Here is a 113415-nt window from a genome sequence, read left to right on the forward strand (position 1 = left end):
ATGCAGGGTCCCTGTGTTTAGTGAATGCAGGGTAGTGGGTTTAGTGAATGCAGGGTCCCTGGGTTTAGTGAATGCAGGGTCCAGGGTTCAGTGAATGCAGGGTCCCTGGGTTTAGTGAATGCAGGGTCTGGGGTTTAGTGAATGCAGGGTCCGGGGTTTAGTGGTTGCAGGGTTTTGGGTTTATTGAAAGCAGGGTCCTGGGTTTAATGAATGCAGGGACCCTGGGTTTAGTGAATGCAGGGACCCCGGGTTTAGTGAATGCAGGGTCCCCGGGTTTAGTGAATGCAGGGTCCCTGGGTTTAGTGAATGCAGGGTCCCCGGGTTTAGTGAATGCAGGGTCCGGGGTTTAGTGAATGCAGGGTTTGGGGTTTAGTGAATGCAGGGTCCCCGGGTTTAGTGAATGCAGGGTCCCCGGGTTTAGTGAATGCAGGGTTTGGGGTTTAGTGAATGCAGGGTTTGGGGTTTAGTGAATGCAGGGTCCCCGGGTTTAGTGAATGCAGGGTCCCCGGGTTTAGTGAATGCAGGGTCCCCGGGTTTAGTGAATGCAGGGTCCCCGGGTTTAGTGAATGCAGGGTTTGGGGTTTAGTGAATGCAGGGTCCCCGGGTTTAGTGAATGCAGGGTCCCCGGGTTTAGTGAATGCAGGGTCCCTGGGTTTAGTGAATGCAGGGTCCCTGGGTTTAGTGAATGCAGGGTCCTGGGTTTAGCGAATGCAGGGTGTGGGGTTTAGTGAATGCAGGGTGTGGGGTTTAGTGAATGCAGGGTCCCGAGGTTTAGTAACGCTTTAAAAGGCCAACATTTGGTTCAGCTAAAAGACCAGTTCTGGGTGATACAGTCCTGCAAATCAGCCAAAAGGCTAATGGGTATTATTATGTTTAATCCCGAGTGTTTTGGGTATATTAGTTATATTTTTATGTGCATTATACGTTTCTTGATGAGTCATTGTAAAGCCTATACCCTACAGCAGTTCTGCTTAGTTTTGAATGTACAGAAGTTATTGTACAACATATAATACAGAGACTGGATAAGTAAAAAAAATATCATTTTTCCATGTAATGGGAACTGAAACTGCCTATTTGTTCTGAACCTACAGGAACAAACAGAGAAATCTATATTACTCTGCAAACCACACGGAACAGGGCTTTCTGCACGTGACTCAACTGCTTGTGAAATCTCCATTTTCTTGCTCTCTCTCTCATCACTTACATAGTTACATATAGTTACATAGTTAGTCTGGCTGAAAAAAGACAAAAGTGCATCCAGTTCAACCATTAACTACTTCAAATCCGGACACTTTTACCCCCTTCCAGTCCAGGTCAATTTTCAGCTTTCAGTGCTGTCACATTTTGAATGACAATTGCGCAGTCATGCAACACTGTACCCATATGAATTTTTTAGCATTTTTTGAGACAGATAAAACTTTATTTTGGTGGTATTTATTCACCACTGGGATTTTTTTTTTTTTTTGCTATATAAATGAAAAAGTCCAAACATTTTGAAAAAAAGTATTTTTCTTATAAAATGTTGCAAATAAGTAATCTTTCTTCATAAATCTTGACCAAAATTTATTCATCTATCTTTTAGTAAAAAAAAATAACCCAAATTAGTTTATAACCAAAAATTATTAAAAATATTTTTTTTTACAGTTTTATTTTATTTTTTTATATTATTATTTATGTTTTTTTTTCTAATGTACTGTCACCCAGGCAGTACAGTGTCACCATGGCAACATGGAGGGGTGATGAAGATTTTTTTTACACTAATTGGTTTTCCACCCATAAATGCTGTAAAAGCAATAATTTCTCCTTCTCTCTGGCTGCATTCTTGCAGCTATTGAGAAATACTGTGAGAGCTGTTATTGGTCACAGCTTGTCACATGGTACAAGGCTGTTGTGAATAGCCAATCAATGATCACATGATTAGGACCTCACTGGGGCGGACTGACAACTCATGGGGCCCCCGGGCAATAGGGGATCATGGGGCCCCTGTGTCCTTGCCCAAACTCAAAAAAGCCTATGAAAAAAGTACCAGGGGCATCTCATGGGGCCCCCTACTGACCCCGGGCCCTCGGGGAGTGCCCGAGTTTCCAAATGGTCAGTCCGCCCCTGGACCTCACACAGAGGTCCCGTACAGTGATTGGTGTTCCGTTGTGTCCGGAGGATCGCGGTGCCGTGTGCTCCCAGGGAGCGCGCACAAGCAGGGAAGCGGGGGGATGTTTATAAATGGCCACTCCCCCCTGCACTGCTCCTGTCCGGCTGTTTATGTACATAGGCCGGACGGGAAGTGGTTAGAAAAAAAAAAATTATACTGCTACAACCACAGTTGATCCAGAGGAAGTCAAAAACCCCAGCAAAGCATGATCCAATTTGCTCCTGCAGGGAAAAAAATTCCTTCCTGATCCCTTGAGAGGCAATCGGATATTCCCTGGATCAACTTTACCTATAAATGTTATATCCAGTTATATTCTGTGTATTCAGAAAGGATCCAGGACTTTTTTAAAGCAATCCACTGAGCTGGCCAGAACCAACTCTTGAGGGAGTCTATTCCACTGATTTCAGAATTTAGAATGACCAAATACCTTCTACCCAACACAGCCATTGCCTTTGTGCTTCCATTGCACATTGCTGGTGGTATCTATGTGCATTAGGGCAGCACAATGGCTGAGTGGTTAGCACTTCCGCCTGGCAGTATTAGGGTCATTGGTTCAAATCGCAACACCTGGAGTTTGCATGTTCTCCCTGTGCCTGCGGGGTTTCCTCAGGGGTACTCCAGTTTCCTCCCACACTCCAAATATATGCTGGTAGGCTAACTGGATCCTGTCTAAATTGGCCCTAGTATGTGTATGCATGAATGTGAGTTAGGGACCTTAGATTGTACACCCCTTGTGGGTTAGGGACCTTAGATTGTACATCCCTTGAGGGTTAGGGACCTTAGATTGTATGTCCCTTGAGGGTTAGGGACCTTAGATTGTACGCTTCTTGAGGGTTAGGGACCTTAGATTGTAAGCCCCTTGAGGGTTAGGGACCTTAGATTTTTATGCCCTTTGAGGGTTAGGGACCTTAGATTCTACACCCCTTGAAGGTTAGGGACCTTAGATTGTACACCCCTTGAGGGTTAGGGACCTTAGATCGTACGTCCCTTGAGGGTTAGGGACCTTAGATTGTACGCCCCTTGAGGATTAGGGACCTTAGATCGTACGTCCCTTGAGGGTTAGGGACCTTAGATTGTACGCTCCTTGAGGGTTAGGGATCTTAGATTGTAAGCCCCTTGAGGGTTAGGGACCTTAGATTTTTATGCCCTTTGAGGGTTAGGGACCTTAGATTCTACACCCCTTGAAGGTTAGGGACCTTAGATTGTACACCCCTTGAGGGTTAGGGACCTTAGATCGTACGTCCCTTGAGGGTTCGGGACCTTAGATTGTACGCCCCTTGAGGATTAGGGACCTAAGATTGTACGTCCCTTGAGGGTTAGGGACCTTAGATTGTACCCCCTTGAGGGTTAGGGACCTTAGACTGTACGCCCCTTGAGGGTTAGGGACCTTAGATTGTACGCCCCTTGAGGGTTAGGGACCTTAGATTGTACACCCCTTGAGAGTTAGGGACAGATGTGAATGTACAATATATATGTGTGTAAAGAGCTGCGTAAATGGACAGTGCTGTATAAGTACCTGAAATAAATAAACTGATGAAATAACGGATGTAAACAGATGCTAAAACGGATATAAACGAATGAAAAAACTGATGTAAACCAATGAAAAAACAGATGTAAACTGATAAAAAAAACCCGGATGTAAACTAATGAAAAAGGGATGTAAACTAATAAAAACGGATGTAAACAGATGAAAAAACTGATGTAAACAGATGAAAAAACTGATGTAAATGAATGAAAAATGGATGTAAATGGATGAAAAAAACGTATGCAAACTGATGAAAAAATTAATGTAAACGGATGAAAAACCGGATGTAAACGGATGGAAAAAGGATGGAAACTGATAATAAAACGGATGTAAACTAATGAAAACTGGATGTAAACTGATGAAAAAAATGGATGGAAAAACTGATTTAAAAAATAATGTAAACGGATGGAAAAACTGATGTAAACTTATGAAAAAACTGATGTAAGCGGATGAAAAAAGTATGTAAAGTGATGAAAAAACTTATGTAAACAGATAAAAAAAAAAGGATTTAAATTGATGAAAAATGAATGTAAACAGATGAAAAAACCCAATGTAAACCGATTAAAAAAATGGATGTAAACGGATGAAAAAAAACTGACGTAAAGTGATGTAAACGGATGAAAAAACTGATGTAAACTGATGAAAATACGGATGTAAACTTAACAAAAAACGGATGAAAAAACTGATGTAAACAGATGAAAAAACTGATGTAAACTGATGAAAAAAATTAGGAAAACTGATGAAAAAACGGATGTAAACTGATAAAAAAAAATGTAAGCTAATGAAAAACAGATGTAAACTGATGAAAAAACTGATGTAAACTGATGAAAAAATCAGATGTAAACTGATAAATCTCCTAGATTGTAAGCTCCAAGGATCAGGACCCACCTATCCCTCTTGTATTGAACTGTATTGTTGCTATATTGTCTCCCATTATATTGTAAAGCGCTGAGCAAACTGTTGGCGCTATATAATTCCTGTATAATAATAATGATAAAAAAAATGTAAACTAATGAAAAACGTATGTAAACCGATGAAAAAATGGATGTGAATGGATGAAAAAACTGATGTAAGCTGATGACAAAAATGATGTAAACAGATAAAAAAACTGATGTTATCTGATGAAAAAATGGATGTAAACCGATGAAAAATGGATGTAAACTGATGAAAAATGGATGACAACGGATGAAAAAACGTAACGTCCGTGTGAAAGGACCCTAAGCGTTTATTCATATCCTGTAATGCGCTGTTTATGTCTTCTTCCATTCCTTATTTCTTTTTCTACCTGTTCCCTTTCCCCTTTTCAGTCTCCCATCCGGTGCTGCTAGTTGCTCTAATTATAATAGTGGCTCATGATGCAATATATTCCTCGTGCCAGGAAGTTTCTGAATTAAATGAAATTGATCCGCACTACCGCCATTGCTCTAAAATCTTTGTTTTATTAAATCGACCACAGTAAAAACATCACAGGTACAAAGGTTGACGTGTTTCGGCTTAACAAGCCTTAGTCATGACCCATACATTTCTTGCCGTGGTCGCTTTAATCAAACAAATATTTTAGAGCAATGGCGGTAGTGCGGATCGATTTTATTCAATTCTGGAACGGATACACAACTGTTGGTCTTGCACCTGCCTAGTTCCTGGGATGAGTGTTGGATGGGTAGCAGCACCTTCTTTTCTTTTTATCGTAGGAAGTTTCTACCTCCATGGCGAAGCCCCGTGGGTTGGACGAATGCGTCGGAGGCATGGCCGAGACAGAGATAGACTATTATCCTCTTGATGTAAGGGATTGCTCAGTGAGCAGTTTTTGGAACACGTCCTTTGCTCCCAAGTAAGTGAATCTGTTGCTTCTCCATGCATGATCCAAGCACGTGTTCCCGATAAGGCTCCGTTCACACGGGCAGTTAGCCACACTGAAAATCCTGGCATCGAGTCGACTGATTCCTGTGGCTTGGACTGTGGATTGCCTCTATTCATGACTGTTCCCACAACTAGTGCTTATGTGTGGTGGTCATGGTTGGGCGGACACATTGTGGCCAAACGTCCATGTGAATGGAGCTGACACATACCTGGTGGTGGAGCCTGACGTGGAGATGAAGGCGTCCTCTTACACCTCCCGCCAGGGGCGGACTGCCCATTTGGAAGCTTGGGCACTGCCCGAGGGCCCGGGGTCAGTAGGGGGCCCCATGAGATGCCCCTGGTACCTTTTTCATAGGCTTTTTTGAGTTTGGGCAAGGACACAGGGGCCCCATGATCCCCTATTGCCCGGGGGCCCCATGAGTTGTCAGTCCGCCCTTGGCTCCCACTCCTTGGTAGAGCAGACAGGAGGCACAAGAGAAAGGAGTGGCACGAGTGCCTGGCAGGTCTGCGATGTCCACTGGCAGGTGGATAGTCTGGGATGCAGGCTGGCTGAGGATGCAGGGAAGCAGGAGCAACGGTCGGAAGATTGTAGCAGCACAGCAACAGGAACTCTAGTAACGGATGATGGCCACAGACTGGATGGATAACAGAGTCAGATAAGCCGGGTCAGGATGTAACTGGCGAATCAGGAACAGAAAGCACTGACCCTGGTCAGGAAGGGGTTAACATGTGGGGCAATCAAAGGGTTAACTGTGTGCTGTTTTATTATGTGCTGTGTCTGTGTGCTTCACTGTAATAACACTGCTTTGCATGGCTGTGTTGCGCACAGCCATCCAAAGCAGTGTGGACAAGCTGACTGTTTTGTTTACAAACAGTTCTCCTCCCCATGGGAGATCCTCGGCAATCACTGGGCACCGGCGAGTAATCAGCGGCTGGGACCTGGTGAAAATCCCAGTAGATCAGCAGTTTTTGATACACTCAGACCAGCCCATCTTGCACCAACAGCCGTGCCACATTCAAAGTCACTTAAATCCCCTTTCTTCCCCATTCTGATGCTCGGTCAGACAAGCCGGGTCATGATCTAACTGGCGAATCAGGAACAGACACCAGGCTGTCTATAAGTCGCCGATCGCCGCCATTACTAGTATTAACAAAAAATTCCAGCCATTTGTAGACGCTACAGTTTTCACGTAAACCAATTAATTTACACGGATTGGGATCTTTTTAAAAAAAATTAAAATTTTTGTCTAAATTCATGACGAAATTTGTTTTTTAAAATTTTTTTACAGAACATTTTTAATAGCAAAAAGTAAAAAATATTTTTTTTTTCTCAAAATTGTTGGTCTTTGTTATAGCGCAAAAAATAAAAAACTCACAGGCAATCAAATACCACCGATAGAAACCTCAATTCGTGGGAAAAAAAGTGCAGTGGGTGCAGCGTTGCATGACCGCGCAATTGTTAGTTAAAGTAACGCAGCGCTGTAACACAAAAAATAGCCTGGTCAGGAAGGGGGGTAAATCTTCTGGAGGGCGAGGGGTTAAAATGCTCCGCCTCCACGCCATGACGTACATCATCTTTCCACAAATCCCCATCTGAAGCACTCTTGCAAAAAACGATCAACAAAATAAAGCAAAGTTACTAATCACTTCCTCATAAGCTGTCGGTAATTTTGCTTTTCCAGCTGGATCAGCGAGTCCTATGAAGGTTTCATAATACCCAGATTTATTGCTTTGCTGACAGCAGAACATGTGACCCGGAATCACCGTCATACCATGACTCTGCAGAAGTCACAAGATACGATAATGTTACTGAATATTATTCTCCATGAACTGTGCAAGAAAAACATTAAAGTGACACTAAAATCTGGTCTACAAAAATATATTTAAAGTGATTGTAAACCTCAGACATGAAATATGAACAAAGCATATCCCTCTATAATGTGCGCTTGTCTCAATCCAGAGCACTAAGTGTAATTTCTGTTTGCTGCCTTCTTCCTCTGCTATTAGCATGAGTCACTTCTGACAAGTTTTCCTGACACCAAAAGAAAAAAAGTGACAGGGGAGGGAGATCCAGCCTGTGATTGACAGCTTCAGCTCTGTTCCTGTGTGCTGTGTAAGGCCCCTTTCACACTAGCGTTCTGTATCTCCATTTTTCATATATCCATTTACGGATTAAAAACAGACACCCATGTATTTCTTTGGACTACCGGATGTAAACGGATGATCATCAGTTTACAGCCGTTAATGTCCGTATCCGTTAACATCTGTTTTTTTCATCCTAATTTCTTCCATAAAACCCCCCCGAATGGACTACAAATGGATGTAAATGGATACAATTGGATGTAAACGGACAAAAACAGATGTAAATGGATGTAAACTAACAAAAAATGGATGAAAAACAGATGTAAACAGATGAAAACTGATATAAACGGATGAAAAACAAATCTAAACAGACAAAACAAGTGTGAACAGACTTTTTTTTGTCTGTTCACATCCGTTTTTGTCTGTTTACAGATGAAAACAGACAAAAACTGATTAAAAAATAGATGTAAACGGACGAAAAAACAGATGAAAAATGGATGGAAACGGACAAAAACAGATGAAAGTGGATGTCAATGGATGTAAATGGACAAAAACAGATTTAAATGGATGAAAAACAGATGTAAGCGGACAAAACGGATGTAAATGGATGTAAACTGACAAAAAAACAGATGAAAATGGATGTAAACGAACAAAACCAGATGTAAACGGACAAAAACAGATGTAAACGGACAAAAAACAAATGTAAATGAACAAAACGGATGTAAATGGACAAAAGAAGGATGAAAAGAGACAAAAACGGATCAAAAACGAATGTAAATGGATGAAGAAATGGATGTAAACTGATGAAAAAAACGGATGAAAAATGGATGTAAACTGATGAAAAAAACAGATATAAAATGGATGTAAACTGACAAAAACAGATGTAAACAGACACAAACGAATGAAAGTGGATGTTAACGGACAAATACGGATTTTTAAAAAATATTTTTACTAGTCATGGTGGCGATCAGCGACTTAAAGCGGGACTGCAGCGGACATTCTGACACTGGGGGGAACTGACTTGGTGTCACTGACATGCCCAGTGACACCAATACAGTGATAAGTGCTAATAAAAAGCACTGACACTGTACTAATGGCACTGGCCAGGAAGGGGTTAACATGATGGGCGATCAAAGGGTTAACTGTGTGCTGTTTTATTATGTGCTGTGTGCTTCACTGTAAGCACACTGCTTTGCATGGCTGTGTTGCGCACAGCCATCCAAAGCAGTGTGCACAAGCTGACAGGGAGGAGAACTGTTTTGTTTACAAACAGTTCTCCTCCTCGTTGGAGATCCTCGGCAATCACTGGGCACCGGCGAGTAATCAGCGGCCGGGACCTGGTGAAAATCCCAGTAGATCAGCAGTTTTTGATACACTCAGACCAGCCTGTCTGGCACCAACAACCACGCCACATTGAAAGTCACTTAAATCCCCTTTCTTCACCATTCTGATGCTCGGTTTGGACTTCAGCAAGTCATCTTCACCACGCCTAGATGCCTAAATGCATTGAGTTGCTGCCATGTGATTGGTTGATTAGTAATTTGTGTTACGCAGCAACTGAACAGGTGGACCTAATAAAGAGGCCGTGAGTGTATAATTTTCTTTTAGCCCGGGTTCACATATATGTGGTGCGGTCAGGGGCGGACTGACAACTCATGGGGCCCCCGGGCAATAGGGGATCATGGGGCCCCTGTGTCCTTGCCCAAACTCAAAAAAGCTTATGAAAAAGGTACCAGGGGCATCTCATGGGGCCCCCTGCTGACTGCACTGCCCGAGGGCCCAGGGTCAGAAGGGGGCCCCATGAGATGCCCGTGGTACCTTTTTCATAGGCTTTTTTGAGTTTGGGCAAGGACACAGGGGCCCCATGATCCCCTATTGCCCGGGGGCCCTATGAGTTGCCACTCCGCCCCTGCCACGTACTTTTGTTAAGAAAGTCTTCCTGTTCTCTTTGTATTGCTTCCCTTGTGGGAAATTCCTGGTGATCCTGCCAGTCCCCCTGCTTTCCGATTTCAAACTCACCACACTAGGGAGAGCACATCCATCCCAGTGTGGTCAGTTTTCTGCTTGTGCTGGGAGAGCAGCCTGTCTGTCCTCCAATGATCAGATTTGTACTGACATGCCCCCTCTGTATAGCCATTCACTGGGAAGATCAGTATGGTCCTGTTTCTCCAACCCCATCTCTCCAAGCTCCCTATGCAGCTGAGAACAAAGGTTATGTGATCACTTGAAAAAAAAAAGATATTTATGATTTGCTATATCTATTCACAAATACTTTTCCTTCCATTTCTACTTTAGCCACTTCTCCGCCGCCCTATAGCAGATATACTGCTACAGGGTGGTAGGGGAGCGCAAAATCACTTATATATACGTGATTTTGCGTTTCCGGGTAGGGGGCACGCGCAACCTACCTGCACCGCCATTCGCGACCTCGGCCGTCAATCACCGGGTCCCGGGCCAGTGATTATCCGTCAGCACCCGGTGATTTCCAAAGATCTCTGATGGGAAGGAGAACTGCTTTGTTTACCAACAGTCAGGGGCGGACTGACAACTCATGGGGCCCCCGGGCAATAGGGGATCATGAGGCCCCTGTGTCCTCGGCCACACTCAAACCACACCCAAAAAAGGCCTATGAAAGGTACCAGGGGCATCTCATGGGGCCCCCTACTGACCCCCGGGCAGTGCCTGAGTTCTCAAATGGTCAGTCCGCCCCTGCCAACAGTCCTCCTCCCTGTCGGCTCACGCACACTGCTCTGGATGGCTGTGCAAAGTGAAGCACCAACATACCACCTCCTAGTAAAACATTCCCAGCACACAGTTAACCCTTTGATCACCCCTCAAGTTAACCCCTTCCTGCCCAGTACCAGTACATAGTTACAAAGTTAGTCTGGCTGAAAAAAGACAAATGTCCATCCAGTTCAACCATAGAAAAAAAATTAGTACAGTTTCAGTGTTTTTTTTGTAGCACTGATCACTGTATTGGTGTCACTGGGGTCGGAATGCCCGCCGCAGTCCCACAGTCCCACTATAAGTCGCTGATCGCCACCATTATTTGTAAAAAAAAAAAAGCAGTGTGCTTACAGTGAAGCACACTTAGTAAAACGGAACACAGCACACAGATGTTAACCCCTTTCTGCCCAGTATCATTAGTACAGTGTCAGTGCTTTTTATTAGCATTGATCACTGTATTGGTGTCACTGGGGATGTCAGTGACACCAAGTCAGTTCCCACCAGTGTCAGAATGTCTGCCTGTCATGTTTCTCATGACTGTCATATGCCTTTAAGTGTTCTTTGTATTTTGTCTCTGCTCCTCCCTTTCCTCTAGTTTAGTCCATGCTGTATAGATAGCCCACCCCTTTTCCCAGTAAGGCATTTCAGCTTCAAGCCTCATGTCATGAAGCAGATCACATTATGATCTTTTGACCTATCTGATGTTCATTGTTGTAAGAGTCTCTCAGTTTATGGAATAAACTTCACAAGATCTACAAGGTGTCATCTGATTGAGTCACTGCCTGTGATATTCAACTAAGATTGGAGTTGTCGCTATCTCATCACAATGGTAACTTACGGAGATCACACTTTCAATGCTTAGATTGGAAAGACAGAACACTGCCACAATCCCGCTATAAGTCGCCAATCGCCGCCATTACTAGTAAAAAAATGAGTAAATCCCAGTATATATAGCGCCATTTGTAAATGCTATAACCTTCACATAAACCAATTCATTTACACGTATTGAGATTTTTTTTTAGCAAAGACATGGAGCAGAATACATTTTGGCCAAAATTTATGATGAAATTTGATTTTTTTTTACTGGATATGTTTAATAGCAAAAAGTAAAAAATAATATTTTTTTCAATATTTTAGTTTTTTTTCGTTTAAAGCAAAAAAAATGCACAGGCGATCAAATACCACCAAAAGAAAGCTCTATTTGTGGGGGAAAAAGGACGTAAATTTCATTTGGGTGCAGCATTGCATGACTGCGCAATTGTCAGTTAAAGTAACGCACGCAAAAAATGGCCTGGTCAGGAAGGGGGTGGGGGGGAATCCTCTGGATCTACCACTGAAGTTAAAGAGGAACCTATCTTTTAATGTGGTGTAGAATAGCCTGCAGCTTACTGGGACCCATGCCGTGGGTATCCTAGGAGGCCGCAAGCACAAAGACATCTCATTCAGGCCTAGATCAGAGATAACAAAGAGCAGGGAGAGGTTTCTAAAAAAAAAAAAAATTTTTTTAAAAGAAAATATCCAATTCTGTTAAATGAGAGAGGTAAGAGGAGTATTATATGGAGCTGATAGGGAGCGACACGTTCTGCTTTAACTAAAAACTGTGTTTTGTTTTTTTATTATTATTTAATTATATATATATTTATTATTATTATTTTAATATATATATATAATTAATATATATATAATATATACAGTATATATATATATATATATATACACACACACATATGTATATATATATATATATATATATATATATATGTGTGTGTGTATATATATATATATATATATATATATATATATATATATATATATGATTATTATTTATTTATTTTTTTAAAAACCCTGTGTTTTAACTATGTTAACTAAAAAAAGTTTTGATTTTTTTTTAATTGCATATTTTGCAATAATAATAAGAATTCAATTATATACTCAATTATATATATATTTATTATTATATTATATATATATATATATATATATATATATATATATATATATATATATATATATATATATATGATTATTATTTATTTATTTTTGAAAAACCCCTGTGTTTTAATTATGCTAACTAAAGAAAAGTTTTGATTTTTTTAAATTCATATTTTGCAATAATAATTCAATTATATACTCAATTATATATATATTTATTATATATATATTATATATATATATATATTTTTTATTAATATTGTTAGAAGCTTTCTTTAACCTAATATCTAATATCTTCTTATTAACAGTACTAACATAAGTATGAATGAGTTGGATCTTAATAGAATAATTGAGTTATTATATTTATATTTGTTCTAGATTGGGAAAAGTGAGTAATTAGACTTCAGAGTCTGTGAATATACATATGAACATATATCTTGGGTTTTTCCTTTACATTCAAGCCACATATGAGAGCAATTAGCTATACCTTCCCCCATCCTCCCCCATCTATGTAAGAGATAAAGTTACACTCAGACTTTGAGAGAAGTAGATTGGAGGTTTTGTTTTAATACCTCCTGTTGGTGTCAATTATCTTAGTGGGACTACAAGAGAATACCAACCCACTTTTAGGAAAGGTGGGGGCTGGATTGCTCTTTTAAGAGTAGAACAAAGGTTTGAGTTTCACTCACTCTATAGCAGCCTTGATGCGACAGACATACACACACACACACACATATACATATATACAATCTTATTATCAAGAACTTAACTATATTTTTTGGACATTATTTAAACATTCTGTATGCCAATATTTTATTTCTAATTTTATGCAACGTTATAATTAAATCATCTTTTTGAGTTTACGCAAGAAGTGGAAGGACTTTCTATCTGAACATTTCTCATCAATACAAGTTAATAAAATATCGAGACAATACGATATTTTACAAATTTATATATATAATATTTATTTACTTTTGAAAAAACCCTGTGTTTTAACTATGTTAACTAAAAAAAAGTTTTGATTTTTTTTTAATTCAGATTTGGCAATTATAATAAGAATTCAATTATATAATTTTCTGACTGACCATAAATCTGTTTGGCTCTTTGTAACAAGGAAGCTTCACTTACTTCATACTGGGTTTTCCCTTTAACAGTTTTTGAGTTGTTTTTTTTTCATTATACAGAGCAAACCCAACCATTACCTATTTATTGCATAGGCTGTATTATATATTCAGTGGAAAAGTGGAAGTGGAAGTAAGAAGTGGATCGCTAAAGTGAATAGAGTTTCGCCTGGCTCTATATAACGCAGATGTGCCCCTAACAGGTACAATGGATGTATGGAATTTTGCACGGAAGTAAAAACACTGGAACCAGAGAAATATAACATTTGCACTTGCTGTAAAGGTGAAATGTAAAGGTATCAGTCAAATGGTCATGCAAATGGCAATGTGCAATTAGATGTCTACTGAATCATTGCAGGAGAAGTTGGATATGCAAACAAGATAGTAACAGGTGTATGCAATAAACTCAGAACAATAAATGACAGGTAATGCAGCTAAAACAACAACAGAAGCTGCCTAGGAGCAGTTTCTCAATAATAGATGTGGAGGCAACCAGGAGTGCGCTGACAACTTATGGGGCCCCCGGGCAATAGGGGATCATGGGGCCCCTGTGTCCTTGCTCAAACTCAAAAAAACCTATGAAAAAGGTACCAGGGGCATCTCATGGGGCCCCCTACTGACCCTGGGCCCTTGGGCAGTGCCTGAGTTTCCAAATGGTCAGTCCGCCCCTGGTGGCAACACAGTATAGTCCAGCCTTTCTCAACCTTTTCAACACAGAGGAACCCTTGAAACAGGGGCGGACTGACAAGTCATGGGGCCCCCGGGCAATAGGAGATCATGGGGCCCCTGTGTCCTTGCCCAAACTCAAAAAAGCCCATGAAAAAGGTACCAGGTGCATCTAATGGGGCCCCCTACTGACCCTGAGCCCTCGGGCAGTGCCCGAGTTTCCAAATGGTCAGTCCGCCTCTGCCTTGAAATGACTTTTCGGCCTCAGGGAACCCCTGCTAAAAATGATTTACAGCTCATGATACATTAGTGCGATGGTCAGTGGGACGAATGTTCCTTACACTTGTGGTCATGGGGAAGAATTAATTAAATGGGGGTGGACTCCTGCGCTGCCAAATGTCCTCACAAGGGATGAAGTAGCTGCTAACACCCGAAGGAAATGAGCTGAAAAAATTATTTTGAACAAAAGTTGTAGCGCTGTAAATACTAAAATACCATATTAAATCAAGAAAAAGTGCAGCGCATATAATAGAACAGATTCGTAACTAAAAATACTTATTAGCAACAAAAAATTTTAAAGTGCAAATTGAATAAACCAAAGAACACATATAAGTCCCATTAATTGCTCTATGGCGTGATGGTGCTATTCAAGGTGAAATCCCAGCAGACTACACGTGAATGCTCTGGGGATCAGAAGTATATCATAGGGTGAGAGGTAGTTATAATCCGGTGGTGTGCGATAAATCAGTGGGATTGCAAACTCACCAGAAGCGCAATCTTAATGTGCATTGGTCATATACATCAGCCTGGAGATCTCCCCTCTCTGGAATCTGGTCTGCAAAATCACATATATATACACGTGATTTTGCGCACCCCTGCTGCCCTGTATCTGCTATAGGGCAGCGGGAAAGCGGTTAACGAGCCTTCATCAGGACATGGAAAAGTGGTCTAGAAAGGGAATACAAGAGAAAGCACACAAACAAAGATGCATGTCCTATATGGAAGACCTGAAATGGAATCGGGTAAAATGCAAGGAGCATGAAGCCAGCCGGCTAGCACCACAGATAGAGGTAACAAGCCAGAATGAAGGTGTAATAAATGTGGAATTTAAGAATCCTGAAAATGGTCACAATGGAAAAACATCCATCCTAAGGCTCGATGCAGCCAAACAGGTCAATGGGCAAGATGTCATACAGGAAGATGTCATAGAGCAAGATGTCATGGGCAGCACAGTGGCTAAATGGTTAGCACTTTCGCCTGGCAGTACTAGGGTTGTTGGTTCGAATCCTAGCCACAGCACCACCTGCCTGGAGTTTGCATGTTCTCCCTGTGCCTGCGTGGGTTTCCTCCCACACTCCAAAGACATGCTGGTAGGTTAATTGGCTCCTGTCTAAATTGGCCCTAGTATGTGTATGTATGAATGTAAGTTAGGGACCTTAGATTGTACAGTCCTTGAGGGTTAGGGACCTTAGATTGTACGCCCCTTGAGGGTTAGGGACCTTAGACTGTACGCCCCTTGAGGGTTAGGGACCTTAGATTGTACGCCCCTTGAGGGTTAGGGACCTTAGATTGTACGCCCCTTGAGGGTTAGGGACCTTAGATTGTACGCCCCTTGAGGGTTAGGGTCCTTAGATTGTACGCCCCTTGAGGGTTAGGAACCTTAGATTGTACGCTCCTTGAAGGTTAGGGACGTTAGATTGTACACCCCTTGAGGGTTAGGGACCTTAGATTGTACGCCCCTTGAGGGTTAGGGACCTTAGATTGTACGCCCCTTGAGGGTTAGGGACCTTAGATTGTACGCCCCTTGAGGGTTAGGGACCTTAGATTGTACGCCCCTTGAGGGTTAGGGACCTTAGATTGTACGCCCCTTGAGGGTTAGGGACTGATGTGAATGTACAATATATATGTAAAGTGCTGTGTAAATTGACAGCGCTATATAAGTACCTGAGATAAATAAATAAATAAAAATGGAGCAAGATCAAAGCAGAATATCACAAAATGTGAATCTAGGGGTTGTTTGGAAGGTCACACTGGCTTCGAAGCAAATGAATGCTGCATATATGGGCCACACATCACACCTCATATAAACACAATGAAAATATGATTGAGTTAGCCTTTTGGCTAGGTGTCATATTGCAAAATGCGTCCAGGATTCCTTGTGGCTGTATTATGTATCATTTGAATAAAGTTTCCCAGAGTGCTCAATTCCAACTTGTGGGCCCTAATTGTGTACTTCAATCTATGAGATTTGTATCGCTTTTTTTTTTTTTTTAAATGTTGCCCTTTTTATATCCTCACCGGTTGGTTTCATGCATTATATAAAAAAGGTTTTACCGCTCCATGCACTAGCATTATTTATAAGCTCAAAAAAACGCCAGAAAAAAAACACTGAATGAAAAAGCTGATAATAGCATTTTTGTGCTGGCTTGTAGCAGGAAAACACTATTAACTTCTTGAAGCAGAAAAAAAATGCTCATAATCAGGGGCGGACTGACAATTCATGGGGCCCCCGGGCAATAGGGGATCATGGGGCCCCTGTGTCCTTGCCCAAACTCAAAAAAGCCTATGAAAAAGGTACCAGAGGCATCTCATGGGGCCCCCTACTGACCCCGGGCCCTTGGGCAGTGCCCGAGTTTCCAAATGGCCAGTCTGTCCCTGCTCATAATAGCTTCTAAGAGCTTAAAAAAAAAAAAACTTTAGTGTGCATGGAGCATTTATCTCTTTGAGAACTCTCTCTCTTGGACATCATTTGTGACCTGTCATATGAATGTGCGCTTGAATCTATGATATTTTTATATCTATAACTTTTTATAGCTCTAACTTTTTTTTTTTTAATGTTGCATTTTTTTTATATCCGCACCAGTTGGTTTTAATGCTTTATATAAAGAAGTTTTTGAATCTCCTATTATTTATTTGAAAAACCCTTCTCTTGGACATCATTTGTGATCCATGATATGATTTTTTTTTTTGTAACAACAAAAGTTGTGTTCATACTGCTAGGTAAAGTGTACAGTCCCACATGGAAGAAAAATATATTTGAAATATATTTTAAAAATAGTCTTCCCAAATATATTGACATATATTTGAAATGCTACAATTTTGGCCGTATTCAATAAATTTCAAAATATATTTCAATAAATATATACACTGTATGTTGAAATGCGTTTTTATTACAAAATATATGAAAAATATTTTTAAAAATACATTTTCAAATATACTGTATGTCTTTAAAAATACATTTAATCTAAATTTTTGTAATGCATTTACAAATATATGTAAAAATATATGTTACAATTACTTTTTTATATGTTAAAAAAAATCTCAAGAATATATTTTAAAAAAATATATTTTTAAAAATATTTTTCATATCTTTTGAAATATATAAAAAACTTACCGTATTTTTCGCCGTATAAGACGCACTTTTTCTTCCCCAAAACTGGGGGGGAAAAGTTGGTGCGTCTTATACGACGAATAGAGAGAGAATCTGTGAGGCGCGTCCACGGCCGTAGGAAAGGCCGCGGCTTTGGCCTATCTCTGGAGCGGTCGGCCATCTTGGTACACCCGGCGGTGCGCGCTGACGTCATCACCCCCTCTGCTCGTGGATCAGCAATGGGCAAACTGCGGGGTGGACAGGATGTAGGCGGGGCAGCGTGACAAACTCCTCTCCTCTCACAGTCCGCCCTGAAGACCGGAACGGCGCGGGAACACGGCGAGAGGAACGCGCGGAGCAAAGGTAAGTGAATTGACACAATATGGGGAATGAATTACTATAGGGGGGATGAATTACTATAGGGGGGATGAATTACTATGGGGGATGAATTACTATATGGGGATGAATTACTATATGGGGGATTAATTACTATGGGGGATGAATTACTATATGGGGGATGAATTACTATGGGGGATGAATTACTATAGGGGATGAATTACTATGGGGAATGAATTACTATATGGGGGATGAATTACTATATGGGGGATGAATTACTATGGGGGACGAATTACTATATGGGGGATGAATTACTATATGGGGGGTGAATTACTATGGGGGATGAATTACTATGGGGGATGAATTACTATATGGGGGATGAATTACTATATGGGGGATGAATTACTATGGGGGATGAATTACTATGGGGGATGATTTACTATATGGGGGATGAATTACTATGGGGGATGAATTACTATATGGGGGATGAATTACTATGGGGGATGAATTATTATATGGGGGATAAATTACTATGGGGGATGAATTACTATATGGAGGATGAATTACTATGGGGGATGAATTACTATATGGGGGATGAATTACTATGCGGGATGAATTACTATGGGGGATGAATTACTATATGGGGGATGAATTACTATATGGGGGATGAATTACTATGGGGGATGAATTACTATATGGGGGATGAATTACTATGGGGGATGAATTACTATATGGGGGATGAATTACTATATGGGGGATGAATTACTATATGTATTGGGTTCAGAATCTTTTTTTTCTAGATTTTCCTCCTTTAAAATTGGGTGCGTCTTATATTCCGGAGCGTCTTATATGGCGAAAAATACGGTATTCAACATGCAGTATGTGTGTATATATATATATATATTTAAATATATTTTGAAATATATTGAATACGGCCAAAATTGTAGTATTTCAAATATATGTCAATATATTTGTGAAGAATATTTTTAAAATATATTTCAAATATATTTTTCTTCCATGTGGGGTTGCTTGCTTGATTATAGCACCAACTAGTTTACAACTTTATAAGGACATGTACAAAGTTTTTTTTTTATTGATTTGAATGCAGGTTGTTTTCTAGGTCCTATGTACACAATGTTCAGATCTGTTTAACAAAAAAAAAAAATCACCACCTGAGGTCCTGCATATGGACAGGTATTTTATGCTGTGCACATGTAAATGCTTCTGCTAATGTTTACATGCGTACAGTGAAAATACTCTATTGAAGTACAAGTGCCGCCTGCATCCTAGCAATGGAGGACACTAGACAACAATAGCTGTCTGCATCCTAGCAATGGAAGACGCTAGATAACGATAGCTGCCTGCATCCTAGCAATGGAGGACGCTAAACAACAATAGCCACCTGCATTGTAGCAATGGAGGACGCTTGACAGCAATAGTCACCTGCATCCTAGCAATAGAGGAAGCTTGACAACAATAGCTGCCTGCATCCTAGCAATGGACGACGCTAGACAACAAGTGCCTGCATCCTAGCAATGGAGGACGCTAAACAACAATAGCCGCCTGCATTGTAGCAATGGAGGGTGCTTGACAGCAATTGTCACCTGCATCCTAGCAATAGAGGAAGCTTGACAGGAACAGCTACCTGCATCCTAGCAATGGAGGATGCTTGACTACAATAAGCGCCTGCATCCTAGCAATGGAGGATGCTTGACTACAATAAGCGCCTGCATCCTAGCAATGGAGGATGCTTGACAACAATAGCTGCCTGCATCCTAGCAATGGAGGACGCTTGACAGCAATAGCCGCCTGCAACCTAGCAATGGAGGACACTTGACAGCAATAGCCGCCTGCATCCTAGCAATGGAGGACACTTGACAGCAATAGCCGCCTGCATTGTAGCAATGGAGGACACTTGACAAAAATAGTTGCCTACATCCTAGCAATAGAGGACACTTAACAATAGCTGAATGCATCCTAGCAATGGAAGACACTATACAACAATAGCCGCCTGCATCCTAGCAATGGAGGACACTAGACAACGATAGCCGCCTGCATCCTAGCAATAGAGGGCGCTTGACAGCAATAACCACCTGCATTGTAGCAATGAAGGACACTTGACAACAATAGCTGCCTACGTACATCCTAGCAATAGAGGACACTTAACAATAGCTGAATGCATCCTAGCAATGGAAGACACTAGACAATGATAGCCGCCTGCATTCTAGCAATGGAGGACGCTAAACAACAATAGCTGCCTAAATTGTAGCAATGGAGGGTGCTTGACAGCAATAGTCACCTGAATCCTAGCAATAGAGGAAGCTTGACAGTAACAGCTGCCTGCACCGTAGCAATGGAGGATGCTTGACAGCAATAGCCGCCTGCATCCTAGCAATGGAGGACACTTGACAGCAATAGCCGCGAATCCTAGCAATAGAGGATGCTTGACAGCAATAACTGCCTGCATTGTAGCAATGGAGGACACTTTACAACAATAGCTGCCTACATCCTAGCAATAGAGGACACTTAACAATAGCCACCTGCATCCTAGCAATGAAGGACACTAGACAACGATAGCCGCCTGCATTCTAGCAATAGAGGATGCTTGACAGCAATAACCACCTGCATTGTAGCAATGGAGGACGCTAGACAACGATAGCCACTATGCAGAGCCATGTAAAGCAGTGTGCAGGAGCTGAGAGGAGAGAGATCTGCATTGTTTACATACAGGTCTCTCCCCCGTCGGAAATCCTCGGAGATCGCTGTATGCCGAAGGGGAATCACTGGCCGGGACCCGGTAATTGACAAGTGAGGCACCCCCTACCTTGAACTGCAAAATCATGTATATATACAGTGAGGAACAGAAGTATTTGAACACCCTGCGATTTTGCAAGTTCTCCCACTTAGAAATCATGGAGGGGTCTGAAATTCACATTGTAGCTGCATTCCCACTCTGAGAGACAGAATTAAAAAAAAAAAATTCAGGAAATCACATTGTATGATTTGTAAAGAATGTATTTGTCTTGCACTGCTGAACATAAGTATTTGAACACCTGAGAAAATCAGTGTTAATATTTGGTACAGAAGCCTTTGTTTGCAATTACAGAGGTCAAACGTTTCCTGTAGTTCTTGACCAGGTTTGCACTGCAACAGGGATTTTGGCCCACTCCTCCACACAGAACTCCTCTAGATCTGCCAGGTTTCTGGGCTGTTGCTGAGCAACACGGAGTTTCAGCTCCCTCCAAAGATGTTCTATTGGATTTAGGTCTGGAGACTGCCTAGGCCACTCCAGAACCTTGATATGCTTCTTACGGAGCCACTTATTGGTTATCCTGGCTGTGTGCTTCGGGTCGTTGTCATGTTGGAAGACCCAGCCACGACCCATCTTCAATGCTCTGACTGAGGGAAGGAGGTTGTTGCTCAGAATCTCACAATAAAATGGCCCCATTCATCCTCTCCTTAATACAGTGCAGTCATCCTGCCCCTTCACAGAAAAGCACCCCCAAAGCATGATTTTACCACCCCCATGCTTCACAGTAGGGATGGTGTTCTTGGGATGCAAGTCATCCTTCTTTTTCCTCCAAACACGACGAGTGAAGTTTAGACCAAAACGTTCTACTTTGGTCTCATCTGACCACATGACTTTCTCCCATGTCTCCTCTGGATCATCCAGATGGTCATTGGCAAACTTCAGATGGGCCTGGACATGTGATGACTTGAGCAGGGGAACCTTCCGTGCAATGCATGATTTGAAACCATGACGGCGTAGTGTTCTACCGACAGTGACCTTTGAAACTGTGGTCCCAGCTCTCTTCATGTCATTGACCAGCTCCTCCCTTGTAGTTCTGGGCTGATTCCTCACCTTTCTTATCATCAGTGATACCCCCACGAGGTGAGATCTTGCATGGAGCCCCAGTCCGAGGGACAAAGACAGTCGTCTTTAGCCTCTTCCATTTTCTAACAATTGCTCCAACAGTCGATCTATTTTCACCAAGCTGCTTGGCAATTGCCCCGTAGCCCTTTCCAGCCTTGTGGAGGTCCACAATTTTGTCTCTGGTGTCTTTTGACAGCTTTCTGGTCTTGCCCATGGTAGTAGTTGGTGTCTGACTGACTGTGGGGTAGACAGGTGTCTTTAAAGAGCTCAGACAGGTGCTACTAAGTTAGATTAATGAGAGGAGTAGAGGTGGACTTTTTAAAGGCACAGTAACAGGTCTTTCAGAGCCAGAAGTCTTGCTGTTTCTTAGGTGTTCAAATACTTATGTTCAGCAGTGCAAGACAAATAAATTCTTTAAAAATCATACAATGTGATTTCCTTAATTTTTTTTTAAATTCTGTCTCTCAGAGTGGGAATGCACCTACAATGTGAATTTCAGACCCCTCCATGATTTCTAAGTGGGAGAACTTGCAAAATCGCAGGGGGTTCAAATACTTCTGTTCCTCACTGTACATGGTTTTCTTCACTTGTGCCACCCTGTAGCAGTATTTCTGCTATAGGGCGGTGCAGAAGCGGTTAATGTGCCCTAAATACTCACATTACATATCACGTGTATGTTGGAGTGAGATCAAAATTCTAGGCCCATTATTTAAGGTTAAAGTACAACAAAAGTCAAAATTTGTTTGTTTAGATTTGGATAGAGTGGAGATGGATTAGAACCCCTGTCAGTTTTTATTGCTGTCTGTGCACCCATTAAGGAAATTCCTCCTCTCTATGTCCCATTTGCCATTCTCATTGAAAGTGAAAGTAAAAGAAAATCTAAAATTTTGGGTTGCCCCCAGAAAAGTAATAGAGGGGAAATCTTCCAATGGGGACACTAGTTCTGGTGACTGGGGGTCCCCAAGGAATTCCCTTAATTTGCAGGAATTTCCTCACTTCCTGTTTGGCTAAGGGACACAAATTGAAGGGAAATCTCCACAATGGGACACAGACAGCAAAAAAAAAAAAAAATCTGATGGGGGTTAGAGCCCTCCCTTACTCTATCCAAAATGAAAAAAAAAAAAACATTTTTCCTATGGTTCTACTTTAACTCCATACCGACGATGTAGGGTCTTTAAAGACATTGCCTATGTTGATATTTAGCAAGCACATGAAAATTTAAAGCTTGACATGTTGGGTATCTGTTTACACAGCTCAACCTCATATTTTGTATTTTACCAAAAAGTTAATTAATATATTGTGTTTGTGTGCCCCAAAATTAACTTTGGGGTAATTTTTACTGAAATTTTGCACCAATATCACGAGACATAAAACATTGGAACTACCACTATTTTATTCTCCAGGGTGTTCAGAAAATAGATGCTGTTTGGGGGTTTTAACTAATCGTCAGGCCTAAAATGATTTCTTAAATTTGCAAAAAAAGTAAAAAACTGCTCTGGCAGTAGAAGGGTTACATACCAGTTTCAGACACACTGTAACAGCATTATGGTGGCCATCAATCTCCATCAACTTGCCAAACCCTTTAACCATGACAACAAAAGCAGTTGTTGTTCACTTTTTCGAGATACAACATCAAATCCACAAACTCCATGGCATGATAATTGATCACATCCCTGAACCCCATAGGGGAGGTAATGGAAATATATTTTAACTCCATTTTCGAATCCTTCTAGATCCACACCTTACAAATGGTTAAATCCAGGGGTGCCAATACCAATTTGCCATTTTGGTGCTTTTTACGCTTTTTACAAAAGGTTCTTTCCTTCATTAGTGGTTCTACCTTTTTTGTTTCATTTTAATTTTTGATAAACACAACTTGTAGATATTCACACAATTGTGTGTTGTGAAGTCTCACTTCTCTTGTCAAAATATACTTGTCACACACACTTGTCAGTGCAATTTGTTGTTGTCCCAACCAGATGTCTAAGCTCATATACCAATATTTTTTTGTTATTTTCATCTGATTATTATGTCACTAATATTTTTATGTTTCAACCATCCCCAACAGTGAAGTGTGAACAGCATACATTCCCAATTTATCATTTTACTGTAGCCTTTTTACACTGTATTTATTCATTTTTAGCTTCTGTCCTTTTTTTTATGTTCTTTTTTTAAACTTTCTTTTTATTGTAGCTTCTGTCCTTGTTTTTGCTTTTTGTTTTTTTTCTTCCATGTTGGGTTTATGCTTTTCAGCTTCTTGTGCACCAGCACCATCTAGTGTCTGCTTTCCATATTGCAACCTCTGTATTGACCAGTACTGTTTTATCCTTATGGGACAACACAGGAAATACTGGTTTAAGTATATGTGAAATATCACTTCGTTCCTATTGAACATGTTTCCTGTTTTTTGCCATTTTACAGCTTGAACCAACGGGTTTAATAGATTCCCATTCTCCATCTTGACCAGGGGTCTCCAAACTTTTTAAACAAAGGGCTAATTTACTGTCCTACAGTTTCTAGGGTGGGCCTACTGTGGCCAATGGGAGAAGAAACTGCCCTGGTGTCATTTGGAGTAAACAATGTCCCATCATTGATTTTAGAGTGAGAATAGTGCCACATTGCTGGTAGGAGTGGAAGGAATAGTGTCCAATTAATGGTAGAAGGAAGCGGTAGAAAAGAAGGAAGTGGCAGAGAAAAAGAAAGCGTCAAAGAATAAGGAAGCGGCAGAGGAGAAGGAAGCGGCAGAGAAGAAGAAAGCGGCAGAGAAGAAAAAAAAGCAGCAGAGGAGATGAAAGTAGCAGAGAACAAGGAAGTGGAAGACATGAAGGAAGCGACAGAGAAGAAGGAAGCTCAGAGGAGAAGGAATTGGCAAAGAGGAAGGAAGCGGCAGAGGAGAAAGAAGCTGCAGAGAAGAAGGAAATGGCAGAGTAAAAGGAAGCGGCAGAGTAGAAGGAAGCGGCAAAGAAGAAGAAAGCGGCAAAGAATAAGGAAGCGGCAGAGGAGAAGGAAGCAGCAGAGGAGAAGAAAGCGGCAGAGAAGAAGAAAGCGGCAGAGAAGAAGAAAGCGGCAGAAGAGAAAAAAAAGCAGCAGAGGAGATGAAAGTGACAGAGAACAAGGAAGTGGAAGATGTGAAGGAAGCGACAGAGAAGAAGGAAGCTCAGAGGAGAAGGAATTGGCAAAGAGGAAGGAAGTGGCAAAGAATAAGGAAGCGGCAGAGGAGAAAGAAGCTGCAGAGAAGAAGGAAATGGCAGAGTAGAAGGAAGCGGCAGAGAAGAAGGAAGTGGCAGAGGAGAAGGAAGCTGCAAAGAAGAAGAAAGCAGCAAAGAATAAGGAAGCGGCAGAGGAGAAGGAAGCGGCAGAGAAGAAGAAAGCGGCAGAGAAGAAGAAAGCGGCAGAAGAGAAAAAAAAAGCAGCAGAAGAGATGAAAGTGGCAGAGAACAAGGAAGTGGAAGACATGAAGGAAGCGCAGAGGAGAAGGAATCGGCAAAGGAGAAGGAAGCGGCAAAGAGGAAGGAATCGGCAAAGAATAAGGAAGCGGCAAAGGAGAAGGAATCGGCAAAGAATAAGGAAGCGGCAAAGGAGAAGGAAGCGGCAGAGAAGAAGGAAGCGGCAGAGAATAAGGAAGCAGCAGAGGAGAAGGAAGTGGCTGATGACCAGTAAACAAGATACATTTTTTGTTACTTGCAAAGTTCCAGTACAGATGACCCTCAACAGGGGGCAGTACACTCACCACCAATGTAGCAGAACATTCTTTCCACTAATGACCAATGAAGGAGAGCACCTCTCCTACTGTTTACTAATGTGAAGGTAAACCTTTCCTCATTTCCAATGTTTTACACTGAGCACTGTTAAGTGAAGCACTATTTCAGTGGCAACCATCAATGATATAACATACTATGAGCTGTAGATATAAAATCTTTTAGCAGGGGTTCCCTCACCGGGGGCAATTATAATATTTTTATCACCTACGTTAAATTATTAAAAGTTAATGGTTAGAGTTAGGCTAGGGGGAGATTAGAGTCATGGGTTTAGTGCTGTCATTATTAATAGAGCTTAGGGGGTAGTTTGATATTAACTTATCATTAAGGATACAGGTTAAAGTGTATCTAAACCCAAGAAGAAATGTAATACATTACAGAATACCAGTCCTTAGGTGTGTTGGCTGCATTTGATTTTTTCAGGCTTTCTTTAATTTATTTTAACCTGGTGATCCTGCCATTCTTCCCATCCTCGGATGGCAACACTCACTCTGAACTGTGTCTATGGAAGAGCAGCATTATCACCCTAGGCTTCTTGTTTCTGATTTGGACTACAAACACTTGCTCCTCTCTTTATCTCCAGTACATAGAGGGGAGTTGCTTTGTAGTTCACAAAGGTAGTTTGGAAGGCTGATAACATTGGGATATCAATTCAAAGCAAAGGAAGTTACAAATACACACATTTCTAGCCTGAAATTGGCTCTAGAACATTAGTGACCAGATGACAGCCAGGGTACTCTCAGTGAATGAAAGTAGCCTTGCTGGTCTGGTCTGTGGGCAATATCCGATGATATTCTCACAGTTCTGGCACAGAGGGTGCGGGAATCAGTCCGTCTAGAGGAGCTTTTGTATTAAGTAAGTAACCACTGACCACCCATGTTTGGAGGCCATTTCCCACTGACACCATCTAATGGGAGGCTTTCACCCAATGACAACAAAGTAATAGGGCCTTCTTCCACTGAACTCCAATAATGGGGGACATTTCACTGACGACCAATGTAGCAGACCATTCTGTCACTATAGTCCAAAGCAGGGGCGGACTGACAACTCATGGGGCCCCCGGGCAATAGGGGATCATGGGGCCCCCGTGTCCTTGCCCAAACTCAAAAAAGCCTATGAAAAAGGTACCAGGGGCATCTCATGGGGCCCCCTACTGACCTGGGCCCTCAGGCAGTTTCCAAATGGTCAGTCCGCCCCTGGTCCAAAGTAACAAAGGTTTTTATACCAACCACCGATATAATGGGGAATCTGTACTGACCAGCACCATGTATGTTGTACATAACATACTTCCAACTGCTGTACCCAATGCACTGTGTTATGAATTACATAGTCCCATATGCTGTATACAATGTGCTATGTTGTAAATTACATTGACCCAACTGTTGTACCCTATGTTTTATGTTGTACCTTACATTGTCCCAAATGCTGTACCCAATGTGCTTTGTTGTACATTATATAGTCACAAGTGCTGTATCCCATGTGCTTTGTTGTACATTATATAGTCCAAAGTGCTTTACTCTGTGTGCTATTACATTGTCCCAAGTGCTGTACTCTATGTGCTATGTTGTACCTTACATTGCCCCAAATGCTGTACCCTATATACTATGTTGTACATTACATTGTCCCAAATGCTGTACCCTATATACTATGTTGTACATTATATTGTCCCAAGTGCTGTACCCTATATACTATGTTGTACATTACATTGTCCCAAATGCTGTACCCAACATGCTATGTTGTACATTATATTGTCCCAAGTGCTGTATCCCATGTGCTTTGTTGTACATTATATAGTCCAAAGTGCTGTACCCGATCTGCTATGTTGTACCTTACATTGCCCCAAATGCTGTACCCTATTTGCTATGTTGTACATTACATTGTCCCAAATGCTGTACCCAATATGCTATGTTGTATATTATACTGTCCCAAGTGCTGTACCCTATTTACTATGTTGCACATTATATTGTCCATAATGCTTTACTGTATGCACTATGTTGTACATTATCCCAAGTGCTGTACTCTATGTGCTATTTTGTACATTACATTGTCCCAAGTGCTGTACCCTATATACTATGTTGTACATTATATTGTCCCAAGTGCTGTACCCAACGTGCTATGTTGTACATTATATTGTCCCAAGTGTTGTATCTCATGTGCTTTGTTGTACATTATATAGTCCAAAGTGCTGTACCCTATGTGCTATGTTGTACATTACATTGTCCCAAATGCTGTACCCTATGTGCTATGTTGTACCTTACATTATCCCAAATGCTGTACCCTATGTGCTATGTTGTACATTACATTGTCCCAAATGCTGTACCCAATATGCTATGTTGTATATTATACTATCCCAAGTGCTGTACCCTATTTACTATGTTGTACATTATATTGTCCATAATGCTTTACTGTATGCACTATGTTGTACATTATCCCAAGTGCTGTACTCTATGTGCTATTTTGTACATTACATTGTCCCAAGTGCTGTACCCTATATACTATGTTGTACATTATATTGTCCCAAGTGCTGTACCCAACGTGCTATGTTGTACATTATATTGTCCCAAGTGTTGTATCTCATGTGCTTTGTTGTACATTATATAGTCCAAAGTGCTGTACCCTATGTGCTATGTTGTACATTACATTGTCCCAAATGCTGTACCCAATATGCTATGTTGTATATTATACTGTCCCAAGTGCCGTACCCTATTTACTATGTTGTACATTATATTGTCCCTAATGCTTTACTCTATGCACTATGTTGTACATTGTCTCAAGTGCTGTACTCTATATGTTATGTTACACATTCTTTACCAAAATTTCTGATCAATGAACCTAACAGGATCTGGAGTTAGAATTTGTGTCACCTACAGCGACCAGAGAGAATAAAATGAGAAGCGCTTAATATTCCTATCAGATGCTTCCACGGTGGGGCTTATTTGTGCTTTTACTTTTGTATTGTGTATATAATACTTCACAGTGTGCAGCTGTCATACCACAGGCAGTACAGATCGTACATTGTCCAGACAAGAACTTGTCCTGTTCTGCAGATTCTTAGGAAATGTTCACCTGATTAGTGAATGTTTTGTTCGGAGTAAGATGTGTCATAGTTATACTTCCTAACGTCCACGTCCGAGTCTGCTGACAGGAAATCATGTGATTTTCCACAATGGGAAACAGATGTCAGCGAAGATCTGTCTGGAAACAAAACTGAACATTCCATATTCCAATCTACGGGTTTTCTACGAACTGTCACATGGGCAGCGTGTATATACAAGGCCTGCATGACTTTTCGGAGGTTCCTGGTCTACAGTAAAGTGGAACTCTAGTGAAAATGTCTTCTACTTTGAGTGGCATGGAACCTTCCTCTGAGGTTTCAAACATAACCCACCCCTTAAAGGGTTAGTTCACCTTACCTTTAACAAAAAAACTGCCTATGCAGGTAAGTGGCAGCTGAAGATAAAAACAAACTGAGCAGCTTTGGCTAAAGATGGATAATGCACTTGCTATACGTGTAGGAAAGTGGTCTCCAAATTGCAGCCCGAGGGACAGATGTGGCCTTTGCTTGCCTTTATCTGGCCTGTGGGACACTATTCTTCCCACTTATATGAAACACAATTTTGCCAACTGACATCAACAATGGGGCACCATATCTCCCACTGAGACCAACAATGGAACACTATTCCTCCCACTGACACCGATGATGGGGCACTAGTCTTCCCACCGATATCATCGATGGGGATTCCTTCCTCCCACTGACACCAATGATGGGGCACTAGTCTTCCCACCGATACCATCGATGGGGATTCCTTCCTCCCACTGATACCAATGATGGGACACTATTCCTCCCAGTAATACCAATGATGGGACACTATTCCTCATACTAATACCAATGATGGACACTATTCCTCCCACTGATACCAATGATGGGGCACTATTCCTCCCACTGACACCAATGATGGGACACCATTCCTCCCACTAATATCAATGATGGGGCACTATTTTTCCACTGACACCAATGATGGGGCACTATTCCTCCCACTAATACCAATGATGGGACACTATTCACCCCACTAACACCAATGATGGGGTACTATTCCTCCCACTAATAGCAATGATGGAACACTATTCCTCCCACTGATACCAATGATGGCACAGTATTCCTCCCACTGATACCAATGATGGGCACTATTCCTCCCACTAATACCAATGATGGGGCACTATTCCTCCCACTGATACCAATGATGGGACACAATTCCTCCCACTGATACCAATGATGGGGCACTATTCCTCCCACTGATACCAATGATGGGCACTATCCCTCCCACTGATACCAATGATGGGGCACTATTCCTCCCACTGATACCAATGATGGGGCACAATTCCTCTCACTGACACCAATGATGGGGCACTATTCCTCCCACTGATACCAATGATGGGACACTATTCCTCCCACTGATACCAATGATGGGACACTATTCCTCCCACTAATACCAATGAGGGGACAGTATTCCTCCCACTAATACCAATAATGGGACACTATTCCTCCCACTGATACCAATGACGGGACACTATTCCTCCCACTGATACCAATGACGGGACACTATTCATCCCACTAATACCAATAATGGGACACTATTCCTCCCACTGATACCAATGATGGGACACTATTCCTCCCACTGATACCAATGATGGGGCACTATTCCTCCCACTGATACCAATGATGGGACACTATTCCTCCCACTGATACCAGTGATGGGGAACTATTCCTCCCATTGACACCAATGATGGGGCACTATTCCTCCCCCTAATACCAATGATGGGGCACTATTTCTCCCACTGACACCAATGATGGGGCACTATTCCTGCCACTGACACCAATGATGGGGCACTATTCCTCCCACTGACAGCAATGATGGGGCACTAGTCTTCCCGCTGACACCAATGATGGGGCACTAGTCTTCCCCCTGACACCAATGATGGGGCACTAGTCTTCCCACTGATACCAATGATGGGACAATATTCCTCCCACTAATACCAATGATGGGGCACAATTCCTCTCCTTTATGCCAAATGTTACAATGTTTACTACCACTGATTCCAGGAAAATTTCCACTCCCACTGACTACAGTCCGGCCCCCCTAAAGTCTGAAGGACAATAAACTGGCCCTTTGTTTAGAAAGTTTGGAGATCTTTGGTGTAAGCCATCTACCTACCTCCTGAAGCCCGGATGAAAAACTCTCAGAGATGGCATCATCCTGTCCTACCTTGTTGCTAGGGTGTTGCTAAGACACACCCATCTGTTAATTCTCACCCACACCATCACAGGAGCGAGCTCTCAAACTCCTGTGTGTGATCCACTATCTCCTCCATCTCAGCATGGCTGAGCTCAGAGCTACTGCGGCAGGAGACAGAAAACGAATGTGAGGGTGTTTGAATCAGCTGGGAGTATTTTAGCAACATCCTGGCAACAAGATAGAATGGGATGATGATATTTATGGGAGTTTTTCAGACAGGCTTCAGAAGGTACTTAAATGGTCAAACACAAGGCTCGCCTGCCAGGCCATTTCATGTGGCTCTTGCATCTCTCCTAGAGCTACGGCACCCCCCTCATCTCCTTCCCCACCTTGTGTCAGCAGCAGAGATTAGGGCAGAACTGTGCTTCTCTTTGTAGCTGTAGGGAGTCACATCTCTGCTCCCCCATCCATCTTAGCAGTAGGCAACAGAGAGGAGGTCAGTACCCCTCCTTCAAATCCTGCGCCTCTCTGTGCAGCCGCAGCAATCCCTCGTCTCTACTTCCCCAGGTCTCAGCATTCCGGTGACTCCAGCCCTCATGAGGGAAGTGAGAAGTAATGGTTGTAGTCAGAGATGCCAGAGTTCTTCGCTGTGTTGGAGTGGGCCCCTGCAGATGGAGGGGCCCAGCAAGTTAGGAGAGAGTGGCATTACTGGATTCATAAGTGAATGTCAATACAGAGTCCAGAGTTATGGCCAATGCCACAGGTTCTGCAGAAAGCAACTCTTGATTGTCTCAGGTTCTGGATACCAGCTGACTGGAGGAGGCTTCACAACAGACTGCATAGTGGTGAGGTCCCACTGTTCACAACCTCATTACTCTCCTCTTAAAGGGACAGTGCCACCCTAACTTGGGACTTAGTTTGGGGACTTACACTTTTTCACCATGGGATTGCAAATTCACTTGCATGCTCCAGCGTAGAACTCTGGGACCCAACGTCTACTTCCACACTGGCCAATGAGAGACTTTAGGACCTTTCAGCCTGTAGGCAAGTGTTGCCTCTAGTTAGGATCACCCTTGTTCCTCTGCAACCACATTACTTAACTCTTAAAGGGGCAGCACTACCTTAACTTAGGACTTAGTTTGAAGACTTACACATTTTATCGTGGGATCGCAAACTTATCGGAGCGCCCCAATGCAGGACTCTGGGCCCCCACGTCCAGTACCACACTGGCCAGTGAGAGATTTTAGGACCTTTCAACCTCTAGACAAGTACTGCCTCTAGTTAGGACCACCCTAAATTTAGGAATCAGGTACCGAAGGGAATTGGGTCCAGAAATACTTGATCCTTCCATTATCTTTGTTGTATTGTACAAACTGGTTTTACTTTGTGATTGTTTATGGTTGTTGCAGTTTTATTGTTGCTACCTCATTGGGTGTGTTGCCCAAATAAATATTCTCGCTTCATGTAACCATTAGCAGAAGAGTAATTATCTATGACAGTTCAGTGTGTTCAAAATTTCATGAACTAACACAAGCACTTTAAACTGAGGGAAATTCCACATCAGTATCACATGAAAAAAGGAAACAAAGAGATAAAGAAATAGAAATGAACACAGACAATCCAAATACTGTAAAAGAAGAAACCAGGCCACAAGAGGCTTCAATCAGGAAATCCACCAGAAGCAGTAGAGGCATCCCAGACAAACTTCTGTCCTATGTTGCTCACAGAGCATTAAAATCAGAGCCAGATTCATGGGATGGGATGCAATGGCTTCCAAACCATGAGACACAAAAGTGGATCAGATGCTTTGACAAAACCACTTACAAGAAACAGATTTATAGAACTGAAATCCGAAATGGGACTAATAAACGGAGTAGTTGTTGAGTGGGGGTATTGGAATACAGTGTTCATGTATTTTGTGCAATGACTACATCAGTACTCAGTAAAGATATATTCTTCCACCAGTAGATGGCAGTGTTTATAAATTTGTAGCTACATTTATAGTACTGTAAACTCTATGTCTTGTCTCTAAAATAAAATTTCCTGTTTCCTGGTTGCAGTGAAGCATTCAGTTTCATGGAGTTCCTTTGCAATCAGCTTGGCAAGGTGCATCATAGAGCCCTTGGATTGAGTGGTAAGATGAAAACCTATATCAGGCAAGAATTATTAATGTGAATATTAATGCCTTGTATTGTTGATATTGACTTAAGTAAATGTGTATGTCAGATGAGTAAGATGTCCATTTCCATCATGAGTCAGCAAACTCAAGATCTCCTGGATTAAACTGTTCCACTAACACTTCCCTATAAAGGACCATATAAACCTTTGGAGCAATCATAAGATGCAAACAGTTAGGAAATTCTAAAACAGGTACACAAGTAAAGAAAGAAAAGAAGAGCGCATTTCATCTACAATGTAAGTAATGCGTGTTATCTAATATGTCTTTACATGCTATGTTTCTATTTCAAAGTTCTACTCGAAGACAGGTCTAGGAGAAAAAAAAAGATCACAATCAATCAAATGCTATATTTATTTATCAAACCTGCTATTATATATTTAGGACCAGGGGCGGACTGACCATTTGGAAACTCGGGCACTGCCCGAGGGCCCGGGGTCAGTAGGGGGCCCCATGAGATGCCCCTGGTACCTTTTTCATAGCCTTTTTGAATTTGGGCAAGGACACAGGGGCCCCATGATCCCTATTGCCCGGGGGCCCCATGAGTTGTCAGTCCGCCCCTGTTTAGGACTAACTAATTAACATTCAAACTGATATTTCTGTTGTGGGATTTGGAGGAGAGATTGATTAAACAGTTGGCTTGTTGTATCTCCAGCATCAAGCTTTCCTTGTTGAAGTTCTAGACTCTGCCCTTTGCTTTTGGCAGCCACAAATGGAGTTTGTCCTCTAGTTGCTTCTATATTAATGGACAAACCTACTGCCATCTTAAAGAAAACTTCTTCCAAGGGATATATTGTGGCAATCATTGCTGTATTTTTTCTGGAAACACTGGTTGCCTATTATACTGATCATCTGGTTCATACTGCTTTAGCTTTTCAGGCTTATCATGCATCACTTTTAACTGTGGGAAGATCAAACAAAGGTTTGACATGGTGGATGTCTGTACTTCATCAAATCATACACACTTCAAACAAGGCTGAATGTTTGCTTGGTGGATGGCAGCTTCCCTTACGTACTCTGTCCTGGACAATGAGCAATAAGATAAAGGCTTGTGTAAAGCTTCTCCTATTGGTCTTATATTGCCAGGACTTTAATGCTGGACGTTATACCATGGTGGTTCCATGGCAAGTAGATATTGCAAGCCTATTCCCATTTGGTGTCTTCCATGTATTCGCTGCTCTACCCAGGCTTCTATTAGAAGATATCACCCTGTCCCCTTGGCATATTTCATTATAATATCTTTCCACAGCCAGTGGCAGGAGAAATGAATGATCTGAGACTTCTTTTAGGTAGCAAAAGAGGTGTGAGAGACCCAAGCTCTCCCTCATGCAGTAGTAGAGATGTGAGTGAGTTGTGACCTACCCTATTGTAGTAGGAAAGGTGTATGCGATCTGAGATGCCCGTCTTGTAGTAGGAGAGGTTTGGTTGACCTTTGACTGTTGATGGGCATAAGGTTCCAAACAAACAAGGAAGTGAGATGTCATTGTTGGACCAATCAGCTTGGGTTCTCTCCCAACTTGGTTTGCTCTGAACCAAGAAAAGTATCTGTCATTGCTGGGACAATGAGCTTGGGTTCTCTACAAACTGGGTTTGGTCTAAACCTGAAAGTTAGCTGTCATTGGTGGGCCAGTGAGCTTGGGTTCTATCCACAGTGGGTATGGTCTGAACCTAGACGTTATCTGTTGTTGCTGGGCCAATGAGCTTGGGTTCTACCCAATCTGGGTTTGGTCTGAACTCTGAAATTAGCTGTCATTGCTGGGCTGGCATACACAAAGGAGCAGGGATTCTCGTGACATCATAACATCATGTGACCATATCAGGTCACTGATATCACAAGAATCCCCACCTTTGTATATGTGCACATGCAGGTGCAGGGAGCAGAATCCCCTAACTGCAGCTCCTTTGCCCAGCAATGACAGTTAGCTCCTGGGATCAAGCCCAAGCGCATTCCTACCTGGGAACTACCCTCCTGCAGCTGAAAAGGTATGAGTAACTTGTGACCTCCCCTCCTGCAGTAGAAGACGTGTGAGTGATCGGTGACCTCCCCTTTTACAGCAGCAGAGGCGTTAAGCTCCATGGTGGGATTCAAACAGATAGCAACCACCCCAACCTATAAATGGCCTTTGCAGCAAGAAGCACATGGGAGCGTGACACATGTCAAAAAACAACAAACAAAAAATCCCAGCTCACTTACCAGCCAGCCTGCAACAAACCAAATTAACCCTGTCTGATGGTTCACGTTAAAACAAGGGATTTCGCTTGCACACATTTGCAAATATATGCGTAAGCTGCAGAGGCCACATCATGGTAGCCCAGTGTACTGCAATCCTAACTCCATAATTTTGAGTCTCCAAAGTTGGAGCCAGACCGACCATTTGGAAACTCGGGCACTGCCCGAAGGCCCGGGGTCAGTAGGGGGCCCCATGAGATGCCCCTTTTACCTTTTTCATAGGCTTTTTTGAGTTTGGGCAAGGACACAGGGGCCCCATGATCCCCTATTGCCCGGGGGCCCCATGATTTGTCAGTCCGCCCCTGGTTGGAGCACATATATAATAATTGATAGATTAAGGGCAGGTATTTCTGGAGGGAGCCCACCCCTCCTTAAAGATATAGGGCAGGGGTGTCAAACTGGCGGCCCTCCAGCGAAACTACAAGTCCTATCATGCATCTGCCTTTGGCAGTCATGCTTGTAACTGTCAGTCTTGCAATGCCTCATGGGACTTGTAGTTTGGCAACAGCTGGAGGGTTACCAGTTTGACACCTATGGTATAGGGACACATTGGACACCCAGCAATAGCACAGTGGCAGCGAAGATATCCTGTGCGTCCCCCCACCATGGTGGGATAATAGAGCCAGATACTTTCCTAACAATATTTCATCAATTGGTGATATAAAAAGATAGAGTATAATTTAGTTCACTCCTGCCACCCAAATAGTATAGCTTTTAGATGACTTTTGAGAATAAAAAATTCAGTAGTGGTCGCTGTTGTTTTCTGCATCTTATTTAGGGCCAGATTTAAATGTAATAATAACGAATTTTGTTTGCAGTACAATGTATTGGATTTTCCTACTTACTATTGCGCTTCCATTGGTGAGGAGCACCCTGTACAGGGATGACATAATAGACTCTGAATGGGAATTGTGGAAGAAGACCCATGGAAAACAGTATAACAGCCAAGTAAGTGTTTGTCTTAAACAGTAAATATATACTGCTACTGATAATTAATTGCTCAAATAATCTGGATCATTAATTTTCCCTACAACTAAATTGGTACTGGCACACTTAATTTTAACTTTTTGGAGGAGGAGGACTCACATAATTTTATCTTCAGCTACTGTACTTACTGTGTGAACAGCGGGCTTTTCTCAAAAGAGTAGCTAAGAGCAGACTTGTGAAAAAGAACCTTTAAAATTGGTGAGTCTAAGGTTCGGTTTGAAAACTAACCCTTAACCTGAACATAACCTGCACCCTTATTCTGAAGGTACTCCAACCCTGTATTTAAAATAAACATAAATCAGAACATAACCATACCCCAGACCTTAAACCTACTACAACAAAAAGAAAACTACCAGGCTAATAATGCATTGAATTTAGATAGAAATGTAGTGCTCTGAAATACATGATCAAGAACATTTATAGGTAAAGTTGATCCAGGGAATATCCGATTGCCTCTCGGGGGATCAGGAAGGAATTTATTTCCCTGCAGGAGCAAATTGGATCGTGCTTTGCTGGGGTTTTTTGCCTTCCACCGAATCAACTATGGGTATAGGATTATAACTTTTTTTTTAAAGGGCTGAACTGGATGGACTTTTTTCTTTTTTTCAGCCAGACTAACTATGTAACTATGTAAGAAAATTCAATGTTGAAAACTAATGATATATGGTCTATAATGGGGGTCAGCAACCAGTAGATCGTTATCTACCAGTAGATCTTGGTCAGGTGGCTAGTAGATCACGGTCAGGGCTTGCTGATACGCCATCTCAGAGCATCAAATAGAGTACAATGCAGAGAAACTACTTGTAAAGTTGGAGCTGTAGTAGGGAGCGAGAGCTGCATCAGTTGATATCTCTTCTGTAGTGCTGCTCCTATGCCCTGTCATGGTTGGTGGGTGTAGCAACAGCTAAGCATGACCCATTCAAGTGAATGAGGCCGCTCTGCAATTGCCCTGACATCTTGTGAAGTACAGCAAACAAGGGGTTAAACAGGCAGCGGTGTGTTGCTTTCTCACCACCTGCTTTAACCCCTTGAATCCTGCAGAAGCACTCAGTTGCAGGGCACTTGCAGAGTGGCCCATTTACTTGACTGGCGGTAGCACCCACCAAAAGCAACAGAGGGTGTAATTGCTGTTGTGTCATGTGTATAACTTTGGCTGCTGCCTCGGCAGCATACCATTCAACACAGTTTCAGTTGGATTTGGAGAACTGACTCCAATGGAGTGAGAGGTGGAGATGCACAGGAATCCGAGTATCTGTTTCAAAATAATCTTGTCTCTCTAGGTGGTAGGGTGAGGCTAAGTGTTATGGATGGGTAACAGGTCAGGAATATACTTGCACACATTTTTTAAAAACCTTTTTTTCCAGTAATAAAAGTTTCACCCTCAAAACGAGCTGCCTCAGCTACAATTTCTTCCGTTTTCAATATATTTAAAAATATATTTTTATATATATATATATATATATATATATACACATACATACACTGCATGTGTTTTTTAATATATTGCAAAATATATGAAAAATATTTTTAAACGTATACTCTTCAGATTTTTTTTTGCATATAAAAAAGTCATTTTAACGTATATTTTTACATATATTTGTAAATGCATTCCAAAAATGTAGATTAAATTATTATTTAAAATATTTCTATTTGAAAATGTATTTTAAAAAATATTTTTCTTATATTTTGTAATATAAACGCATTTCAAAATACAGTATATATATATATATATAAATATATATATACAGTATATATATATTTATTTATTGAAATATATTTTGAAATATATTGAATATGGCCAGAATTGTATTATTTGAAATATATGTCAATATATTTTGGAAGAATATTTTTAAAATATATTTGTCTTCCATGTGGGCCTGGTCTATAAGGTCACATAGGGCTTTTGAGGACAGGAGAGCAACCATCACTACTACTGATTTTTATTTACCAGCGCTGTTCTTACATCAATTACATTCTGAAGCTGCATTTCCTTTTTTTTCTTTTATGGTTAAAGTTGTTTGAAACTCTAGTTGGCTTTTAAAGCAAACCTTACATTTAGATACATATATTATTGGGTAAATGCATCTTTTATATATAGCTGTTCCTGCTCATCCAGGCTGTTCCCTTACACTAAAACACATTAAAAAAGATGTAGCGACATCACCAAGAAAATCCCAGAAACCGTTCCCTGCAAAAAAAGAGATATAATACTTACATGTGACACGTATCTGTAACCTTAGCCTCCAATTTAGGAAAAAAAAAGTGTTCTGAAATACAAGACTAAGAATATTCCATGTTGAAATTAATGATTTTTGGTTTATAAGGTCACCAAGGGCCTATGGGGTCAGGGTTGGCAACCATCACTACTACTTACTTTTTATTACCAGCTACTGTATGTGCTTACATCATATTCTAAAACTGTATTTCTCCTTTTTCTCTTCTGTTTAGAGTTTTTTTTTAACCTCTAGTTGGCTTTTATAGCGGACCTTACATTTAGATACATCTATAGCTTTTCTTCCCCAATCCAGACTGCTTACTTGCACAAAAACACTGGGAAATAAAGACATACTTATAGCAACATCACCAAAAGATACCCCAGAAACAGATATAATACTTGCCTATGTGGCGGCTTTTGTCTTCTATCTTAGCACTCTTCAATATTTACAGACTCCATCAGAATCTTTGGAAATTGACAGTTTCCGGAGTATTGGATGCCTGTATCCCCCATCATGCACACTGCGATTCCATTCTCCTGCCCCTATGTCACTACAGAAAACATTAGTGATGTAGTGGATTAGAGGATGGAACCAAAGCATTCATAGAAGGAGAAACATGCATTCAACATTCCTTCTGAAGAAAGCTTCAGTGGAGCAAAGATTGGAAACATGGCCTGCCAGTGAGTTTGTATAATCTCTTCTGTAGGGAACTGCTGTTGGAATTTTTTGTTGTTGGCAACACCTTTTTGCTTTAGCTTTCAGGGGTTTTCATATTTTTCTGTTTTCCGACAGATCTTTTCTAAGCCATGAGCAGGAGCAGAACCGATGTGTAGGCATAAGCTCTGTAAGTTGCGTCTGTTTCCACACTGGTCCCACTCCTCATCACAATTCAGGCCCCGAAGTATGATTGCTTCTTGGCCTTTTGGCTAAGATCAAGTATAGTATGAAGTTCTTATCAGTGTCCAGTAGGGGTGCTCTGCCTTTATTCTGGCCTTTTGATAGAAATGGCTGGCTGTATAGTGTCTTTTCTGGTGTGATGGGGGCCCTGATGGACCTTCTTGATGGGTTAAGGAATTTGAAGCGTGCACAATGCAAGGTGTGGGTCAGCAATACTTCCCTGTAATGAAGGGTTCCGAGGGGCCCAGTGCCCCCTGATTTGAATGGTGCTACCTGAACTGGGAAGAAGATGCTGCTGCTGGTGAGGGACCATTATAAGTATTCACCCCCTTTAGGTCTGCTTTAAAGAAAGTTGAAAAACACCAGCCTTACTGGCCAGATCACCAGGTTATAAACTATATTACAGGGGGGACTCAGTTATAATCCTATACCCACAGTTGATCCAGAGAAGGGCAAAAAAAAAACCCCAGCAAAGCATGATCCAATTTGCTCCTGCAGGGAAAAATATTGTTGCGTCAATGCTACTGGCAGACTGTATCATATATGCCACTTTTTGAGTTTTTATATACATAAAAAATAAAACAAGATGAGAAACAAAAAAAAACTATTGCCACACCTATAACTGCAGTGTGTTTTTTTTTATATTTTTTATTTTCTTCGTAGCTGGATGAGATGAAGAGACAACAGATCTGGGAGAAGAATCTGAAGCTGATCACTACCCATAATATAGAATACTCCCAGGGGAAGCACACATATGATCTCGCTATGAACCACCTTGGAGATATGGTGAGAGGCCAATATTAAGCCACATAGTGTAAGGGACTCCTATGGTCTGTCTTGCGTCTCGAAGGCAGAAGCACACATATATCCTATGTGATATCAAATATAAGAAGTGTAAATATGTATACAAATTATCTTTAAAGCTAAATACCCTGCACTCCCCTCCAAGTCCCGAAGACTGCACTCCCCTCCAAGTCCCGAAGACTGCACTCCCCTCCAAGTCCTCTCAAAGATCCAGCAATATATCCACCATGTGGCCTCCTCAACGCTGCTCAGCTACTCAAATTGTTTCAGCACATTGAGATTTTTTTTTTTAAGCTTGATAGGTTTGCTTTAATGTTTTTCTAATAGAAATAGTCATGAATGGTACTGTCAATTACGTTTGGGATTGTGGACCCTCCATGCAGCCTGCACGCTGGATGGCGGTGTGCTCAGACAGTACATTAATGCAGGCTACAGATCACCAAGAAACAAAGATGAAAGATTGGCATCAAAGCTGCATATCTCCTACAGAAATATAACTTTCCTTTTCTAAATTACACATACCTGCAGCAGTGGCGTCCCTAGGGGGGTGTGGGCCTCACCGGGTGACACCATCACAGGGGGTGCAGGAGCAGAATGCCGACACAGTGAAAGCTGCCCCCGCCCAGTGTACCAGTAAAATGAGTATCCCCTGAAGAAACTGCACATGTTCCGGTTTCAGGTCGAAGAAGCCGATGGGCTTCTTCGGCCTGAAACCGGCACATGCGCAGTTGCTTCAGGGGATACATACCTTCAAGGGATACTCATTTTACCACTACACCAGCACTTCCTCTCTGGAGGGGTGACACCACGTGTTACCGTATCGGGTGACACCAACCCTAGGGATGCCTCTGACCTGCAGTTTGAACAAGGAGAGTAGAAACAGGAATCATAAAGGTTGCACCTATTCCAGGCTCCAGTATGACAAAGGGGCATGGGATGGTTCCACTTCCCACTTTGCTGCCCATAAATTAAATTACAGCTATGTAGATTACACCAGCTAAAATGGGAGATTGACAATCTGAAGATGATCCATAATGAAACTACAGAGGGAAGTAGCACTGACACTTCAGCTGTTGGTGATGTGATTTGTGACTAGTGGTTCACATGACCTAGCTAAGGGAAGGCGTAGGGAATTATTCCTCCACGTTGTGCTGACTCCATGCCTTCCCTGTATAGTTTTGCCATGTATCATCTTTCTTCAACGAGTAAATGGGGAACTCCGGCCCAACAATGGATTTCTTGAGAAAATGCAATACATGCTCATTTCAATATCCAATGGTTTGATGAAGATGATGGAGGCCATTTGGGTAATTGTTTTGGCCAAGGCCAACCTATAATTGTAGAATAATCCTTTCAAGTTTGCAAATAAAGGAGAAAGTCAGGGGTAAGTGTTATTGAAAAGAAAAGAAAGAAAGCAAGGAAGGAAGAGTTAGTCTCTGTTTCAGTTAGCGACCAGATTATTTTGCATTAGAAATACAAAATCTGATTGATGGTACGACCACTTTTTAACCCTCGTATTTTGTGCTCTTTTTTTTGGCAGACCAGTGAGGAAGTAGTTCAGACTATGACTGGTCTAAAAGTCCCTTCCAATCGGCAGTCTAACAATACCTACGAGCCTGACTGGGCAACCAGAATCCCAAAATACATTGACTACAGAAAGAAGGGATTTGTGACTCCGGTACAAAATCAGGTAAATGTTATGGTTATCCCATTTGTCCACACTCTGACATCTCCGCAATCAATGCATTTAGTATGGTTACAGTTCATGACTTCTATCTTAGAACCCCCCCTACACAAAATCGGGAGGAAATCCTCTTCACCACTGGCCATACATGTGCCATAAGTCCTTATAGAGTTGTATAGGGCCATATCTGGGCATCTCCAATCTCTAAATATGGCCCTAGTCAAGTCAATGAGGACTCAATATGCAGGAATGGCCAAAGGATTTCATCCTGAAAAACAAGGTGTGACCCTTGACTCTACTACTTAGGTATGCAAGCAGCTGGGTGGGAGCTTCAATTCAAGTTAGTTCAGGGGGTCTAGAGAGGGTATATTAGAGAATTATTAGGTACTTTACGTAATTGATTCAGCACTGCTTCTTGTCCAGCAGTATGGCAAGGCACATACCATACCTTTTATATACAGCTTGCTCATTCTCCTACCTCATACCTATGTAATGCATACATGTAGATTGTTGGGCTTTGTTTTCTATTGCATTTTTGTTATTACTGTGTATGTTCTACAGTTGTATGCACATTTCCATTCCTAACAATGTATGTATTTTTCTTGTTCAAGTTCTTGTACATTTTATAGAGTAGGCACCAGGGGCAGACTGACAACTCATGGGGCCCCACGGGAAATAGGGGATCATGGGACCCCTGTGTCCTTGCCCAAACTCAAAAAAGTCTATGAAAAAGGTACCAGGGGCATCTCATGGGGCCCCCTACTGACCCTGGGCCCTCGGGCAGTGCCCGAGTTTCCAAATGGTCAGTCCGCACCTGGTAGGCACATGAAGGCACAGTAGTACAAAGAGCACCTAGTCCGCCCATGCAGGGGCTATGACTGGCTCCATCAAGTAAAACAAAGATACACAACAGCATAAAGGAGGAGGAACATCCTCCACCAGTAGTCATAGTAAACATAAGCACAACAGGTGAACCCATCTGGGAATCTCCCGTGGGCACTGGAGTCACTTTATGTATTTTTATTTACTATCCACCACTTTTACTTGGTGCATCAGGAGATTACACTGATATATAAATCAACGACACAAATATTAATCCTGACTTCAACCTCTTTTTTCCTGCCAGGGTGCCTGTGGTTCATGTTGGGCATTTAGCTCTGTAGGAGCTTTGGAGGGCCAGCTCATGAAGAAGACCGGAGACCTGGTCTCCCTCAGTCCCCAGAACCTTGTGGACTGTGATGCAGATAACTATGGCTGTCAGGGTGGATACATGACCAATGCTTTTGGCTATGTAAGGGATAACAATGGAATAGACTCGGATGCGATTTATCCCTATATCGGACAGGTATGTTTGATCTATGGTTTATGTCATTGGGGAGGGTTTTTACCCATTTCTTTGCTTTGTGCAAGTCCAGATAGATAGTGTACTGTAAAAGCTCCATTATAATCTGAATAAAGAATATTACCTTTACCAATTTTTTTAAAGAGTGTTTTGCTACAAAGTATGTAATGTACGCAATAGTAGTAACCTGTGTTACTCTACTTGTCGGCAGGTATGCTGGCCATATACTTGATTCAATAATACTTGGCCTATGGCCCACTCACATTTCATACATTAAGACACTTTGCAGCTCTCTGTGTTAGCCCATTCAAAGTGATTGGGCTGCAATGTACTTTATCGCACAGAAAATAGGTCTTGCTGCATGTTTTTTTTAACAAACGGTAATACAAAGCAGCTTTGTAACAAAGCATTGGGGTGCCACTCAAAATTTTGGCATTGCAGTAATGCACCTCTTACTGCAACAGGGTTGGTATGAAGAAGGCACCCTTAAAGTAGAATTGTGGCTGGCAGTAAACAGGCTTTTAAACAAGCCCACACTGACCTCTGGTAACTGCGTCTATTGTGGAGTATTTTTTCCTCCACGTTCACAGGAAAAGCAGTAAAATCATTTAAGTGATTTTTACTAGACGTTTAGAGGTAAAAAGGCTGGTGGACTGGCATGTCACTGTTGGGAGAAGAAACTAAATGAGCAGAAATTTAAAAAAGGGCTTTCAGCTATGAAATTTGAGGATGAATTGCTCCATGGTGCCTGCAGCTACAGAGGTCAGTAAAAGTTTGTCTAACCCCTTCACGCCAGCCGCACACAAATGTGCGGCCGCCTGGCGTCTGGGCCTAGACGCCGAGCGGCCGCACATTTGCGTTCATTTAACAAAAAACATATGTGCTGAGAGCGCGCAACCTGTGCGCTCCCAGCACACATGTGCGGTACTCACGGAAAGGTCCCAGTCCGCTCTTTCAATTGGGACCTTTCCCGATGACGTCACGGTGGCCACATGACACTAAGCCCCGCCTCGTTCCGCCCACCTCCTGGCACCGGAACTCCTCTTCATGCCGGGACGATCCGGCGTGAAGGGGTTAAGTTTGTCTTTAAGATTGTTTCTGTTTGTTGAGACTATATAAATATTTGAGTGTCCAGAGCCTGATCCAGTTCCAAATTAAGGAAATCCCCTGCTTTGCCCATGCACTCTATGGTATATAAATGTAGGAAATAAATAATATTGTATTTAATCATGCTTCCATTGAAGTCCTGGAAGATATATCAGTTGATTGCAATAAATAAAGAGATGGAGGGGATTTTCCCGCACTTTGGAGAGATTTTCTCTCATTTTCTATTGTGCCTACAGGACAGGATGTGAAGTGAAATCTACCCAACAGCACACAGATGGTGATAAAACTGATTGGATATTAATCCTTCCCCTTTTTTAGCCAAAACAAAAACATACTCACCCATCCAGTGAATCCAGTGTTATGCTGCAGTGTTCCGCAGTTCTGTTTCCGTAGCCACGATCTTTGGCTCTTCAATCATCAGGAGCTGGCTGTCTCTTCTTGGTTTAGACAGCTTACCCCTGAAGATGCAACTCCAATGCCACCATCTAGTCCATGTACTTGCTCTGGGAGGCTCCTCAGATATGTGACCGAGATTTCCCAGAAGGCTGTGGAAATAGGGATTTAAAAAAAAAAATAGAAAGAGCTAAAAAACCCAACATGTATATTGGGGGATTGGAGGCAAGGACTTAAATTCCCTTTGGGGAGAGAAATTCTGCTGTAAAGTTACCCATCAACCTGAACTCTAACAACACAACTATCTTTTAAGATAGATCAAGGCCAAAACTTGTTTTTTTTTTGTTTTGGTGAGATTAGGGAATAGTTACAAATCTGTCAGATTCTTTTTCTGGACCCATTGTAGAGATTTCCCTTCGTTCTATGTAGTTATCAGGTGTGTAACCATACAGTCTTGTACCAATATCTAACACCACTAAACTGTTACTGTCAGGACCAGGGCCGGACTGACAACTCATGGGGCCCCCGGGCAATAGGGGATCATGGGGCCCATGTGTCCTTGCCCAAACTCAAAAAAGCCTATGAAAAAGGTACCAGGGGCATCTCATGGGGCCCCCTACTGACCCCGGGCCCTCGGGCAGTGCCCGAGTTTCCAAATGGTCAGTCCGCCCCTGGTCAGGACACAATGATCCACCTTTACATATATGATTCTAGCTATTATAGATATTGCTTTGAGGTTTACTGGTGTCTTAATTGTTTTTGTACCAGGATGAAGGCTGTCTCTACAAGCCATCTGGAAGAGCTGCTGGTTGCAAGGGTTTCAAAGAGATCCCTAGAGGTGATGAGAAGGCCCTGAAAAGAGCGGTAGCACAGGTTGGCCCTGTGTCGATCAGTATCGATGCTAGTCAACCCTCTTTTCAGTTCTACAATAAAGGTGAGAAAAATGGACCTTAAGAATAGAAATACATGAGCCACAAGGGGTGCACACTTTGGGGACCAACATACTCTATGTCAAAGTGGAACATAATGCACATAGTGCCACTTTAATAAATGGCTGTATTTAAAGACTGATGTCACACGGGTGATTTTTTTTAGCAGAAATTTATTGCTGCTAAAAGTTGCAGCAAGTAAATTAATCTCAAGAGTAGATGGTGCTACAGCACTGGGCTGTACTCTGATTCAAGTCAGTCTCTTTCAGTGATTACTAGCTAAGCCATAGAGGTGAATGGAGAGCCAATTTTGCTGCCAATTTTGCCGCTGAAATGAAACACTGCTGAGTCTATACAAAACACTTTTACACCGATGACCATTTCAGGACTATCTTACAAAACCTGGGTCAACTGGCAACTACAGATGGAAGAGGGCCAATCCATACACTGGTAAGGGATAGGAATCTGAAGAATATGTTTTTAAAAAAAAATGTTTAAAAATATATTTTTTAAAATACATTCTTCAGATTTTTTTAACATATAAAAAAGTCATTTTAACATATATTTTGACATGTATTTGTAAAAGCATTCCAAAATTGTAGATTTGTATTTTTAAGGACATACAGTATATTTGAAATGTATTTTTAAAAATACTTTTCATATATTTTGTAATAAAAACGCATTTCAACATACAGTATATACACACACACATATATATATATATATATATATACATATTTATTTTTTTAATATATTGAATATGGTCAAAATTGTAGCATTTCAAATATATGTCAACATATTTGAGAAGAATATTTTTAAAATATATTTCAAATATATTTTTCTTCCATATGGGAATGCTTCATACATCCAGGTATAGGGGAGCATGTGCCCTTCCAGGATACAGTGCTTGGGCCTCAGTGGCCAGTCAACAAGCCTGGAGCAAAGAAAGAAGACACTAATCCTCTGTAAGCTCCAATACCATTCAACACAGTTTCAGTTGGATTTGGAGAACTGACTCCAATGGAGTGAGAGGTGGAGGTGCACAGGAATTCGAGTATCTGTTTCAAGAGAAGAGGACTTGTCTCTCTAGCTGGTAGGGTGAGGCTTAGTGTTATGGATGGGTAACAGGTCAGGAATATACTTGCACACATTTTTTAAAAACTTTTTTCCAGTAATAAAAGTTTCACCCTCAAAACGAGCTTCCTCAGTGCCCCAAAACAGCAAACCACCCACAAAGTGCAGTAAATTACATCAATCAATCAATCAGATGCCATCTTTAACTGATCTGACTTCAGTAAAGTGAAATCTGAGTCCTTAGTGTAGGTCACATACTTCATGAACCATGGCTTCTTTGCCAGATAAATGGAAGCAGGGCAAAATGCTAACCGCATGCAAAGTGAAGTAATCATTTTCAGCCAGTTTGAAAAAAAGGAAAATTGCTGTTAGCTTTGCTTTGAGGTAGAATGGAGGTTCTTCTTCTGTTTTACCTACAGTAACTTGTGTGTTATCTCTGCAGGAGTTTATTATGACAAAAACTGTGACCCCGAGGGGATCAATCATGCAATCTTGGCTGTTGGCTATGGAAATCTGAAGGGGACAAAGCACTGGATCGTAAAGAATAGGTTGGTAGATCTTTGCTACTTCTCCTTTTTACTCCTGCTTTATATGCAAGAACAGCTGTAATGTGCTTTAAAGTTTGATCCTAAAAAGCTTTTTTCTCACCAATTTCTCTTCTATCCTCCTCTCAAAATTTCCATCTCCTCACTCAAATCTAGACATGCTTTTCTTCAGATAATATACTCATCTTGACACAATATCACCCTCCCATACCACCAAAAAGGAAAATTTACCTGAAGGATGACAACTCATGGGGCCCCCGGGCAATAGGGGATCATGGGGCCCCTGTGTCCTTTCCCAAACTCAAAAAAGCCTATGAAAAAGGTACCAGGGGCATCTCATGGGGCCCCCTACTGACCCCGGGCCCTCGGGCAGAGCCCGAGTTTCCAAATGGTCAGTCCGCCCCTGCTCTAGCCCTCCCTTCAGTCTTGCAAAATTGTTCAGGCTCATCTCCTGTATTGAAAATGCTTTGATTTTCCTGCACACTCACGTGGTTCATTAGAAACTGTAAGTCAGATAGAGCCTGCGCCAATTTTGTTTTTCCAGCCAGCGGTGCTGTAAGTAAAATGAAAACACCAAAGTGAACCATAAAAGGGCACTCGGGTGTGTCTTTTGTCCTCTTACGAACAGGGCCCCGGAACATCTGATGGGGGCAAGGCATACTCAGATCTACCTAGCCATAAAGTCCCATGGACCCTGCTCCTAATGATCAGCTGAAGCCGACCACCAACTACTAGGTGGGGTGCTCTCCCGTAGAGAGGACCGCCAAGGCAGGGAAGGAACCTGATGGCCACACAACCTCCCTCTAGACTCGAAGATCCACACCCTACTATCCGTGATTAAAAGAAAAAAGACACATATAAAGTGCAGTGACAACAGGTGAAGAGTGAATTAATAAAAGGAAAAAACTGCCGGTAAGTGCACAATGCTTAGGATTTGCGGTCTGGTAACAAACATTGCCCCAAATTCGGCCAAAAAGCCCAGCCCATAGATGTGGTTCAGAAACAAAGCTGACCTAGAGCTGTTTCACACAGTGGGGTCCCAAGCCTAGATACAGCTTGCCTGGCTGGACATCTAGAATCTTCTAGCTCTATACTCCTTAGCCTCACCTCCCCTTTTATTCATTGGATTTCAGTTAAATCATGGAGGCTCAGCATCAAATGCATTCAGTTCCAGTCTCCATAGAAATGCATCCATCCATCCATGGCATCCATCCATCAAGGTATTTTGATATTTGCACAGGTCCTTCCAAGAGCCAACCTTCTTGATGTATCAGGGTAAGGGATCGTGATAGGATCTCCCATCTTATGCAGATTTTTTTTTGCTGAGTATCTGTGAAAACTTGCATAATATGCTGGTGTTCAGTAAGGTTGTATACACATTCACATTTTCATGTGTTTTCTTCCAGCTGGGGAACCCAATGGGGAAGAAAAGGCTTTGCACTGCTGGCAAGAGACAAGAAAAATGCCTGTGGTATTGCCAACCTTGCTAGCTTCCCACTGATGTGATGAGAAGAACCTTGTTGCAAGCAGAAGATAAAAGCTACTGCAAGTGCCAGTCCACCAAAAAATTATATTTCAGTTACATTCAGCCACTGATGTGTTGAATCATCCATTGGTTCCTTATGTGTTTTAGAAATTCCATCAGTGAGATCTGTCTGGAAATCTTGGTTCTGCCAACCGCTATTTTGAAGTCTTACTTTCCCCAATGCATTTTCTGTCAACTAGAATTAATAAACAATCCTATCATCAGATAATATTGATGAGATCTTGTTGCTGAGCAGTCTCATTGCTGTCATTGAAGGGACTTGGTGCAGGACATTTTTGGTGCTGTTAAAGTAATTTTTTTTATAATGTCTTTTAAGAGGTTACAGGTTTTATTAGCTTACTGGTTTAGGTTAGTCAGACTTGGATAAGTGTAAGGGTCAAGATAATTTTTGATGGTTACATTTCTTAATTGAGGTGAGGGTTAGGATTAAATTTTGAGGAGGTCAAGGCTAAGTGTTTTTGGATTAAAGCCACTCATATCATTCCCTTTGCTATCCCATCTCACAATACCCATGTATAGAGGTTGTTGTACGCTCCCTATTGCTCTCTTTATTATGTCACATCTATCTATCTAGCTATCCATAGATAGTGACTGTAAAAAAATGTGTAAAAATCAACTTTCCTTCATTTCAGCTTTCCCAATTGATTGTATTTTTTTATTTGATGGTAGAAGCTGATTTTAACCGGTTCTTCCCTAAGAAGTACAGAGGCTGCCTGTCCACCCCAGCAACAGTCTATGCATACTGGCTCCTGTAAACAGTCTAGGACGGGGGTGTCAAACTGGTGGCCCTCCATCTGTTGCGAAACTACAAGTCCCATCATGCCTCTGCCTTTGGGGGGTCATGCTTGTAACTGTCAATTTTGCAATGTCTCATGGGACTTGTAGTTTGGCAACAGCTGGAGGGCCACCAGTTTGACACCTGTGGTCTACGAGATGTCTTTTTATAGTTTATTGCTTGCAGTACCTCAAAGGGAAGGGAGAGGAACTTGGTATGGGATACTTCAAAACATCAAAAGCAGTAGTATTTAGAGGACAGTCCTTCCTGTAAATAGTGGTATTGGTTGAGAACAGTCTAAAGCTCCGCAGCTGAAGACCACGTGGCAAATTTTGGGCATCTGGTTACTGTGAGTCAGTGTGCAACCATCGTTACCCAGCGTAGAATCCAGCACACAGTCTCAGGGATCAGCTTAAAGTTACTACTCACAAATCCCCAGGACAGGTATCTCCTTACATCTTTCCCTGGACACAACCCAGTAAGTGAGATGGTGCCTCTTAGGACTGGATCCCTCGTGGCATGGTTCTGTAGTCAGCTCTGAGCAAAAGTCCACTTGAGCCTTGGATTCTAGCACCTTTATAGCGTCCTTGAGAGGTTGTTCAGCTAATGGGCTGCTGGGCAGCAGCAACCTCTGCAACCCTCCTGGGGAGAAGGAACCCTGCTCTCCAGTGTCTGGAACCATTTATCCACATTCAAACCCCCTACTGGGCACTTCCAGTCCAGGAATAGGCTTCTACCCTAAGCTTTGAAATGTCTTCTAGAGGCAAGGTGAAGCAATCAAACTCCCAACCCATGAGACCCTGAACAGACCAGAACACACATGTACTGCTTCCTTGATTACAGAAGGAGACAAAGCTAAATTTACCTAGCAACCTACGCTAGCAGGGTGCTACACGGCCAATTAGGTAAGGATGGATGATATCATTGTATTTAGGCAGACAGACTGGAAATGAAGGTGTTTGAAGATAAATTCAGAGATCTCACTGCTGTGGTCCCTGAGAAATATTGGAAAATGGGCAAATGCTTTAAACTCCCTCATTGCAAGGTTGTCTGCTACTGGTTCATCACTGGCCAAGTTTACTTGTGTGACTGACATTAACTGTTTTTCATGCCATGCATCCTAAAGACAGCTGGCAGTAAACCTTTTTACAATATTGTCTCTATACCACCAAATAAATGACACCACTAGCACACGTTAATTTAAATTTACAAATACTGTAAGGTCAATCTCTGGACAACCTCCCCCCAAGCCTTTCTATTGGTTAGTGAGCCTGGCCATTACATTGGTGGACCAATGGCCAGACAAATTAGGCTCTGGTCAGATTTTGCATAATGGAGTACCCAGGGTTTCAGGAATCTTGGGATGCTCCGAAATAAAGACGAGTCTACATGGAGGCTCCTGGGTGCTTGATTTTAAACCCAAGTGTTAGTTTATTAGCATTACTGTACCAAAGGCTATTTTTACCTATACATGTATTAAATCTCACCTTGAACCTTGTAATAGTTGAAGGATAAAGGTGTGATCCTTGGTAGGAATTTTTCTTCTATAAGAGCTTCCCTCTGTACCTTTTAATGTGTTTATAATGGTAGTGGGTGGGTTGCTTAAAAGAATCCTCTCCATTCATATACCGTAAGAAGGTAGTAAATGAGAACATTACATTTTTGTTCTTGGGTTTAGATATCCTTTGATAATATACTGTTCCTACATGAAAAGCAAATTGGTAACTGACCAGCTAGTATAAGATATCCCCCCCAAATTGTGGAAAATTCTATTGTGATTGCAGCTTACATTCAGCAGCTGAAGCAGGTACTATTTTAGCAAACCACATTTGTAAGCAAGTGCAAAGTAAACACTATTAGAATATGCTTGGGTTTTCATGCTTAGTTTGAAGGCCCATCAATGTGATATTTCTTTTAGTAAAGTGGGCCCATTGAGTCAGCCATGTCTATAGAATTCTATTGTGAGAAAGAGCCATGAAGCACAGCCACTGTCAGAAAATATGGAGTTATCTATATATAAGCAAAAGGTTTCAAACCCCTCAATACTGGCATGTTTCTTCATTTCCAAAAAATGAAAGCACCTTGGGATTTCTAATTTGTTGTTTTTTTTTTTTGGGGGGGGGGGGGGTTGGGGAAGTGGTGGAATTTTGTTTCAACTTTTATGGTCTTTTCCCCATTTTTATAGTATAAAAAAAACAACCAGTGGTTATTAAATATCACAAAAAAGCTCTATCTCTGTAAAACGTGATTGTCAAACCAATACCACATGGTTGTGTAGCACCTCTTACCCCTGAGTGGTGGTAGGTGACCCCTGGGTGGCTTATAGGTTTAGAAATTTTGTTTTTAGTATCTGGTCTATGATCTATGGTATGGCAGAAAATAGGTTGGGCACCAATCACTCAAGTAGACCTGGCTCTGCAGTCTGCATTCCCATTCACCTAAAATGCATTTGGTAAGGTTGAGGTCAGGACTGTGTACAGTCCACTCGAGTTCCTCCACACTAAACTCATCAAACCACGTGTTTATGGTGCACAGGGGCACAGTCATGCTGGAACAGAAAAAGGTCTTCTCCAAACTGTTGACTCTAGGGTGGAAGTGCACAATTGTCCAAAATGTCTTTGTTTGTTGTAGCATTAAGCAACCCGGTCACGGTAGCAAAAAAATTCTAAAGAATTTAAGAATTCAAAAATGCTAAAAGAATGTGTCCAAATGAAGAGATAAAGTCACCTCTCTGGTGGCCCTCATCTCCAACCTCTCCTCCGTTCCACCACTGCAGTCTCTCTTCATCAGTCTCTTCAGCATATAAAACTTCTGAGAGTGCGAGAGTGGGATGTCCCTTGTCACGTTCCATGATTTCATCCTCCTCCTTCCAAATCACTGATAAGTCTTGTAAAAAATGTATTTCAAGCAAATTTTGTCTAAGCAGCTTAATGAGTGTTTGAAAAGTAAGAATTTAAAAGTTTCTGCTTCTAAAACATGCTGCCATGTCACTTATTCTTGCTTGAGAAAGTTGGACTGCTCCCCACCAAAATCTTGGACATCCATTGAAATTGCCAAAATGCATCCTGCTTCTCTTCTCAAGTCCTGTGATTGTCTCTGCCTACCTACAGATATATTCCTTGCTATATACACCGAGCAAGATCCTTCTTTAGATAACTACAACTAGTAGCTGTTTATGGAAAATATCTTTTAACTCAAATCAAAGCATTAATGTTTACCTTGGGATTTTATTGTCGTACAATGGGTATGTCTGTCCTCTCCTCCACACTAAACTCATCAAATCATGTGTTTATGGTGCACAGGGGCACAGTCATGCTAGAACAGAAAAAGGTCTTCTCCAAACTGTTGCCTCAATGTTGGAAGTGCACAATTGTCCAAATTGTTTTTGTTTGTTGTAGCCGTAAAGCAAGCCTATCACGGTAGCAAAAAAATTCTAAAGAATTTAAGAATTCAAAAATGCTAAAAGAATGTGTCCAAATGAAGAGATAAAGTCACCTCTCTGGTGGCCCTCATCTCCAACCTCTCCTCTGTTCCACCACTGCAGTCTCTCTTCATCAGTCTCTTCAGCATATAAAACCTCTGAGAGTGGGAGAGTGGGATGTCCCTTGTCGCATTCCATGATTTCATCCTCTTTCTTCCAAATCACTGACAAGTCTTGTAAAAAATGTATTTGAAGCAAATTTTGTCTAAGCAACTTAATGAGTATTTGAAAAGTAAGAAGTTGAACGTTTCTGCTTCTAAAACATGTTGCCAAGTCACTTATTCTTGCTTGAGAAAGTTGGGCTGCTCCCCACCAAAATCTTGGACATCCATTGAAATTGTCTAAATGTATCCTGCTTCTCTTCTCAAGTCCTGTGATTGTCTCTGCCTACCTACATGTATATTCCTTGCTATATACACTGAGCAAGATCCTTCTTTCGATAACTACAACTAGTAGCTGTTCAGTGAAAATATCTTTGAACTCAAGTCAAATCATGTATGTTTACCTTAGGATTTTATTGTCGTACAATGGGTATGTCTGTCCTCTGCTCCACACTCATCAAACCATGTGTTTATGGTGCACAGGGGCACAGTCATGCTGGAACAGAAAAAGGTCTTTTCCAAACTTGCCTCAAGGTTGGAAGTGCACAATTGTCCAATATGTCTGTTTGTTGTAGCATTAAAGCAAGCCTGTCACGGTAGCAAAAAAATTCTAAAGAATTTAAGAATTCAAAAATGGTAAAAGAATGTGTCCAAATGAAGAGATAAAGTCACCTCTCTGGTGGCCCTCATCTCCAACCTCTCCTCCGTTCCACCACTGCAGTCTCTCTTCATCAGTCTCTTCAGCATATAAAACTTCTGAGAGTGGAAGAGTGGGATGTCCCTTGTCGCATTCTTTGATTTCATCCTCCTTCTTCCAAATCACTGACAAGTCTTGTAAAAAATGTATTTGAAGCAAATTTTGTCTAAGCAGCTTAATGAGTATTTGAAAAGTAAGAAGTTGAAATTTTCTGCTTCTAAAACATGTTGCCACGTCACTTATTCTTATAAGTTGGGCTGCTCCCCACCAAAATCTTGGACATCCATTGAAATTGCCTAAATGTATCCTGCTTCTCTTCTCAAGTCCTGTGATTGTCTCTGCCTACCTACATGTATATTCCTTGCTATATACACCGAGCAAGATCCTTCTTTCGATAACTACAACTAGTAGCTGTTCAGTGAAAATATCTTTGAACTCAAGTCAAATCATGTATGTTTACCTTGGGATTTTATTGTCCAACAATAGGTAGGTCTGTCCTCTCAGCCAGTGTATTGTGCAATCATTCTGCTGATAGGACGAAAATGCATTTCATTTCCATAAAACAAAGAGGAAATAAACTTCAGTTCGCTGCCTTCATTAAATAGAAACATAATGTGCAGGTCCGAAGACTGGCTTGGTTTCTGTTATGAACATAATAAGATTGTGGTGTGTTTCTTTGTTCATAAAACATGTTATGGCTTTAATGTGCACACTGACATAAGGGAGGATAGAATGCAACAGCCTAGAGCAGCCTTTCTCAACCTTTTCAACACAGAGGAACCCTTAGAAGAACTTTCCAGGTCTTAGGGAACCCCTGCTAAGGGCTCATGTACACAGGGCATAAAGAGCTATAGCGATAAAGAGACATTTAGAGGTATAAAGATCTCCAGGACAAAGTTCCTGACTCTTCTCTTCTTCCACAGCTGCTACCAGGACAAAATACTCTTACGTCATACATCAGGATTCTAGAGAATGAGATTGGCTACACAGAGAGAGAATCTGAAATCAGTTGCAGAGTTCAGGTCTGTGATTTTTTTTTTTCACATTTAACCCTGCCCCTAGAATTCCCCGACTGGCCTTCCTGGAAGGGAGCAGCCCACAATATTTCAAACAACTCAGTCTCAGCAGAGTCAGCTAAAAGAAACCATAGACAGAAGAGGAAACAGTCCAACCTGCAGGTACTCAGCTCTGGATTTCATATCCGCTTGTTTCCGATCGCCTGGCTGAAAGTCATTCGCTTTGTCTGCAGTTGTTTCAATTAGTTAGATTGTTTTAGAGCAGCAGTGGTCATTTTTTTTTTATATGGGGGGGCCTCAAGTGCAACCCCTGACACCACCAAAGGGCCACACATAAAATTCAGGGAATATTGAGTGTCAGGGACAGCACACATGCAACAGGATATGGTCAGAGGCTATGGGCAAGACACAGTAGATGGCCAGAGGATATAGGCAAGATACAGTAGATAGCCAGAGGCTATGGGCTAGACACAGTAGATGGCCAGAGGCTATGGGCAAGATACAGTTGATAGCCAGAGGCTATGGGCTAGACACAGTAGATGGCCAGAGGCTATGGGCAAGATACAGTTGATATCCAGAGGCTATGGGCTAGACACAGTAGATGGCCAGAGGCTAAGGGCAAGAAACAGTAGATGGCCAGAGGCTATGGGCAAGATACAGTTGATAGCCAGAGGCTATGGGCTAGACCGGGTGTCGGCAACCCGCGGCTCCGGAGCCGCATGCGGCTCTTTTTCACCTTTCCTGCGGCTCCGGGGCACACTGCCCACCAGGTGACAGGCAATAGGGTCGGCAAGCCGCGGCTCTTTTAATGCAGATGTTCTGTGTGCCGGGCGCCCGCTGGCAAACATTGGCTGTCAGGATGTAGGCGGGGCAGCCCGGATGTAGGCGGGGCAGCGTGACGAACTCCTCTCCTCTCACAGTCCGCCCTGAAGACCAGAACGGCGCGGGAACCCAGCGAGAGGAACGCGCGGAGCAAAGGTAAGTGAATTCACACAATATGGGGAATGAATTACTATGGGGGATGAATTACTATAGGGGGGATGAATTACTATAGGGGGGATGAATTACTATATGGGGGATGAATTACTATATGGGGGATGAATTACTATAGGGGGGATGAATTACTATGGGGGATGAATTACTACGGGGGATGAATTACTATATGGGGGATGAATTACTATAGGGGGGATGAATTACTATAGGGGGGATGAATTACTATGGGGGATGAATTACTATATGGGGGATGAATTACTATAGGGGGGATGAATTACTATGGGGGATGAATTACTATATGGGGGATGAATTACTATATGGGGGATGAATTACTATATGGGGGATGTATTTTCAGTTTTAAAAATGTTTCTCTCAAAATAAATTTCAATCGTGGTTTTGGCGAGATTTGGCTCAGTCGAAAAAAAAGGTTGCCCACCACTGACCTAAGGCTATGATTGTGATTATGACGATACACTGTGGCCCTGATTAACCCTTTGCTTACTGGGCCCTTAAACCCCCTTCATGACCAGAGCGTTTTTTGCAATATATGCAGTGTCGGATTTGTTTTAAATGTTGCAATGGTTTTGCGGCTCCCAGTCTTTTTTTCCCTCTCGGAAACGGGTCCAAGTGGCTCTTTATGTCTTAAAGGTTGCAGACCCCTGGGCTAGACACAGTAGATGGCCAGAGGCTAAGGGCTAGACACAATAGATGGCCAGACGCTAAGGGCAAGAAACATTAGATGGCCAGAGGCTATGGGCAAGACACAGTAGATGGCCAGAGGCTAAGGGCAAGACACAGTAGATGGCCAGAGGCTAAGGGCAAGACACAGTAGATGGCCAGAGGCTAAGGGCAAGACACTGTAGATGGCCAGAGACTATAGGCAAGACACAGGAGATGGCCAGAGGCTATGGGCAAGACACAGTAGATGGCCAGAGGCTATGGGCAAGACACAGTAGATGGCCAGAGGCTAAGGGCAAGAAACAGTAGATGGCCAGAGGCTATGGGCAAGACACAGTAGATGGCCAGAGACTATGACCATGCTACAGAACATGGTCAGAGACTACGAGTATGCTATAAGAGATTGTTAGAGACTGCAAACATGCTATAGAAGTTGTTGGAGATTAGGGAAGTGTTTCAGGAGCCATGGACTGGAGACACAAAGTAACCCCCCGGGGGCCATGAAAAAAGTACCAAAGAGCCACAGGTTGGGCACCAAGGTTTTAGAGGAACACAAAGGAAAACTCCATACGTATTTATCTTGGCTGCATAGAACAATGTGTTTATTATATATATACTACCTTACAGATATATATTTTGCTTTATATGTGCATGATATATATATATGATCCTGTCTAAATTGCCCCTAGTATGTGTATGTATGAATGTAAATTAGGGGCCTTAGACTGTAAGCTCCTTGAGGGTTAGGGACTGATGTGAATGTACAATATATATGTAAAGCGCTGCGTAAATTGATGGCGATATAAGTACCTCTAATAAATATATATATATATCATGTACATATAAAGCAAAATATTATTCTAAGCGCTCCATGACTTCTCTCATGAGACTCACATACCCTCTGGTAAGCCTTGGTGTGTTATTTGGTGGAGGAAACGAGCTGGTATATTGGTGAAGAGCCATGTGAGATCATGCTGCACTATCTGATCATGGAAATGTATGATTGTTAGTTCACTCATTGGACAAGCACTCACTTTTTTTATGAACAGTTTGGCAATATATATATATATATATATATATATATATATATATATATATGTTCACTTGTGAAATAGCATAGCACGTATATGTTTTAAAGTCCTATTATAGTGTATCCTATATTGGGTGCTCGCAGCATTTCCATAAGCACATTTTTTGTATATAGATCCTTAGCGCAGTGTCTTTTTGGTTCTTTTATTTTCTATGATACTTTGTACCATCTAGTGGCCATAATGTGATATTTTTCAAATTTACACAGCAGAGATTATTACCCGAGAACATTCGATGTTGCCTCATTTGCACATAATTAATTTACATGCAGTTTCAATGTTCGAACAGCAATGTGCTTATTTTTTAATAAATGCACCCCATGTCGTTTGCTAAAACATAACGCAAAGTGTATCATAAACAATGTTTTTTTTTTTTGCATGTCAATGCTGCTGATCTTCTCTGGCCTCTTTCAGCCACTTCCTGTCTACATGCACTCACTCATGGAGGAGATCAGCTATGAGAAAAAATTAGAGGAACTGAATTTATTCTCTCTTGAGAAGAGGAGATTAAGGGGGGATATGATCTCCATGTATAATACATAAGGGGGGATATGATCTCCATGTATAATACATAAGGGGGGATATGATCACCATGTATAATACATAAGGGGGATATGATCTCCATGTATAATACATAAGGGGGGATATGATCACCATGTATAATACATAAGGGGGGATATGATCTCCATGTATAATACATAAGGGGGGGATATGATCTCCATGAATAATACATAAGGGGGATATGATCTCCATGTATAATACATAAGGGGGGGGGGATATGATCTCCATGTATAATACATAAGGGGGGATATGATCACCATGTATAATACATAAGGGGGGGGATATGATCTCCATGTATAATACATAAGGGGGATATGATCTCCATGTATAATACATAAGGGGATATGATCACCATGTATAATACATAAGGGGGGATATGATCTCCATGTATAATACATAAGGGGGGATATGATCTCCATGTATAATACATAAGGGGGGATATGATCTCCATGTATAATATATAAGGGGGGATATGATCTCCATGTATAATACATAAGGGGGGATATGATCACCATGTATATTACATAAGGGGGGATATGATCTCCATGTATAATACATAAGGGGGGATATGATCTCCATGTATAATACATAAGGGGGATATGATCTCCATGTATAATACATAAGGGGGGATATGATCACCATGTATAATACATAAGGGGGGATATGATCTCCATGTATAATACATAAGGGGGGGATATGATCTCCTTGTATAATACATAAGGGGGGATATGATCTCCATGTATAATACATAAGGGGGGATATGATCTCCATGTATAATACATAAGGGGGGATATGATCTCCATGTATAATACATAAGGGGGATATGATCTCCATGTATAATACATAAGAGGGGATATGATCTCCATGTATAATACATAAGGGGGGATATGATCACCATGTATAATACATAAGGGGGATATGATCTCCATGTATAATACATAAGGGGGGATATGATCACCATGTATAATACATAAGGGGGGATATGATCACCATGTATAATACATAAGGGGGGATATGATCACCATGTATAAATACATAAGGGGGGGATATGATCTCCATGTATAATACATAAGGGGGATATGATCTCCATGTATAATACATAAGGGGAGATATGATCACCATGTATAATACATAAGGGGGATATGATCTCCATGTATAGTACATAAGGGGGATATGATCACCATGTATAAATACATAAGGGGGGGATATGATCTCCATGTATAATACATAAGGGGGATATGATCTCCATGTATAATACATAAGGGGAGATATGATCACCATGTATAATACATAAGGGGGATATGATCTCCATGTATAGTACATAAGGGGGATATGATCTCCATGTATAATACATAAGGGGGGGATATGATCTCCATGTATAATACATAAGGGGGGATATGATCTCCATGTATAATACATACGGGGGGATATGATCACCATGTATAATACATAAGGGGGGATATGATCTCCATGTATAATACATAGGGGGGGATATGATCTCCTTGTATAATACATAAGGGGGATATGATCTCCATGTATAATACATAAGGGGGGATATGATCACCATGTGTAATACATAACGGGGATATGATCTCCATGTATAATACATAAGGGGGGATATGATCACCATGTATAATACATAAGGGGGATATGATCTCCATGTATAATACATAAGGGGGGATATGATCTCCATGTATAATACATAAGGGGGGATATGATCTCCATGTATAATACATAAGGGGGATGTGATCTCCATGTATAATAAATAAGGGGGGATATGATCTCCAAGTATAATACATAAGGGGGGATATGATCTCCATGTATAATACATAAGGGGGATATGATCTCCATGTATAATACATAAGGGGGATATGATCTCCATGTATAAAACATAAGGGGGGATATGATCTCCATGTATAATACATAAGGGGGGGATATGATCTCAATGCATAAATACATAAGGGGGGATATGATCTCCATGTATAATACATAAGGGGGGATATGATCTCCATGTATAATACATAAGGGGGGATATGATCTCCATGTATATATACATCAGTGGTTCATATAGTGAACTCGGTGTAGAGTTATTCACCCTGAGGTCATCACAGAGGACAAGGGGGCGCTCTTTACGTCTGGAGGAAAAGAAATTTAATCTCCAAACATGGAAAGGTTTCTTCACAGTGAGAGCTGTGATAATGTGGAATAGACTCCCTCAAGAGTTGGTTTTGGCCAGCTCAGTGGCTTGCTGTAGGAAAGTCCTGGATTCTTTCTTAGATACACAGAATATAACTGGATAGTAACATTTATAGGTAAAGTTGATCCAGGGAATATCTGATTGCCTCTCGGGGGATCAGGAAGGAATTTTGTCCCCTGCAGGAGCAAATTGGATCATGCTTTGTTGTTTTTTTTTGGCCTTCCTCTGGATCAACTGTGGGTGTAGGATTATAACTTTTTTTTTTTTTAATGGTTGAACTGGATGGACTTTTGTCTTTTTTCAGCCAGACTAACTATGTAACTATGTACCGTATTTTTCGCTCCATAAGACGCACCTGACCATAAGACGCACCTAGGTTTTAGAGGCAGAAAACAGGAAAAAAAAATTCTGAACTAATGGACTGCAGACACAGTACAGGAGATGACCAGAGACTGCGGACACAGTTCAGGGGATGACCAGAGACTGCGGACACAGTACAGGAGATGACCAGAGACTGCGGACACAGTGCAGGAGATGACCAGAGACTGCGGACACAGTGCAGGGGATGACCAGAGACTGCGGACACAGTGCAGGAGATGACCAGAGACTGCGGACACAGTGCAGGAGATAACCAGAGACTGCGGACACAGTGCAGGAGATGACCAGAGACTGCGGACACAGTGCAGGGGATGACCAGAGACTGCGGACACAGTACAGGGATGACCAGAGACTGCGGACACAGTACAGGGATGACCAGAGACTGCGGACACAGTACAGGGATGACCAGAGACTGCGGACACAGTACAGGAGATGACCAGAGACTGCGGACACAGTACAGGGATGACCAGAGACTGCGGACACAGTACAGGGATGACCAGAGACTGCGGACAGCACAGGGATGACCAGAGATTGCGGACAGCACAGGGATGACCAGAGACTGTGGATAGTACAGGGGATGACTGCTGACCTTTGGGGAGGGGGGGGAGCGGGTACCTGAATTTGACAGATACCCGCTCCAACTTCCGCGGAGTTGTTCTTTCATCTTACCTGTTCCTCTATCCAGCCGCGCGCTGTCTTCCCGGCTTCTGTAATGGCGCTCGGCATGACAGCCGGGTGCCCAGTGCGCATGAGCGAGAAGCACTTGCGCTTTGTGATTGGTCCGGCGGCTTCTGGGATCTGTCATGTGTCCCAGGTGCCGCCTTACCATTCACAAAAAGCACCGCTTCCTGCGCATGCGCACTTGGCACCCGGCTGTCATGCCCACACTACAGAAGCCGGGAAGACCGCGCCGCTGGATAGAGGAACAGGTAAGATGAAAGAACAACTCCACGGAAGTGGGAGCGGGTATCTGTCAAATTCAGGTACCCGCTCCCCCCCTCCCCAAAGGTCAGCAGTCATCTCTATAAGGTCCCGCTGTAGAGCTGAGCGGCCGGCCCGGTATTCTGACACGGCGGCAGTGGAAATACCGGACCGGCCGCTCCATATTCGCTCCATAAGACGCACTGACATTTTCCCCCCTTTTTTGGGGGGAAAAAAGTGCGTCTTATGGTGCGAAAAATACGGTAACTCTAGCATTGGTTACACATCATTGCTCTGGAGCAACTTCCTGACAATGGCAGATCAGCAATGGGTGTTTGTACACCCTCATCCCTTTAAAACCAAACACTTAATAATTGCACGGCTTCTGTGGCCAATTAAGGTGGTAATTAAAATCACTTTCCCCAGGTTCATACCTAAGCGTTTTCCGCAGCGTTTTGCAGAAACACAGTACAGTCCATTCAACATGATTTCCTATGGAACAGGTTCACATCTCCGCGTTTCCACCCGGTGCGTTTTTTGGAAAGGGTCAGGGACTTTTTTGGATGCAAAAAGTTGCGTTTTTGGTTCTATAGACTTCAATGGAAATGCTGCAGAAAAACGTGTGCGTTTTTGCCATGTTTTTGATGGGTTTTGCGCTTAAAATAAAACGCGAAAAAAACGCAATGCAGAAATGGGTCAAATGTAAACTGCATAGGTGTGAACCTAGCCTTACTGACTTATCTGCATTATATTAGCCTCAGAACCCGTGTCATTAATATTTGCTTGGTTTTAAAGGGATGAGGTGGCAATAGGGTTGCCACTTCAACCCAGACACCTATTAATTGTACAGGTTCTGAGGCTAATATAATGCAGCCAAAGCACTGATTGAGTTTAATTACCACCTTCAGTAGCCACAGAAGCTGTGGAATTATTATGTGTTGGGGTTTAAAGGGATGAGGTGGCAACCCTAGGTGGCAATCCTAGTACAGCCACTTGTAATGTCCTCTAGGAGCGCAACTTATCACAGGAAGTTCCTGAACAAGGACCATGGCAAGATCACCAGGGGTTGTTTCCTCAAAAGCTGCAGATTTAAAAAAACTAAAAACAATTTTTGGAATTGTGTTACGGGCTAAAGCGTATATGACATTTTAGTGATTGTGTGTATATCTACTGGAATATGGATCTGAAGGAATACATTCACAAGAGAAACATGTTTGATTTGAATGTGACTTTACCCATGATTAGTCTGGGACTTTCCATTTATTCACAATTATTAATTGGATAACCAACACCTTGCTAGGCCTTTGAGTGTATTTAGAACCAGCAGTCCTTTTAAGTAGGGTTGCCACCTCATCCCTTTAAACCTGAACACATATTAGTTCCACAGGTGGTAATTAACCTATAGCCGCCCGGCCAATAGCCGTTTGGCGGCCGGCAAAATGCTGTAGATTTCTGGGTGGACGCCATATGGCGTCCTCCCGGGCATGCGCAGATTTCGCGCTTGCAGAGCCGCGCAGCAGCGCGATCTGTCACCAGCTGTGTACCTCGGACACGGCCGATGACAGATCTGAGTACCGGCCCCCGTTGCCGGTACCATGTGACCTGCTGTGACCAATCACAGCAGGTCACATGACAGTTGTATACAATGGATGGCTTCATTCATGCCATCCATTGTATACTAGTGCTTAGCTGTGAATGGTCACAGCAGGTCACATGCACATGTCATGTGATTAGCTGTGGCCAAATCACAGCTAAGCACAAAAAAAACCCCTGAATGAATCGATGTCATTCAGGTACATGCTTGCTTATAGCAAAGTAATTCTTTGCTATAAGCAAATTGTGTAAAAAAAAAAAAAAAATACTGATCACTTCCCCAAAGTAGTACAATGTTACTATGGTAACATTGTACTACTTTGGACATAGTGAAATTTGAAAAAAAAAAATCTTAAAAAAAAGAAAGAAAATAATAAAAAATTAAAAATAATAAACAAAATTAAAAAAAAATATATATATATTTTTTTCATACTGTCACCAGTGTCCCTGATCACTGCCATGCCAGTTATATGATGAGGCTGTACTGCACTGGTGACAGTATGTAAAAACAAAATAGTGAAAATAATTTTTTTAATTTTTTCATTTTCCGAAAAATTATGAAAAAAAAATACAACTTCAAAAAACTTGCCATGCCTCCTATGAAATACGTCGGACTGTCTACTTTGCAAAAAGGGGTCATTTGGGGGATATCTGTACTGTTCTGACATTTGGGGGATATCTGCACTGTTCTGACATTTGGGGGATATCTGTACCGTTCTGACATTTGGGGGATATCTGTACTGTCCTGACATTTGGGGGATATCTGTACCGTTCTGACATTTGGGGGATATCTGTACTGTTCTGACATTTGGGGGATATCTGTACTGTTCTGACATTTGGGGGATATCTGTACTGTTCTGACATTTGGGGGATATCTGTACTGTTCTGACATTTGGGGGATATCTGTACTGTTCTGACATTCTTGGACCTCAAGAAATTAGATTGGCTGTCAGCACTTCAGGATTGATCAATATTCAGATCTATACCATAGTTTGTGAACTCTATAACTTTCCTACAAACTAAATAATACATCCTAATTTGGGTTATTTTCAAAAAAGACATGTAGTAGAATACATCTTGGCCTAAATTTATGAAGAACAATTATTTATTTGCAAACTTTTATAACAGAAACAAAGAAAAGCGTGTTTGTTTTTCAAAATTTTCTGTCTTTTTTTGTTAATTTAGCAAAAAATAAAAACCCCGGCGGTGATTAAATACCACCAAAAGAAAGCTCTAGTTGTGTGAAGAAAATGATAAAATTTTAATTTGGGTACAATGTTGTATGACCGCGCAATTGTCATTCAAAGTGTGAGAGCGATGAAACCTGAAAAATGGCCTGGGCAGGAAGGGGGTAAAAGTGCCCGGTATGGAAATGGTTAAACTCATTTAGTGCCTTGACTGCATTAAATTAGCCTCAGAACCTATGTAATTAATAGGTGTTCGGGTTTAAAGGTATAAGGTGGCAACCCTACTTTTACAAATGGGACTTTCCATTTATAATTAACACCTTGTTAGGCCTATACACCAGTTTAGATCCAGCAGGCCTTTTAAGAGAAGGCTTTCCATTTATTGTTACCGATCCTTTGGATAACCAATACTTTGTTAGGCCTATAGGCCAGTTAAGAACCAGCAGGCCTTTTAAGACAAGGCTTTCCATTTATTGTTACCGATCCTTTGGATAACCAACACTTTGTTAGGATTTTGGCCAGTTTAGAACCAGCAGGCCTTTTAAGACAAGGCTTTCTATTTATTGATACTGATCCTTTGGATCCTTTGGATAACCAACACCTTGTTAGGCCTATAGGCCAGTTTAGAACCCGCAGGCCTTTTAAGACAAGGCTTTCCATTTATTGATACTGATCCTTTGGATAACCAACACCTTGTTAGGCCTATAAGCCAGTTTAGAACCCGCAGGCCTTTTAAGACAAGGCTTTCCATTTATTGATACTGATCCTTTGGATAACCAACACCTTGTTAGGCCTATAAACCGTTAGGCCTATTAGGCCTATTTAGAGCCAACAGACCTTTTGTCCCCACATCCTGAGTTGCCATGTAGCCCTGGATTACTATTGGCCCCTACCAAACAGTTGGGGTAGGGGGAGGTGGGTTCTGTGCCATGTTGGGTCATCGTCATGGTTAATATGTCACCCTCCCAGAACAGTAAGCCTGTGCCTACGGGTTAGAGAGGCAAATATTCTCAAAGCTCCCACTGTCTCCCGGAACTTGGGTGCTGGCTGAAAGGGAGCTGTCCATGCTTCAAATCCACGAAAGGATATGACACCTGCACACTAGTGACATATCCAACATCAAGGCTTTATTCTTGCAAAGAGCTTGGCCTTAGCTCCTGCCCAGAGACCTCCTCCTCCAACGTGTTTCACCACTCGAGGCTATGTCTATGCCTTTTGTGATGAAACGCATTAGTGTTAGGTGGGTCTCTGACCAAGATCTTTGCTGGAACAAAGCCTTGATGTTTTTTGCTTTGGCCTATGTCTATAGACGATGTGAGAAAGGAGCTTTACTTGTTAACTATGAGCTTTTTATATATTTTTTTCGCATCAACAGTAGCAATACACTCATGTCTTCTGAGCTGATGTACACATTGAAAAATATTCCAAACCTATTAGGACTTGTGATGCCAGCAGCATAGGTGTTGTTGGTTGTGTGTTCGCAGGTTTTGATGGTGAAAATCCAGTGTATTTGTTTGCATCCTGTCCCTAACCAGAATGTGAGGATACATGCTTACAGCTGCAGACAGCGCCCGCTCCTTCCAGCCTATCATTGAGTTGTACAGGCTGAGCCGACACCACATAACGGAACTCCTGGAATCCCAACCACTGATATCTTCAATATATAGTGTGCTTTAACCACTTGACAGAAGATTTACCCACCCATCATGACAAGGCCATGCCCTGCTTTAACTGACAATTGCGTGGTCATGCAACACTGTACACAAATGAAACATATCACTTTTTCGCACAAACAGAGCTTTCATTTGGTGGTATTTGATCACACTGGGTTTTTTTATTTTTTTGCACTATAAACAAAAAAAGACAGAAACATTTGAAAAAAAAACAATATTTTTTACTTTTTGCTGTAAAAAATATCCCATAAGAAATGAAAGAAATAAAATATCTTCATAAATTTAGGCCAAAGTGTAATCTGCTACATGTCTTTGGTAAAAGAAAAAATCCCAACAAGTGTACATTAATTGGTTCGAGTGAAAATTTAGCGGCTACAAATGGCGATATAAATACTGGAAATTTTTTTTTTTTTTATATAGGAGTAATGGCAGTGATCAGCAACTTATAGTGGGACTGTGATAGTACGGTGGGCATTCTGACATCACCAGTGACACTAATACAGTGATCAGTGCTAATCAAATGCACTGACACTGTACTAATGAAACTGGGCAGGAAGGGGTTAACATCTGAGGCAAATAAAGGGTTAACTGTGTGCCTAACTATATGTCTAACTGTGTACTGTTTTACTGATTTACTAGGGGATGTGACAGTTTTTGTCTCCCTGCTTTGCAGGGAGACAAAAACTGGCACATCCCCACTGTCAGTAAAAAGATCTGTGTTGTTTACCAACACAGATTTCTCTTCTGTCACTTGCTCTGACAATTGCTGGGTCCCTGCCGTAAATCATTGGCCTGGACTCACTGATAGACATGTCAGGGAGCCAATGACAGCACAGGTAGGCGAGTACCCACGTGTCCAATACCCGAAAAAGCAAAATCACGTACAGTATATATATATATTTCTGATTTCGCGCAGCCGGCCTGCACTGTAGCAGCAAAGCGGTTAATGTATATCTAAAGTCAATATCCAAAGTTAATTATATCTAAAGTCAATATTTGGATATAGAAGGGAAGGATTAAAACCCATTATTATTATTATTATTGTTATTATTACAGGTACTTATATAGCGCCATCAATTTTTAGCGTCAACACTTTTACATATATGTGTATATATATATATATATATATATATATATAAAACATTGATATCAGTCTCTAACCCTCAAGGGGGGTACAATCTAAGGTCCCAAACCCTCAAGGGGCGTACAATCTAAGGTCCCTAACTTACATTCATACATACACATACTAGGGAAAATTTAGACAGGAGCCAATTAACCTACCAGCATGTCTTTGGAGTGTGGGAGGAAAATGGAGTACCAGGAGGAAACCCACACAGTCACAGGGAGAACATGCAGATTCCAAGTAGGTTGTGCCGTGTTAGGTTTTTATTGCTGTCTGTGGGCTGATTTCTCCCTGTGACTGTTGGGAGAGAAAAAGATGGGAAATCAAAAATGTTACAGCTGTCAGAACAAAAAAAGGAAAAGAGAGGTAGGCTCCATTCAGATTTGTGCATCTCTAAAGTCGCACGATTTCCAGCACAACTGTGGAGCATGACTTTGACGTGCCTTCTGATGAGACTTTGATCCGACTTTACACCCTCTGGGCCAAAATCGCATCAAAAGTCACACCAACGTAGTGCAGGCACCTTTTCAAAAGGACTTTAAGTCACACCAATCTGAACAGCTGCGACTTGTCATGTCAAAGTTGCATGACAAGTTGCACAAATGTGAATGGGCCCATAATCCTATACCTCCCAACTTTCTGAGATGGAAAAGAACACAGTGTAGCAAGAAGTATAGAGGCAAAGGCCACACCCCTACCATACCCCCAATTACACAAACCAAGAAGAATTAATATGCAAAAAATAATTGCATGTTTTTTCTTTATACCGACTGTTCATATTAAAATACAATATTTCATAGGTTGGCTTAAAGTAGGGCTTTTTCTTTCTCAAAGAATAGATGCAGGTACTCACCACCACCACTACCCCCCATGGGGGAGCCATAGGGGAAATCAGTGAAGCAACAAGTCTAGGCAAGGTGAACGTTTAACTTATTTTTAAAAATAGTACATTTTTAATAGAAGTCTATAAATCAGTCTAAAAACAAGGAACAACTAAGGACAGAGATACATGGAGACTTGGTCCCAAGAGAAGGACTGTCCCTCCAAATGAGGGACGATTGGGAGTTATGTAATCTTCCACCTGATCTGGTGACAACTGTGTAAGAGTGGATTTCCCCTCACTTTGAATAAATGTTTTCTAACTTCCTGCTGAAACTACAGGAAAAAAAAACCCAATGGGAGTTTTAATTTTTTCCCTACCTTATCTAAAACTAAAATGAAAAAGTTTGGGTTTAGGTAGACTTGAACTTGAGGAAACTCAGGAAATGCAAAAATGTGTATCATTTTAAGAGAGACTAAAGCCTCTTCCAGACGTTGGTTTGGCAGTTGGCTTTCTATGGGGAGAGTGCCTGGTGGATCTCCTGAAATGCGTTCTGGTTCCTCTTTGGACTCCACAGTGATATGTCTAGTTCTGATCAGGAAGTACAGTTTTTATTGTTTTATGGTTACTACTAATAAAATATATCAGAACAACACACACATGGTGCTCTCATTTCTGCATATTTTATACCATATTTCACGAGCTCTATAGTGGTTTTTGTGTACCACCAGAGAGCAGCCTGAAAGACCCTTAAAACTAGAAGATACACCCAGTTGGGACTCTCAGTTACACTAAGGAAACCCAATGCTTTCTAACCAGACTTCTCTATACTGAGGTCATCGGGGAAATCTACAAAGGGAAATATGTTGGTTTTCTGGTGTAAATATCAGCACATTTTCAATGTCCCAAATGAACAATATTATAAGATAAGGTCCATGTGGTGTTCCACCAGACGTGCCAAATTCTTACTATGGGTGAGCTCACTTTATTGCAGCACCACGGACACTGCACCATTGCAACCTTTTTCAGACCTGCCTCCTAGACTGGACCTTTTGGCCAGGACCGACTGAATTTTTATACAGGCCAAAGTGCAAGCCAAAGTGTATTATACACTGGTATGAAGCACTTATACCTCACCCCTTTTCTTTTTATATTTGTGTGTATATCTTTTTTTGCAATTTTGCACAGCACATTTGCACTTTTCTTATCCCAACTAATAAGGTGTAGGTCCTTGAACTTGCCCTAAAAGTCTTGTGGGGGAGGGTACGTGGCCTTTTGGTCAGGTTTTTTCCCCTCTCCCATTTTCCCCATCCTAGTACTTGGGTAGGTCTTGCTTCAAAAGGCCTTCTGTATAAAGGGGTTTCTGCTGGGAGGACCACAAGTGCCCCAGTCCCCGTCAGGAGCCTTGCGCCCCGGGGGATCTCTTTGGAAGAGGGCCATGTGTATACCCTGTGCACTTTTTTGTGTGCTTCACTTTTGAACGCTCACTTTTTTGAACGCTCACTGCTACAGGGTGGCAGGGTTGCGCAAAATCACGTATCTATATACAGTATATGTGATTTTGCATATTTTCGTAGCCTCGGATATCAGTCACCGAGTCCTGGCCAATGATTACTCACCGGCACCCAGCGATCGCCGAGCATTACCGACGGGGGGAGAGAACTGTATATACACAATACAGTTTTATCCCCTGTCAGCTCCTGCACACTGATTTGTATGGCTCTGCATAGCAGAGCCATACAAAGCAGTGTGCTTACAGTGTAAAGAACACACAGCACACATAGTAAAAAAAAAGAAAAAGCACACAGTTAACCCTTTCATCGCCCCAGATGTTAACCCCTTTCCTCCCAGTGTCAGTGCTAGAGATGTCAATCACCGGGTCCCGGACGGCAATTCCTGTCCGGCACTCGGCGATCGTCAGGGAAAGCTGACAGTAAATAACACAGGTCTCTCTCCTGTCAGCAAGGACATGCTGCTTTGTATTTCTCTGTAAAGCAGCATGTCTACCTAGTAAAACACACACAGCACACAGTTAACCCTTTTATCACCCCACATGTTAACCCCTTCCTGCCCAGTGTCATTAGTACAGTGTCAGTGCTTTTTATTAGCACTAATCACTGTATTGGTGTCACTGGGGATGTCAGTGACACCAAGTCAATTCCCCCCAGTGTCAGAATGCCTGCCGCAGTCCCGCTAAAAGTCGCTGATCGCCGCCATTACTAGTACAAAAAAAAATCCCAGTATCTATGCTGCCATTTGTAAACGCTATAACTTTCACGAAAACCAATTAATTTACACGTATTGGGATTTTTTTCAGCAAAGACATGTCGCAAAATACATTTTGGTCAAAATTTATGATGAAATTTGATTTTTTACTAATTTTTTTACTGGACATGTTGAATAGCAAAAAGTCAAAAATATATATTTTTTTTCTCAAAATTGTTAGGCTTGTGCAAAAAATAAAAAACTTACAAACTATCAAATACCAGTGAAAGAAAGCTCTATTTGTGGGAAAAAAAGGATGCAAATGTCATTTGGGTGCAGCATTGCATGACCGCGCAATTGTCAGTTAAAGTAACGCAGCGCCGTAAAGCAAAAAATGGACTGGTCAGAAAGGTTGGGAAATCCTCAGGAGGGCGAATGGTTGAGCAAACATATAGAAACTGGTACATTTTTGGGCATGCTCCAGTCTTTGGTAATCCCCCCATTGGATGTCGGTGTCTGTGTGGCTTTTGGCTTATATCAGAAGAAACCTATTTGGTAATTTGGCTATAGGCATCAACAGGGGCGGACTGACTATTTGGAAACTCAGGCACTGCCTGAGGACCCGGGGTCAGTAGGGGGCCCCATGAGATGCCCCTGGTACCTTTTTCATAGGCTTTTTTGAGTTTGGGCAAGGACACATGGGCCCCATGATCCCCTATTGCCGGGGGCCCCATGAGTTGTCAGTCCACCCCTGGGCATCAATCGTCAGTCATTTTAGAATAAATTGAACTGTCTGTGAAGAATTAACTTCCTCATTCACTCCAAGTTCTCAGCTGTCAGCTGTATTCTTAGTTCGCCCTTTGGTGAAAACTGTTCCCTATGTGCTATAAATAGTTATCGAAAAACCAAACCTGAGCATTTCCTAGCAAGACATACATGGGTCACGAGAAGGCTTAATAGGACATCCTCTTTCATGTGAATATTTAGTAAGGGACTAGTCGCTCTTGTGTACACAGCCCACCGTACCACAATGCATGGGAATGCACCTGATTTATGTGCACTATGGTGCTATTCATTGTAAATGGCACCCCAACACATGGAAATGGAATCTGCCACTACCAAAGAGACATATTGGGCCCCAGGAGGTGTTCACCATGAAGTGCAAGTATTTGCAGCAAATTATGGCAAAAAAATTATGGCCAAAAGGGAAGTTCTGCTTTTTCAGCCTCCTTCCCCCCTTCTCTTCCGCTCCTTGCCACTTTTATTTTTTTGGGAAAGTGGGTTCCTAGTTTTGCTCCCATTTCCACTCGGATCACGTAGGTGATCCAAGCGGAAGTTGCTCCCCCCCTTTGCCTGCAGTCTTGTGCGGCACGTCACGGGTCCTCGAAGGCTGCAGGAACATTCACAAAGCTGAGTGGCACATATGCAGTGGCAAACCTGCTGAGATGTTGCAAGGCATCACAGCCAGCTTCCCTTAACCTCCCTGGCGGTATTCCCAAGTGTAGCTCGGGGTAAAATGTCAGTGCCAAAAGCGGTAACCCCGAGCTACACTCGGGCTTACCATGCGACGCTGCATAGGGAGTCCCTGCAGAGCTTACCTTGTCCTTCGCTTCCGCGATGTGTCCCCTGCAGCGTCCCCGGCCATCTCCTCCGGCCGATGCCGGCATCCGGCTTCTGTGTTCCGATCCCTGTGACGTCGGGATGTAGGGGCACCGGCGGCGGCGGGAAATTTGAAAATTTAAATTTTTTTTATTTTTTTCAAAAAAATTTTTCATAGTAAAACATTGCTGTTTCAACCCATTTCACATACATATTGTCCCGAGTGCTTTGTCCGGCGCCCTGCCTGCATTTTGTCTGCTCTTGCTGCCTGGAAACTGAGAAACTTCCATGGCGTCCAAAAAGTGTCCCTTTATGTCAAAAGCGGTTTAGATCAGCTAGAGAACAGCGATAGTAAATCAGAACCACTTGCAGAATTGAGTGATAATGATTCGTGGGGAAATTCGTCATCAGACACTGAAAACGATTTTGCGACTTTGCTCAGCAATGTGCGAACTTGGCGCTCTATTTCAAATTTCAGTGTTTTTGGTTTGATTATATTATTGAATTAATTGTATTATTATTATATTATTACTTTTTATGATTATTTATTAAATTATAATTAATGATTTCGTGTTTCAAATTTTATCATACCCGGAATGTTTACTAGACTCTTGTTCGGACAGATTTCAGTGAGTTATTCCTAATAATTACAGCCTACAATAAAAAAACTACATATTTCCATGCAAAAAAATGCTACCGCTTTCAGCACCAAAAATCTGAAATAATCAGACCGCCAGGGTGGTTAATAAATATGCCGGGATGACATAATTCCTGCACTTGTGTATGGAAGCTAATTCGTCCCAGCACAGAACCATGCCAGGACTGTACACTGAGCTGTGTATGCAGTAAAACGTACAAATTTCCTCTACCCCTAAATCCCCCCTCCCAGACCACTCTCTCAGTACAGACCAGGGGCAGATTGACCAATTGGAAACTCGGGCACTGCTCGAGGGCCCGGGGTCAGTAGGGGGCCCCATGAGATGCCCCTGGTACCATTTTCTTAGGATTTTTTGAGTTTGGGCAAGGGCACAGGGGCCCCATGATCCCCTATTGCCTGGGGGCCCCATGAGTTGTCAGTCCACCCCTGGTACAGACCCTCCCCAACACAAACCCTTCAGTGCAGACTGCCCCCCAGCACAAACCTCTTAGTACAAACCCTAGCACAGACCCCCCTTAGTACAGATGGAACCCCCCTTTCCAAGCAAAGACCAGTCAGTATAGACTGATCCCCCAGCACAGACTCCTCAGTACAGAAACCCCTTCCCCGTAGGTATAGACCCCTCAGTACAGACACTCCCCCAGCATAGATCCATTAATACAGAAGGACCATCCAAGCACATACCCGTTAGTACAGACACCCCTCCCCCCAACAGAGACCTCTCAATACAGCCTGACCTCCATACACAGCACAGACCCTCAGTACAGAAACCCCTTCTCCCTAGGTATAGACCCCTCAGTACAGACACTCCCCCAGCACAGATCCATTAATACAGAAGGACCAACCAAGCACAGAACCTTTAGTAAAGACACCCCTCCCCCCAACAGAGACCTCTCAATACAGACCGACTTCCACACACAGCACAGACCCTCAGTACAGAAACCCCTTCCCCCTAGGTATAGACCCTCAGTACAGACACTCCCCCAGCATAGATCCATTAATACAGAAGGACCATCCAAGCACAGAACCTTTAGTACAGACCCCACTCCCCCAACAGACACCCCTCAGTACAAAACAACTTCCACACACAGCACAGACCCTCAGTACAGAAACCCCTTCCCCCTAGGTATAGACCCTTCAGTACAGATACTCCCCCAGCATAGATCCATTTATACAGAAGGACCATCCAAGCACAGAACCTTTAGTACAGACACCCCTCCCCCCAACAGAGACCTCTCAGCGCAGACCGACTTCCACACACAGCACAGACCCTCAGTACAGAAACCCCTTCCCCCTAGGTATAGACCCCTCAGTACAGACACTCCCCCAGCATAGATCCATTAATACAGAAGGACCATCCAAGCACATAACTATTAGTACAGACACCCCTACCCCCAACAGAGACCCCTCAGTACAAAACGACTTCCACACACAGCACAGACCCTCAGTACAGAAACCCCTTCCCCCTAGGTATAGACCCTCAGTACAGACACTCCCCCAGCATAGATCCATTAATACAGAAGGACCATCCAAGCACAGAACCTTTAGTACAGACCCCACTCCCCCAACAGACACCCCTCAGTACAAAACGACTTCCACACACAGCACAGACCCTCAGTACAGAAACCCCTTCCCCCTAGTTATAGACCCTCAGTACAGACACTCCCCCAGCATAGATCCATTAATACAGAAGGACCATCCAAGCACAGAACCTTTAGTACAGACACCCCTCCCCCCAACAGAGACCTCTCAGTGCAGACCGACTTCCACACACAGCACAGACCCTCAGTACAGAAACCCCTTCCCCCTAGGTATAGACCCTTCAGTACATATACTCCCCCAGCATAGATCCTTAATACAGAAGGACCATCCAAGCACAGAACCTTTAGTACAGACCCCCCTCCCCCCAACAGAGACCTCTCAGTACAAAACGACTTCCACACACAGCACAGACCCTCAGTACAGAAACCCCTTCTGTAGAACTTATGACATACTACAAAGGTGACTGAGGCACGGATCTGAAGGTGACTCCACTAGAACCTCTAGGCCTTTTGGTTTGGGAATAGATTACCATAGGTTCCATGCACACTATAAACTAAAACAAATGCCAGAAAAACGCTTGATGGAAAGAGCTCATATTAGGATATCACTAATAATAAGATATAATAATATAATATAATAATAATAATAATGGATCTGAAGGTGACTCAACAAGAACCCCATGGCCTCTTGGTTTGGGAATAGATTGCCATAGGTTCCATGCACACTATAAACTAAAAAAAGCCAGAAAAATGCTGGATGAAAAGCGGTCATAATAGGAAAGCACTAATAATAAGATATAATAATATGATATAATGTAATAATAATAATAATAATATACCAATTATTTGCTTCTAGTAGAAAAATTGCTCAAAATCTGCTGCTAGGAGCATTATTTAAGCTAGTGTGCATGGAGCCTAAGCCCTCATGGACACTGGATGTTTTTACAGCGGCTGTTTTTGGCTTTTGATGTTTTTTTACTACAGCCAGTAAACCCCCCAGCATGTTATTCTAGGTGTCCATGCACACATAGACTGTAATCAACGTTTTTTGGCTGGAAAACCCCCCAGAACTAACGCTGAAAAACACAGCAAAACGCTGCAAGTCGGCGTTTTTGGATTTTTTTTAACCAAAAAAGCGCTAAAACGCAAACGCAGGAAAATGCCACTAAACGCTAATGCAAAAACACTAAAAAAAGCTGAAAAACTGACGTTTTTAACATGACTTTACACAGCTAACGTTACCAGCGTTGTCACAATGCCCCGTGTGCATGGAGCCTTATAGTACAAAATTGGGGCTTCCAATGAATCTTCAAACAAGGCCGACCCTTCTTATTCTACTGATGTTATAAACAATTGTCTTCCTGCAGCACAATGATACTCTACCTCCTGCTTCTTGCATTTCCTCTGCTGCAAGCTGGACCATTCTGGGATGACACTCTGGACTCTGAGTGGGAACAGTGGAAGAGGACCTACCAGAAACAATATAATGGACAGGTAACCATTTATATACTGGAAACTCTTTGTTCATAGGGAAAAAGATTAAATTGATGGTTTGAGCTAAGACTCAATGGATGATTTTGTTTTGATCTCTTTTATGGTTGCCACTTGCCAATCTTCCGCTCTGGACAAGACCCAGTACAGACATGGGATAATGGGCATAACCAGGGGCGGACTGACAACTCATGGGGCCCCCGGGAAATAGGGGATCATAGGGCCCCTGTTTCCTTGCCCAAACTCAAAAAAGCCTATGAAAATGGTACCAGGGGCATCTCATGGGGCCGCCTACTGACGCCCGGCCCTCGGGCAGTGCCCGAGTTTCCAAATGGTCAGTCCGCCCCTGGGCATAACTAGACATCACAGGTCCCAGGAGCTAAACATGGTCCCATTCCAATCTTTGGCCCCTGGTGCATTAAAATGACATTTTGACATCTATCTGTGCTGTGCTGTGGTGTAGTACCACCCTAGGCTAAATCCCAATTTATGGGCATTCCTAAGGGGCAGCTACAGCACTATAGTCACCGTTCCCTCCATCTGTGAAAAGAATTGTGCAGTGTCCTAGCCTGCTGATGGGCTGTGGAATTAGCCGGCTTCTAAAAAAACTTTTACTAACTGTGGCAAATATTTACTAATCCAGGCCAGCAAATTTGTAGTAGAAGTCATCTGATTTATTGTCATTCACACTGACGCCTCCCCCTGCTGGATGATTTTGTTTTGATCTCTTTTATGGTTGCCACCTTCCAATCTTCCGCTCTGGGCAAGACCCAGTACAAACATGGGATAATGGGCATAACTAGACATCACAGGTCCCAGGAGCTAAAGATGAAGCGCAATATATGTTCAGACAGTATAAAGGAGAAGAATCATCACATCTAAAAAATCATATAAAGAACTACAAAAACCAAATGGGACTTTACTGGTACAGAAAATTGACAACCTGATTTTACTGTATAAAACATTTGAAAAATCCTAAATAAATCCCTCAAGAGACCAAATGCATGGTCCCATTCCAATCTCTGGCCCCTGGTGCATTCAAATTACATTTTGACTTCTATCTGTGCTGTGGTACCACCCTAGGCTAAAGCCCAATTTATGGGCATTCCTAAGGGGTAGCTACAGCACTATAGTTACCGTTCCCTCCATCTGTAAAAAGAATTGTGCAGTATCCTAGCCTGCTGATGGGCTGCGGAATTAGCCGGCTACTAAAAAAACATTTCCTAACTGTGGCAAACATTTACTAATCCAGGCCAGCGAATGTTTAGTAGAAGCCATCTGATTTATTGTCATTCACACTGCCCCTCCCCCTGCTGGATGATTTTGTTTTGATCTCTTTTATGGTTGTCACCTTCCAATCTTCCACTCTGGACAAGACCCAGTACAGACATGGGATAATGGCATAACCAGACATCACAGGTCCCAGGAGCTAAACATGAAGCGCAATATATGTTCAGACAATATAAAGGAGAAGTATCATCACATGTGAAAAACCCTAAATAAATCCCTCAAGAGACCAAATGCATGGCCCCATTCCAATCTCTGGCCCCTGGTGCATTCAAATGACATTTTGACTTCTATCTGTGCTGTGCTGTAGTACCACCCTAGACTAAAGCCCAATTTATGGGCATTCCTAAGGGGTAGCTACAGCATTATAGTCACCGTTCCCTCCATCTGTAAAAAGAATTGTGCAATGTCCTAGCCTGCTGATGGGCTGTGGAATTAGCCGGCTACTAAAAAAACTTTTTCTAACTGTGGCAAACATTTACTAATCCAGAACAGTGAATGTTTAGTAGAAGCCATCTGATTTATTGTCATTCACACTGACCCCTCCCCCTGCTGTGCTTACAATATACGTACGCCCTCACGGTGTAAAACAAGTCATTCTGTTTAAAAAAGAAATGAAAGTGAAAATATTTGTAACTGTATATTAAAAAAAGTATAAAGATTTTTTCCCCTTTTTTATAAGTGACCTCAAAACCTCTGTTCTCAGCTGGATAAGGAGCTCAGAGAGCTGGAAGAGGGGAAACAGCAGCACACTGATTTTCCTTCCCAGTGAATAGCTGTACAGGTAGGGCACATCAGGACAGGTCTAATCATTGGAGGAGAGCAGGCTGAGTGCTCAGCATAGCTAGAGATCTGCCCTCTCTAGCTATGCTGGAGGCCACAGCCATGGCTGACAATCACCAGGCCCTGGTCGGTAATTACCTGCCGATGGCCGGTGATTACCAAGCATCTCTGACAGGGAGGAATACTGTTTTGTTTACAAACAATCTTCCTCCCTGTCAGCTCAGGCACACTGCACAGTACAGCCATCCCGATCAGTGTGCTTACAGTGAAGCACCCCCCGCCCCCTAGTAAAATACTCCCTACATATAATTTACCCTTTGATCACCTCTCATGTTAACCCCTTCCTGCCCAGTGCCATTAGTACAGTGTCAGTGTTTTTGTTTTAGCACTTATCAGTGTATTGGTGCCACTGGGGATGTCAGTGACACCAAGTTAGTTCCCACCCAGTGTCAGAATGTCCGCTGCAATCCCGCTAAAAGTTGCTGATCGCCTCCATTACTAGTAGAAAAAAAAAATCCCAATATCTATACCGCCATTTGTAAACGCTATAACTGTCACGTAAATCAATTAATTTACACATATTGGGATTTTTTCCTGCAGAATACATTTTGGCCTAAATTTATGACAAAATTTGATTTTTTACATTTTTTTTAGTGGACTTGTTTAATAGCAAAAATTCCAAAATATTGTTTTTTTTTTCTCAAAATTGTCTTTTTTTTATAGCAAAAAAAATTTTAAAACCGCAGAGGGGATCAAAAACTACCAAAAGAAAGCTCAATTCGTAGGAAAAAAAAACGTAATTTCATTAGGGTGCAGCATTGCATGAACGCGCAACTGTCAGTTAAAGTAATGCAGCACTGTAAAGCAAAAAATGGCCTGGTCAGGAAGGGGGGTAAATCCTCTGGAGGGCAAGGGGTTAATGGCCATTTACCCTTTTCTCTCCATTCCTTGCAGGCCTTGAATGCATTCACCAGTATGTCACTTATAGAAGAGAGTTTGTACCGTCCGTATGCATACCGTGTTTATCAGCTCAAAATAATTGGTTTTATTGATTCCACAAATGACAACAAGAAAAGAAAAAAAAACGCCAGACAGCCAATGAATTTTGGGGGCTCAGCATTCTCCCTTCATCAGGGTTCTAAAAGAAACTAGATATCAGTTGGACCCAGAGCAAATTTCCTCGAAGAATTCGACCCACACCAGGAGGATGATCTTTAAAAAGGTTGTGGGTTGGGTGCAGGGGCGGACTGACAACTCATGGGGCCCCCAGGCAATAGGGGATCATGGAGCCCCTGTGTCCTTGCCCAAACTCAAAAAAGCCTATGAAAAAGGTACCAGGGGCATCTCATGGGGCCCCCTACTGACCCCGGGCCCTTGGGCAGTGCCCGAGTTTCCTGGTTGGGTGCCATGTGTTGTGGTGGCAGTAATCAGTATGCAGAATGCAGTAACCAATGTGTTAAAGAACTTGCAGAGCAAGCAAGTGGGAGGCCACCTGACCAAGGACTTACAGTCAATGCAGCGGGCGGTCAGTGGTAGACGGCTCGAACTGAAGACAATGCTTGCTCCATCTTGGCTGGTCCAAGCCAAGAAGGAGTTTGCAGAAGTTCAAGCATAGGCCCTGCTCTTTCCCTACCCCTCTGGAACCTCAACCTACTGCTAGGACTGTCCCTGAGGTATGATCTCCCTACACCAGCCACCTCACAAATGTACGCCAAAACCTGGGGGCAGGGACTTAAGAGGGCTCTCCTTTACTAGGGTTGCCACCTCATTCCTTTAAAACCAAACACATATTAATGACACAGGTTCCGAGGCTAATGTATGGCAGATAAGGCCCTAAGTGAGTTTAATTACCACCTTATTCAGCCACAGAACCTGTGTAAATAATAGATCTGTTCTGTTTCAAAAGGATGAGGTGGCAACCCTATGCTTGACCCAAGATGGCAACCAGGGTCTCCTGGATGTAGAGTAGCCAACAGAAGAACTGCTCCAGGGGACCAAGGAAACCATAGAGAAACCAAGTTTTTCTTGACTTCCTCTCCATTCTGCAGTACAGCTTCGGTTGAGCACCACCTATCATGGAGAAAACAGACTGCACCTGTCTATAGGATGCCCGTGTCCACGCAGCTACCAGAATTCAATGGCTAACAGTGGAGACTCCTAAATCCATGCTGTTAGCATTAATGGGGAATTTCATTGATTTTCTCTCATTCAGCCAGCAGGCCTATTAGAGAAAAAATTAGCCATGTATGGTGGCCATTAGCCATAAAGAAGGAGATGCTGAGCTGAATGGTGTTTGGGCCGGGGTCAAGCTAGCCTTTCTCCAGTGGAATTTCATTCTAAGTACAGATGGGAGTGTATAAAAACACTTGTCCAACCATTCGATGGTGCTATTATGGACTTTTTTAATTTTTAAAAACCTTTCATTCAAGTACCTTTGATTTTACGTAGAAAGATTCGTCAAGGATTTTTCTTGATTTGGAGTCAACTCAACGATTAGATATTTGGTCCTTTCCATTAGATTTGACCAAAATTTTCCACCCCTTTCTATTTTTTTTTGCTTGCTTTGGTCCAAACGGATTGTCGAATTGTCTCCTCTTCTTAAAATGACAATTTCTGAACCAAATTGTACAGATATCAGCAGGGCTTTTTTTTCTCAGAGAACAGGTACAGGAACTCCCCCCTTTGGTGTCACCCCTTGTCTCCGCCCCCCCACCAAACTTTGAGCACTGCCCCTTGGTTTCACCCCCCACCCACCTCCCAGTACAGCCCCTTTTAGAGAATACAGAAGTGTTATTTTGTGGTGCTAAGTAATTTGTATGGAATTTGTTAATGATAACAGGAAAAGCAGTCAAATAGACCGCCAGCAACAATATCCCCCAGCAATAATAGATCCCCCTACAACAATAAACCCCCTCCAGGAACAATGGACCCCTGCAACAAAATACCACCCTAGCAGCAATAGACCACAACAGATCTCCCAGCAGTCCACATCAATAGACTCTTCAGCAGCCAGCAACAATCCCTCAACAGTAGATCTCTATCAGGAACAATTGACCCCCAGCAACATAAGACCCAAACAAGCAAGAATAGACCCCCCCAACAGCAATAATAGACCCACACAAAAAAATAGTCATCCCTAAAACAAAAAACCCCCAGGAACAATGGACCCCTGCAACAAAATACCACCCTAGCAACAATAGACCACAACAGATCTCCCAGCAGTCCGCATCAATAAACTCTTCAGCAGCCAGCACCAATCCCTCAGCAGTAGATCCCTATCAGGAATAATTGACCCCCAGCAACATAAGAGCCATACCAACAACAATAGACCCTCCCAACAGCAATAATAGACCCCCACACAAAAATAGATCCCCCTACAACAATAGACCCCTTCCAGGAACAATGGACCCCTGCAACAAAATACCAACCCTAGCAACAATAGACCACAACAGATCTCCCAGCAGTCCACATCAATAGACTCTTCAGCAGCCAGCAACAATTCCTCAGCAGTAGTTCCCTTTCAGGAACAATTGGCCCCCAGCAGCATAAGACCCATACAAGCAACAATAGACCCCCCCAACAGCAATAATAGACCCACACAAAAAAATAGATCCCCCCTACAACAAAAGCCCCCCAAGAACAATGGACCCCTGCAACAAAATACCACCCTAGCAGCAATAGACCACAACAGATCTCCCAGCAGTCCGCATCAATAGACTCTTCAGCAGCCAGCAACAATCCCTCAGCAGTAGATCCCTATCAGGAATAATTGACCCCCAGCAGCATAAGACCCATACCAGCAACAATATACCCCCCAACAGCAATAATAGACCCCCACACAAAAAATAGATCCCGTCCAACAACAATAGATCCCCCAGCAGCCAGCATCATTAGACCCTCCAGCACCCCTTGCATGTGCTGCGTTTCCCCGTATTCCTACTAAGAAAAAAACGAGTATAAGCAACCAGGAATGGTCTTTGTAGAAGTCCCAGTATTTAATTCTCCATTCCGCCATCTTGGTTTTTATCTTCCAGTTCGATGAGTTAACAAGACGTCTGATTTGGGAGAAAAACTATAAATTAATCGCTGCCCATAATGAGGAACATCTGCAAGGCCTGCACACCTATGATCTGGCCATGAATCGTCTAGGAGACATGGTAAGTGGCTGACGTGGTAAAAAGGGTTCAATCTGAAGTCATGGGCAGGGGCGGATTGACAACTCATGGGGCCCCCGGGCAATAGGGGATCATGGGGCCCCTGTGTCCTTGCCCAAACTCAAAAAAGCCTATGAAAAAAGTACCAGGGGCATCTCATGGGGCCCCCTACTGACCCCAGGCCCTTGGTTAGTGCCCAAGTTTCCAAATGGTCAGTCCGCCCCTGGTCATGGGTTTGCTTGTCCTAAACCAGGGGTCACCAAACTATGGCCCTCCAGCTGTTGAAGTACTACAACTCCCATCATGCCTCTGGGAGTCTTGCCTGTGGCTGTCAGAGTCTTGTAAGTCCTCATGTGACTTGCAGTCCCTCAACACCTGGAGGGCCATAGTTTGGAGACCCCTGGCCTAAACCATTTCACAAGTTGACAGTTTTTTGTTTTTTTTTTATGACTGCTGTGATTAATTGTGATAATCACTGTATGTGTATCTAAACCCAAAAACAAAAATGTAATATATAAAGATTATCAGTCGTTCAATGTGGTGGCTGCATTCGTTTTCTTATTTCAGGCTTTTTCCCTTTATTTTCATCGTTGTTCCTGCCAATAACACGTTTCCTGTGCTGTATCTATGGAGGAACAACATTGGCACCCTAGGACCAGGGGTGGACTGACCATTTGGAAACTCGGGCACGGCCCAAGGGCCCAAGGTCAGTAGGGGGCCCCATGAGATGCCCCTGGTACCTTTTTCATAGGATTTTTTGAGTTTGGGCAAGGACACAGGGGCCCCATGATCCCCTATTGCCCGGGGGCCCCATGAGTTGTCAGTCCGCCCCTGCCTAGAACATTTCCTTTTCTCCATTAAATGGGGAGATGTTCAGTAGTCCGCAAAGATAGAAATGTAACCAATAGGAATGTAGCAGCAGGCACAGGAACATATTCGCTCACAGAAGTTTCTGGCAGGAGCAGCAGGTATTTCTTCACTCTATATGGTGTATGTAATAGACCAAAAGGAATCATTTTTTCATCTTTTATTTGGAATTTTTGTATTGGCATTTTGCCGCGTTTAGCGGGGTTTTCCTGCGTTTTTCCACGTTTGCGTTTTTAGCGGTTTTTTAACCAAAAAAACACTTTTTTTGCTCAAAAAAAGTCCAAAAACGCTGCAGCGTTTTACCACATTTGCGTTTTTTAGCGTGGTTTTTTTGTACCCAAAATATTTTTTTTGGTTAAACGAAGAAATCGGTTTGCGGCGTGTTACTGCGTTTTTCAGCATTTTTCAGCATTAGAGCATTTTTACAGCTAACAAACTCCTCTAGAAACCCACTAGTTTTGGGGTTTTTTTCCAGCTAAAAAATGCTAATTCCAGTCAATGTGTGTATGGATACCTAGGATAACCTGCTGGGGGGTTTACTAGCTGTAGAAAACAGCCGCTGTAAAAATGTCCGGTGTGCATGACTTAGGGCTCTTTCAGACTGGTGGCAATGCTTACTGCCTCTGAAAAGTGAACTACAGTGGATCTCTTTTCAGAGGGCGGTGTAGAAGCAACTGGCAGGTGTTACGTCTCCTGAAACTTTTTTTTTTTATTTTAATTGCAAAATGGCAATTTTACATCGTGGGACCGCACGGCAACTGCGAGCCATGTGTTTGGCTCGCAGGTGCGGTGTGGCCCCATTGATCTCAATGGGCAAGCTTGAGTAGTCAAACTCTGCAGTCCATATTAAAATCTCTGCTGTCAAGTTTAAGGGATGGATTGCTTCAAAGTGCCCTCAGCTCTATCAGTCAGTGGGGCTGCTTTACTAAACACAAATAGACTGTGCACTTTGCAGGTGCAGTTGCTCCAGAGCTTAGCAAATGAGGGGAAGCTCTGCTGACTTCCATCATCCAATCATATGAAAGCAGAAATGCTGTTTTTTTTTTACTGGCATATGATTGTAAAGTGATGTTTTTTGCCTTTAGTAAATCAACCCCAGTGGACTGCGGATGTGCAACACTGAAAGGGAAGCCTCAATTTTTATACATACTAATGGAACACTAAAGCCCAAAGATAAAACCTTCCATTTAATGAAGGAGAACTGTTTTCCTCCTATGACCTTTAGGGATGCACCAATATATCGGCGGCTGAAACATATCGGCCGAAAATAATGTTATCTGCATTTTGCCGATAAGAAAAAAGGTGCCGATACATGCATAGGTCGCATCTCATAGACATTCATTCAAAGTCGCATCTCATAGACATTCATTCAAAGTCGCATCTCATAGACGTTCATTCAAAGTCACATCTCATAGACGTTCATTCAAAGTCACATCTCATAGACGTTCATTCAAAGTCGCATCTCATAGACATTCATTCAAAGTCGCATCTCATAGACGTTCATTCAAAGTCACATCTCATAGACGTTCATTCAAAGTCGCATCTCATAGACGTTCATGCAAAGTCGCATCTCATAGACGTTCATGCAAAGTCGCATCTCATAGACGTTAATGCAAAGTCGCATCTCATAGATGTTCATTCAAAGTCGCATCTCATAGACGTTCATGCAAAGTCGCATCTCATAGACATTCATTCAAAGTCGCATCTCATAGACATTCATTTAAAGTTGCATCTCATAGACGTTCATGCAAACTTGCATCTCAGACATTCATTCAAAGTCGCATCTCATAGACGTTCATGCAAAGTCACATCTCATAGACATTCATGCAAAGTCACATCTCATAGACAATCATGCAAAGTCACATCTCATAGATGTTCATGCAAAGTCGCATCTCATAGACATTCATGCAAAGTCACATCTCATAGACGTTCATGCAAAGTCACATCTCATAGACGTTCATGCAAAGTCGCATCTCATAGACGTTCATGCAAAGTCGCATCTCATAGACATTCATGCAAAATCACGTCTTATTCACTTCAATACAAAAACACCCCCTAATGACTTCAATGTAAAACTGCCAGCCACATTAATTAAAAAAAAAAAATTAAATTAAAAACTGTCTGTTACAGTGTCCCTGATCACCCCCATACCAGACCCACTGTCCCTGATCACCGCCACCCCAGTTACAGTATCCCTGATCACCGCCACCCCAGTTACAGTGTCCCTGATCACCCCCATACCAGACCCACTGTCCCTGATCACCGCCACACCAGTTACAGTGTCCCTGATCACCGCCACCCCAGTTACAGTGTCCCTGATCACCGCCACCCCAGTTACAGTATCCCTGATCACCGCCACCCCAGTTACAGTATCCCTGATCACCGCCACCCCAGTTACAGTATCCCTGATCACCGCCACCCCAGTTACAGTATCCCTGATCACCGCCACCCCAGTTACAGTGTCCCTGATCACCACCACCCCAGTTACAGTGTCCCTGATCACCACCACCCCAGTTACAGTGTCCCTGATCACCGCCACCCCAGTTACAGTATCCCTGATCACCACCACCCCAGTTACAGTGTCCCTGATTACCGCCGCGCCAATTACAGTGTCCCTGATCACCGCCACCCCAGTTACAGTGTCCCTGATCACCGCCACACCAGTTACAGTGTCCCTGATCACCACCACCCCAGTTACAGTGTCCCTGATCACCGCCACACCAGTTACAGTGTGCCCAATCACCGCCATGCCAGTTACAGTGTCCCCGTTCACCACTGCACCAGTTACAGTGTCCCTGATCACCGCCACACCAGTTACAGTGTCCCGGATCACCGCCGCGCCAATTACAGTGTCCCTGATCACCGCCACACCAGTTACAGTGTGCCCAATCACCGCCATGCCAGTTACAGTGTCCCCGTTCACCGCCACACCAGTTACAGTGTCCCTGATCACCGCCACACCAGTTACAGTGTCCCCGTTCACCACTGCACCAGTTACAGTGTCCCTGATCACCGCCACTCCAGTTACAGTGTCCCTGATCACCGCCACCCCAGTTACAGTGTCCCGGATCACCGCCGCGCCAATTACAGTGTCCCTGATCACCGCCACACCAGTTACAGTGTGCCCAATCACCGCCACGCCAGTTACAGTGTCCCCGTTCACCGCCACACCAGTTACAGTGTCCCTGATCACCGCCACCCCAGTTAGTGTCCCTGATCACTGCCACACCAATTACAGTGTCCCTGATCACTGCCACACCAATACCAGTGTCCTTGATCTCCACCATCCCAGATACAGTGTCCCCGATCATCGCCACACCGGTTACAGCGTCCCTGATCACCACCACACCGGTTACAGTGTCCCTGATCTCCGCCACCCCAGTTACAGTGTCCCTGATCACCGCCACCCTAGTTACAGTATCCCTGATCACCGGCACCCCAGTTACAGTATCCCTGATCACCGGCACCCCAGTTACAGTATCCCTGATCACCGCCACCCCAGTTACAGTGTCCCTGACCACCGCCACCCTAGTTACAGTATCCCTGATCACCGGCACCCCAGTTACAGTATCCCTGATCACCGCCACCCCAGTTACAGTGTCCCTGATCACCACCACCCCAGTTACAGTATCCCTGATCACCACCACCCTAGTTACAGTATCCCTGATCACCGCCACCCCAGTTACAGTATCCCTGATCACCGCCACCCCAGTTACAGTATCCCTGATCACCGCCACCCCAGTTACAGTGTCCCTGATCACCACCACCCCAGTTACAGTATCCCTGATCACCACCACCCTAGTTACAGTATCCCTGATCACCGCCACCCCAGTTACAGTGTCCCTGATCACCACCACCCCAGTTACAGTATCCCTGATCACCACCACCCCAGTTACAGTATCCCTGATCACCGGCACCCCAGTTACAGTATCCCTGATCACCGCCACCCCAGTTACAGTGTTCCTGATCACCACCACCCTAGTTACAGTATCCCTGATCACCACCACCCCAGTTACAGTATCCCTGATCACCGCCACCCCAGTTACAGTGTCCCTGATCACCACCACCCCAGTTACAGTATCCCTGATCACCGCCACCCCAGTTACAGTGTCCCTGATCACCACCACCCCAGTTACAGTATCCCTGATCACCGCCACCCCAGTTACAGTGTCCCTGATCACCACCACCCCAGTTACAGTATCCCTGATCACCGCCACCCCAGTTACAGTATCCCTGATCACCGCCACCCCAGTTACAGTATCCCTGATCTCCGCCACACCAGTACCAGGGACACTCCTGATTACCACCACACCAGCTACAATGTCCATAACCATTATGCCACCAAATGGACGCAAAAGCAAAACGCAATGTAGAAATGGCTCAAACGCAACCTGCATAGGCGTGAGCCTCGTGTAAGGGATTACCGGCATTTTTTTCGATTGGTAATAATAGGGTCTATTTACCACAAGCTGTTGTTTACAACTTCAGTGTGTTTCATGATAAGTAGGAATAATCAAATCTCTGACATCACTAAATATTTGCAGGTAATGAGAGAATTGTATAATTTAGAAATACATGAAATTGTGATTCATGAATGTTGTGATTCTTTGCAGATTGGGCATATCTGCACATAACTATTCACAAATTAGTCAAGTTATCCATTTTTTATACCTATTTATTGTGACAACTAAACTGCCAGTTGGTAAAATTGTTCTACTACAAAGCTCCATTTCTTGGCAGACCAGTGATGAAGTTGTGAAGACAATGACAGGGCTGAAGGTGCCTGCAAAAAACAGGCCAAGAAACGTCACAGCTGATGATGACGAGGAACTAGTACCCCTGCCGGCCTCCGTTGACTATAGGAAGAAAGGTTACGTCACGCCAGTCCGAAACCAGGTAACATAAAAAACCATCTCACCTATGATTAATCATTTTCCCCTTAAAAAGGTATAAAGTTCTTATTTTTCCTTTATAGTACATGGGAACTACATGACCGGAGCCATGTGGCAAGGGTGGGTCCTGTGCTTATATTTTTTGGGCTCCAAGATGTACCTATTTTCCCTCTTGGAAAGTTGACAGGTCTACCCAGAGATTGCAGGATCTGCCTCATGATTGTGCCTTGCTGGTCCTCTTGTATGATCTTGTTTTAGAGCCACCTTTCTCAACCTGAGGAATGCAGAGGAACCCTTGACATAATAATTGGGAAACTCTGCTACAACCAAAATAATTGAAGGTCAGTGGGAACAATTGCCCTTACGTAGGTGGCCAGTGGGAAGAATTCTCTTTATGTAGGTGACCAGTGGGAAGAATGTCCCTTACATTGGTGGCCAGTGGGAAGAATGCACCTTACATTGGTGGTCAGTGGGAAGAATGTCCCTTACTTGGTGGCCAGTGGGAAGAATGCACCTTACATTGGTGGTCAGTGGGAAGAATGTCCCTTACATTGGTGGTCAGTGGGAAGACTGTCCCTTACATTGGTAGCCAGTGGGAAGAATGCACCTTACATTGGTGGTCAGTGGGCAGAATGCACCTTACATTGGTGGTCAGTGGGAAGAATGCACCTTACATTGGTGGTCAGTGGGCATAATGCACCTTACATTGGTGGTCAGTGGGAAGAATGTCCCTTACATTGGTGGTCAGTGGGAAGAATGCACCTTACATTGGTGGTCAGTGGGAAGAATGTCCCTTACATTGGTGGTCAGTGGGAAGAATGTCCCTTACATTGGTGGCCAGTGGGAAGAATGTCCCTTACATTGGTGGCCAGTGGGAAGAATGTCCCTTACATTGGTGGCTAGTGGGAAGAATGCACCTTACATTGGTGGTCAGTGGGAAGAATTCCCCTTACATATGTGACCAGTGGAAAAATGCCCCTTACATAGGATGCATGTGGGAAAATTGCCCCTGACAGTGGTGGTCAGATTGCCACTGTTACAGACAACTATAAAAAGACAATTGGTGTCAAACTGTTGGCTATGCCAAGTGGCATTGGCATTTGATGGTGGAGGCACCATCAAATGGGAGGTCAATTAGCCATATTTCATGGAACTCCTATCAACCCCTGGAGGAACCCTGGCTGAAGATGGCTGTTTTAGGGTGTACTCACAGTAGGATGTACATACTGTGCTTAGGTACAACAGACTCCCAAAGTCCACTGTGCTTGAGTAGTGTGATTTCTCCATACCTTGTCTGGGCATGGTTTTGCGTGCCATGCCTTCGCCCGCATGAAAGAGGTGACCTGGTGCAAAGTTCAGTTGGATTCTACACGTTACGCTTCTGATCCATTTGTGCCTACCCATGTAGCCAGGGTATAGATGACATAAGCATGCTTGGGCGTGGCACAATATGAGTGGAGGAAGTTTGTTTGGACCCAGCTCGATATGAGCAAAGGAAGTCTGTTTAGACCCGGCTCAATATAAGCTGAGGAAGTTTGTTTAGACATGGTTCGATATAAATGGAGGAAGTTTGTCTGGACCCGGCTCAATATGAGAAGAGGAAGCTTGTTTGGACCCGGCTCAATATAAACGGAGGAAGTTTGTTTGGACCCAGCTCAATATGAGAGGAGGAAGTTTGTTTGGACCCGGCTCAATATAAACGGAGGAAGTTTGTTTGGACCCAGCTCAATATGAGAGGAGGAAGTTTGTTTGGACCCAGCTCAATATGAGAGGAGGAAGTTTGTTTGGACCAGACTCAATATGAGAGAAAGTTTGTTTGGACCCGGCTCAATATGAGAGGAGGAAGTTTGTTTGGACCCAGCTCAATATGAATGGAGGAAGTTTGTTTGGACCCGGCTCAATATGAGAGGAGGAAGTTTGTTTGGACCCAGCTCAATATGAGAGGAGGAAGTTTGTTTGGACCTGGCTCAATATGAGAGGAGGAAGTTTGTTTGGACCCAGCTCAATATGAGAGGAGGAAGTTTGTTTGGACCAGACTCAATATGAGAGAAAGTTTGTTTGGACCCGGCTCAATATGAGAGGAGGAAGTTTGTTTGGACCCAGCTCAATATGAATGGAGGAAGTTTGTTTGGACCCGGCTCAATATGAGAGGAGGAAGTTTGTTTGGACCCAGCTCAATATGAGAGGAGGAAGTTTGTTTGGACCTGGCTCAATATGAGAGGAGGAAGTTTGTTTGGACCCGGTTCAATCTGAGAGCTGGAAGTTTGTTTGGACGAGACTCAATATGAGAGGAGGAAGTTTGTTTGGACCCGGTTCAATCTGAGAGCTGGAAGTTTGTTTGGACGAGACTCAATATGAGAGGAGGAAGTTTGTTTGGACCCAGCTCAATATGAGAGGAGGAAGTTTGTTTGGACCCGGCTCAATATAAACGGAGGAAGTTTGTTTGGACCCAGCTCAATATGAGAGGAGGAAGTTTGTTTGGACCCAGCTCAATATGAGAGGAGGAAGTTTGTTTGGACCAGACTCAATATGAGAGAAAGTTTGTTTGGACCCGGCTCAATATGAGAGGAGGAAGTTTGTTTGGACCCAGCTCAATATGAATGGAGGAAGTTTGTTTGGACCCGGCTCAATATGAGAGGAGGAAGTTTGTTTGGACCCAGCTCAATATGAGAGGAGGAAGTTTGTTTGGACCTGGCTCAATATGAGAGGAGGAAGTTTGTTTGGACCCGGTTCAATCTGAGAGCTGGAAGTTTGTTTGGACGAGACTCAATATGAGAGGAGGAAGTTTGTTTGGACCCGGTTCAATCTGAGAGCTGGAAGTTTGTTTGGACGAGACTCAATATGAGAGGAGGAAGTTTGTTTGGACCCGGCTCAATATGAGGGGAGGAAGTTTGTTTGGACCCGGTTCAATCTGAGAGCTGGAAGTTTATTTGGACCCGGCTCAATATGAGAGGAGGAAGTTTGTTTGGACCCGGCTCTATATGAGAGGAGGAAGTTTGTTTGGACCCGGCTCAATATGAGAGGAGGAAGTTTGTTTGGACCCGGTTCAATCTGAGAGCTGGAAGTTTGTTTGGACGAGACTCAATATGAGAGGAGGAAGTTTGTTTGCACCTGGCTCAATATGAGAGGAGGAAGTTTGTTTGGACGAGACTCAATATGTGAGAAGGAAGTTTGTTTGCACCCAGCTCAATATGAGAGGAGGAAGTTTGTTTGGACCCGGTTCAATCTGAGAGCTGGAAGTTTGTTTGGGCGAGACTCAATATGAGAGGAGGAAGTTTGTTTGCACCTGGCTCAATATGTGAGGAGGACGTTTGTTTGGCCTGGCTCAATATGAGAGGAGGAAGTTTGTTTGGACCCGGTTCAATCTGAGAGCTGGAAGTTTGTTTGGACGAGACTCAATATGAGAGGAGGAAGTTTGTTTGGACCCGGTTCAATCTGAGAGCTGGAAGTTTGTTTGGACGAGACTCAATATGAGAGGAGGAAGTTTGTTTGGACCCGGCTCAATATGAGGGGAGGAAGTTTGTTTGGACCCGGTTCAATCTGAGAGCTGGAAGTTTATTTGGACCCGGCTCAATATGAGAGGAGGAAGTTTGTTTGGACCCGGCTCTATATGAGAGGAGGAAGTTTGTTTGGACCCGGCTCAATATGAGAGGAGGAAGTTTGTTTGGACCCGGTTCAATCTGAGAGCTGGAAGTTTGTTTGGACGAGACTCAATATGAGAGGAGGAAGTTTGTTTGCACCTGGCTCAATATGAGAGGAGGAAGTTTGTTTGGACGAGACTCAATATGTGAGAAGGAAGTTTGTTTGCACCCAGCTCAATATGAGAGGAGGAAGTTTGTTTGGACACGGTTCAATCTGAGAGCTGGAAGTTTGTTTGGGCGAGACTCAATATGAGAGGAGGAAGTTTGTTTGCACCTGGCTCAATATGTGAGGAGGACGTTTGTTTGGCCTGGCTCAATATGAGAGGAGGAAGTTTGTTTGGATGAGACTCAATATGTGAGAAGGAAGTTTGTTTGGACCCGGTTCAATCTGAGAGCTGGAAGTTTGTTTGGGCGAGACTCAATATGAGAGGAGGAAGTTTGTTTGGAGCCGGCTCAATATGAGAGGAGGAAGTTTGTTTGGACCCGGTTCAATCTGAGAGCTGGAAGTTTGTTTGGACGAGACTCAATATGAGAGGAGGAAGTTTGTTTGGACGAGACTCAATATGAGAGGAGGAAGTTTGTTTGGACGAGACTCAATATGAGAGGAGGAAGTTTGTTTGCACCCGGCTCAATATTAGAGGAGGAAGTTTGTTTGGACCCAGCATAAGGTGAGCACAGGAAGCCAGATTTTTTCTCAACCCTTCCCAGTTGCTCAGCTTGGGACCAGCATGCAGAATTTGATAACAAATGTGCAAAGCCAACTTAGTAGACACATACCAGGGTCAATTTAAACAGGAATCAATTCAGCTACCAGTATGTCTTTGGAGTGTAGAAAACTGGAGTACCCATATGGTCACAGGGAGAACATGCAAATTCCATGCAGATAAGGTTGGATATTTTTTGGCTTGCTCCCCTGACTTTTATTGTTGTTGTGTCTAGACCTCTTAGCAGTGGTGTGCCGCTTCCGTTTCCATTTATGTTCGAATACAATAGTCAGCAAGAGAGATTCCTCCATTTATGCTGTTCAGCATGGATGGCGGAATCCATTGATTTCTCCCATTTAGCCACTCGGGAAATGTGTATGGCTAGCCTTACACTAGTGTTATTAAAAAATACATTTACAAACTGTTACATATTGTTTTTTTTTTTTTTTTTTTCCGATTTTTTTGCTCTTGTTTATCAGTGCATGTTATGCAGATATCTCTTTTAATTATACAATACTGTATTAAATCAATGAAAAGCCGAATCTGATATCTATGGGCAATAGGAACACATACGCTGGCCATACACTAGTAGAATTTTGTTTGCAATTTTTAGTTTTTAGAATGCTTGTTTGATTTATTAATGGTTAGTGGAGTCCAATCAAAGTTTGTTTTTGATCACAATGACTAGACAATTTGAAGAAGGATGGAAATTTTTTCTTGGCGGAACAAATTTCTAACAATGTATGTGGTTATCTTTCGGGAAAATATATTCATTTCAAAAACGAATGTTAAAGGCAAACAAATTGTTGAAGTAGGTCATCAAAGGTGTCAAGAATTTTTGTACAATCTACTAGCCAGTTTTATGATTAATATTGGGTTTTACCCACATGGAAGGAAAATATGTTTTAAAAATATTCTTCCCAAATATATTGACATATATATATATACTGTATGTTGAAATGCATTATTATTACAAAATATATGAAAAATATTTTTAAAAATACATTTTCAAATATACTGTATGTCCTTAACCACTTGCCGTCCACCTGCTGTTTATAAATGGCAGGGCGGTGGCACTCCAGGTGCGGGTTGCCGTTCATAAACGGCACCAACCATTTCTAGCTGTGTGCGGTCCCTGGGAGCGAGCAGCACCGCGATCCGGTGCCTGCTGTGTCCTCCAGACACAGTGGAACACCGATCATTGGACGGGACCTCTGTACGAGGTCCCGATCGTATGGTCGCTGATTGGCCAATCAGTGATCACATGCAAAGTAGTAAGCAAGATGTCACTTGTGACATCATTGCTTACTACGTGTGAAATCTGTGAATGATCACAGAGGTCACATGGTACAAGGCTATTCACAACAGCCTTGTACCATGTGACAAGCTGTGACCAATCACAGCTCACTCAGTAGTTATCAATGGTTGCAAGAATGCAGACAGAGAGAAAGAGAAATGATTGCTTTTACATCCTATATGGGTGTAAAAGCAATCAGTGTAAAAAAAAAAATCTTCATCACCCCCCCACAAGTAGTACAGTGTCACCATGGTGACACTGTACTGCTAGGGTGACAGTATGTAAAAAAAAAAAAAAAACATAAATAATAATATAAAAAAAAAATAAAAATGTAAAACAAATGTTTAAAAATTATAATTTTTGGTTATAAACTAATTTGGCTTATTTTTGTTTTTACTAAAAATATAACGGAATACATTTCGGCCAAGATTTATGATGAAAGATTATTTATTTGCAAAATTTTATAAGAAAAACACTTTTTTTCAACATTTGTGGACGTTTTCATTTACATAGCAAAAAAAAATAAAAATCCCAGCGGTGAATAAATACCACCAAAATAAAGCTTTATCTGTCTCAAAAAAATGGTAAAAGATTCATATGGGTACAGTGTTGCATGACCGCGCAATTGTCATTCAAAGTGTGATAGCGCTGAAAGCTGAAAATTGCCCTGGACAGGAAGGGGGTGAAAGTGTCTGGGCAGGAAATGGTTAAAAATACATTCAATCTACATTTTTGGAATGCATTTACAAATATATGTAAAAATATATCTTAAAATGACTTTTTATATATCAAAAAAAATCTGAAAAATATATTTAAAAAAAAAATATTTTGCATATATTTTGTAATACATAAAAATGCATTTCAACATGCAGTATATATATATATATATATATATATATATATGTGTGTGTGTGTATATATATATATATATATATATATATATATATATATATATATATAATGAAGTATATTGAATACTGCCAAAATTGTAGTATTTCAAATATATGTCAATATATTTTGGAAGGATATTTTTAAAATATATTTCAAATATATTTTTCTTCCATTTGTGTAAAATTGTAGTTATCCCAATGTAATCTAATTGGAATATTTCTCTGTGATGATCTATAGGGTTCATGTGGGTCATGCTGGGCTTTTAGCTCAGTAGGGGCTCTGGAAGGCCAGCTAAAGAAGACAACGGGAAAATTGGTGGTTCTCAGTCCTCAGAACCTGGTTGACTGTGTAAAGAAGAATGATGGATGTGGAGGAGGTTACATGACCAATGCATTTGAGTACGTGAGGGACAATAAAGGCATTGACTCAGAAACAGCCTATCCATATGTTGGAGAGGTAAGAACTCTAAACCCATTAGTAAAATTTTCATATAAGCTTTACCATGTATGTGATACCTTCAAAAGTTGTTTTTATTATTTTTAAATCTGCAGCTTTAATTCAAATAGTTGGTGTTTCTACCATAAAAGTCCTTCTTCAGGTGCTTCCTGCTATAGGGTGACACCTGTTTCCTTGTATCTCCCAACTGTGCTCCCGTTTTGTCACCCTATCACAGAAGCCTTGCAAGTAGGCAGGCCAACTAACCTTACACAAGGCATGGTCAACCATCAGTAGTCAGTAATCTGGTGTAGACCAGTCATGTGCAGCCCATCCTGGAGTAAATGCATCTTGTTGGGAAGTGGCTGAAAGAGGCTGGAGATGACCTGAAAATAGGTAAAAACAGTGTTTTATGAAAAAAAACAGCAAAAGTAGTAGTTTTTGATATGCAGTCATTTAGTAAACTAAATATTACCCCACGATGGTTTAAATCTACTTTAGAAAAGTATTTGTGAATTCAGAGTAGACCCCCATGCTTCCTCTGAAAAGTGGGCTTTTAATAAATGCATGGCATAAGAGGCTGAGCTTGCACAAAGGATCATTGTTAGATCATTGCTGGTCCAGCCAAGGTTTCTTTTTGATGGACTACAGAACACCTCCCTCTTTACACATCTCTATATCATAATGGGAAGGGTCCTGTAGTCCAGTTGAGAACTCAGATGGGGCCTACAATACTGCTTGGGATTTCAGTACACCAGAGGTAGAGTTGTCTAGGACTAGGTGATCACTACATTTCTGTACTTGTAGCATTTTAAGGAGACAAGACTGAGTACAATGTACAGGTATTGCAGGTATGTACTGAGGAGGTAAAACAACATGGGATTGCTTATGTATTATGTATGTGTATGTTTTCTCAGATGCTTTGTTACACTTAATCCTGCCATTCTCAATCAGGTTTCATGGAACTCTAGGATTTCTCCAGAGGATGTTAGGAGTTCGTTATGAGCAGTTTCCACCTCCCAGATAAATTACCACTGATGCCATTTTAGCAATCTGTGAGGGGATATTTTTCCACTGATCATCAATTTAAGGAGCATTCTCTCCACTAACCACCAATGTAAGGAGTAAACATTCTTCCCACTGACCACCAATCTAAGGGGCATTCTTCCCACTGACCACCAATGTATGGAGCATTCTTCCCACTGAACACCATTGTAAGGGGCATTCTTCCCACTGACCATCAATGTAAGGCACATTCTTCCCACTAACCACCAATGTAAGGAGAATTCTTCCCACTGACCACCAATGTAAGAAGAATTCTTCCCACTGACCACCAATGTAAGGGCCATTCTTCCCACTGACCACCAATGTACGGAGAATTCTTCCCACTGACCACCAATGTAAGGGACATTCTTCCAGCTGACCATCAATGTAAAGGACATTCTTCTCATTGACCAGCAATATAAAGAGCATTATTCCCAATGAGTACCAATGTAAGGGTCATTCTTCCCAGTGACCACCATTGTAAGAGTCATTCTTCCCACTGATCACCAATGTAAGGGAAATTCTTCCCATTGACCACCAATGTAAGGAGCATTCTTCCCATTGACCCCCAATGTAAAAGGTATTCTTCCCAATGCCACCAATGTAAGGGGCAGTCTTTTTACTGACCACCAATGTAAGGGGCATTCTTCCAACTGACCACCAATGTACGGAGCATTCTTTCCACTGACCACCAATGTAAGGGACATTCTTCCAACTGTCCATCAATATAAAGAGCATTCTTCCCAATGAGTACCAATGTAAGGAGCATTCTTCCCACTGACCACCAATGTAAGCATTCTTCCCACTGACCACCAATGTAAGGGACATTCTTCCCTCTGACCCCCAATGTAAGGGGCATTCTTCCCACTGATCACCAATGTAAGGAGCATTCTTCCCACTGACCACCAATGTAAGGAGTATTCTTCTCACTAACCATCATGCCAACCATGCTCCCCATGTTAAATAGGTTAAGATCAGTTTAGACCCAATAACTCACATGTAACATTTGTTCTTCCCAGGACCAGACCTGTAACTACACCACAGCAGGCAAAGCTGCTAAATGTAAATCCTACAAAGAAGTCCTGGAGGGCAGTGAGAAGGCGCTGAAGAAGGCAGTAGGCACGGTTGGGCCTATCTCAGTGGGCATAGATGCCAGTTTGTCCACCTTTCAGTTTTACAATAAAGGTGAGTTTGTTTTACTAATAATAAATAAAAAAACGGGAGCAGTAGCAGCCAATCAGAATTTAGCTTTTATTCTCAAACCATGTGGGTTATAACTGCTATTTAAAAATTGTCCCCATTATGTATTAGGATTTATGCCGTGCTGTCCATGCTGTCCATAGAACCGCTCTAACCTGGCCCGGACTGACAAACTGGCATTTCTGGCATTTCCTAATGGGTGTGGCTACACAGGTCTATGGTTAATGTTAAAAATATTATAGAGAATAATCTGACGTGGGCCTCTCACAACTCCTGTAGTACTGGTCCAAAAAATAAAAAATAACCCCCCCGCGGGCAATTGGTGCCTTCCTAAGTGCTAACAGCACACTGTGATTCGCTGATGTGTTTTGTAATGCTTCTTTGTGCATTGCAAATAAATACAGGCAAGCTGCACCAACGCACTTGTATGGTGTGATCAGGGCACATAGAGAACAATGGTTTTCTTGGTTTCAGCCTACATGGATCAGCTCCTGGGATGTCCATGTCACACATCCCAGGAGGCGGCAGCAGTCTCTACATCACAGGAGTCAAACACAAAGCCCGCAGGCTGAATCCGGCCATCCAGGCCATTACATGTAGTCCTTGCACCTCTCCTGCAGGTACCACCTTGTCTCTACCCCCATCCCGTCTCAGCAGTCGGCAGCAGAGAGGTGAATAGAACTCCTCTGCCAAATCCTGCACTTCTCAGTGCAGCTGCAGCACCCCCCCCATCTCTGCCTCCCCTGGTCTCGGCATTCAGCAGACTCTGGTAACTGACTCCACTCCTCCTCTGGTCCTCCTCCAGACCCTGCACTTTCTGCTTTCCAGCTCTGCTCCCAAAGGCGGTGTACAGTGATGTTAGGGAGTGTGGGGGATTCTTGACATCTGATGCAATAGGTGGTGGGGTGCTCCGGACATCTAGTCTTACAGATACAACCAGCCCCTTTGAGGGCAACCATAATGCTAATACGGCCCACGATAAAATGAAGTTTGACACCCCTGGTCTACATCATTCTCACCTAGCCCAGAAAGCAGGAAGTACTTGGCATCTAATCTAATAAATATTACAGAAATTGGTGAACTGTTCTGCCACTGTATAAGAGGGAGGGGGAGGAAACATCAGAGATAACGTTCTTTTAATGAGTGGCGGTCCACTTTAAGGACAAAGCATGTGACATTTATTTATTTATTTTTGTCTGCAGATTGAAGTAAACAGGCAATATTTCATAACATTAATACAAAATATTTTGAGTAGTTATACTATTTATAGATCCCTTTTATGTATGACAGGGGTGTCCATCTCCATTTCATCGCGGGCCATATCAGCATTACGGTTGTCCTCAAAGGGCTGGTTGTATCTGGTGGCACCCCCCCATTACATCAGATGTCAAGAATCCCACACCCTCCCTAACATCGCCATGCACACCCTTTGGGGGCAGAGCTGGAAAGCAGAACATGCAGGGTCTGGAGGAGGACCAGAGGAGGAGTGGAGTCAGTTACCAGAGTCTGCAGAATGCTGAGACCAGGGGAGGCAGAGATGAGGGGGTGCTGCAGCTGCACTGAGAGGTGAAGGATTTCTCCTCTCTGCTACTGAGTGCTGAGACAAGGTGGGGGCGGAGAAAATGGCCAAGGTGCAAGGGCCACATGAAATGGCCTGGAGGGCTGGATTCGGCCTGCTGGCCTTGTGTTTGACACCTGATGGGCTGCCATCTAGTGATGATTTCAGAGTATACAGGCCAGGGGCGGACTGACTATTTGGAAACTCGGGCAATGCCCAAGGGCCTGGGGTCAGTAGGGGGCCCCATGAGATGCCCCATGGTACCTTTTTAATAGAGTTTTTGGAGTTTGGGCAAGGACACAGGGGCCCCATGATCCCCTATTGCCCGGGGGCCCCATGATTTGTCAGTCCACCCCTGATACAGGCTATATATTTATATAGCCCTTTTATAAGTGATGCTGGGCTGCCATCTAGTGGTTGTTTTAGAGTAAGCACTCAACAATGGGATTTATTGCTGGTTAATATTTATCTTCCAATTATTATGATCCAAGTGATCCCTAGATTTCCTTGAAATCCTCTGATCCAGGTGTAATTGCTAAGACCTCTTGAATTTCTGTAGACCTGTTTATGGACAGCACAGCTTTCTCTATTAAATAATGCCTGTGGGTGCCAAAAAAAACCTTCCATTGAACATGAAAAGAGCTTGGTCTACTGAACACTGTGTCTTTGGTTGTTGAAAGTCTTTGTAAACTTAATCCCATGGGGCCCCCTACTGACCCCGGGCCCTCGGGCAGTGCCCGAGTTTCCAAATGGTCAGTCTGCCCCTGCTACTGGCACATGTATATAGGGCATATTTCCCCAGACATGCCATTTTCACGTTTGGGAAGGTAATGTACAGCACAGCTCAGACTGGGAGAGGTTAGTGTAGGAGGGGATTCTGGAAAATAATGATGTCTTCTTCTGAATTATTACATGCGTTTTCTTTTGTACTCCCAAACCAGGCATATATTATGACCCAGAATGTAATGCGGAAGCTATTAACCATGCTGTGCTTGCTGTCGGCTATGGAGTCCAGAAGAAATCCAAGTACTGGATTGTCAAGAACAGGTACTATACCTAGTGCAAGCCAGCCATGCTGAATATTTGTAATCAGTGTGATTTTATTAATGTCTTTTTATTGACATGAACCTCGCATGCATTTTTGGCGTCTTAAAGATGAATTTCAGGCATTGGTATATTTTTATACAGTCACATTGGACCAACGTATATATGAATATACCACGCCTGACTGATGCCCTTGGAAGCTGAAATGACGTAACCAGGGGCGGACTGACCATTTAGAAACTAGGGCACTGCCTCAGGGCCCAGGGTCAGTAGGGGGCCCCATGAGATACCCCTGGTACCTTTTTCATAGGCTTTTTTGAGTTTGGGCAAGGACACATGGGCCCCATGATCCCCTATTGCCCGGGGGCCCCATGAGTTGTCAGTTCGCCCCTGGACATAACCCATTACCATCCAGAGGATTCCCCCCCCCCCCCTTCCTGACGAGGCCATTTTTTGCGATACGGCACTGTGTTACTTTAACTGACAATTGCGCGGTCATGCAATGCTGCACCCAAATGAAATTTACGTCCTTTTTTTCCCACAAATATAACTTTCTTTCAGTGGTATTTGATTGCCTTTGCTTTTTTTATTTTTTTTGCGCTATAAACGAAAAAAGACCGACAATTTTGAAAAAAAAAACAATATTTTTTGCTATAAATCATATCCAATAAAAAAAGTAAAAAAAAACACATTTTGTCATACGTTTAGGCCAAAATGTATTCTGCTCCGTGTCTTTGCTAAAACAAAAACCCCAATACGTGTAAATGAATTGGTTTACGTGAAAGTTCTAGTGTTTAGAAATGGCGGAATAGATACTGGAATCTTTTTAAATTTTTACTAGTAATGGCGGCGATCAGAGACTTATAGCGAGACTGCGGCGGGCATTCTGACAACGCTGCACCCAAATGAAATTTACGTCCTTTTTTTCCCCCACATATTGTATATGTATACATATATCTCAAACTGTATATCCCCGAGTGGAAAATATATATATGCGATGCAAATACCATGTATGTATAATCAACTCTTTGAATATAAACCGCACTCTCAATGGTGTATAGTAAATATAAATACAAGTAAATAAATAGGTATGTGAACAAATAAACCATATAAAGCTGCTACTTTCTTCTATAAATAAAAAATGTGACAAAAATAATATTTAGAAAATCCCAAAATATATGCAGTGCTCGTATATTTTGGGATTTTCAAAATATTATTTTGGTAACAATATATATATATATGTATACAGTATACAGATATACAGTGGGGCAAAAAAGTATTTAGTCAGCCACCAATTGTACAAGTTCTCCCACTTAAAAAGATGAGAGAGGCCTGTAATTGGCATCATAGGTAGACCTCAACTATGAGAGACAAAATGAGAAAACAAATCCAGACAATCACTTTGGCTGATCTGGAAAGAATTTATTTGCAAATTATGGTGGAAAATAAGTATTTGGTCAATATCAAAAGTTCATCTCAATACTTTGTTATATGCCCTTTGTTGGCAATGACAGAGGTCAAACGTTTCCTGTAAGTCTTCACAAGGTTGGCACACACTGTTGCTGGTATGTTGGCCCATCCTCCATGCAGATCTCCTCTAGAGCAGTGATTTTTTGGGGCTGTCACTGGGCAACACGGACTTTCAACTTCCTCCAAAGGTTTTCTATGGGGTTGAGATCTGGAGACTGGCTGGGCCACTCCAGGACCTTGAAATGCTTCTTACGAAGCCACTCCTTCATTGCCCGGGTGGTATGTTTGGGATCATTGTCATGTTGGAAGACTCAGCCACGTTTCATCTTCAATGCCCTTGCTGATGGAAGGAGGTTTGCACTCAAAATCTCACGATACATGGCCCCATTCATTCTGTCCTGTACATGGATCAGTCATCCTGGTCCCTTTGCGGAGAAACCGCCCCAAAGCATGATGTTGCCACCCCCATGCTTCACAGTAGGTATGGTGTTCTTTGGATGCAACTCCGCATTTTCTCTCCTCCAAACACGACGAGTTGTGTTTCTACCAAACTGTTCTATTTTGGTTTCATCTGACCATATGACATTCTCCCAATCCTCTTCTGGATCATCCAAATGCTCTCTAGCAAACCTCAGATGGGCCCGGACATGTACTGGCTTAAGCAGGGGGACACGTCTGGCACTGCAGGATCTGAGTCCCTGGCGGCGTAGTGTGTTACCGATGGTAGCCTTTGTTACGTTGGTCCCAGCTCTCTGCAGGTCATTCACTAGGTCCCCCCGTGTGGTCCTGGGATTTTTGCTCACCGTTCTTGTGATCATTTTGACCCCACGGGGTGGGATCTTGCGTGGAGCCCCAGATCGAGGGAGATTATCAGTGGTCTTGTATGTCTTCCATTTTCTAATTATTGCTCCCACAGTTGATTTGTTCACACCAAGCTGCTTGCCTATTGCAGATTCAGTCTTCGCAGCCTGGTGCAGGTCTACAATTTTGTTTCTGGTGTCCTTCGACAGCTCTTTGGTCTTCACCATAGTGGAGTTTGGAGTGTGACTGTTGGAGGTTGTGGACAGGTGTCTTTTATACTGATAACAAGTTCAAACAGGTGCCATTGATACAGGTAATGAGTGCAGGACAGAGGAGCCTCTTAAAGAAGAAGGTACAGGTCTGTGAAAGCCAGAAATCTTGCTTGTTTGTAGGTGACCAAATACTTATTTTCCACCATAATTTGCAAATAAATTCTTTCCAAATCAGCCAATGTGATTGTCTGGATTTTTTTCTCATTTTGTCTCTCATAGTTGAGGTCTACCTATGATGCCAATTACAGGCCTCTCTCATCTTTTTAAGTGGGAGAACTTGCACAATTGGTGGTGACTAAATACTTTTTTGCCCCACTGTACATATATGTGTGTATAATGTTTCTATTAGTAATGCTGGTCCTGTACTGTATAGACATGTCATCCAATTCTTTTCTCCCCACAGCTGGGGCGAGGATTGGGGTGATAAAGGCTACATCCTAATGGCCAAAGACAAGAAGAATGCTTGTGGCATCGCCAACCTCGCCAGCTACCCCCTGATGTGACACCACACAGACCGGTCATCTTCTCTACCCACCCAATGTCCTTTTTAGCCTGTATTTCTTTGAATGAGCACTCAGCCCGGGTTCACATATGTGCGGTACGGTATATCGCATGTGATTCGCACAGGAACCGCACCGCATTCCTGTACATATCACATGCGATTTGTGTGCGGTGCGATCGGAGTTATACATCTTGTCTGGCTCTATTCGCACCCCACCAAAAACACGCAGGACCCTTTTTGGGTCCGCACTAGAATCTGATCGCATGGGTATTCACACCTATGCGATCCAATTCTGCACATCGCACCGCGTTTTGCGGACTGCTTTTGGGGTGTTGTTAACTTAACATACGCACCCACAGCGGTTCGCATGAACGGGGTGCGATTCTGATGCGATTTTGGAATTCGCACTGAAAACGCTGCAAATTCCGCAGCGCATCAGTGTGAACCCGGGCTCGGTGTCACTGAGTAGTCACACAGATATCAATGTTTACACACCTTTGCCTTTATGTAATTCCAATCACTAAAATCTCCTATAGGGCTCTTCCATTTACGGCTGAATAGAGTCAAATCCTCCTGTTGTCGTGGCATATCGCGCAATTTAACCCACTGACAGGCATTGCAGAATGCGCTGTGCCTGGCTATACACGGATAACCACGAGCACTCCAGTTTTCATGGTGTAGATGTATTTTTCAAAGCGTAAAATGTAACATTTTCAAAAATACGCCGTGTGTGTAAACACCATTGCCTGGGGTTATGCGCCTATAGCCGAACACAGCATATCCAGCAATGCATGTCATTGGGCTTAATTATGCCACCGCAATGGCTCCCAGTGACCGTGACAACGGGCGGAGTTTACACGGTATGGCCGTACACAAGAGCCCATAAACTGTTAATGTCATTACAAGTATTTTTTAATAAATTAACTCAATTGCTCTCATTCAAAATAATACCCGTTGATCCTGCCATGAAAGTCCTTGTTCAGATGCTTCCTGTTATTGCTCTGTTTTCCAATTGTGCTTCTGTGTTGTCTCCCTCTCACATGGGCTTCTTATCAGGGCCGGATCTAGGGGGGTCCTGGGGAGGCCTGTGCCCCCCCCCCCATATTTTACTTGTGCCCCCCCTAGATCTCTGAGAGTGCATCCACTGATCCATGAGCTAATCTGATGCAGAGAGTTGATGTAAGGGGGAACTCTTATGGGGGCAATCCATGTAAGGGGGCACTCTGATGGGGACACTAGATGTAAGGGGGCACTCTGATAGGGATCCTGATGTAAGGGAGCACTCTGATAGGGACATCTAATGCAAGGGGGCACTCTGATGGGGACACCTGATGTAAGGGAGCACTCTGATGGGGACACCAGATGTAAGGGGGCACTCTGATAGGGATCCTGATGTAAGGGGGCACTCTGATAGGGACATCTAATGTAAGGGGGCATTCTGATGGGGACGCCTGATGTAAGGGGTCACTGTGATGGGGATCCTGATGTAAGGGGGCACTGTGATAGGGACATCTAATGTAAGTGGACACTCTGATGCGAATCTCGATGTAAGGGAGCACTCTGATGGGAACCTGATGTAAGGAGCCCTCTTATGGGGGCAATCCATGTAAGGGGCACTCTGATGGGGACACCTGATGTAAGGGGGCACTTTGATAGGGACATCTGATGTAAGGTGGCACTCTGATAGGGACATCTGATGTAAGTAAACACTCTGATGGGAAGCTGATGTAAGGGGGCACTCTGATGGGGACACCTGATGTAAGGGGGCACACTGATGGGGACACCTGATGTATGGGGGCACACTGATGGGGATCCTGATGTAAGGGGGCACTCTGATGGGGATCCTGATGCAAGGGGACACTCTGATGGGGATCCTGATGTATGGGGGCACTCTGAAGGGGATCCTGATGTATGGGGGCACTCTGATGGGAATCCTGATGTAAGAAGGCACTCTAATGGGAACCTGATGTAGAGGGGGACTCTGATGAGTAGTCATAATGTAAAGAGAAACCAGATGAGTAGTCATAATGTAACCAGAAGACAAAATAGCCTAAAACATTCACCCAGAAGACAAAATAGCCTAAAACATTCAACCAGAAGACAAAATAGCCTAAAACATTCAACCAGAAGAGAAAATAGCCTAAAACATTCAACCAGAAGAGAAAATAACTTAACACCCTAGTCTAACAACATCTGACCAAAAAAGCCTAAAACAGTCACAAAATAACTTTTTGGCTGTAAGACAAAATAGCCTACAGTAATAGCCCACCAACATTCGATCAGAAGACAGACCAGCCCGAGAACATTCGACCAGAAGAGAAAATTACTTAAAGCCCTAGTCTAACAACATCTGACCAAATATAGCCTAAAACAGTTAAAAAATAAGTTTTTGACAAGAAGACAAAATAACCTACAGTAATAGCCTACCAGCATTCGATCAGAAGATAGACTAGCCTGAGAACATTCGACCAGAAGAGAAAATAGCCCAAAACAGAAGCTTTCACCAAAATAGGTCTAAAACAATAGCAGAAGAACTTTTGACTAGAAGATAAAATATCCTAAAGCCCAACAACATTCAGAAGGCATAACAGCCTAAAGCAATAGCCTAACAACTGTTGACCTGAAGAGAAAATACCTTAATAAGCTGCTATACATATTACATTTACTGCCAAACTTTTCAAATATTTCCTAGTTGGCATGGGTGATCGATCTATCTGTACTGGACAAGTGATCACTGAAATCAGCCTAACCTCACTGCCACAGTCATACCCAGTGCAGGACACAGAAGCCTCAGGAGAGAAGCAGAACATGCCCCTCCCCCATGGCGGTGTCACAGAAAATCGTATATATGGAATCATTTAAAGGTCACATTCAGTTTAAAATATAGGATATGTATGAATGGACTAGGAAGTATTTTTTTTTAGAATTTTTCAGAATTATTTCTGCTTTGTAAAATCCAAGTATCCCTTTCACACCTAAGCGTTTTCCGCAGCATTTTGCAGAAACGCAGTACGGTCCATTTAACATGATTTTCTATGGGACGTGTTCACATCTATGCGTTTTCACCCCGGTGCATTTTTTGAAAAGGGTCAGGAACGTTTTTGAACGCAAAAAAAGTTGTGTTTTTGGTTTAATAGACTTCAATGGAAGCGCTGCAGAAAAGCTTGTATTGCGTTTTTACCGTGTTTTTGATGTGTTTTGCATTTTAAGTCTTCCTAGCAACAAGAAAAAAAAAATGCAGCAAAACGCAATGCAGAAACGGCTCAAACGCAACCTGCATAGGTGTGACTTTGCACCAAAATCGCATGTGATTTGCACAGGAATGCGGTGCAGTTCCTGTGCGAATCACATGCGATTTATTGCACCGCATGTATGTGTACCCAGTCTCAATGCAAGGCACTGTTTACCTTGTTTTCCAATTTTTTTTTTAAACTGTATTGAAATGTCAGACTGGGGCTGTGCCAAAACCACCGTGTAATGCACTGGGCTGCAGTGCTGCAGGTGCTTAAGGGTTAAAACAGGTGATATATCACCTCCTATCCGCCTGTCAAATGCCTTTTAAAAGTGATCAGCTAGGGATCACTCTTCAGAGGGACTGACAGCCACAAGTGTAAATGAGCCATAAGAGTCGGGCACTCTTGGATTTCAAACTTTTATGTCATTTTTGGATATTGATGATGCTGACTTTTATTTTATGTAATAGGATTTTTTGCAATGTGATCAATAAATGTTTAATAGGAAAAATAAAACGATAAATGTCTCTGGTTTCTTTTTCTTTAACCGCTTTCTCACCGCCCTATAGCAGATATACTGCTACAGGGCGGCACCTGTGCGCAAAATCACGTATATATATATATGTGATTTTGCATTTCTGGGTAGGGGGCGTGCACGAGCCGCACGCTATTCACGGCCCCTGTTGTCAATCACCGGGTCCCGGCTGGTGATTAATTGCCGGAACCCCGTGATCACCGAGCATTACCAACGGGGGAGAGAACCGTATGTAAACAATACAGTTCTCTCCCCTGTCAGCTCCTGCACACTGCTTTGTACGGCTCTGCATAGCAGAGCCGTACAAAGCAGTGTGCCTACAGTGTAAAGCACACACACAGCCCACAGAAAAACACACACAGCACACAGTTGACCCTTTGATCCCCCCACATGTTAACCCCTTCCTGCCCAGTGCCATTAGTACAGTGTCAGTGCTTTTTGTTAGCACTGATCACTGTATTGGTGTCACTGGGGATGTCAGTGACACCAAGTCAGGTCCCCCTAGTGTCAGAATGACCACCGCAGTATAAGTCGCTGATCGCCACCTTTACTAGTAAAAAAAAATCCCAGTATATATACACATATGTAAACACTATAACTTTCACGTAAACCAATTAATTTACACGTATTGGGATTTTTTTTTTTTTAGCAAAGACATGGAGCAGAATACATTTTGGCCCGAATTTATGATGAAATTTGATTTTTTAAATTCCCCTAAAATTACTTGCTTCTATGGCATGCTGGGTTCAATACTTTCTGAGACTTTGACCCAGAAGAAGCATGCAGATCAGTAACATCAGAGCAAAGTCAGAACTTCAGCCCTGGTTCACACTGATGCGGTGCGGAATTCGCGTTTTCTGTGTGAATTCCGCACCGGATCACAATCGCACCCCGTTCATGCGAATCGCTGCAGGTGTGTATGTTAACAACACCCCGAAATCAGTCCTCAAAACGCGGTGCGATCACATAGGTGTGAATACCCATGCGATCCGATTCTAGTGTGGACCAAAAAAAGAGTCCTGCACCGTTTTGGTGCAGATGCGGTGCGATTTGAGCCATACAAAATCCAATCACACCGCACACAATTCCTGTGCGAATCACATGAGATGTGCAGCACCACACAAGTGTGAACCCAGCCTCAAATCTGCATACTTGTTGTCAGGGGCAGACTGACAACTCATGGGGCCCCCGGGCAATAGGGAATCATGGGGCCCCGTGTCCTTGCCCACACTCAAAAAAGCCTATAAAAAAGGCACCAGGGGCATCTCATGGGGTCCCCTACTGACCCGAGGCCCTCGGGCAGTGCCCGAGTGCTCGAATGGTCAGTCTGCCCCTGCTTGTTATGGGTAAAAGAATCAAAGTATTGACTTTATGGAGAATAAAAGCAAATAAATAAATAAAACAGCAATAATAAGAAAAGAAAACAATGATCATTATTAGTATATAAATATCAAACTTTATAAGCAATTTATACAAATTATAAAGAATGACTCAAAGCCATTTGTTCAGCATGACAGCCAAAGAGTTGGATTGTTCAGAATTAACTTTTTCACCACTAGAGGTCACCTTCAGACTAGTTTCACAGTTACATAGTTAGTCTGGCTGAAAAACAAGACAAAAGTGCATCCAGTTCAACCATAAAAAAAAAAAATTATAATCCTATACCCACAGTTGATCCAGAGGAAGGCAAAAAACCCAGCAAAGCACGATCCAATTTGCTCCTGCTGGGAAAAAATTCCTTCCTGATCCCCCAAGAGGCAATCAGATATTCCCTGGATCAACTTTACCTATAAATGTTATATCCAGTTATATTCTGTGTATCCAAGAAAGAATCCAGGACTTTTTTGAAGCAATCCACTGGCCAGAACCAACTCTTGAGGGAGTCTATTCCACATTTTCACAGCTCTTAACCTTTCCGTGTTTGGAGATTAAATTTCTTTTCCTCCAGACGTAAAGAGTGCTCCCTTGTCCTCCGTGCTGACCTCAGAGTGAATAGCTGTACACCGAGATCACTATATGAACCACTGATGTATTATACATGGAGATCATATCCCCTCTTATGTATTATACATGGAGATCATATCCCCCCTTATGTATTATACATGGAGATCATATCCCCCTTATGTATTATACATGGAGATCATATCCCCCTTATGTATTATACATGGAGATCATATCCCCCCTTATGTATTATACATGGAGATCATATCCCCCCCCCTTATGTATTATACATGGTGATCATATCCCCCCTTATGTATTATACATGGAGATCATATCCCCCCTTATGTATTATACATGGAGATCATATCCCCCCCTTATGTATTATACATGGAGATCATATCCCCCCTTATGTATTATACATGGAGATCATATCCCCCCTTATGTATTATACATGGAGATCATATCCCCCCTTATGTATTATACATGGTGATCATATCCCCCCTTATGTATTATACATGGAGATCATATCCCCCCTTATGTATTATACATGGAGATCATACCCCCCCCTTATGTATTATACATGGAGATCATATCCCCCCTTATGTATTATACATGGAGATCATATCCCCCCTTATGTATTATACATGGTGATCATATCCCCCCTTATGTATTATACATGGAGATCATATCCCCCCTTATGTATTATACATGGTGATAATATCCCCCCTTATGTATTATACATGGAGATCATATCCCCTTATGTATTATACATGGAGATCATATCCCCCCTTATGTATTATACATGGAGATCATATCCCCCCTTATGTATTATACATGGAGATCATATCCCCCTTATGTATTATACATGGAGATCATATCCCCCCTTATGTATTATACATGGAGATCATATCCCCCCTTATGTATTATACATGGAGATCATATCCCCCCTTATGTATTATACATGGAGATCATATCCCCCCTTATGTATTATACATGGAGATCATATCCCCCCTTATGTATGTATACATGGAGATCATATCCCCCCTTATGTATTATACATGGAGATCATATCCCCCTTATGTATTATACATGGAGATCATATCCCCCTTTATGTATTATACATGGAGATCATATCCCCCCTTATGTATTATACATGGAGATCATATCCCCCTTATGTATTATACATGGAGATCATATCCCCCCTTATGTATTATACATGGAGATCATATCCCCCCTTATGTATTATACATGGTGATCATATCCCCCCTTATGTATTATACATGGTGGTCATATCCCCCCTTATGTATTATACATGGTGATCATATCCCCCCTTATGTATTATACATGGTGATCATATCCCCCTTATGTATTATACATGGAGATCATATCCCCCTTATGTATTATACATGGAGATCATATCCCCCCTTATGTATTATACACGAAGATCATATCCCCCTTATGTATTATACACGGAGATCATATCCCCCTTATGTATTATACATTCAGATCATACCCCCCCTTATGTATTATACATGGAGATCATACCCCCCTTATGTATTATACACGGAGATCATATCCCCCCTTATGTATTATACATGGAGATCATATCCCCTTATGTATTATACACGGAGATCATATCCCCCCTTATGTATTATACATGGAGATCATATCCCCTTATGTATTATACATGGAGATCATATCCCCCCTTATGTATTATACATGGAGATCATATCCCCCTTATGTATTATACATGGAGATCATATCCCCCCTTATGTATTATACATGGAGATCATATCCCCCCTTATGTATTATACATGGAGATCATATCCCCCCCTTATGTATTATACATGGAGATCATATTCCCTCTTATGTATTATACATGGAGATCATATCCCCCCTTATGTATTATACATGGAGATCATATCCCCCCTTATGTATTATACACGGTGGTCATATCCCCCCTTATGTATTATACACGATGATCATATCCCCCCTTATGTATTATACACGGTGATCATATCCCCCTTATGTATTATACATGGAGATCATATCCCCCCTTATGTATTATACACGGAGATCATATCCCCCTTATGTATTATACACGGAGATCATATCCCCCTTATGTATTATACATGGAGATTATACCCCCCTTATGTATTATACATGGTGATCATATCCCCCCTTATGTATTATACATGGAGATCATATCCCCCCTTATGTATTATACATGGTGATCATATCCCCACTTATGTATTATACATGGAGATCATATCCCCCTTATGTATTATACATGGAGATAATATCCCCCCTTATGTATTATACATGGAGATCATATCCCCCCTTATGTATTATACATGGATATCATATCCCCCCTTATGTATTATACATGGAGATCATATCCCCCTTATGTATTATACATGGAGATCATATCCCCCCTTATGTATTATACATGGAGATCATATCCCCCCTTATGTATTATACATGGAGATCATATCCCCCCTTATGTATTATACATGGAGATCATATCCCCCCTTATGTATTATACATGGAGATCATATCCCCCCCTTATGTATTATACATGGAGATCATATCCCCTCTTATGTATTATACATGGAGATCATATCCCCCCTTATGTATTATACACGGAGATCATATCCCCCCTTATGTATTATACACGGAGATCATATCCCCCCTTATGTATTATACATGGTGATCATATCCGCCCTTATGTATTATACATGGAGATCATATCCCCCTTATGTATTATACATGGTGATCATATCCCCCCTTATGTATTATACATGGAGATCATATCCCCCCTTATGTATTATACATGGAGATCATATCCCCCCTTATGTATTATACATGGAGATCATATCCCCCCTTATGTATTATACATGGAGATCATATCCCCCCCTTATGTATTATACATGGAGATCATATCCCCCCTTATGTATTATACATGGAGAACATATCCCCCCTTATGTATTATACATGGAGATCATATCCCCCCTTAATCTCCTCTTCTCAAGAGAGAATAAATTCAGTTCCTATAATCTTTCCTCATAGCTGATCTCCTCCATGCCTCTTACCAGTTCGGTTCCCCTTCTCTGTACTTTCTCTGGTTCCCTAATGTTCTTTTGGTGAATTGGTAGCCAAAATTGAATAGTAAACATGCAACATCTGCAATATACACTGCTCAAGAAAATGAAAAGAAGACTTTTTAATCAGAGTCTAGTTAATACTAGACAATTAAACTCCTGGGATATTGATCTGGTCAGGTAAGTAGCAGAGGGGGTTGTTCATCAGTTCCAGGTGCTTTGGTGTTAATTAAATACAGGTGCACTAGATGGGCAACAATGAGATGGCCCCCAAAACAGGAATGGTTTTACAGACGGAGGCCACTGACATTTTTTTCCCTACTCATCTTTTCTGACTGTTTTTCACTAGTTTTGCATTTGGCTAGGGTCGGTGTCATTGCTGGTAGCATGAGGCCATACCTGGACCCTACAGAGGTTGCACAGGCAGTCCAACTCCTCCAGGATGGCACATCAATATGGCCATTGCCAGAAGGTTTGCTGTGTCTTCCAGCACAGTCTCAAGAGCATGGGGGAGATTCCAGGAGACAGGCAGTTACTCTAGGAGTGCTGGACAGGGCCGTAGAAGGTCCTTAACCCATCAGCAGGACCGGTATCTGCTCCTTTGTGCAAGGAGAAACTGGATGAGCCCTGCCAGAGCCCTACAAAATGACCTCCAGCAAGCCACTGGTGTGAATGTCTCTGAGCAAACAATCAGAAACAGACTTCATGAGGGTGGCCAGAGGGCCCGATGTCCTCTAGTGGGCCCTGTGCTCACTGCCCAGCACTGGATTGGCATTTGCCTTTGAACACCAGAATTGGCAGGTCCACCACTGGCGTCCTTTTTTTTCACAGATGAGAGCAGGTTCACCCTGAGCACATGTGACAGACATGAAAGGGTCTGGAGAAGTCGTGGAGAACTTTCTGCTGCCTATAACATGGTTCAGTATGACCGTTTTGGTGGTGGGTCAGTGATGGTCTGGGGAGGCATATCCATGGAGGGACGCACAGACCTCTACAGGCTAGGCAATGGCACCCTAACTGCCATTAGGTATCGGGATGAAATCCCTGGACCAACTGTCAGACCCTACACTGGTGCAGTAGGTTCCTCCTGGTGCACGACAATGCCCGGCCTCATGTACAGGGAGTATGCAGGCAGGTCCTGGAGGATGAAGGAATTGATACCATTGAATGGCCCCCATGCTTGCCTGACCTAAATCCAATAGAACCCCTCTGGGATGTTGGTTTTGGTCCATCCGACGCTGCCAGGTTGCACCTCAGACTGTCCAGGAGTTCAGTGATGCCCTGGTCCAGATCTGGGAGGAAATCCCCCAGGACACCATCCGTTGTCTCATTAGGAGTATGCCCCGACGTTGTCAGGCATGCATACAAGTACGTGGGGGCCATACAAACTACTGAGGACCATTCTGAGTTGCTGCAATGAAAGTTCACCAAAATGGACTTGCATGCTGCATCGTTTTTTTCACTTTGATTTTCGGGGTGTCTTTGAATTCAGTCCTCTGTAGGTCGATCGTTTTCATTTCCATCAAACGATGGGGCATCCCTACATTCCTAACACATTACCCAGTCCATATCACTATAGAGATCCAGCAGATTTGTCCCCATTGAGATCTGATGGGTTTCCAAAGTGTTCATTTCATTTTTTTGAGCCGTGTATTTAAAGGATGAAAAGCTCTGAAGAGGAAGGAACGAGGCAGGAGAACAGCACTGGAGACAATTATATTTATTTCATCTTATCACACAGATATATATATATATATGATTTAGTGAGGACTAAATGTCCAGTGATTATCTGCTCCTGTCCTAATTAATCTTGCTGGCTATCTCTGGAATGTGCGCACATAAAGAAACTCACACTGACACTTTTGGTCTGTGAAAACTTCTTCTCTAATTTATTGAAATTAAAAAGTGAGTTTATATATGCAAAATGATGCGAACATCACGTGAGAACAGCATAAGCATTATATTAGTCTTTGATTGTTCATTTTACACGAAAACAAACTTCTTCAGAGTATAGGCGTGATCTTGGCCGATGTCTTATCTATTGAAAGAAAAATATTCCTTTGTCTTCAAGTTCACTCGATGGGAGGGGATGCTGAGCAGACATTTCTTGAGCAAGGAGGACTACAAAGACCAGCAGACAACAAATATACACACAACACATATATATTCATACAAAGCATTTAGAAATATAAAAATATAAAAGTAGATATATATAGAAAAACATGTATATATTCAACAGGAAACCAAATAGGCATTTTACCATATCCATCATAAATACACATATATATATATATATATATATATATATATATATATATATATATATATATATACACATATATATAAACACATATATATATACACACACATATATATATATATATATACACACACACATATATATATATATATGTGTGATATAT

The 113415-nt window shown here is 42.6% G+C and overlaps 2 protein-coding genes across 2 annotated transcripts; both read left to right on the top strand.

Annotated features, from left to right (window-relative positions):
- The first annotated feature begins 32922 nt into the window (after positions 1 to 32922).
- Positions 32923 to 48783, top strand: CTSK (cathepsin K). Its single transcript, XM_089678959.1, has 8 exons — positions 32923 to 33049; positions 35859 to 35988; positions 39804 to 39926; positions 41485 to 41634; positions 42755 to 42973; positions 45239 to 45404; positions 46916 to 47021; positions 48425 to 48783. Exons 2-8 carry the CDS (start codon positions 35863 to 35865, stop codon positions 48522 to 48524), a joined length of 990 nt encoding a protein of 329 aa, XP_089535085.1. The 5' UTR covers positions 32923 to 33049; positions 35859 to 35862; the 3' UTR covers positions 48525 to 48783.
- A 5899-nt stretch (positions 48784 to 54682) lies between these two features.
- LOC149461001 (cathepsin K-like) lies at positions 54683 to 105938 on the top strand. The gene is made up of 8 exons (XM_089678960.1): positions 54683 to 54796; positions 75217 to 75343; positions 81445 to 81567; positions 87172 to 87327; positions 94094 to 94312; positions 96355 to 96520; positions 99035 to 99140; positions 102084 to 105938. The coding sequence occupies exons 2-8, from the start codon at positions 75221 to 75223 to the stop codon at positions 102181 to 102183; spliced, it is 993 nt and encodes a 330-aa protein (XP_089535086.1). The 5' UTR covers positions 54683 to 54796; positions 75217 to 75220; the 3' UTR covers positions 102184 to 105938.
- The last annotated feature ends 7477 nt before the right edge of the window (positions 105939 to 113415 follow it).

Source organism: Staurois parvus, unplaced genomic scaffold (assembly GCF_062004578.1).
Source record: "Staurois parvus isolate SC_StPar_1 unplaced genomic scaffold, SC_StPar_1.0 ptg000213l, whole genome shotgun sequence".
In the NCBI taxonomy this organism is placed as follows: domain Eukaryota; kingdom Metazoa; phylum Chordata; class Amphibia; order Anura; family Ranidae; genus Staurois; species Staurois parvus.

Excerpts from the sequence above, each read along its gene's own strand:
- CTSK (XM_089678959.1), top strand. The coding sequence starts at position 35,863 with ATGTATTGGATTTTCCTACTTACTATTGCGCTTCCATTGGTGAGGAGC. Across the intron at positions 39,927-41,484 it reads TGAACCACCTTGGAGATATG|ACCAGTGAGGAAGTAGTTCA; the intron begins GTGAGAGGCCAA and ends TTTTTTTGGCAG. Across the intron at positions 47,022-48,424 it reads CACTGGATCGTAAAGAATAG|CTGGGGAACCCAATGGGGAA; the intron begins GTTGGTAGATCT and ends GTTTTCTTCCAG.
- LOC149461001 (XM_089678960.1), top strand. The coding sequence starts at position 75,221 with ATGATACTCTACCTCCTGCTTCTTGCATTTCCTCTGCTGCAAGCTGGA. Across the intron at positions 81,568-87,171 it reads TGAATCGTCTAGGAGACATG|ACCAGTGATGAAGTTGTGAA; the intron begins GTAAGTGGCTGA and ends ATTTCTTGGCAG. Across the intron at positions 94,313-96,354 it reads CCTATCCATATGTTGGAGAG|GACCAGACCTGTAACTACAC; the intron begins GTAAGAACTCTA and ends TGTTCTTCCCAG.